The 127,655-nt window shown below is 40.6% G+C and overlaps 6 protein-coding genes across 11 annotated transcripts; 2 read left to right on the forward strand and 4 right to left on the reverse strand.

Annotated features, from left to right (window-relative positions):
• Nucleotides 1-563: 563 nt before the first annotated feature.
• On the forward strand, nucleotides 564-22,360 carry adam10a (ADAM metallopeptidase domain 10a). 2 transcript variants are annotated; one of them, XM_034577202.1, is made up of 17 exons: nucleotides 564-756; nucleotides 5,904-6,054; nucleotides 11,115-11,233; nucleotides 12,115-12,273; nucleotides 13,730-13,830; nucleotides 14,940-15,098; nucleotides 15,327-15,419; nucleotides 15,626-15,809; nucleotides 17,754-17,917; nucleotides 18,001-18,184; nucleotides 18,273-18,423; nucleotides 18,538-18,721; nucleotides 18,839-18,950; nucleotides 19,129-19,349; nucleotides 19,450-19,576; nucleotides 19,678-19,800; nucleotides 20,045-22,360. In XM_034577202.1, exons 1-16 carry the CDS (start codon nucleotides 705-707, stop codon nucleotides 19,791-19,793), a joined length of 2,277 nt encoding a protein of 758 aa, XP_034433093.1. In that variant the 5' UTR covers nucleotides 564-704; the 3' UTR covers nucleotides 19,794-19,800; nucleotides 20,045-22,360. The 2 variants fall into 2 exon arrangements, with proteins under 2 accessions (XP_034433093.1, XP_034433085.1); XM_034577194.1 differs by having other exon boundaries at nucleotides 19,678-22,360.
• Nucleotides 22,361-22,893: 533 nt separating this feature from the next.
• lipca (lipase, hepatic a) lies at nucleotides 22,894-32,459 on the reverse strand. Its single transcript, XM_034577214.1, has 9 exons — nucleotides 32,154-32,459; nucleotides 29,649-29,827; nucleotides 28,758-28,937; nucleotides 28,534-28,651; nucleotides 28,150-28,383; nucleotides 26,309-26,551; nucleotides 25,114-25,228; nucleotides 24,477-24,695; nucleotides 22,894-23,536 (listed from the first exon to the last, which is right to left on the reverse strand). Exons 1-9 carry the CDS (start codon nucleotides 32,233-32,235, stop codon nucleotides 23,419-23,421), a joined length of 1,488 nt encoding a protein of 495 aa, XP_034433105.1. The 5' UTR covers nucleotides 32,236-32,459; the 3' UTR covers nucleotides 22,894-23,418.
• Nucleotides 32,460-35,138: 2,679 nt separating this feature from the next.
• Nucleotides 35,139-48,832, reverse strand: aqp9b (aquaporin 9b). Its single transcript, XM_034581469.1, has 6 exons — nucleotides 48,606-48,832; nucleotides 47,811-47,937; nucleotides 44,339-44,476; nucleotides 44,027-44,145; nucleotides 43,050-43,267; nucleotides 35,139-36,734 (listed from the first exon to the last, which is right to left on the reverse strand). The coding sequence occupies exons 1-6, from the start codon at nucleotides 48,705-48,707 to the stop codon at nucleotides 36,572-36,574; spliced, it is 867 nt and encodes a 288-aa protein (XP_034437360.1). The 5' UTR covers nucleotides 48,708-48,832; the 3' UTR covers nucleotides 35,139-36,571.
• Nucleotides 48,833-53,647: 4,815 nt separating this feature from the next.
• aldh1a2 (aldehyde dehydrogenase 1 family, member A2) lies at nucleotides 53,648-76,759 on the forward strand. 2 transcript variants are annotated; one of them, XM_034580981.1, is made up of 14 exons: nucleotides 53,648-53,950; nucleotides 62,368-62,472; nucleotides 63,220-63,360; nucleotides 63,792-63,921; nucleotides 66,081-66,142; nucleotides 66,826-66,954; nucleotides 69,405-69,518; nucleotides 72,509-72,611; nucleotides 73,247-73,431; nucleotides 73,541-73,705; nucleotides 73,966-74,123; nucleotides 75,574-75,648; nucleotides 75,868-75,988; nucleotides 76,024-76,759. In XM_034580981.1, exons 1-13 carry the CDS (start codon nucleotides 53,834-53,836, stop codon nucleotides 75,938-75,940), a joined length of 1,557 nt encoding a protein of 518 aa, XP_034436872.1. In that variant the 5' UTR covers nucleotides 53,648-53,833; the 3' UTR covers nucleotides 75,941-75,988; nucleotides 76,024-76,759. The 2 variants fall into 2 exon arrangements, with proteins under 2 accessions (XP_034436872.1, XP_034436871.1); XM_034580980.1 differs by having other exon boundaries at nucleotides 53,649-53,950; nucleotides 75,868-76,759.
• Nucleotides 76,760-106,147: 29,388 nt separating this feature from the next.
• polr2m (RNA polymerase II subunit M) lies at nucleotides 106,148-111,097 on the reverse strand. The gene is made up of 4 exons (XM_034579948.1): nucleotides 110,744-111,097; nucleotides 108,743-109,306; nucleotides 108,387-108,609; nucleotides 106,148-106,866 (listed from the first exon to the last, which is right to left on the reverse strand). Exons 1-4 carry the CDS (start codon nucleotides 110,845-110,847, stop codon nucleotides 106,723-106,725), a joined length of 1,035 nt encoding a protein of 344 aa, XP_034435839.1. The 5' UTR covers nucleotides 110,848-111,097; the 3' UTR covers nucleotides 106,148-106,722.
• A 2,505-nt stretch (nucleotides 111,098-113,602) lies between these two features.
• myzap (myocardial zonula adherens protein) lies at nucleotides 113,603-125,532 on the reverse strand. 4 transcript variants are annotated; one of them, XM_034579928.1, is made up of 14 exons: nucleotides 124,947-125,532; nucleotides 124,194-124,274; nucleotides 120,501-120,593; nucleotides 119,391-119,555; nucleotides 119,179-119,271; nucleotides 118,968-119,081; nucleotides 118,713-118,877; nucleotides 117,550-117,675; nucleotides 117,192-117,320; nucleotides 116,668-116,762; nucleotides 116,197-116,302; nucleotides 115,562-115,645; nucleotides 115,209-115,270; nucleotides 113,603-115,102 (listed from the first exon to the last, which is right to left on the reverse strand). In XM_034579928.1, the coding sequence occupies exons 1-14, from the start codon at nucleotides 125,013-125,015 to the stop codon at nucleotides 114,211-114,213; spliced, it is 2,274 nt and encodes a 757-aa protein (XP_034435819.1). In that variant the 5' UTR covers nucleotides 125,016-125,532; the 3' UTR covers nucleotides 113,603-114,210. The 4 variants fall into 4 exon arrangements, with proteins under 4 accessions (XP_034435819.1, XP_034435801.1, XP_034435810.1 ...); XM_034579910.1 differs by having other exon boundaries at nucleotides 115,209-115,315; nucleotides 124,947-125,529; XM_034579919.1 differs by having other exon boundaries at nucleotides 115,209-115,315; nucleotides 118,713-118,865; nucleotides 124,947-125,524.
• Nucleotides 125,533-127,655: the final 2,123 nt, after the last annotated feature.

Here is a 127,655-nt window from a genome sequence, read left to right on the forward strand (position 1 = left end):
TTTACAAAACACAAGTTTTTTTATAAAGTAAGAAAGGAAAAAGGAAAATAAGGATTTATGGTAATAAAAAACAAGATATTTAGTGAATACTTACAATATAAAATGATAAAATACATTTGTTTCAAAGATACACCCATGCATGAAATATCACAGGAAATGAATACGGGTCATTTTTGACCCATGTTGTGTATCAAAGGGTTAAGCTGAAAGAATAACACTTTTGTTTGTGACTTACTATTTAACTCCGCCCAGGCTTAGGGTTAGGGTTATTCATTAAGGAAATAATTCCTTGTTGTCAGTTTGCTTTAATGTCACAGCGTCAGTGGTCATAGACTATTGCAAAGGTGAAAGAAAGATTTAGATTTATTTAAGTTTTTAAATAATATTTAATATGAGCAAGTTATGAGTTCCATAATGAAAAAGTAATTTCTCTCTCTCTCTCTCTCTCTCTCTCTCTCTCTCTCTCTCTCTCTCTCTCTCTCTCTCTCTCTCTCTCTCTCTCTCTCCCCCCCCACCACCCAGCCAGGCTGACGTCACGCAGAGAGAGAGGCAGGGCCGAGCGGAGCCGCCGGTGTTTGTGATGGATCCCGCTAACTAGGAAGGGCGGCTGTGCCTTTAACTGACATAAACCCGAAAGAAGAAGCAGTCAGCGCCGCTGCTGGGTCGCTAAGCTGCCTTCACTGGGACCCACCGGGGATTTCGATATGATACTTGTCAAAGTCACTCTCGTGTTCTGCCTCCTGGCGGATATCACAGGTGAGTTCTCGGACGATTCGCGGGGAAAGGAAAGTGTCGAGAGCGATCGTCAGCGGAGCTCGCGCTAATCGGATCAGGCACTTGTACTCTGGCTATCTAACTCGCTAGCTAGCTGGCTAACGCTACAAGTGCGGTGTTTGTGGCTGCTAACCCGCTGTTTATTGACACGGTGTTAACCCGGGACAGGTCAGGGAGGCGGCTTCGACCGGGTGCCAGCTTAACTTGATGTGTTTGACACAGGGGAAGTTCTCTAATGGAGGAACAACCTGTGGTTTTTGTCAGTTAGTCAGAGGTGAACTAACGTCACGGCGCTAATGTGTGATCACAAACAGCGCAGTAGTTTGTATGCAGATAACAAACTAACAAACACCGTAGTTAAAGTGTGTAGCTGTGCTGGGGGAGTGTATATAAAGTAGGTTTCTATAGAGACACAGGAAATGCTCGACTGCTGACACCTCACTCCTGACAGCAGCAAGCAAACATCTGCAAGATACATCGATTGAATTCGTTCAGCTCCTGACACTCAAGAGTTTCTCTGTTAGAATGGTGTTGTTACAATTGTCAAATTAAAACGTGTCAAGTCAATGAATAACCATGTCTAGGGATGGGTAACAAATAGGTTTTGATTGTGTTCGATGCAGGAGTTGCGATATGACTTTCACAACAAAGTTTCAGTCTGAAAAGTAAACTCGAGTGTTGTGTAACAGGAAAATACAAGTCAGAGAATCAAACCTGAAGACGGAGTCTCTCCACCCAGATGAGTCAAACTGTTCACAGGGGCTTTTGTGCTTAGACAACAGGAAGAGCTTCATGGAAAGAGTAGCTGCCAAATACATGTAAATCACATGGTCGTACGATTGTGATTCAAAGTGTATATCATTCTTTTAAAACCCTTGAGGTCAGCATTTGACTGTACAGATATTTAAAAAAAATTGTCAGATTCAGAGCGCAAAAGTTAAAGTCACTAAAAAGTGAAAGGGAGCAGAAACAGTATGTAAAACCAGGACAGGAAAACCACCAACTTTTTAGTTTTTAGTTTTTTAGTTACCGTCACGCTTCTCTGATCTTGAGCTTGATCGCTTTTTAAAGTGATGCCTTTTGACTTTATCTTCTTTTAGAAAACGTTGTATTTTATTGTTGCACCTTTAATGCTTTTTAAATTTTGCACTTGTTATAAACAAGACTATTTTTAGTCTAAGGCTTATAAAAGCCTAATGGCTCTGTGGCTTGATTCATATATGTTTCATGGTGCCTACCCTTTTTTCTGATATATGTGTTTATACTTTGTTAATCTGTTGTTTAAAACCGTCTCTGTACAAGCCTGATCCTTGAATTCTACCTGGCACATAAGCAAGTGAACACTGAGCAAGCCCTCCTTTTTCTCTATACTTCTACCTGACATCAATCAGTTCATTCATTGGATTGGTGTGTCTGCTGCACCGAGGCTGCGTGCACGCAAAACAAAGTGAGGCAAACTGTTTATATTCCCTCAAGATTAGTCAAAGTTGGGACAAAAGATGTCCTGATCCGACCCTCCATTACTACAAAGCCAGCTTCCCTCATTCCAATACACTACAGACGGTCCTAAAGATTCATGATTGATGTGAGAGGTTTGTTGAAAAAGCTGAATGTGGAGTTTGAACGTTTCTAATTGTGAGGATCAGAAATGTCTGAGGAAATCAGTGTGTCGTATAAAGCAGGTTTTATCATTCGGACAACGTTGCTGGTACCTGGCCTGCGTCCAGCGATGGTGTGATGCTGAGAATTTTTGATCCTCAAATTGCCTCTTGAGCAGTCTATTGCTTGCAGATTACAACCAACCCTCTTACAGTTTTTTTCCCCCAGTACTGTATCATGCACAATATTAAAGGAATACATTAAGCTTGCCCTGAGATGTGGGGTTTTAGAGGTGTCATGTTAGATAACCTGCTGTCACCCAGCATGTATGGTAATGCAAGGCTCAGATCAGATGTGAACCGTGCTGTTACCACCTCCTCTGGTCCTGTCAGCGCTTTCCCTCTCTGACAAGGACTGCACTTCACATATCACTGGGGCACTCGGGGCTGAAATGGACTGCATTGAAATTCTGATGACATTGCCGATTTACAGTGAAATGGACTGGCAGGTTTTTCCCAGTCTTGCTGTCTTCCAGGAAAATTCAAGTACTAATCTATGTAGGAGCAAAGTAAGGATTGTAGCATTACTGTCAGGTCAGGATTCAGCAAAGTTTAAAAGTATTAGTGACTAATCTGGCAACAAATTAAAAAAAGTTCCACAACACATACCACTTTATATTTAACAAAACATATTTAATGAATCCTTTTTGGTGAGTTTTGACTCAATATGTTGCAATCATAAATAAAATAATGAAATGTAAATAAATCCTATTCAATTAATACACGTGGAACTCACATAGATTCTATATGAAGCTATACATTTCTTAAAGCAATATGCAAAATCAATTTGATCCAGTCGCAAGCCTTTGACAGGCACAGCTCTGTTAATGGTAGATGAGATCAGATGTGTAGGTTCAGGGACTGCGGTGGTGGTTGTTCAGAGTGAATGCTGTGTTCAATTCTGGTGGGAATGTTGTAACACCAGTTGGTCCATGTGGTTGAGAGTAACAGTTCGAAAAGTAGCCTGGGGCCACATCACATTCTTGGAGCAGAAAATACAGAGTCTGTTATCTATTTATTTTATTTTTGCCAAGAGAGAGATAGAGAATGTCATGCAGCAAAGGTCATCAGAAATAAACTGGGCACATTGCATTGTTCTTGGTGGGAACTTTAACCCCTCCACCATCAGGACGCCCTGGTTCACTCAAGTTTTTACTTTGATGATCTGGTTAAGTTGCTGACAATCGCCCACTGCCTCTGTAGTTAAAAAATGTGATCACAGGTTTTAAGTCTTTAAATAATCTTTTAAACACTTGTTTTATTTTATGTCAAACAGCTTTAGAGTAGCTGCCTCTCTTTATGAAAAAGTTTGCATATACATTAATATCCTAGTTTTGATCATATTCTGCATGTGACATGATGTTTACATGGATAACAGGGTAAACTGGTTATTCATTCCCCTATAGACGATCCTATCATTTGTCTGGATGTGCCTTTTGATTCCTTGACATTTCAGTCTCTCTCTGTTATTTCTCTACAAATGGAATTACCTCAGCATTTTCCACTTTTTGCTGCATTTAGCTTTTGCATCTTCTCATCAATAATAACTGACAGTAAGCATTTCCCCTGCTTAATCAGTGACAGACCTTTACTACAGTGTGTAAAACAACTTTGCATTACATATTTGTATTTGATGAACAACTACTGTATGCGACCCATCTGGCTGTGGCGCAACTGTCACCATATTCAAATTAATTTTTGGCACAACCCAGCATATTCAGTTTTACTGCAATAAAGGTTATCGTAAAACAGGATGTAATGTTTACTTACTGGAAATATCAATCAGTCCAGTAGCGCTGATAGTAACCAGGAGGGAATGTGCAAGTAAGTTAACTCTGTGGTTGCTACATTCCTTTATGATTCTTGTTTGTTTATAATTTATTGTGAGGAAATTTGTTTTAACATCCCAGAATTGTCAGATTTATTGCCTAGTGATTACGCAAGTGGCCATATTGACAATTCATCATTGTGCTGCCTCTTCGTTGTATATTAATACAGTTGTCATGTCGTATGGACGAGGTCGCTATGGGCGGTCTGAGCTGGCAGTGTTTGTTTTGGTACAAAATCAACAGATTCCCTCATTAGTTATACTTCACTCTTCTCACCCCTGAACCTATTGTGTTGATTCCTTTTCTATTTGTTGGTTCAGTCTAGTTTACTGTCATTATCTTTTTTAAAGTGCAAATTAAGCTGATTCCTGGAAGATGGTCTCTTTGCATTCATGGACAAGTTGCTACTAGCCTGGTGCAGCCTCTCCCTGTTTGGGAGTTGTTGCTCCCACCACATACAGACTAAACTCTACAGTAATGAAGAGAACTGTACAGTGTAAAACCCCAGTGACGGTGGAGAACCTTCATTATCATGTTTTACCTGTGGGAGTCTTGTAGTAGTAAGATTTATTCATTACAGCTCAGAGCTCAGTGTCAAGTCTCAGCTCTTAATAAACCTGCTTCTAAAGGCACATTTTGTAGCTCATAGCAGAGTTTTTCCCGTTGGAACCCAAACGCTCAGGCAGATATTTAGTCTGTAGCATTCTGTTGTGCCTTGGAATGTAGATTAGCATTTGAACAGTCTGCAACAAACCCAGTCAGTGAGCTCGCACAATGACATACAGTACCACTGAAACAGAACCTCGGTCACCTGATGCGCATCACATGCTCCTCACTTGTGCTTTAAACTGACCGCTTTCTTTGTCTTTGTGAAAAGAACAAAGAAAACAGTGGGTTTAAAAGCCAACAGGATTATCTCTGTGGGTTCACGTCAATAAGCTGAATAAGCCTTTTAAGCATAACTAGGCAGTGACAGCTTGTACTACAACTGATCGCTTTCTTTTCCCAACCTGGTTCCAATAAGACTTTTTAATGAAGAGCTTTTGACTTGTGCCTGTAAGAAAAGCATACGGTAACATCATTGTTTGTTTCAAGTCAAGACCAAAACCAACATTCATGTTCAAAATGATTTTATGTGTTCCACCTGTCACTGTGTTTGTTCAATGTCCATATATGTATATATATTTATTGAAGTTTATTGTGATTAAAGAAAATTACTTCATGATAAATATACCTATTGTTTTATTGCCCAAGTTGTACAGGTGAGGCTTTTTGCCTGTCGAATCCATAATGGTGTCCTTGAAAAATGAGGTCACTACTATGTGATGTGATGAAACCTAGTGGTAAAAAGAAGAAACACATAGGGTAGTTTTGTTAGCAATAGAACAAATGAAATTTAAAGGCACGATGAGACTCATCCAATGTTTTTACCACACCATGCTGCCCTTTTTTCTGAATTCCTTAATGGGAGATGTAGAAAGTTGTAATATCTGTTGCATCAGTTAAATTCTATATAAGTTGGACAACAGGCTATCAAGTAAACCCAGAATTAATATATCAATACATCATGTGACTTTCCTTTACTGCCTTACAGCAGACTTTTGTTGACAAACATTGACGAGCCATTGAATTTCTCTTTCAGGTCAGTCTGGGAAGCCATTGAACAAATATATTCGTCATTATGAAGGTCTATCGTATGACACAGAGGCCCTGCACAGCAGTCACCAGAGAGCGAAGAGAGCACTGGCTCCTGCAGAAAGGGCCGTGCACCTGGACTTCCACGCACACGGAAGGTCAGTTTGAGTACACACGCACGCACGCACGCACGCACGCACGCACGCACGCACGCACGCATCGCCAACATGGACAAACCATGTTATTGCAAGCTGTTATCAAGTCCTTCCCTTTTTTTTCGTCATGTTCTTCCCCGTGTATTTCGTCTGCCTCTGCTTTCAATGACATGTAACAAGAGATGAGCTCTTGTCGAGGCCCTGGTTGTTAGAGTACAGTGAGGCCAACACTGTTTGGGACACAGATGATTTGAGGCCCCATACAACACTGTTTCTGTATCAGCAGTTTAATGAGTGACAGCCGGGTGCAGCAGAATGTGTGTGAAAACTACATTTTGCAAATAAGTTGCATACAGTGCTGAAACAAGAAAATAAATGATTAAAAGTATTCACATTGAAAGCAGAAACTTAGTTAGCATGTTAGCAAATAATCTCAAAGCATCATTTACAGTATATACCAGTATGTTTTCATGCCTCTGTGCTGACCATAGCCAAGGCCATTATTTTTTGGATTGGGAGGTAACGTACGTCCCATTGTTGTTAACATCTTGAGGGGAACATCACTACATTTGACACAAAGGGTTGTCTCAAGGGAGAACTGGTTAGAATTTGGTGCTCAAAGGTCAAGTTTACTGTGACATCGCAAGGTTCTGGGAAAACATTTTGCTGACCGTTATTCAACGTCAATGCAGGAACAGAAGGGGAGATTGTGAACATATTTCATATTTGTTATGATACTGAACTGGGTGGCGACGTTGAATCTGTCGTTGATAAAAACTGTGGACTTCAGAGGCATACATCTGTTATTTCTAGTTTACTTCTGAGCAATGTCCTGTCATGTTATTGTGAGACTGGTAGTTACATTTTCTCTACTCGCATCAGGAATTAAAGATATAGTTCAAAAAGCCTTTACTGAGAACAGTGACCAGATACAACTCCAAGGAGTCACTGAGTCACGAGTGCCTGTCCCAAAGCAGACCCCAGGTTAGGACTGCTGCATAGAAATAGAAAATGTGGACGTGCTGGCTTGTCTTTACTCACCGACAATAAAAGTTTGTTTTCTGCTGCTTTGAACATAAACATCATCTCTTTAGTATTCATATACACAACTACACACACACACACACACACACACACAGAGTAAAGCATATTTTAAAATTCTCTCTTGTAATCTTGGTGCAGTTCTGGGGCCAATCTTACTAATGGAAAATGTATTTCCATTTGTCCCTATCTGTTTTTTTCACATTTTCTCTTTTCACATAGCACCACATTGAAGAACGAGACAATAATTTACCTCAGCAACACTGTTTTTCCAGCCAGTTCCCCGTGTTTTCCTCTTCACCAAGCCTATCTGTTTTGGGTTATCTATCAAACAGATCCTTTTCCTGTACATTTGTGCTCCTTCCTGTCATTGCTGGAGCGGCCTGTATTGGTGAGGTAATCACAGAGTTACACAGCTAAAGAAGACATGAACAATATTTTGTAGAAGACGTTGAATTGGAGTTGTTTTGCAGTTTCGGCCTGCAGCAAATCTACAGTAAACAAACTGTCAATGATGATCCTGCAGAGTAAAAAATATAATGAATTATCATTGGAGTAAGTTTCCATAAACAATTGGTTGTTACATGACATAATAACTCGATAATAATCAGGCTGTAGTGTAACACCACTGTGAAAATAGAAAACGAATGTCAATTTTCATTGACTGTTTTGTAGCATTATGAGCTCTTATTATTACTCGTGTGATGTCCATTCATATCTGTTTGGACTGGGATGTTTGTTTGGCCTGTGGTGATGGTTGTCAAAGTGACCTGTAGTAACTGAGCAACAGCAGGTGAAGACCAGCTGCAGGACCCAGTCTGCCGAACCCTGAAGCCACTGCAGCTCCACAAAGAGCTGTTGACGTTTCAACTAAGTTACGTCAAGGCTGTTGTCTATTTTGTTATTGACATCATATTGTACATAAATATCAGTGTTTTACATATTATTTAAAAAATCATCTTTATGAGAAACCGAACCAAGCTAGTGGTCATAAAGCTTTTATCTTATTCTTTGCATACAGTGTGTACAAACACAGACCAGACACTCTTCCCTCTGTGAGAGCGCGGCTTTGTGGCACTGTAGAGGTTTGTTGTAACAAGAGAAAAGCGTACTTGTGTTGGCCCACTCACATACTTGTGGCTGGATCAGGTGACGGAACAAGGCAGGGCAGACTCTGCGGACAGCTTCTTTACAGACAGAGATGCCAAAAGATTGTGGCAAAGCGTTGGATAATACAATGCTGGTGGAAGTGACTCACAGTTTGTGTCCAGCTTTCCAAGAATGAGCCGTTAGATGTGCTTGTTCTCAATCTTTGTTGTATGTGGAAAAAACCTCCCCAACATCAAACGTGAACCCTTGTAGAGCGAGCGGCTTGTGACTGTGTGATGGCTCCCTTCCTGTCTGGAGTATGTGGGGCTGTCGTGCCTCGGGGCAAGTGAGGAGGACAAAGTATGGCTTTCTTAAATGTCGTTGCCTTACAATAAGTTGGATGCTCTTTCGGGAAATCTAATCATGTGACAAGACTGCATATTGTTTTTCAGCTAGATACTGTTCCCTCTGTAGGCATATCATCTCTATGGACATGGCTTAAGGGCACGCTGTTTCTTTTAGCTGGCCTGCTTACTGAGCAAAGAATATGACTGTCAGATGCTTGAGTCAGTATGTTCAGCGTTTGAGAAGTGTCTGAATAATTTATCAGTCAGCTGCTTCTCTTAGACAAGTCGCTCTGACTTGCTCGTCAGATGCTTCTTCTCTTGTCTGTTGTCAGCAAGGTCTTTTTTGCCTTTAACTTGATACAGTGATTTTCTTTCTTTATGTCTTTTTCTTTTCCACTTGGTAAAAACTATAGGATGTTTGACTGTTCAGTGATTTCTTGGCTTTCTGTCCTAAGACATCTGGAAATGGTTAAGATGAGGAAACAAGTGGTAAAAAATGATGAAGTTTTGCAGTTTGGAAGCAACTTGTGTTAATGTGTGTTTTGTACTCAGGGATCCATCTCTGCCTAAGAAAAACTGATTAAATTTCTTAGAAACTAATTTATTTATAGATTAATATTCGGCAGAAACGAGTGTTGCACCGGGAGTCACTGATCTTTTGGGGGGGAGGGGGGCATAGATGGAGTCATATTGATTGTTGTAGAGGCCGTGCAGGAGGAAATGACGGGGGTGTTTCAGGCTGAATAAGAGGCAGAAAGATTTATGCGAGTCTTTGTTTCACATCTAGCAGTCCTGACTTTTTTTGTTCAAACTCTTAAATGTCTTTCTTTTTCTATTTCTGTTTTCATTGTCTTAGCTTCATTTGAAAAGGTCCTCTGACTTTATATTTTGATGCACAGATCCAGCTTTAGATGAATGGAAATAGAGTACTGGTGATTAACCGATCATATGCTACTTTTCTTGTACCAAAATGAATAAAAAGCAATGCAGTAACAAAAGGGTTAAATTTAGATTTTAGTCCCTGAACTAATACAAACATTAGAATTTTTTTTCATGAATAATCATCCATGTTTTTGGTACCAGTGAACTAATTTGTTGAAAATACTTCAACAATAACATAAATGGGTATGTGTGTGTGTGAAATGAGAGCAGGAATGAGAAATTTAATCCTGGTGCAGGTCAATGAATCATCCTGGAGGAGGAAATCCTGGTCTGTGTCTGACCCGCACAGCATTATTTCCTATTTCATTTTCCCAAATACATGTGCTACTCCTCCCCATATCCATCTCTAAGTCTCTTATACCCCATGTTTATCTTTATTTTACTCTGTACTAAGCTTTTCTGTTTGCTTGTTCCCACCTGTGTCTGTGTGGGTTTTCTACAGTTACTCCTCCATTCTCCTACAGTACAAAAACATACAAACTGGGTGAGGTTAACTCACTTAGAGGACACTCTAAATTGTCTGTAGGTTTGAATATGAGTGTGATGGTTGTTTGTCTTGCCCTGTGGTACAGCTCCCTGTCCAGGGTGTGCCCCGGCTCTTGCAAACCCTGTCACGACCCCTAAAGGATAAGCGGTATAGATAATAGGAGGGTGGATCATCTAGTTTGGTCTTTCCCGCTCCAGTTTTACTCAGACTCTATAGCTCAGCCCTTTGAAAACAGTGAGGTGTTCTCCAATGTCTGACAAAATAACCCTGAGGGTGCCATCAGATTTTCTCATTTTGGGCTTCATGATTAAAATCTTTAGATTTTGAAACATGGCCATTAACTATAAGCCATTGTTTTAAGGGGAAAAATTAATGACCTAGTGTTTTTGGATGAGACGGATGCTCCTTAATCATTTTTATTCCTGCTTGACACTACAAATCTTCGATTATGTTAGGCCACTAAAAGACTATTAGAATGTTAAACAGAAATTTCCATAAAATATAAAAACATGAAGAATGTCAGATACCAGATTTTACCTTGTGTTATCTTTACGAAACAAAAGGGATACAATGGAGGTCTCAGTGAGAGAGAGAGTAATGTGATCATCATTTGAGTCATCTGGAGGGAGCTTCACAGCTTGAGGTTATCCCCATGTGATTGATGAAGACATCCCTCGTCCAAACTGCTCACTGCATTGCCTGAGGTCTCTGGGAAGCTGGTGGCTCATGTGCACCTCATGTGATGCGAGCCTTTTTTCTTTGACGTGATGGTTATGTGAACGAGAGGATTACAAAAAAAATGTATTATGGCCGTGCACAAATGTTCATGTGTTTTTCCTCATGACATAATTCTTCTGACTCACTGAGCACAGCAGCCTGGTGAGGCTCAGTAAAAATTTGTAAATGCTGCTTCCTTTTTCTTCTAAATCCTTTGTGTGCTGGCGTAGCTTTCCACTCTGTGTGTAATTCATATTATTGAACCTTGTGGTGAAAGCATGACTTTAACATTGTTGATTGAGTATCAAACTCTCAGCGGGACTGTGTATGTATGTGTATGTATATATATATATATATATATATATATATATCGCTTTGTACACATGTCAGTGTGTTCAAGCACAACTCTGCTTTACATTTTCTCCTATTCTTCTTTTCAGATATTTTAACTTGCGGATGAAGAGGGACACTTCTCTATTCTCTCCAGATCTCATCATTGAGGTGTCAGGAGAGGAGTCACCTGTGGATACTTCGCACATATACAGCGGAGAAATCTTTGGTAAGTCGTACACCTCCTTAATCTTGTGGTATTTTAAATTTAAAGTCTTTGACAACACTTCTCATTTTATCATTCCCACGTCATCTACTACATAATCTCTTCAACTGATTTTTTCATCTACAATCTTTTTTGTGTGTGTGTGTGTGTGTGTGTGTGTGTGTGTGTGTGTGTGTGTGTGTGTGTGTGTGTGTGTGTGTGTGTGTGTGTGTGTGTGTGTGTGTGTGTGTGTGTGTGTGTGTGTGTGTGTGTGTGTGTGTGTGTGTGTGTGAAATATAAAGGTTGTTTTCATCAAGTGTTTATTACGTCACATCACACAACCCAACACACACCGGACCCCTTGCACCCTGTTCTTCCTTCCTTCCGCTCTCCTCCCTTTCACTTCCTGGACGTCTCTCTGTTGCTCGTCTGCAACTGAGTTAAAAAAAGAAACAGAGATTTGTATTATTCTCATAGAGGATGGTGAACACAAACATGTGTCCTTAATGTCTGCATAGAAGTTTCAGAGATGGAAAGTATATTTGTAGAAATCCATACAAATGTTTTGAATCATAAGCAAATAAAATGTGATTTGTGTTCATAACCTTCAATTGTTTAACAAATATTGTGATTTCACGAGACATGTAACATGAGTCCTCATAGTCACAATTCCCAAAATGTTTAGTTTAGTTTTTCACCGTGATTGATTAGAAAGACTTAATGTGCCTGAATGAGTTTATTGAACAGTTCATATCAAAGCTTAATCTGCTTGAATATTTGGATCAGATGTGTTTTATTTGTATAATCAGTACAGAACAATAATACTTTGATCATAAGTTGAAAATGTTCTTAACAAACATTATATCTATTTTTCCTCTGCTCATCCCTCCTCTCCTGTGTTTCAGGTGAAAAGGGCACATTGACCCACGGCTCCGTGGTTGATGGGCGCTTTGAAGGCTTCATTAAAACCCACCAAGGAATGTACTATGTCGAACCCTCAGAGAGGTACCTACAGGACAAGAATGTTCCCTTCCACTCTGTAATCTATCACGAGGATGACATCAGTAAGTATAATGAAGCACTACAGGAAGTTGAAGTCCTTATAAATTGTATGCAAGAATGGAGTAGGTTTGATCATTTACAATGACACAGTCACACCCTGTTGGATAACCAGAAGTAGTTTCAAAAAAGGATTGACAAATTCTGAATGAAAGATTAAGACAACAATGTTATTAAATAAGTGAGATAGTATATTGAAAGTTATGGAGGCAGAAATTATATGTTTTTAATGTTATAACTATTGGAGAAAACTTTCCATTTCTATTACATAGAATACAACTGTGATGTGTTGTAAGGTAAGGGGCTGATGGTTAATCAGTTCACAGACTACACTGACTAGATGGGAGAAAGTTTCGTTAGACTGACTGGTAGCAGCAGGATTTGGCTCTGTGTCATAAACGAGGTCGATAGTATTCATACTGAAGGTTGGGTTGGAACACAACTGAGCGTGGGCATGACTCATAGCCACTCTGCTAAAGGTCAGATTAGTGCCAACAGAGACATTCTCAGACAGGAAACTTCTCCTGGAGAACAGATGACTCTTTTGACTGTGATCAGTAGATGTTATACAGACAAGGTGTGATTGTGGTTGGACATAATGAAGCAAACATGGGGAGGAATAAAAACAAAGTGCAGTAAATTGAGTCTCATGAAGCTACAGGAACTTAATTTATCAGACATATAGTGAGTCGGTTATTAACTCAACCATGGATTAAGGCTTCCTGACATTCACTGCAGTTTGCCCCACTGGTTACTTGTGTTCTAACACACACACACACACTTGCCTAAACAAACAAATGGAGATTCTTTTGAACAGCTAAGTCAATTGAAGGGACAAGAAGCTGTTTGGAGTGTAGGAATGAAAGTTTGAAGGTGAATAAGAGGAAAGAGCCAACTGTAGGCTCTGTCATGGGTTCATCTTCACTTCCGCCAAGGAGGTTATATTTTCAATGCAGTTTGTCTGCTTATCCATCTGTTTGCAGCAGATTCAATTGAAGGGGTAGACCCAGGATATTCTTTTTTCACTTTGTTTAACATTGCAAGATAGGGCATCAGCCTGGGTGGAGGGATGTTCTCTTAGACTACCCATGTACTTATCCAGTATATAAGGCAATTCTGGATCTGCTCCCATTCTACCAATGTATCTGCATCACACAGAAAGGTTCTGGGAATGTCTGAGTTTATCTTTTCTTTTCTGTACAAAATGCTGCAGAGGTAATTGAAGACTTAAATCAAGAATGAAAGAACTACGGGCCAACCCTTATAGATATTTTTGGAGCAGAAATCTTTAAATGTGGGTTTCCTGAACTTGATTTTTAGTTCTTTTAGCCGTGTCTCCTTTTGTATTTTCTGTCTGTATCTTAGCATGTTTTTGTGCTGCTGCCCACTTTGACCAGATGTGATTCATGATGCAGAGTAAGCTCTTCACTATCTCACCCTTATCTCCTCCCTATCTGCCAGATTATCCTCATAAGTATGGTTCGGAGGGCGGCTGCGCTGACCACTCAGTGTTTGAGAGCATGAGGAGGTACCAGGCGTCGGCAGTAGAGGAGCAAGCCCAAGTATGTGCCGACAGAGCCCCTCCCCCTCCTCCCAGCTCATAATTAAACACACAGATGGACGAGGCTCATGCGATTACAAGCATCTCATAACTCATATTCAAACTGCCTTATGCAAACAGTAAGTGCACGTGTATATTTTTAGCAAACGTGCACATACTTTAAATTGAATACCTGCTAATTATAAATGTTGAAGCCATGCCCAGCCTTGGTAAATATGGCTGTGTGAATTTCCCCCAGGTGTTTTGTGCTAAAAGCAGTAACATGAACTTGGGTTATTGTGTAATCCAGTACTGAAGCATTTTATCTGTGCAGTATCTTTTAGAGCAGAAAGGCCTGTCTTCTACACAGTGGCATAATTCACCAGACACTATTAAAGCACACTACAGTGCCTTGCAGAATAACAGGCAGCTATAATAAGAGAAAACAAATAACTACGCAACCCAACCCATCACTGGTGATTAAACACACATGCTACATACCCAGTCAGTCACATCAAATGGGTTGTGGCCTCCTTGTCGTCCCGTTTTGATGGTCGTGGAAAAGTGTCTGTGAATTGTAGCAGCACCTGTGCTCATGCAGCTGTCGACGTGTTTCGAGAACGTTTCCACTTTTTAAAAACAGCAAAGCCACTGAGAACTTATTCATCGCTGGCTATTTTTGTCTTCATGTGATCCATTTTGATTTACTTGAAGTGAGGTAGTCAAATCTGGTGTCATAGGCTTTCACAATAAAAATTAATCCTTGCAGCTGACTAGGATTCATATAAGCTGCTTTAGATGTTAAAAATACTGCACAATCATTTTGATTTCTAATTTCTCCCCCCCCAAAAAAACCTACTTTAATTCTATCCTGCTGTTCCCCTCCCGCGTTTAGTTCACTTTTACCTGTGGCCTTTCCTATGAATTTATTAATATATATATATTTTTTACCCATTACACAACTTATTTGCAGGTTACCCATCGGGTACCCCATCCGATGCAAAACTAATTTCACTAGGTTTAGAATCTCACTCTCCTTACTTTTTGACTACTTGTCGTTTTCCACCTTCTTCCACTAATACTTCCACTTTCCCACCATCTTCATCCTTTATTGGTTATTTTTTTCTACAGGGGATGAACAGCGTGTTGGAGGACGAGCAGTTCCATGGTCCTCTCATTCTGAGGAAGAAGAGGGCAACAGGGAAAGAGAAAAATACCTGCCAGCTCTTCATCCAGACTGACCACACGTTCTTCAAATACTACTTAACAAGAGAGGCTGTCATTGCCCAGGTATGCAGCCATACCTGCAGTATGCCAACATGAATTCAGTCTAGATGCCAGAACCTATAGTACTGTATACTCCCATATCTGCTTTGCTGCATAATTATTCATCTGCTCAGGTTATGTTTTGTCTGTCAAAGAATTATTCAAAACCTGATTAGCTGATGTGTCTCAACACTGAAAATGTTGTCTGTAGTTGCTCTCCTACTGATCTTCAGCTCGTCACTTTCTCCTCAGATCTCCAGCCACGTGAAGGCTATCGACTCTATTTACCAGGCCACAGACTTCAAGGGCATCCGAAACATCAGCTTCATGGTTAAAAGGATCAGGGTGAGCTGCTGATATTTTGAGTGAAGAAGTGTGTTGAGCTGTGTGCTTGTCACAGAACGTTGTGCTGTAGACGTTATCTCCTCATTGCAAATATTTGTTTATGCCAAGGACCTTTTCATTTGTTCAAGCTGAATATACGACTGCCTCCATGGAAACCTGTGCCACCTTTCTTACCTTTTCTCTGTTTTTTAACTTGTGTCTTTCAGATAAATGACACCGTTGCTGAAAAGGACCCAAGCAATCCTTTTCGCTTTGCCAATATCGGAGTGGAGAAGTTTTTGGAGCTTAACTCCGAACAGAACCATGATGACTACTGCCTGGCCTACGTCTTCAGTGATAGGGACTTTGATGATGGTGTGCTCGGCTTGGCTTGGGTTGGGGCTCCCTCAGGTTTGTACAAAAAACAATCACACACTCATGCCCCGCCCTGTGGTGACTTCCTGTTTTGCTCAGAGACATAAACCAGTGCTTTCTAATACATGGACCCACCACAGGCATTCATTGGTCTTAACTGTTTCCTCTTATGCTTCACCCATACTACTCTGCATACTCACACATAACGCAAAACATTTTAAAGTTTGTTCATGTCTTCATTTCTTCTTTTTCTGTGTGTTCATTGGAAGCTGTAGGATTTGTTTGCAGAACAATTTGAATAAGCTGCTAGAATCTAGAGCAGGATTTACTGTAAAAAATATTCAAACTTTGAATGTATTAAAAAAAAAAAAAAGTTGATTTCGTATTTAGATATGACTACATAGTTGATATAATATTTGTATGTGGTCATGTTTGCCAGGAGTACCCTTTTCTGTCTTGCTCTGTTTTGTGGGATTCATGTTGCGTCCTCCCCCACAGAGATTGACTCTGCTCACAATCTCAGCATCAATGAATTATAGTTATGGAGGCTTCTCCTGCCCGTTCCTCTGAATACGTTCGGCCACCACCATCTCGACATGAAGAACACAGCAGCAATCTCAGACAATCAATACAGACAAATTAGCAAAGCTGTAAGCTGAAAGAATCGATGGAGGGTAAGAGATTGGTTGCTGCGAGCTGTGTGAGGTGAACGTCTGAACAAAAGCGACCGTAGAACAAATGGCCATCCGGGATACTGGGGAAAATGTGCAGTCATACACATGTGCAAATACATATAATGGACACATTGTTTATTGCTTTAAGTGCTCTGCTCTCATGTCTTTGCTGAGGCCACAAGTAGCCTGCTAACCACTGCATTTATGGATAATGGGAAACGCAACTGCCAGAGCTGCCACACAATGCCCCATGATGTACAGACAGTTCCTCAAACTTCATATCACAGCTTTTAGATTTTTAAGCAATAATAATAATATTAATATGCACACATATGTTATGTTTATAGTGGCAAGTGGTTCACCTGTGTGTAGGGCTGTCATGGAAATTCCAGATTTTAGTGGATTACCATGACAAATTAAACAGTATATTGACTGTGGAAGAGAACAACAGGCCATTCCACGCGTTTGCCACATCAAACAAATCAAGGTGTAACTTTAACTTTAACTTTTCAATATGGTTTAATTTAGTTAATTGCTTACTTTACATCACAATTGATTTAGACTAGAAGGTGCACATAATGTAGATCAATAGTTTCGTTTATGGATCATCAGTGATAAACTAGAGTCTAGTTATTTTAGATTATCTTTGTGGACATGGTTGAAAAGCATGTGGATGTAATTAATACAAATTATGGTAAAATATTTAGATATTAAAATCACAGAAGTTTTGTCATTAGAGTGTCCATCTGGATTCGGTTATCTGTTTTTCCACATAAAAACAGTTGGTCTGTCTTTTTTATATGCTGTGATTTTCTTTTTATTGGTTCTTTATCCTCATTAAGCATGTTTTACTTGCTGTGACCAATCAGTTCAGGAACCACGTTTTTTGTGTCAGACATTTTTTGATCATTTTGTTTGGATCATTTTCCCTCTTTGCTCAATTCAGTAAAGTGACAAGAATAATAATTACAAACTGATAGTTTGAAATTGTTTCACAGCATCTGGGACACTTGGGGGTGTTGTATCTAACACCACACGTTGTGTGTCTTTTTTGATTTTAGACTTTGTGTATTTAAGTGTTATGATAAGACTAGCATCACAGAGACTTGGCTGATACATTGATCAGTTTGGAAAGAAAGAATAACTTGCTACTGTTTATGTGTACCCTCATAGGGCACCTGGCTTCAGGATTCAAATTATGACCTCTTGATACCTTGAACTACAGATCTATGAATCAAGAAACCCATATTAACAAAATGTTAAAAATGTCCTCTCTTCTCTTATCTTCTTCATTCTCCTGCCACAGGAAGCTCTGGTGGCATCTGTGAGAAGAGCAAACTGTACTCTGACGGAAAGAGGAAGTCTCTGAACACTGGTATCATCACTGTGCAGAACTATGCCTCTCATGTCCCTCCCAAAGTGTCACACATTACCTTTGCTCATGAGGTCGGGCACAACTTTGGCTCTCCTGTAAGTACTGTGATTTCAAACATATGCAGCTCTGTCTCAAGTCATTTTGCCCAACTCTCCTTAACATGCCTCCTGTTTTTCAGCATGACTCTGGGATCGAATGCACCCCTGGAGAGTCGAAGGTACAAGACAAAAAGGAGAACGGTAACTACATCATGTACGCCAGAGCCACATCGGGAGACAAGCTCAACAACAACAAGTTCTCTATCTGCAGCATCCGCAACATAAGCGCTGTGCTGACGAAGAAGAGAGACGACTGTTTTGTTGGTAAATTCTCTCTCTCATAAACGTATTTATTCCTGTCTGTGTGAGAGAGAGAGGTCCTGTGTTCATGCTGTTGTGTCTGTGTGTGCAGAGTCTGGCCAGCCTATCTGTGGTAACGGACTCGTGGAAGATGGAGAACAGTGTGACTGTGGCTACAGCGATCAATGTAAAGACCCCTGCTGCTATAACGCCAATGAAGAGGATGGCAAAAAGTGTAAACTCCAACCTGGCAAAATCTGCAGGTTAGATATGATGAGCATTTCTTCTTTTTTTTTGGTACAGTGCTGTATTATGTTGCAGTCCTCTTAAAGTACTTTGACATGTTTGATTGCAAGTTTGTCAATTTCTTTCTACAGTCCAAGCCAAGGCCCATGTTGCACAGCAGAGTGTTCTTTCAAAAATACAAATGACAAGTGCCGACTGGAGTCCGAATGTGCCAGAGAGGGCAAATGCAACGGAGCCACAGCTCTGTGTCCTGCCTCAGAACCAAAGCAAAACTTCACAACTTGCCATTCCGAAACACAAGTCTGCCTCAATGGGGTATGCTGGTTTGAGTTATTTGGTGTCCGCTAAGCACAGTTGGTGAGCTTGTGTTTGCATTTGAAGTAAAAGGTTAAGTGAACGTGTTTGCTTGCTATGCCTGCTTTTCCCCACCAGGTCTGCTCAGGTTCCATTTGTGAGAAGTATTCTCTTGAGTTTTGCACCTGTGCCAGCGAAGAGGGCAAGGACGAGGCATCTGAGCTGTGCCACGTGTGCTGCATGGAGAAAAGTGAGTGACAGGCAGCAGGACTCTTCATGAGCCCAAAAAAACCATCACAGTGCTAACATGAAGCTAGAATTGTGTGATTATATGATATCAGCGACTATCAGTTTTACTTGTTAGTTCTTAGGTATAATCTGGAGCAAGTCAGTAATCTGAAGGTATTTCCCTCTTCTTCTGCCCTCAGTGAACCCCAGCACCTGCAGCAGCACAGGCTCCGAGAAATGGGACAAATTCTTCAGCAAGAAGATCGTGACACTGCAGCCCGGCTCACCCTGCAATGACTTCAAGGGCTACTGCGATGTGTTCATGAGGTGTCGTCTGGTGGATGCCGACGGGCCCCTGGCAAGGCTAAAGAAAGCCATCTTCAATGCAGAGCTCTATGAGAATATCGCAGAATGGATAGTGGTGAGTGCAGTAACTCTCTTCAGCACAGTTACATAAATACTAATACAAGCTGGTTCTGCTGTGCTTCTCGTCTATATTTAATTTCTCCATTGTTACCCAGGATCACTGGTGGGCAGTGCTGTTGATGGGCATCGCTCTTATTATGCTAATGGCCGGGTTCATCAAGATCTGCAGCGTCCACACCCCCAGCAGCAACCCCAAACTGCCCCCACCAAAACCACTGCCAGGTACAGTACACATACATTTATATTTGTACACATGTGTGACAGACAGATCGAAGCATTCATTGACTCTGTTTGACTGTTACTGAGATGTGGCTGTTTTGTAGGTACACTGAAACGAAGAAGACAACAGCAAGCAAACCAACAGGCCCGAGGCCAGCGTCCCCAGCAACAGTACAGAGAGAACTATCAGATGGGACAGATGGAACCGATGAGACGCTGAGACACTGGTCAGCTCTTTGCCTTAGTTCTTCCTAGTGCCTACAATGGGAGCACTTCACTCCAAAGAGTTACCTTTACCACAACATTCAAAGAACTTGTAACTGAGACGCTTTCACTGGACAAAAGCCTGAAGTTTTTTTTTTTTTACTGGAAATAAATCTTTTTTCCAAGGAGGGACAGGAGCAAAAATTCTCTGCTCTCTGTTATGTGGTCTTAATCTTTTAATTTTTAAATTTTTTTTTTCATTCAAAGAACTGAGGAGAGAGAAGCAGCTTTGTGTCAGAGTTCGCCTTCCTCCGTCTGTGCAACCTTTTCCTTTCCTGTTCTTCCTCTCCAAAGTGCTGCCATCATCAGCACAATAGCAGGACTGCAAGTCGCATGAGTTTTTGCTGCCAATCAGAAACAACAGAGACATTTTCTTGGAAGAAATTGAATTGCCAATGTAATTAGATTGTTTAAATAGCAAAACAGCTTTTCATTTCTAAAGCAACCATGTTCCTTCAGTGTGCGATTGTACAGATGTTGCAGTAGATATCTTTTTCTCTTTCGAATGAACCTGATCTTCTGTATGATGAAGATTATTTACTGTTTTAATTCACTTTCTCAGGATTATTAACACAACAGCAAACAAGTGTGTTGGGGGGGAAAGACGGCTGCATGCATATTTCAGGGCAAAGTCCCTCCTGGCTGATGCCTGTGCAGAAGGGTCACATTAGCTGCTGTGGGGTGTAGAGGGCAGTTAGTAGTTGGTGAAGAAGATGCAGATTATAGAGTCATCTGTTGTCAGATGGAGGGTTGTGGCGGGGGAGATATATTTTCTAGATATGTATTTTTCTTGTTGTCATGGTTCTGCAGCTGTGTTTACATAATGATCTTTAGTCTGGGGCTGGAATAAATGGTGAGAGAATATATAGCTTTTATCAACCTGATTGTATCAAACTTTTAACTTTTACAAACTCACAGTCTTTAAGAAAATGACTAAATCTGTTCAAACCACTGTCGGCTGGTTGAATCCTCTCGGCCTCTTTAGCCAGATGAAGAACCTCTTGGGTTTAAATGTGATTGTGGATTTTGCTTTTATTGCTTTTACTTGCAGTTCAGATTATTTTGTATATCTGGAATAGTTTAATTAACCGAGGGAAACTAGAGATTCTAATTTTATTGTTGTTGCTGTTGCTGCAGGTAACGGAAATTTACCAGAGTGAAACAATCAATACGCGTCGGCCATTTCTTGTTCTGTTCTGTCTTTTGTTTTTTCTACTGATTAGAATTTTCTCCAGGAAACTTATTATCCACGTTACGCCCTCTTCCTTTGTCTAATTACATAGAAAAAATGTGCCTACACAGAATAGTGTGACTGAAATTGGTGAACTAGTGTCAGGGAGCTTGACTTAGGCAGTAGCAGTGCAGTGCAGGCAGTGTATCCTTAAGATTGTTGATTTGTTGTCTGCGCTGCAGAAACTGAAAGATGAAATGTGCTCGAAATGATGCGGCCTAGGACAACGTATGATAATCATAATGATTGACATACACACAGTTTGCTATATCAGCCGACACGTGAAAGAAACCAAACTTTACAAACATAGAATTTCACATCATATTCCTCAGTTTCAGATTGTAGTTAGTATTTACTTTCTATGGTATCTTGTTAATGTCCAGCCCTGCTTTGGCTTAATTTGAGTTTTGAGTTGTCGTCCGCCAGATTCAACTGAAGCCACCTTCACTGACAGATTGATAAGAGTTGCGTTACTGGCAAATATTGAAATATATATATATATATATATAGTTTCTTAAAGTTATTTTCCGAGGGAGAACTTTGTGGAGAAAGGATTCTTATATCTCGACCTTGTGAAGGAGTTGTATGAAGCACAGCTACAGCTCCACATTGTTCTGTGCAGGGTGTGAGGATGTTGATCCAATCAGATTCTATGCAGACGGTCACACGGCGCTCAAGTTGGCCTCTTCACAAAGAAATGCCTTCATCGATTTCTTTCTCCTAGATGGGTACATGATCCATTCTGTTGTGTTTTCAGAACATGATAGTGTTTCATGCTGCCGCAAAGTTTCGATACAGACAAAAATGCAATCCTCTATTGCTTCTTTTGCTGATTCTGTTTGTTGTTTTGGTGCTACTGGGTCAGAGCCTGAACTCTACTTTTACTATCTTTGGCTTGTGTTCATGTGTGTGCGTACGTGCGTCTTTGCTGAACCATCGTTTTCTCTGTGTTGCGTTGGTATGGTGTGGACAATATGTGGGTGTTTAGGGTAAATACTCTGGGAAAATTCTTCTTTGCTTTCACATTTCTGTGATGTTAAGAAAACGTGCACTGAAGTGTAAGTGGTGTAAACTGCGACTCAAAACTAGGAAAGGTTCATAACTGCTGTCTGATTTTAATGTCTTCGGTTTTTTATACAGTGTCTTTTTGTTTTTAATTTACTTTTTTTGTCCTGTATCCCCACCACGCTTACTTTGAAAATTTTACTAAATTTGCAAAGGTATTGTGCAAAAATATAATTTCTCTTTGAACTACTTGAAATGCATTAATAAAACAAAATTGATCAAATGTTTGTGTTCTCTGTTTGTAATATAATAGCAAAAGGTATCATGATAGAGTTGAAATGTTTTTTACACGTGTTTTTTTTTTCTTCTCAGTATAAAGACAGTAACAGAGGTGGTGATTGGTCGGATCCTGCAGCATTTGGATCTCCTCATGGAGTCGGACAGGATGTCTGACACGAGCTCACGTTTACTGTCCCTGTGATTAAACCTGAGTTTAATTGCCTTCACTCTGAACTGTGCCCTCTGGAGCCACCACTCGCTAAATACTCAGAATTGCCTCTATTTGGATGTTCCTGCCCTAATTCTGTGTTTACTGACTGAGCTTTGACAGATTTCTCCAGCTGTCAAATCTTTTTAGCTATGTTTTCATTCAGCTTTAGTAATTTTTATTATTTGTTTAACATTAACTCAACACTGCCGTTCACAAGTTCTTGTTTTTTGTCCTCTCAGCTATCTCGCACATTCTGGTTCTGAATCCGTTTGTCAGTGTGTAAATAAGATCCACCTTCACAGATGAGGAGAAAAAGATCAAACCACCAGATAGAAAAGAAAAGAAGTGTAGATTTATTGCTTTGGTTTGGATTTGAGTAACAATATATTCATATAAAGTTATTGGCAAGACTTGTGTTTGTTTTTAAATTATGAGATTGATCATTTTACATAGAACATTAGACGCTTTAAAAAAAATACATGTACACTCTTTGGAATGAAAGTCATCAAGAGGCCGTTGAACTTCTGACTCTGTTCACTGTCTGGTTAATATTTAAATTGGCAAAGGTTCAACTGTTGAAGACATTTGTTTGTGGACAGAGATGTAAATCTCAGCAGATCACAAGCTGTACTCTAAAAATTACATCATATACTCAAACATCATGCTCCTGTAAATTGTAAACACAGTTTACAAAAGTTGCTAGTGTGCTTTCTATCCTCAGTAACACTATGTGTAACATTAGTTTAGTGCCACATCTTTCAGAAAATAAAATTAGCAGAATGTCATCCCGTTGTGACCTGGTGGGACATTAGAGATCTTGAGTCTGTGGAACTTCTCGGACGAACCCACACAGATCTACTGGTTGAGCTTTCTTCTGCGCTGTCTTGGCTTCTCGTCTGTGCAGCGCACAAACACTTTATCTTGTGACAACTCGACATGCTGCTCGTTGTCTGTCATGGCACAGAAAGAGGTTCTGGAAAACAAAAGCAATGTTGGGTCCTGTGATTAGGGAACAATCCACTAGGGGGCGTTACAAGTCTTCAATAGTGTCGATGTGGAAGGTTTTTTACATTGATACTGGAACATTTAATTATGCATTACATTAAATTATAATACTCAAGTATTAACAATCCTCTGAAAATAAAATAATTATGCTTGACTTCTCATGTGTCCTTCTATCCTACAGTGCAGTGTATTCACAGTACAGTTTTTAGATTTTTTTATTTTTATAATTTATTATTATTTTTATCATTATTAGAAACTATTTCTGTTATATTGTACCAATACATACATGTTATAGTAGTAATATAGTCTTTTATGTTCTAGCCCACATTTATTAAGTTGTAGGATTTTCAATTCAAAAACATGATCTCCATCTAAATGATTATGATACAATATGATTTATACTAAACAAGCATCCCCTCAAATTAGTTTCTAACTTTAAGTATTTGAAAATATACTCGTAATGTTGTTTGCATTTGGGTGTTTGTAATCCTTGTGAGTCGTCTGAATACTTGTTTGGTTACATACAAGTAAACTGGAAACGACCGTCCATACCACCACCGTTAGTCCAACAACCTGACAACATTGTGTAATAAAGCACGGTGTGTTGTATTTTGTTGGAGGGTTGTGCAACATCTCTCTCTGCACTTTGCAAAAAGAAGAAGCTGATGCCCTAAACTACCAGCAGGTTACATTTAAAATGCTATTTACGTCCTAATGTTACACTGTAAAATAACATAAAAACTTTTTCATCCCTTGTGAGCTTGCCATGACTTTTTATGTTAAGTCAATGATTCTGGATTTTTTGAGATGCAGCCAAAGTATTTCAAGGTCAAGTGACGACATATACATTCACGTTCCGTAATATACGTGACTTTTACTCGAGGACTTTTATGTGTAAGATGGAGTACCTCTTTTGCGTCTCGCCAGATTTGATGCTGATCTTTTTCACGGTCAGCAGCGGTTTTCCCTCCCGGCCGCCCCAGGGCATGATGGTCTGCACCCGGCTCCACACGTTCTTCCACAGGGCCGGTTTCTCCCAGTGCAATCTGAGCAGCATCAGATCACCCAAGTCTCGGTCCAGGGTGATCAGGAAGGTGTACGTCTTATTTCCCGTGATCTTTTCAGTGCTTTAGTGGAAAGTGAAGAGAGAAAGAGATGTTTATAGCAGAGAGCATCCTGCAAAAGGCTGTCATGTTTCTTTACAACAAAGCAAAGACCCTCTGTTGTGAGGTCTGCAGCAGAGCAGCACTTGAGATTTCCTCTGCTCACACTCTTTGATACACAGAACACGAGGGATCACACACTTGTTAGTGAATAGTGTCTCAAGTAAATAATTCACTCCATCGTCCCCATTTACAGTTCTCTTTCATGCAGGGGCTCGAGTTGTTTCCATGTGTGTCAGCTGGTCCCCTCAACTTGCTTTCTTTTTTTCCCACTACGGCGTTGAGAGCCCAGCTGCATATTGCATGTATCAGAGGGTTCAGGGTTCACTGAGCATCGATGTGATGCAATGTAAGCCCGATGGGAGGTCGGTACGGTACTCACAAGGAGATGAGGAGGTTTCCACTCTCCTCCTGCGTTCCGGTGAGGGAGATGGTGAGAGAGGGCTCCATCTTCTCCATGTGGTTGACAAACTGGATCCTGAACTGGTAATGATAGACTTCAGAGGACAAATAGAAGCAGAGGAGGAGGAGGAGATGAAGACAAGTCATCCAGCACAATGTTTACTTTCTGTCAGATTACAACTGGTGATAATGTGAGAATGTGAGTCAATTCCATTTTGATGATTAGTAATAATTGATGCATTATCCATCCAAAGCAACCATGTCATATCTCATCATATAATAATGCAAATAGAGTCCCTTTGAATTGATATACCCTTTTAAATACTTGTGCTATAAACAACAATGCCAAATATGATGTATATTTATGTGGCTTCTTTTCAAATTGTAATCTATGTCTTGTTTTCCCTCTTTTTATCTCTGTTCCCCAAAGGAGAAGTACCCAGACCTGTAACTTAAGTAAAATTAGCCACATTAAAGAGTAGAAGTAATCTATTACAAGTAAAGATCATATTTTGTGAAGCTGGTAAAAGTGGGGCTCATTTTACTGACTTAGTGTATGGCTGGTTTATGAACTGACCCAAGGATCAACAAACTATTATCTTAACCTACAACACATTAATATATATTAACTTAATAACTTAAGTTTTCAAATTGGTGATGTCAAAGTATAAAGTAGCAGAAAATAGACATGGCCACTAACAAATAAGGTCAATTTAAGTATCTCAAATTTAAGTAGTGGAATATTAACAAATATTATGCAAAATACTACTCAACCCATTTCCATGAAATTTTGTGGAGGGGTGATGCATGATCCAAGGAAGAATCCATTCAATTTGAGTCCAGACCCGGCTGACAGGGTGGCTCCAGATCTTTTTTTTCCCACTTTCTTTGCAGGGTTTTTCTCAACATTTTCAATGATTTCTCATAAAGGAATTGTGCTTCTTGTTAAATCAGGCATGTTATTTATAAATCATATAAATGATCAAATGAGTGTTGGCATTTGGTGTAGATCCAAAGAAATATCCGCATCCAGTGAATTTAAAAATGGTTTCATGAGGGGACTGTTGGGCCTTGATTTTTCAAGACAGACATGCAGAACTGTTTGGAGATTAGAGATCTGTATAGAAATGTATCTTGAGGCTGTTTGGTTGAGATCACGAGGAAGAACCACATACGTTTGTAAGGCATCCGAGGGCGTGTCTTCAGGTAGAGCCTCTTCTGTCTTGCACTGGGAACCTTCTTGATACCGTAGCCCAGTGTGTTGCAGCGATTCTTCCGGCAGTCCAGACACGCACCGTGGTCGAAAGCGTTCTCATTGGTGCAGCTGTAGGCCGTGCTCTGCTTGTCTTTGTTCTGCAGGGAGTCAATGAATAGATGGACGGAGCGTTCATGAGCACATTTCACTGTCTGCTCGAAACCTTTGGGAGGAAACAAACATATGGTGGAGGTTTATAAAAGAGTTTTTGAAAACACCCTTTGACAGATCAATTCCACACCAAATGCTGACGTTGATCAGACTGTCCCTCCGTCATGGCTCCTAAAAGAGTCTCATTAAGTGTGACACTGTCCTGCTCTTTTCTCCTGTAGCCTGGAGGCAGCTCAGCTCGGAGCGATGGACGGAGCGGAGGAGGCCACATGTTGCTAATTAGCTCCCGGGGATGACAGACGCTTTAATGTGGCTGTCACTGTCACACATGATGTGAATGGGTTTTGGATTGTGAAGCACCATAAATCCCACAGCCGCTTAGAGGAAATTAAATGCATCTGCTTCGACGCTGCACTAGAAACTGTCAACAAGCAAAAGATGAACCGGTGCCCAAGATATGGCTTCTAAAGCAGGGTTTTGAGGTGACAAGAGCTATTAAGACAAAAAAAAATATTATGACAGAGCAGAGGAGGAGGCAAACCAGAGAGTTAGGCTGCACAACACATTGCTCAGATGCAGGAAAGCGGAATGGTCTGACTCCTGAAAGAAAAAATAACTCCCTTCAATCTCACAAAAAAATCCTCCAACAAAGCGCAAAATAAACAAGAATAATGGACGAAAAAGAGTCCACTCCTGTACTGAAGGTTATTTAAAGGGATAGTTCACCCAAAAACGAAAATGCACTCATCATCTACTCGGCACTACGCCGATGGAGGGGTAGGTGACGTTTTTGAGTTGGCTCCGGAGGAGGATCACAGCAGACATTTAGGATAAAAACATGGTGTAAATTACCTCGTTTAGAGTGGAATTTGAATGTAGGGGCGTACGGACCCTTGAATGCCACCACAGGAGCAGTATGAAGGCATGTTGTGTTTTGTTCTCTTGTTTTTTTCGCGTTTGAAGGACTCACCATTTACTTCAATTGTATTGGATTTGGCTGCAACACTGTTTGCCCCTGAAACTCAAAAAATGTTTTGTGGACTCAAACACTTCACCCACCCCTCCATCGGCATAGTGGTGACTAGATAATGACAGCATTTTCAGTTTTGGGTGAACTATCCCTTTAAAGCGAGGACCCTGATGGTGGATGACAATGTAGATAAGTCAGGAACCCTTTGAGTTTTCTTCATGGTTCCCAGAGGTTGAGTTGTGATGTTTGGGTAAAACATTTTTCATACAAGAAATATCAAAATCCACATGGGTAGAATATCATGAAATGAATTCCTGAAACTTACTGAGCACATTCATTCTCCCCAGAGGATGGACTCCTCAAATTATTCATTCAGCTTTAGTGCAAAGGTGGCACTTTGAAGCTGGTCTTTTAATGCATCACCATGATGCCAGGGAAACCCAATGAGTGGATTGTCATAATCTTTTGGCATGTTCATGGTTCCCAGAGGATAAACATTTTGTAAATATCCTAGCTTTTTCTCTGACCTTACTTTTAAAATTGTCACCATTACTGCAATGACTAGAGCAGGATGTTTTTTTCTGTGTGACATCTTGGTTCTATGTGGTTTTATACACATTCCCCAGTCGACATATACTACATATATTTTCTAAGGTGTCCCAGTGTGTTCTTTATCGTACCCATAAGCCCGTACTGGGTTATGTGCTCGTAAATGCTTTGCAGGTCGCATCCTGGTTGGAAGTCTCCTCCGTTAGGGTAAAAGTCATAATGGGCCACCGCTTGTTTGATGCCCACACTGAGGCCCATACGTTCCTGGGTGAAGGTGTGGATGGCGTCCACAAATTCAGCGTCATCTGGGGAGAGTCTGTCTGAGGGAGACATGCCTTCAAACAGTGGCCCTGCTGGATCCAGACCTGGAAAAAACAACAATATTCAACATGAAACATTGGTTTGTTTTAGAATACGGAATAAAAAAGTGCATTATCCTTTTGCAAATTAGGTTCTTGGCACGAAAGACGTAAGCTAGCGCAACACAACTGCATTCCTGCTCTGGAAAAACTCGCCAGTGATTCTTCCAATCTTGTCCGGACCGTCCAGGTAACTTCCTGCAAATCCAGAGATGTGAGCGCCAAGGCTGTAGCCAATCAAATGAGCTTTTCTTACTGGGTACTGGTACTCTTCCTGTATTGGACAGATATTTGACATAGTCTTGGCAACTGCACTACATTCATGTTGTTCAATAGTGTTTCTTCAGAATCAAACTGAAATCCCCCCCCCCCCCCCTGACCTGAAGTGAGTGCAGCAGGTGAGCTATGTCTTTTCCCACAGTGCGGGTGCTCTGGGCTGCAGTGGGGTAGTGCTGGTGAGCCAGGGACAACCAGTCGGTGATCACCACGTTGACGTCTTTCAGATTGGTCTTCAGGGCTGTGGCTAACCTGAGCACCCAGCTCTCCATCATCCCATCCAGCTGAGGGGAAACTGCTGCTTAGAGATGTGTGTCTTATCAAAGGGTTTCTACTCATTATAACATCCATCCGTTTGTCATACACCACTCATCCATCCATCCATCCATCCATTATATATACCCCTCATCCATCCATACATCCATCCATTACATATACAACTCCTCTATCCATCTATTATATACCACTCATCCATCTATACCACTCATCCACCCATTATATATACCATTCATCCATCCATCCATTATATCTATCGCTCATCCATCCATCCATCTATTATATACCACTCATCCATTTATACCACTCACTCATCCAACCCATCCATCCATCAATCCCACTCATCCATCCATCCATCCATCCATCCATCCATCTAAAAAGTCACATTTTGGAAAGAATCTGATTCAGTCAATTATTTGCAGGTATTTCAGAATATGTCTGTGTATGTCATTATTTCAGTATTTTGAACATGTTCTCTCTCTTGTTGCCGAGCTCCACATTTTAAAAACAGTCCAGTGTCACTTCTCAGTGACTGAACCGTCAGTCGTGGAGATGAGGCCCACCGAGCTGTTTTTAGTGTATGCTCCTAATCTGAGAGCGCCCACCTCTGTTTGCAGAGGGGCTGAAGTGCAAGAGATTACTTCTACGCGGTGAGCTCCATGTTTTGTATGCAGTGGTTGAAGTCGGCGAAGCGTGAGGAGAGCGGGAGTTGACCTTACCGACCACCCGTGAGTGATGATGATGAGGGGATTACTGCTGTTGAAGCCACAGGAGGTGAGAGTGTGCAGCTGCAGAGGGTCCAGTGTGCAGGTGTCCTCACCTTCTAAAAACAGCCCGAAGAGCGAGCTGCTGACAAAAGGCTCCATCCCCTTCAGGACCGTGCTCCGCTCTGTGTCCACTGCAAGCACAGATGTTTTCTGGTTATTCTTCAGGTGTCTGAAGTTTTTAAAAAACAAACTCAAGACCTTTCAATTGAATTTTGTGTAATTGTCTCTTTATTTATTCATACATCTTAGATAATTTTACAGATGTGTCGTTTTATTCTATTTTAATTATCTATTCAATAATTTACTTACTTATTTACTGTCTCTGAATAATTTTCACTTTAATACGCGACTTTTTATCTCTGGTTTGACTTATTCCTCTTTTAGTATTTTATCTGTCTCCTTTTCAAATCTCTTTTATCATTTCATTATTTTACCTTCATAATTTTCTCTCTTTTTACCTCTCTTTTTAGTCACTCTTTTTATTTAATTATCTCTCTATTTAAACACCTTACATTGTTTTACAGATACGTCCTCTTATTCAATTTTATTTAATTATTAGATTATTTCTTTACCTTTGCTATTTGCTTACTTGAAATAGTTTTCACTATAATACCTCATGATTTGACTCTTACACATTTATCCAGCGTTTTATGAAGTTTATGAATCGTTAGCCTTTTTCATTTCTTTTAGTATGTTATTATTATATTATATTATATTATATTATCATGTTATCTCTTGTGTTTCCTCGTTTGAAATAATTAGATTTATGATAATGTTTCCTCAGTTCCTGTTAATATTGTCTTACTCTGTGCAGTGATGGGGTGGAGATTGGTCGGGGTATAATTTGTATTGGTTTTATTGGTTTTATTAAAGCCCTTTGAGTTGCATTGTTTGTATGAAAAGTGCTTTGCAAATATTGACTGATGACAGATCGTGCTGAAATCTCTATTTGTTTGTCCATTCGAGAGCTAAGAAATGGTTTTAACTTGTGTATTGATCTGATTATCTGAGAGTAAATAGGGAGAAATCAAACCGTCATTTCCAATATAGGGTCACTAACACTAACTCAGAGGCACTTTGCTGTGTTCCCGGGTCATGCAGACCTCTTTGGCAGATTCACACACATATCACAAACAAGTGAATCTTTGCCAGACTCCTCTCGTAAGTTCTTGAATAATCCCTCCTCTCTTAAAATGTTGAAACCGCTGCAGAAACCTCCCAAGTCTCACTGTCAAACATTATAGATCCTGCTCCAAAGAAATGATCATTACATTTCCTTTATCATTCGCCATCGATTTCTGTCCAGCATATTTATTATTCTCACATTTGAATTTTAATAAGACCAGAAACCCAGGGCTGATCAGTGACAGAGTTGTCACCGGATGAGCTCTGGTTGTTGAGATGAAGCCTATGAAAACATCTCAACTGTAAAACTAATGACAGTAATTATCGCTCCATCATTCATCTTAAGTGTCTCCGTTAAATAAACGTCTCCTCCCTGTTATGACTGTTTATCCACATGAACATGGAGAGCACATGAAAACGGCCTGACTCATTATAAGTCATTATAGAGCATAAACACTCTAATTAAAAAAGTGCTCTTTATCAGTCGTGCTCTGTAACCACCACAGCACAGTGCCAAATGTAAAAAAATAAATGTTTGCAGGCTGTGACTGAAGAGCTGTTCTCAGCCTAAATCAGCATTTTTGCATTTTCATACATTTTTGAATGAAATTTTGGGGATAATTTCAATTTTTTTTAAAACAAAGTGTATCTGTAAGAAACTTAAAAGACAAAAACCTAAACACATCAGAGCTATAACCGTTCAGGCCCACAAGATTTTCAGCAACTAGGTTTTTTCACAACAGAACGGATATGGAGAAATGTGGCTACAGCTTCTTACTCCCGCACAAAGCCTTGTGTCGTTAGTGGATTCCAGTGTTGGATTTAAATTAAAATACTTCAAATAGATGTTAAAAACAAGATAAAACAGAAGAACCCAAAGTTAACATCCACTTACAACCAAACACAATTACATGTGATGGGATGAAATCTGGCTGTAAAAACCACGTTTTAAGAGGTCAAAGGCCCAATTTTCCAACTGCAGTTTGGCAACATGTGTGAAAGCTGCGTCACCAGGAGTTTATCATGAATGAATTCACTCATTATTTGCATCATTGTTAAGGAAAACTGATTGAAATGGCTACAATTATATTCAGGATGTGTTACATTTTTCCAGGTTTGTCTAATATTGAAATAAAATCAATAATCCAGATCCATCACCATGTGTAGCATAAAAGTATCCAAACTATCAGGGATCCATCCGTCTCCTGTGTTGTCTGTTCATTTGTAGCTTTGATCCGTTTATTTGATATATTTTATATTTATTGATTAATTGATAAAAAGAAGCAATTGTCTTGAACACCCCTGTTTGGGATGATTTTAAACATCACTCACCTGCTCTGTTCCCTTTGATTTTCTTCCCTTCACTGATGTGATAGGTCAACAGCAAACAGCAGAGGATATTAAGCACAGACATGACGCCCCACAGACACTTCTCTACTTCCTTTGTACCACCGCTCCTCTCACAGGTGAGGAGCTCCGACTTAAACCTGTAGCTGGGGGAGAAATGCAGATAACTTAGAGTCTGAGATCCTTCTGTCTGTGGGAGAAGAGGCTGTTTCAGAGACGTCTCATCTCTGTCCTGCGTGCGGGAAACACATTGTACTGTACTGTACAGAGGGAGAGAGGACAGCAGCAGTGTTGGTTTATGGATCAGGAGGATTGGGTCTCGTCCTGATTGGCCGAGCTGTGTAGATCGAACACGTTGCGAAAGAGCAGAGTTATGAACGGGGAGGGGGGGGTGGTACAATGTGCTGATAATGGCTGAGAGGTTGAAATGACCCTAGATCCTTCCGTCAGTACACGGCCCACTTACAAGTATTTTTATCTGAAACTGCCTTTACACATGAATTACAAAATCAATGATCCCTCAGTTAAAGGCTAAAATAAAGTCTGTGGACAAACATGAATGAGTAAATCCACGATTGAAGATTTAGAAGTGGATCATTCTCATGTGGTAGGATTCAGTAAAATCAATGATTTGTGACTGGTTACATGTACTATCACCTTTACACTGGAGTGTTCTAAAGTATCAGCTTGTTTCAGGTTATATGGAGTGAGTAAGCACAGTACACACACGTGGTTAATGATCACACAGTGGTCACAGAGAGACTGAGATACTGAGACAAATCACAATCCACATCATTGTTTAAAACAAAAAAATCTATATTTGGTCTCTCTAAATTTGCTGATATTAAGTTACAAATAAATCTTTAATGAATATTAAAGACTTAAAGTTACAATTCTCAATGTTCTGGATATTTATTTTGTATGTCTTTCAATGTACAGAGGGTAAAATTCGAATAAAAGTGAATGTAGCTCAAAGAATGCTGGATGTTTAGATTAGGCATTTGTTTCCGACTTGTCACATCAAACTTTATAAGTCTATTATATTTTTGGTGTCATTGTCATGTCTTGTTTTTCTTATACAGTATTTCTTTCTGTTTTTAAATAAGCCAGGAGATTTCTCAGACTCAAACTCATATCAGTCCATATCGAAAATCACCATCATAAATATCACATTATTATTTCTGTTGAGTTTAAAGACTGATTTTTCCTCCTGGATGACGGTTGTGGTTTTTTACAACTATGAGGTGGACCAGTTATGTTCCACACTGTGTTTACACAATGCATTGAACTTTTGAACTATTGATGATATTGCGATAATTCTTGATAATGTTTCATTTCCCAGCCCTGATACATATACACATTAATACTTGAACTGGCATTGGTGAATAACTATATTTTTATTATACGATGTATAAGCAAAAGACAGTAAATCAGCTCAGTATTCACACATATAAACACATGCAGACACATTGTTTTCATAGTTCAGGCTCAGGTTACATTTACCATGAACCGAATAACATTTCACACTGTAAACACACGACTTTCTGTACAGGCTCAATTCAGTTCAGCAGCCAAAGAGTTAAAGTCACAGTTTGTCTAATGTGTGATGACACATCTGTAGGTGAACAGTTCTGAAAAGCAAACATGAGGAACCTTTGCTTTTCCAAGTACTGTGTGTGTGTGTGTGTGTGTGTGTGTGTGTGTGTGTGTGTGTGTGTGTGTGTGTGTGTGTGTGTGTGTGTGTGTGTGTGTGTGTGTGTATGGTCAAACACAGTATTTTGATAGCCAGTGACTCATCTTAAGGAAAAATGCATACAAATACGACAGTGCTCTCAAACTAGAATACTATAAATCATGTCTAGAGGAAAACAGAATAAAGACAGAAAACTCGTAGCTCGTGTCATCCATCATTAATGTGAAGCAGATACTATTTAAGTCAAAGAAAGGATGCGCTCTGTGGGAAGAGCCCTGAAACCACTGAACTGTGAAAAGTTATGTAAGCTCTTCCACTTGTCTTCTTTTAAATTTTAATGTATCACTGCTTTAATCCCATTGATGATTCATGGCCGTGCATTGACCTACTGGGGTGACTCTGGACTTGACTGATATGACTGAAGATTTTATATGTAGAATCAATGCTTGACTATAACAACAAAGCTACATTTGGGGGATATATGTCAGTCAATTGGGGATGTCTCGTCCAGTTTAGGACAAAGCTTTTGCCTTTGGATTATAGGGTTAGGCAAATAGTGGTTAGGATTATGCTTAGTCTCCAGGAAATTAATGTTAAAGTCCCCAAAGGTGACCTAGGACATCATGAGAGTAAGACATCAACATCATTTAAAGAATCATTTGTCTTTCATATTCTTTCCAGATTCGAGTGTAAACTGAAAATAAAATCACTTTAATGATGGCTGTGTTCGATTCAAGTGTCCCGGTCAACTTTACAACGTGCCTCATGCACACTAGTCTACAAATGTGAGTTAATTTGAAATTTTATACTTGTGCTTTTCCTTTTGTGACAGATCAAACTGTCTTCTGTGAAAAGGCCTGATTTTCTCTTAGAACAATATTTCCTGACAATATTTTCCACAAAATCCATTCACTATCACTGGAGGTGATTTCAAAGTAATTCTGGCTTTGGACAAATACATGTCAAATGAGTATTTTCTAACAGGAAGAACAATCAGTTTATTAGTGATTATAATTTATTTTTACTTTTGACATTTAATTTGTATGAACAAAATGGGAGGGGTAGCTTTCCCATACTGTCACACTGATATATTTAGCTAAACTTCTGATTATTTGTAGTTTTTAGAAAATATACATAACAAGTGTGAACAAAACACAATTTTTATTCAATATATGATACACCTTAATAATAAGTCATAAAAGAAAATACAACATAGTGAAAAGGTTAAAATACTTCCTGTTTTGCTTCCTTCCTGAGAGAAGCACAAACAGAAAAGTGTCGGACAGGGAGAGAAAATAAGCAACATATAAAAAAGCAAGATTCAATCAAACAATCTTAAACATCTTTTCAAACATGCACATTGTAATGACTCTGACTCAAATGTAGGCCACATAAAGGGTTTGAAGTCAAATGGACACTCACATTAATTGACTTCTCTCACAACAGTTTCTCTTTCACAAAAGAAAAATAAGCAAATTAAATACAAATCTATGTGATTGTCGAGTTGCCAAATAAGTGTTCACACTGTGCTGTTGCACAATATTCAACCCATTACAATATAATATCAAATATATAGATGCCTGTGTAATCGACAACATATATCCACACTAACATCAGAATACTATATATCTACATGCATCATATTGTCTGACAGTGGTGCTCACAGCATGTTATCCACTATTACAGGTTGGGCTATAAATCATACAGCCTGTTCACCTCATGATTGTCTTCGCAATTTCACATTTCTCTGGTTCACAGGAAAGAAGCATTACAAATCACAAGTGCACAGTTAATACAGGAAGAAAACTGTGTTTTGACGACTCCATTTGACATGTGTAGCCTATATTGTTCCTTTTGTAATACTCGTAACGTCGTCCGTGAATTTTCAACGCTGATCTTCGAACCAGACCGACCCCATCTGAGGTTTTGATGTAAACAATTATAAACAGTGTTTGCAGTCTTGCATTGCCAGACTTAGCAGACACTTATCTTGTGTTGAGTTATGGCTCTTTGATATCAAGCGTCTTATAAATCTGTAATCCAGCAACATGATGAAGGATTGTGTGTCACAGCATTATGGAAATGACTGAAAACGTGAGCGACACCAGTGTAATCTTTTAAGGCTGGATTTTCTACATAAATGTGTTATGCTGATAAAGCAATCAATCACTCCCTCTTTACGCACATGTAAAGGATGAAGAGAAACAGAAGAAAGAAATCACACACACTACATAACACACATTACTTTAACACTGGCTAAAAATAAAATGATTACATTCCCACATTAAATCAATTGTTTTCCTAAGTGCTACATGCTTTTAATGCCCCTGGTTGTCAGGTAGACAGTAGTATATAAAAAAGCTGTACAGAAGCTTGGCAAATATTTCTAACATGAGGAAATGATTCCCAGTTAGGAAAAAGGAGAAAATAAAGAATACTGTGTATACGATATAAAACAGAGGAAACTTAAAACATCAAGGAACTAAACATGACGTCTAATTAAAATATATTTTGTAAGCAAGTTCAATACTTTGATTAAAGAAACCCTCAAACCTATAAACAGCCCAGACCTCCTAGGAAAAGACTCCATTCATGCATATTATAGAAATGACTGACATCGTGGAGTCACATGCATGCCTTGTATTAAACAATCAGCTGTGAATGTAAGGTAGAAATGTAAAAAAAACCTGTGATCTAGAGGAATTTTTTTTTAACTCATGGTTATCATTTCATATTTGTCCTGCATGTTGGTCTCCTCCAGTTTTTCCGGCTCTTGGTGGTGCAACTCAATGAAGAGAAAGTAAATGCCGGCTCCGACTGCTCCGCCAACCATGGGCCCAACCACAGGGATCCACCACCAGCAGCCTCCAGCTCTGCAGGGAGGACACATGCAAATAATGATGTCAAAATACAATTTAAAAATGTAGTTTTTTATTTTATTTAGACAAATGTCCTGCATTAATCAAACCTTTAAAATCTTCTTGTGCCTTAATTTGGAACGCCACCACTGAAAATGACTATGCATGGAGAATATAACAATATGTCCTTTAAATCTGAGTTTAAAGGATTAGATCCCAACATCTTGGGAAATCCACCTGTTCACTTTCTTGCTTTAGGATATATGAGATGAATGTTAGCACTCTCAGGTTTGCATGGTAGCTTAGTTTAGGACAAAGACAGGAAACTGTCCAGAGGTAATAAGATCCACCGATCTGCACCTCTTGAGTGCATTAATTATCCGCAAAATGTCAAACTACCCATTTATTTAAAGAGTATAGAAGACTTTGGCTGACACAAGGCATACATGATGGTTTGGTTTTCACACTAATGTACTCAGTAGTGGATTTGTAGGGGGGTGAGGGGGGATGTCATCCTCTTTAAACCAAAATGGCCGTAAAGACCCTACCACCCATCCCCTCTCAGCCAGAGAGGGGGCTGTGTGTGCAGACGGAGAATTTGTGTGTGCAGGTGAACATCCTACAGTTAATGCTGCTTACTAAACTGTGGGATCTGCAGTATAGTTTAAAAAGTTGGAACTGAATGGTATCGAAAAGAACAGGAGGAAAGCGCTCTTTGTCTCGCTCTCCCTCTTAAATGCAAATGTTCTCTTTCTATGCTTCTGTTGGTGGTGTGACCATCATCGGTACCATCCACCCCCCCCACCCTCATACAAATGAACAAATTGCCTTCTGCCTGTACCGACACAGGTATTATTTTGTGCCATGTGAGATATATCAGAAATGTTTTATAGTCATAATTATTTTATTGAAATGAACTCTATTATCAAATTGGAAAGTCTTAATTATGGTTATTCTGATATGGTAGCAATGAAAGATACTATTTAGTTTCAGTTGAGGAAGTGTAGTAAGCGTAGCTTGACTAATACTATACACAACTAGAATTACTTCACTGCAGTACAATGCCTCCGCCAAAAAGTGCAGATTCAGTCTCCATGCATTATTTCCCAGACTCATTTGAGGTCACCATGACCTTTGACCTTTGACCACTGTAATCTAATCAGTTAATCTTTGAGTCCATATGACAACTTTGAAGAAATTCTCTAAAGACATACTTCAGATATCATTTTCAAGAGGAAAAAACGTGTTTTGACCTTTAACCACCCAAATCTCTTCTGTCCATAAATTATCTGTGAGCCCAAGTAAACATTTGTGCCAAATTTGAAAGGATTCTCTCGAGGCGTTCTTAACATTCACGAGGCAAAACAGATTTTGTGAGGTCCCAGTGACCTTGACCTTTGACAACCAAATTCTAATCAATTCAACTTTGAGTCCCAGTAAACGTTTGTACCAAATATGAAGAAATTCCCCGGAGGAGTTCCTGAGATATCACATTCACAAGGCAAAAAATGTGTTTTGTGAGGTCACTGTGACCTTGACCTTTGACCACCAAAATCAGTATGAGAAAATCAGCTCATCCTTAAGTCCGAGGAAATGTTTGTACCAAACTTGAAGAAAATCCTTACAGGTGTTCTTGTGATATCTTGTTCACAAGAAAGAGAAGGATGGACGGATGGACAACCTGAAAATATAATGTCTCTGGCCACCAGCAGTCGACCCCAATATGATATTGTTAAATTGCTGCAGTTCTCTTTTATAATTAATAATATATACTGTCTAAATAATCTATATATTTAGGTTTGTATCATCCTACCTGAGGTGAGTTATATATGCAGTTATCCCAGATTACAGTAAAGTCTTAAGGAGCTCTGTGTGTCACATCTACTGCATGTGTCCTCATTCTGGCTCTGGCTGACCTCAGACAGATTGTTTTACTTAGCCGGAGGGAGATTAGAATCGTGCTGGTCGATGTGGCTGGTCGGAGCCTCAACTGCAGGTGAAAGGGCTTCACTTAACAGAGCTGATGCGCAGGCTTGAGAGCAAACAAGCGTCTGAGCAGGTCATCTTGCTCTGTTGTAGGCATCCAGGAAGTAGACTACAGGAGGGAGGCAGCAGGATTATAGACTTTAATCTATGGCCACAGCTAAAATGAGCAGGCTGAGAGACAGTGGGTCACATTGATACCACGTGGACATTGTATGGAGCCAAGTGCCACCCTTCACACTCTGTCCTAAAAAGATCTGTGCATTTCTAGCTGCTATGTTTAAATCGTAAATGTAAAAGATTATACCAGATTTAGCACATACTTTATGCATGATATTACAGTTGGCAGTGATGGTATCAAGAGCTTATATGTGCATTAAAGCAATATTGCTATATATTTTATGGGCATATGAGCCATCTGGTGATAGTTAAAGCTGTGGTTTATCAGAAACTACGTCTATGCCACAGTGAGCCATTCGACTGCCTACAACCACTTAAGACAACTCAAGAATTCATCCAGGACTTGTTCTGGCTGCAGTTGTAATTTAAGTGCTACCTCCTATTAAACTCATTCACATGTATTCCTGTATTCTGTGTCCTTGCTGCGACTTCAAAACACATTAATTGTGCATTGTTAGTGCAAGTTTTGGCCAGATGTTGGCGAGAATTGGTGCAGCAAGGAAGCATGAACAATCTCAGGCCACCATAAACAACCCTTTTGAGTTGCTAAACCAGAGGGCATACTCATCTGTATGCAATCAACCCTGACACGTGTTCAATAAATCTCGTTCTTTATCAGAGAAATTGCCGCTGAATGTCAGCTTAAGCGCCAGCCCGAGTGTCGCCCTCCTTGTGTGAAGACCTACTTGGGTAAGGACAGCTAATTCACGTGTGGGAGTCCACCAAGCTAGTCCACCATCGTGAGCATACAAGTACGAAAGTAAGTAAAACTTAGTTATGTGCCTCCACTCCATACATGTTGGCTGAAATAAACACAGTATTACTATGCCAGAAGGCAAAGGAATCTGGCTATGCGCCGGTCCTTGCAACGTTCCACCCACATGTGCCTACTTCCTTGATGGGTTGTGGAGCTGCCAGTCTGCAGTTAATAAAGCCGAATTACTTCCTGCCTATGCTAACCAGCTGTCTCTTGAACTGCTGGTGCTGACTGAGACTTGGATCAAACCAGATAATACTGAGACCCTGTGATCTATGCTTCTCTGACCATGCTGTATTCATCTCCTGCTCATGCTGCTTGGCAACATAAGAAGGCCTTCTACCTAACCCAATTCTTGTTACAGGCCATGGGTATGTCCAGCCTCAACTATTGCAATGCCCTTCTGGTCGGCCTTCCTTCAGGCACAGTGAAACCCTTACAGACCGTCTAGAACAGTGGTTCTCAACTGGTCTGGCTTCGGGACCCACCATCACCCCTTAATGACAAGCCACGACCCGAATCGGGGAACATTTTCAACTTCTCAAATTTATTTAATGAAAAGATGGTGCAGTTTGAACCTGAGATAGTTCAGAATATCACAGTATGCCAACACAAAAAAACAAGTTTAATGATAAACCAAAACGACCAGCAGGTGGCGATGCTAGAGAGGGAAATATTCCCTTTTACACCCAATTAGCTGCATTTTACTTAAAAACCAAAAAGTGCATCTTAAGGACACAAAGTAATACAACATATACATGAACCAACTACTGAAATTATGTAGCTTTAGCTGAGAATACTTTGCGGGTGTTCTTCTATGCTGTGAAATGGCGGTTGTCTATTAGCATTACAAGGCATTAACGCCAAATACTGTTAAGGAGTGTGAATAGAAGGCACTCCCTGCATAAAAAATCCCCTTCAAAATAAAAGCACAGGATTTTTTGCCCAGGCAAATATTATAACACTCATTCTTGCCAGAAGTGGCTTTTGAGTACTTCAAGCTTTTGAGTACTTCAAGCTTTGTACTGAAAACGGGTCCGCGACCCAACCAGTTGAGAATCACTGGTCTAGAATGTGGAGTCTTCAATCAGCAAAAAACCTCCACTGTTCTCAATGGTGGAACAAGCTATAAAAGCCATCAAGTAGGGACGTAATTCTCTACCTTTAATAATCTCTCAGAGACTCATCTCTTCAGAGAGTGCCTCCTCTCCTAACACCCTCACTAGCACGTACTGTGCACTTCTCACCTGCTCTTAGAACAGATTTAGCCCTTACTACATTACTTAGTTCAATGTGTCTGTACTATACTGTACTGAAGCTTTAGACAGGCAACACGTGTTTAAAAGAGGCTTTGATTTGCTGAGTAAAGCAGAAAAACCATGGCCTAAAATAAAAGTATCGCTGACACAAAAAGTGAATATTTTCAGCTGGAATTTTGCTGGATCAGATGCCAGTAAGGCTAAAGAAATTAGGCTACTCAGAGCTAACATTGAACCAAAAAGGCTGCAATCTCTGAGGCTGTGCTTCTGTGAAATTGACAACACAGACTTTGTCTGGGAATGTGGGTGAAAAGCACAAGAAACACTGCAAAAATCTAAAAACATGGTCTTGAAGAAGGGAAGGCCACAGTGTCTCACTGGCAGAGTACATAGGTTATCAACGCAATGCAGAGGTGCCAGAGTGGATGAGATGTAACCTGGGTTTTGAGGAAAGAGCCTCTGACTTGGCACAAATAAACAAATAAACTTCATCACTTCGTAACCAGAAGCATCTGTTTCAACCAGGTTTCCACTTTCAAGGAAGCTTTCACCATTTGTGAAAATGAAAAGCCTCAAATCAAGATGCTACAAAAAATGATTGAAGAACGATATTTTAGCATTGCACAGTTAATAGAGGGATAAAACAAGTTTGCTTATCTAGCCTATATATGTTTTTAGAGGTATCCTGTATAAGTATGGCATTTAAAATGTTCTGTTGTGAGCCACTGAGTTTATGTAACCGAGAGTGACAGCTTTGTTTGCACTCTTGACAAAGTCCAACGTGAAAGTGAGACAGGGTCTGCTCTTTTGTCTGCAACGTGCAGACAGTATCTCAAATGAAGCAATTTGTTTACATTAGAGTGGCAGCTTTTTTAAGTGACGCTATCGCTTTTTGATTTTATTTAAAGTTATCATCTGTAACATTCAGAAAGGTGTTATTAATGACAGCGGTGGCCATGAAGGGAACTATAGTCAGCATCCTATTGCTGGTACTCATGTGTGTGCTTGCACTCTATAGGAGGATATAAGAGAGGATCCTATGCATCGGCTCAAACAGTGATCAGACATATACCACGTTGATTGTGACTGGTTGCCATAGACACAATATAGGCTAATTATGCTGCATCAATTCATTCTCGTTGTATGATGCATTGATTTATATGACACGTTAGCATGAGCTAGCTAGCCAACTTTATCAGTCGCTTTAGCTTTTACTGAGAGCAGTGTCAGCACAGCTAAATTTGCAGGATGATAACTTTAACAGTTAGTTAAGATGTGTTGCCACATTTCATTATTTACATAATAATGCTACACAAATGAACGCAGAGTACAGACATAGGCTCAGTCCATATCCATATACTAATGTTGAGCATTAATAGGCCCTAACAGTGCTGCCTGATAAAGTAATTGATACAAACAAAGTACTGCTCCATAGGGGTCAAAACCTCAACCAAGTTTCTAGATGGTTAAAGATGGTAAATTAATTTCTGTCCAAAATGAATAACTCAAATTATGGTTTTAAAGAGCTTAAAAGCTCTATTTAGATATTTGTATATTCATATAAGAATAATATTCTATCCTTTAAAGTCTAATCAATATATGATAAATTTTGAGCATAAATACAATCGGAACAACTATGAAGACTAGGGGAGAATGAAAGGATCAAAGCGAGAAAGCAGAACACACCATTGTGCCATTTCAATAATGAAGCGCTGAATATTTCATATTTATGTGCATGGAATCTCTCCCTGTTCACTTAAATCCCAGAGCCCTTTTTCAAAATGCAGTGAATACATGCATGGTCTTTGAAATATTCATTCTGTTTGTCAGGAGAACAGAGATGGAGCTACAAACGCTTCATGTGGGAAAGGAAAGTGCAGCCACTTGATTAAACTTGGAGTTTTCTTACATCACACATCGACAGTGTCTCAGGAACTGGTGAGAGTATAAGAGCAGCAATAGTTAATGGACCAGTTACTTTCTCAGTGAAGCAGCTTGGAAAAAAAGTTTCTTTTATTTTTCTTTCTGATAATAATCCCAACATAGCTCTGGATATAAAAAATGTAGGGTTTATAATCGCACATTTTAAACACTGTACTTTAAAAATGATATCAGGAACCTTTTTGTCACTGCATCATCATTGCAAATTACCTGAACACATCCATGCCCCAGCCGGCCACAGCCGTGAAGAACCGTGGGCCGAGGTCTCGGGCTGGGTTGATGGGATAGCCGGAGTTCAGTCCCATGGCCACTCCGATGCCCAGGATGGCCAAGCCGATGCACAGAGGCTCCATGCCTTTTGGGGCACCAATGTTCTTCTTGTCAGTGATGGCCAGGATGCACAGGACCAGAGCAGCAGTTGCGATGACCTTAAAAACAAAAGCATCAGGATATTAGCATGAAAACACCTCTGCCCTGTTATTTGGTCTAAGCCTATTATGAGGCTTCCCCTTTACCCTGGTTTCTGTCTGGATAAAGCAGTGTTTCTATATAGCTCCATAAAAAAAATCACTCCTGGGTGAGATGACCGTTACTCTTAGAGTTAATTATTAATGTTTCTAATGGTGTAGCTGCCTTGTTTACATCGGTAATGCTTGTAAACATGCAGAAATAATGGCTTTTCAAAAATAGAATCACTTGGGAAACTTATAACACAAACTTAATGTACCTAAAATGTATATTATCAACAAAAAAAGAAAGAGAAAAAACAGATTAGACCTTTAATATCCTCACTGCCTTCACTAATACACTAACTGACATGTACACTCATGCAGATGGTGGTTATTCTCAGCATCGGAGCAGAATTGTTCATACATCAGCAAACAACTGTGTCCATTTATGCTTAGATTCATTCATGAATGCACAAAATGCACGCTCACATCGTAGACTGTATATAGGCTCACATGCATCTCTGTACGCTCCAGTGACTTCCACATACAAAGAATCAGGATGGAAAAATTCTGCCATCCCACTGACATCAATAATTCTGCAAAAAGGGGTAAAAACGCTCCAATGCTGAATATAAGATTCAAAACGAGAAAAGAAAAATACTCTCATGTCGTCAGGCAGTTTGTTTAAAGTGTATAAATTGTATAAATATAAAATAAAAACAAGTCTTAAGCCCCTACCTGATCCACAAACCCATTTAGGATGGAGAGATGTTTGGCAGGATAAGATGCAAAGATGTTGGCTGTGGCATTGGCACCAGTAACAAGTAATTCTCCGTCGCTAAAGTCCATCAAAGCATCTGAGGAAAAGAACATACAAGAAAAATAAACAACTGTTTATTCCTTTTATTACTAAAAAGCTTTTTTGTGTGTTAACAAATCATTAAAAAAAACCAGTATTCAAATATTGGGTAAATTCATAAGCAGGTTTACTAGATTATCTGGATCCTGACCTGGATATCCTGCTTTGTGAGACAGTTCATTCACACCTACCATAGTACAACCCATAGACGGCACAGGAGCCAGCGAAAGCACCCAGGAACTGAGCCACCAGGTACACAGGGAACTTCTTCAGTGGCAGCTTCCCCAGGATCACCATGGCCAGAGAGACTGCAGGGTTCACGTGGCCTCCTACAACAATGCGAGGAAACAGATGGACACAAGTAACAAAAAGCTTGATCTACACCATCTTGTCATGAACGCAGTGGTCCTCAACAAGACCCCCAGATGTGTTCAATGATGTCAATAGAGCTGCTGATTCTTGATTAACTGAATCAGTTGACAAAGAAAAAAAGTTGAAACATCTGTGTCCAAGCTCATTCGAATTACTTAGCCAAGTTTTTTTTTTTTACAGTCAATATAAGTGGAGTTCAGTGGATTACACACTCAGTGACAGGCTGATCATTTGGTGCTTAAATTCAAACCCTCAGATGTTCATTCAGTCAAACATCTCCATGAATTTCAAGACAAAGGGCACTGGGTTTTTGGGCCCTCAGAGTCGGCCTGTTTTCCTATATTCTACATTGTCTTAAAGAGGCGTGTGTGGACACATTCCAGCCAATTGTTTCTGGGCGGGGGTGGTAGTGTGGGGTCATTTATTTAACACTCTGGGATCTTGGCTTTGACCTCACTGTGGTCACACCACTGGGGGTATCAGCCATGCGCCCATTGTTAATCTCCCCGTCCTGTTCACAAACACCGTCCACGACAACCAGCCAGACCTGCCTATTTGAATTGCATCTGACATAATCTGCTTGAATCTGCTTAAGGCACACGTAGACTGCAGGTCATTAGAGTGACCATGATGTGTCACACTTACGGAACACTGTCATCTAAAATCTGAGACTACAAAGTGAAAACAATTGTGTTTTCTTCTCCTATGGGGCCATCCTGCCAGGCGAGCCTAGAAAGCCAGGCTTGTCACACCTGACCCCCCTCCTCTCCAGAGACCCATGCCCCAGTAAAGCTCATTAGTCCAATACCTATGATCATCTTCAGAGATGTCGTTGGACAGAAGCTTCCCACTGAGCTGTGGACCCCGGGGCTGAATGGCCCAGTCATGCAGCAAAAGCTCTCCATATATTACCCTCCGTGTCCTCAGGCTTTTTCTACTATTCCTCTGAAGCTTTACAACTCCTCTCATTAAACATCTCGCACAAGTTCCATTGGAACGTGGGTCAGAATAAAAGACCAAAACGTGACAAACAACAACAAAAGCATGTGACGGTTGTTTCCTTCAAACTCATATTCCTCGTGAATAATTTTCTAGTCTCAAAGACAAACCACATTAGCCCCTCAATCATCTGATGCACTAAAACATATACAGAAAGAACCATGCCATCATGGAACTGATTAGTTAAAATCTGATGCGTCTTATTTGCCATCTTTCTTTTATGAGAAGATTAACATCATTCTCATATTTGTCTGTTAAATATATGGTTATAAAGTTAGCTTAGGCTTTAAGAAAACTGATGGAAAAGGCTAACCTGTCCAGAGGTGACAATTGGGCAGTAAAACAATACCAATAGTTATCGTAATATAATTTTCATCAATAGCAATATTACAAAGGTTCAATATACATCTATATAATGCTTATTCATTGTGCAAGCAAAGTGAGGAGGTAAAACACATATTTGTACAAATATTTTGCTGTTTATCAAGTGTTTGTCTCTGCTAATACAAGAGTTTAAAACCACCACCTTCACTCAGGAGCAAAAATCCTTCTTCAAATTTAACCGAAAAAATAACGTTACATTTATTGTGATAAGTATCAACATCAACTGATATGACAATCTTTTTTTAATATCATTTTTGGCCACATCATCCAGCTATCTATCCATCCAAGATCTGAAGTGCTGAAACAACAATTTGGCATTTTTATCTGCTGTACCATTTCTTGCCTGGGACCAGTAACATTTGCATTTATTGCAGTTGCCTGGTAACTGCCCAACGGAAAGAAAAAGTCTGACACACCACCCTCGTAAAACAGTCGATTTTACACTTTGGTTTGTGCACAGATAAAAAAGAAAATACATAAAATGTTAATTAGTGAGCTAAATGTGCTGGTGGGTGGATTTTGTTGCCGTGAAACCACAAGGTAGCAGTTGCCCCATGTTCCCAAATATCAAACTATACCTTCCAGCAGGTATTATACAATCAGACATCCCAACATTTAAACGATATCATCTGTCTGTTTCCGATGATTATTTCCCCGTCCCAAATATGAAGGAAATGACCATAAAGACAACTTGTGGAGTCCCTACAATGTAACTCTTGTCGGCTGAATCCCTCAATTACTGTTTAATGGACAGACAACATGAGAAGCACTGTGACATTCAACAACTCTTCCCTCGTATCCATATCACTGCTGGCAAACTGCAGCAGGCTCTTCTTACCATAATCCTGGAGGAATGCCGCAGATAAAGTCCCATTTGGATACAATATCTCCACACAAGCACACACACACACACACACACACACACACACACACACACACACACACACACACACACACACACACACACACACACAGACACACACACACACACACACACACACACACACACACACACACACACACACACACACACCAACCACTCTTATACTACAAATCAATCAATTAAATAATAGCTATAAATTGTTTACTCTTCAATAAAAAACTAAATTTTCCCATTAGTATCAGTGACTCTTGCCTTCAGCACCATAATGCTCCCCATTATGTAACATTGTTTGTCCATAACAGAGGTCTACGCTGCTCTTCACAGGCCATTACTTTATCTAGATGAGTAAGCTAATGCAATGATGCCAATGACCCGAAATAAAAATCTGCATGATACTTTTCTTTTCTGCTGATTTTTTTTATTCCAGAAGATGGCAAAAATAACAGTGACACAGAGTAACCTGCATGGACAGAAGGGATGTTGTGCTGTACGAGCACAGAGAGAGCCAGACGTCCACGACCAAAGATCGCATCTCCGACACAGACGCACACGGACCTCTGTTATCAGCATGTGTCTGCAGCGAATTCCTGCTGCCTGAAATATTAAATGACTGTGAGCTGTGCTTGTTTTTCTTTCACTCAGAACCAGGGAGCGCTGTGGAAACTACTGAACTGACCAGAAGCCAACTTATCAACAAAATAGCACTAGTGTCTAAAAGTTTGCAGACAGAGCTGCAGTAATTAGTCTATTATTTGTGTGTGGAATAAACAGAAAATTAATGAGCAACAGTTTTAATGGTCTTTTTTTCTGTCAAGCAAAAATATCAAACATCCTTATAGCTTCTTTATTACTCTGTATTCTATTCATTATAAGTGTGAACTAAACGTGTGTTGGGTTTAATGATGTGTGGTCTGACAGAAAAAGGCATTTTTCAAATTTTATTTCAATGCTTGAATGACAATGACACGTATAGACAGTTGCCTCTGAACTAAGATGTGGATATTTTGTGATCACTCGACTGTTACCTGACACTCCTCCTGCCATGAAGACGGCCATCATGACTCCCAGAGTGAAGCCTATGTGGATGGTCAAGGGCTCCCCGAGAGCCCCTTTACTGAGCACCGCCTGGGCCACTGAACCACATCCAAAGAGCTGGGACACAGACAAAAAGAAAAAGAAAAAAAAAAACACAAAGGATTGAGGAGGAAAGAGCCATTGTTTTTAATTATTCCAATTATACCCACCATTAACACTAGCCCTCTTGTCCAGCAACAGCCTCTGACTGCCACAGACAATTTGTCCAACTTGAAAAATAATTAATCCCCCCATTTATTAGGTAAAAAGGAAGAAGCAATTTAGAGATGAGAGCAGTCATCCAAGAGTAAAAAGGGCTGCATCCCTCCTCTGATGTGGCAGGTGGGGATCATGGAAACCCAATAACTGTGAAACAGAGACATCTCTCACAAGAAAACAGAGGAAAAAAACAAAGACACTGCTCTGAGGATTATTTTTGCTTACTCTTATTCCTCTAATGAGCTCAACTGAGAGGAAATGACTTAATGCATTTACAACCACCCAGTTCTGGTTTAACAGTTCACTTTTGGATGAGGAGTAAAGACGAGTCACATCTTGTTATGATTTCCTGCAGCTCTCTGACATGTGAGCCCATCAAAGAGAGACTTATTTCTGCTAATAGAGACATATGAGAGACAGCAGTCGGAGCCCCCGGGAGACCCGGTTTGACACCTTATTAGCATAGTGGTTCCCAGCCTCAGAGCGGCGGTGGGAGCTGGGTGACAGGTGCAGAGGGAGGTACTCACTATCAGGACAAATATCCCCAGAAACTCCGCCAGGAACTCCTTGAAGATGTCCTTCCTCAGGCCAAACCTCTCCCTCAGCCTCCTCTTGTTCTCGCTATCCATTGTTGTTGTTGTTGTTGTTGTTGTTGTTGTTGTCTGGATCTCCTTGATGTTCTTCCTCCGACCAGAACAAACAGCTAACCTCTACTCTCTCTGGGTGACAGTCGGTTGCCGCCTCCCTGCTCGGCAGCGCGTTAAGCTCTCTGCGACCGTTTCCCTCTCTAACCGCCAGGGGTCCACTTTCCATCACACATTCAGAGGACCACAGCTGCTGTAACGTGTTTGTTTCAAATCTACTTATTGTTTCTTCTTTATTTAGGAGAAGGCCCATGTGATGACATAAAAGAGGAGTCCTCTGAGACATCAAAGATTTGCCGTGAATGTATCAAGGGAGCCTTCTCCATTTAGGAGAGCTGGATTCCAAGACACACCCACAACTCCAGCTTGATCCTGTAGAACAAACTCTAGGTCCTCAGCACCAGAGATTTCAGACTCAGAATCAAGACCAAGAATTGCCTCCTCATTTTCCTCCTCAGTTTCCTCATCCAGCATCTTTATGAACATGTCAACCATAAATCTGAACTGATTGACCAGCCGTACTAACACTCTGGATAAATAAAATCAAAAGCATATTTTCAAATGCATATCAATCAGTCTATTAAGTATACACTGTTATATTTCAAGTTTTAATTTGTTGATCTAGCTATAGTTAGCTAGCCAGAAAAGAAGCTAGCTAGCTAACAGCTAGTTAGTACTGTACACATTTCTCTTTCTCACTAGTAATGGATCGTAAAATAAGACTTACATGCATCAGATGTGCAAAAGCAGCTGTGTGAAATGAATGGTAGGTGTTCCCTAGTGAATACTTACTGTATATGTGTTTAAAAGTGATATAGAAATACAAAATTATTTTGTTAATAAAGTAAGAAAGGAAAAAGGAAAATACTGATTTGTCGTAATCAAAAACAAGATATTTAATGAATACTTAGAATATTAAATACATTTAATTCAAAAATATAGCAAAGAAACACTCTTATTTTATTAAATAAAATAACACAGGTAATGAATACGGTTCAGTTTTGACCCAGGTTGTGCATTAGAAGGGTAATGATACAAAAAATATTTTTATTCCAAAAGAAACAAAGGACACATTTAAATAAGGATTTGTGATGATCAAAAACAAGTTAATTGGGGAATCCCTGAAATACTGAATGATGAAATTCATTCACTGCAAAGATACAAAAAATAAAAACTGATCCCGGTCACTTCTGACCCATGTTGTGTATCAAAGGGTTAAACACGCACATGCACACACGATGATTAGGTCATGTAAGAAGATGTTGCTTTTACTTTACTTAAGTAATTAGTCTGGTGTTTTTTTTCCTTCCCTTCTTTGACCTCTTTTGGTTTTTAAGATTTCTCACAGTCCACTAATGTTTCAGATAAACTGAATTAAGTATAAGAAATGCAGGAACATGTCACCACAGTGATGAATAGATTTTTTAAATAGATTTTATGAAGGAGGTCAGATCCAGAGCAAAACCACACATTTTTCTTCCATATATCATCCACACAAATACACTTAAATTAGTAGCTACAAGCTACCTCCACACTTAAGGAAAAAAACATGAGAGAAGAGAATCTTACCTAAAAGTGAACTTATGGACCTATACCTACATCTGGGTTTGTTTGTCATTGTTGTTGATTACATAACAATATGAAAACATTTATAACTCTTAATATTCACCTGCACAGATCATTGATCATATTCTTGTTTTCAGTGAAAAATACCAGAGATCATATATTTCGGGGGGAATCTCACTTTTGTTTGTGTCAGGTTTGAAAGTTTGTGATTATTTTAAATTCGTAAAATTAACTCTTAAGTAGTGTGTGTGTGTGTGAGTGTGTGTGGGCGAAAGAGAGAGAGAGCAGTTTTGACTGCCAAGTATGTCATGTGCTGTCACAATAAAAGACACAGTGGGACATTAATATACATTGTAACATAAATTAAAATAATTTTTAAATGGTGAAAAATAATATTATCTTTGAGCGTTGGCAACACATGTGAATGTCATGCCAATAAAGCTTTTTGGAATTGAACATTTTTAATGGAAAAAGACAGAGAGAGTAGTTTGACAGCCACATCTGTAATTTCTTATCACAATAAAAGACCCAAATAGTGGCACACAGATTAAAATCAGTTAATTCTGTTATATTCATAGATTGTAACATGAATAACTTAGTGCCATCTCAATTTGCTCACTTGTTTATGTATTGTTTTTTTATAAATAACATTTTCAAATGGTAAATGTGAATATTTGATTGTCTTTCATATTGTATTTGAGCGTTGGCAACACATGTGAATGTCATTCCAATAAAGCTTATTAAAATGAAAACCTTTAAAGACTCAAACAATATCTGCTATTGTAACATGATCAACGTAATACCACCATCTCCACTGTCTTATTTGTTTTTTCACATTCATATTGTGAATTTAAATACGTTTCTTTGGTTTGCCTTTAATATAGTATCGTGCTCTGGCGTCACATATCCCAGTCATAACATCTAAAAAAAAAAAAATTTCAAATTGCAACAGTGCCATCGAGTCAGAGGAGCCTGTGCCCACATCCTCCAACAGGGGGCGCTCGGTGTATGCACTCTGAACGCGGCCGCCTGCTGCAGTTTGTCACATCGCGGTGCGCCCGGCCCCGGTGCGTCTTATCTTCCGTTCGCTGGGCTCTGTGAAACGGCGAGGCGACAGGCCCGAGGACGGGATGTTTTCACTGCATTCATCAATGTCAGCGCTGCGGGCTTTGATGTGAACCAGACACTTGGAGAGTGTCGCCCATGCTGTGAAGAAAGGCCGATGTGCTGATGGAGAGAAAGCATCCTCCGGGGATTTGCAAATGATGGGGCCCGCATCTGTCTCCTCGCTCCTTTGTCCTGTCAAGGGGCTCAGATTATGAGATCTAACATTTAAAAGGGGGGCCTGGAATGATCAATAAACCTGAGCTTGAATAAAAAACTATTTAACTCTGGATGCATCACAAATAAACTCCTGCGGGCGGCCAGTGGTTTCATGAATGGGGATGTGATGTGTGTTGTGGATGTGCTCTAATTCCCTCATCTAGGTTTCTGAGACAGGCTCTCTCAAGGCTAATTGGCGGATGTTTATTGGGGGTGTTTGAAGGAGGCGCTGGAAGGAATTATCACCTGCAGGACAAATCTCTGCCAACAACACCACAGCAAGTAGCTGCAAAGCCCGCAGCCCGCATTTGCATAACATCTTAGAGCGTGGGCAGGCTGTGTTCGGCAAATAAAGAGCGCAGGGGTGATGGTGAGCGCAGGGAAGCAGTTTGACACCTTTATGTCACTTAGGAAATAGTTAATGATGCTGCAAGAATGTGAGCTGATTTATTCAATGAAGTTTGCTTTTAAGTGTCTGTGTGAGAGAGGTGGTTAAAGCTGCGGGTTCCTAGGTTAAAAAAAAAAAAAAGGAAGTGTCAGGACAAGTCTGCAAAGGGCTCAAGAAGAAATGGGAACTTTTTGGGGAAATGCATGCAAGTTGGGGTAAACTCTGCAGAGGAAGATCATGTGAGGAAAAAGCTCCAGAAGCTGCTCAATGGACTCACTGGGAAAATGTACGGACTATTTTTGTTTCACTATCACTACAGGCCTGCTGTCTGGAACTGTGGTTTGTTTAACTCATAAACACTTCTGCAAAATGGGCCCTTTGTTATTTGTACTTGGAGTCAGAGGGAAAGTAGAAAATCTAATAAACATGCTGGATTATATCACTTTTATGGCGTTTTATACTAACTTCTATTACTTTATACTACTTTAACTTTATACTGAAAGAAGACCATCTTGATTCACCTAAAGAGTTTGGAAGCATATTAATAGATTTGGTTTGTATTTTCCATCGCAACTTTTTATACACTAATGCAAAATGGATCATGTGTTAGTCTATACTTGAAGCCAAATAGAGGAAAGTAGAAACCAAATCTACATGCTGAATTATTATTGTTGTATACGTTGTAGCTGTTGGGTTCAGATAATATACCATTTATACAATTAACACTCGCAAACTCCTTCGGTGAATCAATATGTTGTGATAATGTAATTTTATTAGCGTAGAAAGCTAATAATATACACAACAATAATCATTTCACATTGTGGCAACTTAGAAACATTTCTACAAAAAAGGTCCCGTGTTATAAAGCCTATATACTATATACTACAAATGAGGCAGCAAATCTAATTATTATTGTTATATATGTTATGGATGTTGTTGAGTTCACATTATATACGATTTAGACATGATGACCAGATTCTTATGAAGACCCTGGACGTTGTGATGATCTTGTGAGCAGATGAGAAGTGTATTAGTATGTATGGATGTGCAAATATTAATATGTCTACACGTGCTCATGTATAAGTTCATGTTTGTGCACCCTGTGTTTATTACAGTTTTAATCTACTACTTTTTAAAGCAGTATTTATTTTAGGTGTGTATGTCTAAGTTCATGTTCCATGATCCACCCACCGGTTTATGTTATAGAAAATTAAGCTGTTGAGCTGTGTCATTCACGCTACTGGAAATACTTTAATAAGACTACCTAGGATGAGTTAGTATAAAAAGTTATAATACGTAACAACACGTTTTGTTTTTTCTTCTGAGTTGTTCAACCTCTACTGGGAGCCACATGTGGGAGATAGAAATAACAAGTTGATTTGTTATTTGTTGGGGTCAGTTTATATACCTGTGATCCATATTGAACACTTCTGAACTGAGTCGGTGTGCTGGGTTTAGGTTGTGAGCAGTGAAATGTGTTCAACTGGGAGTTAGTGCAGGGAGCAGTCAGCTGTTGGTTGTAGTGGAAGAAAGTGGGGAGTGCATGGGGAGTGGGAGGTGGGTGGGGTGGACGTGTTTCTCCTCCTCAACACGCAAAGGCTGAGGTCGTTTATGTAAATGCGTGAATTTAATTTCCAAAGAGGACGGCCCTGGTTCTCCCCTTTCTGCCCAATGAGAGCGGAGCGCGGCCGACACCTGGCTATAAACCCAGGAAGGAGACCGAGGTCCTGATCAGAAATCTGCAGGAAGGTCCCAGCAGCGCGTCACAGCAGGCTCCAGCGAGAGAGAGAGAGGGACAGAGAGAGGGACAGAGATAGACAGACAGACGGACGTGATGACTTCCAGTAAGATCGAGATCCCCGGAGAGGTGAAGAGCGACCCCGCCGCTCTCATGGCATCCCTCCAGCTGATGCCCTCACCGGTGCCCAACCCGGAGATCAAGTACACCAAGGTCTGTTTGTCTCCACGCACCGCGCGTCCTCTGCGCGTAAACACTCCACTTCTCCTCCTCCTCCTCCTCCTCTTCCTCGCAGATGTCTCATGTACTTTCAGCCAGAGCTTCTAAATATGTCAGAACAAAACTTTTTTAGAATTATTGTATTATTATTTGTGCCTTCTTTACTGTGAGAGCAGCTGAAGTTTCCGTGTCAGACCGAGCAGCTCTCCCAGGTCTGGAGCTGATCAATCCAAACTTAAGCCTGACGCTCCGGCTCAGACAAGCGGAACACTGCGCGGTTTGAGGTGTTTCTGCGTCCACGTGTTCGCTGTGGATCATCATTAATGTATCAATAAGTGCTGAGAAAAGTTTTAAACACGTGGAGCAGATCAAACACAGACTCTAACATATTTTAGAAGTGACATATTTTTTTTGTAGTTTGTTCGCCTCCTCGCTTGACTTGATTTAAAAACGAGTTTATTGCTCAAACTCTTTTGTGTATTTTTGCATGTAAAGATGAGTCATTGCGTCCCCACTTAGCCTTAATATTAAAATAAAATCCGCTTTTTATTTTCCATAGACTGTAGTTTGTGCAAATTCTTTCAAATACATATTTATATTTAAAATATTTATATATTTTTGGGGGGAGTATAGAGGAAATAATGTATTAATAAAGATAGTGTCATAGTTTGAGTGTGTTATTAGAAATAAATGGAGTAAGGCTGTTTTTAAAATCAATTTTTAACTATTTATATTTATTCTGCATTGAAGTAGCTTACAGCCGGTCACTGTGTGTGTAATTAGAAGCCATTTGATAAAACTTTTCAATTAAAATCTCCTTAATGGTATTTATAGAGCTTTATTACAGCGGCACACATGTACAATTTAAATATTGCAGCCAAGTTGTTCAAGTTTTTTTCATTTTCCCATTATGATTTAAAAATGTTGGTACATTCTTGTGGTATTCAGCCCTTAGTTTAAAAAATACTGAATTGATTTTCTGTAATTTAGTCATATCAGGTATCAGTGGAAAAAGCCAGATCAAATACAACCACAGTCCTCTCTGTCTTCTCTGAAAATATATTTCTTTTTAATGATATTTGTGATCACAGCACTTTTAGACAGTGTGACAACACACACATAAATACACACAGTCAGGCATAGTTTCATTATTATAATATAAACACAACGTTTATCTAGTGAATGAACTGTTTGAAATTCAATAGGATGTTGGCAAGTAAAAAAAAAAAAAGTGTTATCAGAGCAGTTATTGGAGTCGCTCTGCAGCCTGATGTGTGTGGGTGAGGGGGGAGGTTGTAGAAAACAGCTGGAGTCAAACAAAGAACTTTATTTGAGCCATGAAAGTTATCACGTCGCAGATTTAAAAGATCTGTTGTCTTGAGAGATTTTAATTAAAACATCTGGTCTTAACTCAGGAGGCTGTATGTAAAACCTCTAATCTACAGTGAAATGCTTTCACTGTTTATTGCCATGATAAGTAAGTAGCAGTTAACACTGTGGTGTGAGGGAAGAAATAATTAATCTGTCAATCTCACAATATTAGTTCCTGATTTTAAACCCCCGTGTTTTAAATGTGAGGCTTCCCCATACACTTATTTAAAATAGCACCCATACGAAGTGTTTTGCCTCTGTCTGTATGACTTTTTTTTATTAGCACACTTTGAAGTAAACTTAAATCATTAGTTTGTGTGGTATTTTTAGTTTGAGGTGTCATCATCGCTCCTGAAAGTGTCTGTTAGCTGCAGGACAAGTGTTTTTATGACTGTGAGATTAAAGGGCACGTCTCATAGAGGACAGATTAATGATAGTGTGGTCTAAGTTCATCCAGTGCTATCATTTCTGTGTGTTAACACATACCTCAGTGTTCTAAGTGCAAAGGGCACGCCGCTGTTGCACTGGAGAGAGGACGGTCGGCTCCACAAGCTTTCCATTCCCTCAGTGCAGAGTGCTGGTTAAACGGGTGGACACAGGGTTGTACAGGAGAGGAAATTTAGGGAGCGACTTGGTGAATTAACCCCCAGGAATTTGGATCATCCAGTCCCTGTTGGTTTGGTGGACATAGGGGGCAGAAGGGCCCTGATTTATGGGCACCCCTGGCGTGGGCTCTCCTCACACCCTGTTCCTGTTCTCCACCCCACTGACTGCAAAGGAAACAGCCAACACTGTTCACTGGCCTACAGGGCGTGTGGATGGAGCTGCAAGCGTCTACACGCACATTTTACTCCAACATTGTTTTTTATACTGACATACGTTGAATTTTTCTATAATATGAATGCGACGTTAAGCTTTTTCCAACTTTCATGAAAAACTCAGTTATTAAGTCTACACAACAATTTTTTTGTGTTTTGCAATGCAAAGATTACATTGTAGCGACCCTGGAAACAGAGATATGGCTGATACAGTATCTTATAAGTATCTTAACACGTTTGCTTCTATAACAGCAAAGCATGTGATAAAATGTATTATTGCCCCTTGCCCTTTTCACCGAGTCATGAACTGCTCACCGTCAAAGACACATTGCATGATTGCATCAGTGAACGCTTTATCCTCCTTCTTTTGTGCATCTGCATAAAATTGAAGTTCTGCTTATTGTTCGTGGTTTTCATATACACACTTTCTCTTGTAGCTAAAACCATGAGAGTTTCCTCCTTGTTCTCTATCCACACATTTGTATCAACGGAAGCCGCGGGTGGGTTACCGGGTAGAAACTGTTTAAAGGATGATAGGAGAAGTTAGCCATTAAAAAGAGAGCCAGTGTATAGCTATTTATTAATGGTTTTCCCTTGTGGTAGACGTGGAGATTAGATCTGTTCTATGAATAGTCAAGGAGAAAGTTTCTTTTTAGCGGCTGATCCCCCTGGCCTCTGTGTTCTTTTTTTACACTTTCAAGTGATAATGACTTATTAGAAGAAGACACTCGGTGGGGCGAAACGAGCAAGAAAAGAAATAAAAGCATGGCTTTGCCGCTTCTGCTTTGAAAGAACTTTTTTTTCTCGTGTAAAGTGAGAACATATCCTGCCCTTTATCTTGATGAAATAGAGCCTGTTATTGACTAATTTGGAGAATTGTTAGTGCTAACCTATAAGAAAGTAGAACGGCACTTAGTATAGCACATACCTCAGCCAATGCCCAACCCACACCTCTTGAGACCACATTTAAATTTACTAGATCTAGATCTTTTTTTTACCACATTGCACACACTCATAAATATTAGTCCTCTAAACATGTCTGATTTTTTTTCATCTAGATCCATGAATTATTCTCTTAGAAATCAACAACAATACTGAAAAACGCCTTATGTTGCAATGTTAAAAAAAATAAATAAAAGACTGGATCTGCTCCCTGATCCAAAATGTAGTTTTCTTGGTAATCCGCCCAGTACCTTTAACATCATCCTGCTAGCTCACAGACAAACAAATAAACGAATGCAGACGAAAAAACATAGACTCCTTGGCCGAGGTAGAAATATCCATTTTTAAAATGTGTCTTATTGTTCAAATTAGTTTTTATTGTAGTTCTAATAGAGGAATAACAAGACTCAGGAATGAGATTCAGTGGCCTTGTTAATTGTCTGAGTAACACATCTCTCAATAATCAACAGTTGTAAATTTCCTTTGTTGCTTTTGCTCACTGTGGCGTTAATGCACCCTCTCCATAGGAACCTGTGCAGAACCTGTCTCCCAAAGACCTGTGTATTTGTAGAGCGGTCTATGCAGAGACATCTACACAGTGTGGATGAATAAGAGGCTCCATCAATCTGTCACTGATTGAGATAGTACAGATGGAGGCTTGGGGCTCCCCGATGCTAGGTGCTGTCCGACGGGGTGTAAATTATGACCCTGTCTCACTGTGTGGGTTAGTGGCCCTGCCTTGCCAGAGCCTGACCTGCAGTTCTGGAGTTTTTCACTTCAAAACCACCATCTTACTGCGATCAAGATCAAACAGAGCCAAAGTTAGGGGATACTGTGCAACTAAATGATTTATCGCAACGAGCACAGTGAGAAACCCCCCCGACCCAAACCCCCCGCCCCCAACCCCACCCCCACCCCCTTTCCGTGCCTTTGCTTACACAATCACCCTGTTCACACACGCACACACACACACACACACACACACACACACACACACACACACACACACACACACACACACACACACACACACACACACACTCTAGGACTACCTCTCTTTGATTGTGACAGGGCAAGTGTGCACTACCATTAATGTGTCCATTGGTGTGAAAAGCCTACCTGCGCAGCGAGTGTAAATTATCATTTTACTAGACACGTCAACATCGTGTCCCCCGTCTCTTAATCACTGTTTAAGGAAGAGCAGTGACAGCGAGGTTACCCTGTTAACTTCCCATAGCTTCAGTCTGCAGCCCTCTTGACAAGGAACGTGTAAATCCTTATGGGGTCATTATGAAAAACACTTGGCTTCATAAATCTGTTGGAATAGGCCCTTTCTCCACGTGAGCGTCGGACACAGCGGAGACACAAGTCTTCCTCGGGACGTTTATTTGTCTGCGGAGAAGCGTCACATTTCTTTAAAAATGACTTCCTCTTCGTCCACTGATCCCACGAGTGAAACGATGTAAAATGTTTTCTTTAAACATTTCCTTGACCTGAGATTTAAAGAATGGTTAAATACACAGGAAACCCATCAAACCTCAGATGTTCAAAGGAGAAAAAAAAAAACAGGAGGAGATGATTCATGAAAATGAAACTGCATGGAGCCGTTGTCTTTTTGCTCTTGCTTTCATTAGGATTGAAGATTAAGCACTAATATATTTTGTGTAATAATATCTTCATGTTGAGTGATAACCTTTCTGTTATGTTTGGGAGAGGAGACTAAATTCTGGATAAATCTCATTTGGATAAATTACTAACATGACAATTTATTGGATAAGAATCTGCTTCGAAGGTTTGCTTTCAACTTTAAAAGATCAAATCTAACAACCTCTTTTTTGAGTCTTGAATTTGGTATTAATAACAATTTACTCCAGTCGAACAAGTGTGAAATATCTGAAAAAAAAGTGAACAAAGTCAGTTACGGACAACTTCAACAGCTCGCCCACACACCCTGACGAAACTAAGACGTTTGCCGTGTCAGTGACAGCCAGGTCGCCCTCGCCAAGCCCGAGAGCGCAGGGTGGCATTGTCTGTGGGTGTGTGAGGGAAAACATGAAGGCTCCATGGTTTCAGACATGTGGGGAGGAGTAGGAGAAGGGAGAAAAAAAACCCCACCAGCTGGTCTCCACTTTCACATGCTCTCCACTCACTTGTAACAGTAGTAATTATAAGACTTTTGAAACCCATCCAGAAACAGAGCGGAAATAGAGGTCCTGTGATAGAGGAGGATATGAAACTTCCTGCGCAGTCAAGTGTTGCAGGTGCCCGGTTAGGATTCATGTGGCTGTGGAATTTTGGCGCGTTGTGCATAAACACGCACACACATACATATCTCTATATATATATATTTATATATACACATCTATAAACCCAAATACACGCCCAACTGCCCCCTCACACCAACCCACGCCACATCTCAGCCTGTCCTCCCCCCTCGCACCCCCCTGCTTAAAAAAACACACAAGAACTGAGCAGCATTACATATTCCGTCAGCCGCTAGCGACTGAGCTGTGAGAAGAAGCAAAGAGCCAAACAGATGTTTTGTTGGCTGCAGAAACTATTTTGGCATTTCTTACTTCCCATTACAGTTCATTCCTACAAAATGAATTCTCACCAAAAAAAAAAAAAAAAAATCACGCAAAGTTCTGCTAAAATGAAAAAATGCAGGACCTTAACATCATCATCATATTTTTCGAGGTGCAAGGCGACCAAATAGCTGTTTTCTTACATAATCCATAAACGTTGTGTAATAGATGAATAATTAGCAAACAGACACACAATTACATCTGATTTGAATCATGCTATCAAACTAACAAACAAACTTTGAAACATGTTTGTTTACATAATGTCTCATCTTTTCATTATCCCCATGGCTACGCCGTCTCTGGAGGATGTGATTGACAGCTTATGCAGAAAAGCATGGGAGTTGCTAAATGTTTGCAGCTGCCCTGTGGGCCATGCACAAAGTCCTGACCGGCAGGCTTACTGCGCAGCTCTCCTCCACATCAGGCCTCCTCATTATATGTCAGGCGTCACATATAGAGCTTTTTTTGTCAGTTTTAATGTTTGTTTGTTTTTCATGATTTCAGCTGTATAAAATGTTAGAACATAAAAGTTGTAGTTCATTTGTCATCGCCACAAGAGCCGAAACCTGTTTATTTTTCAAAATGCTGTCATCATCTCTGTAGCCTCTGGATACCAAGTTAATTCTATGAACCCGCTGGCGGCGCAGATCTTTATAAACACGAAACCATCCTGTGAAGTGATAGTAACGACCCCGCAGGGAATGGGAAAGAAAACACTATTTGTCATTTGAAAATGTGCACCCATGCACTTGTTTTTCCATTCTTGTGTTCTTTGCCCCTCGTCCAAATGATCCTAAAAGCAATTTTAAGAAACCTTGAGGGTTGATTTACAACGCGGGCCTGTCATCTTAATCAAGTCTCTCAATGGAACGAGACAAAGGTCTAACACCAGTCCAGGCCCGGAGAGAGGGCCGAGCCAAACGGCGGCTGACAGTTGTCCTTTTCTGGCTGTGATTTAGGTGGCGGCCTGCTCCACTGTTCTCGCGCTTCATCCGTTCTCCTTCAGCAGCGTCCTGTGAGAGGGGTTACGCCATGCATAAAGCTACCCATGGTCTGCATTCTTGCTCAGACTGTTGAGGCTGTCAGGGGGCTCCTCTGATTTAGGGCGCCTCACTTCAGTGGCCCCTATAAATTTAAAAGCTAATTCAGTGCTCTACAGGACTTTCTGTTTTTGTAGCTGGCCCTCTGCTCCTTATCATTACTGACAATTTTATGAAGTGCTCTTAATGAGCGGCAGATTAAAGGTGGCCTCTGATGGAAGGCGCCTGAGAATACCAGGCTGGTAGGGAAGGGAAGCCACTCTGGCTTGTCTCTATCTGTGCATGTGTGTGTGTTGTGGGGGGATGTTTTTCTTGTTTTTTGAGGTACTAGCACAAAGGAACCGTAGAGGAATGAATCCCTTTGCGCATGGTTGTGCAGGGTGGTACACACAGATACTGATCACCTCCACATCTGCATGTGAGTTATTCATTCGCAGAGCCCACCTTATGAGCTCCAGAGCCGTGGGAATGAAGCGGAGGAGACGGGCAGAGTCATGTGCTCGCTGTGGCTCTGGAGGTTTTCAGACTCCCTGGCATTTTATACCAACCCGAAAGTAAACACAGCTAACAGTTTACAGCCAATTAAATAGTACTTAGAGCCCCGCGTTTATTGAGGTAAACATGTTGGAGAGTTTAGGGAGGCTGAGGCCAGTGGGATACTTGAACCCTGCTCTCAGGTTTGCTCTCAGTGTGTCTCAGCTCTTCTCAAGTAGAAGCACGGTAAGAGCATATGTATACACAGAGGGATTTGTGCCAGCAGATGTTCTCCTTGCACTCTATTTATCAGAGCGACTGACAGCCATTAAAAACAGTGTGTGAGTTGTCTGCCTAATGGATCTAAACATGTCAGCAATAAAGGAGGCTTTTTTTGGGGGGGACTTAACTTGCGTAAGATGGAGTTGGGATCTGAAATCACACAAGCATTTTGTTCCTCTTTTCATCCGCTTACATGAAGGCTTTGTGCGTATCTCACCGACATAATTCTCAGATGGCGATCGTGCAAACATTTAGTTCCCTTTTTTGGTCTCAGTGGACGGTGGACGTGTCCTGTCTGGAATCCCAGGCGGTTGTTTAACGGAAGACTTGCTTTAACGCATCACAGAAACCAAGTGCGGCACGTGTTTTATGATCTCGTAAACGAGCAGTGATGTTGTGGAACGTGTGTCTGTATGCCGGGGGTGGGAAGGTGGGTGGGTGAGTGGAGGGGCTCTGCTGGCTGATAGGGATTTATCTGCTCCCACTCCCCCCCTCCACCATCCACCCACCCCCTTTGTCTGGATGGTGGAGCACTCCCCAGAGAGCAATGCTGGACATGCAGGAATCTGTGTCCAGATTTCCAGAGATTCTCCCATATCCCTTACACAAGAGCCTGGACGTGCTGGGGCTGCTGCCTGCAGAGCTGTTAGTCTTTCACAGCCTCAACTACAAGCACAAGACTGCAGCCAACATGTTGCAATGAATCTTAAACATAACATCAATATTTAGATGTAAAAAAGCGAGTACATTTTCCTTATCTCATTCAAGCATGTTTGCAAATGTAAGGTTTTAATCATCCATGTGAGCATTTAGTTTGTGTAGTGAATCATGACTTTTAATCTCTTCTACGCAGGTCGTCTTTTACTAAAATACTAAAATCTGCCATTTTTCTGATGCAGATTTTTATCAACAACGAGTGGCATGACTCTGTTAGTGGGAAGGTCTTTCCTCTCTGCAACCCGGCTACTGGAGAGCAGATCTGTGAGGTCCAGGAAGCAGATAAGGTAAACACAGCACAACATTCACTGTGGTTTTTCAGTGAAAACAATGTGGTCTTGAATTACTGAAATCATTAACTTGTAAAGTTTTACTAAGTAAAAGTGTCAAACTTTTCCAGGTAATATCCTATTTCCAACACTTAAATTGTAGTATTTGCATCAAAATACTCTCTAAGCACTGGTCCGTGTGTTATTATTATATTATTGGATAATTGTAATTTATGCATGATTATATGATCGGTTCTCTGATGTTGTAGTCACAATTGATCCACCTCACAAACTGGTGGGTGATCGTTTTATAGACTCGTCACATACAGTATGTTTTTATACAAAGACAGAATCTGAAAAAGTAGCTTTAGTGATTAAATACATGCAGTGAGTAGAATATGTTCCTCTGAAATGTTTTGTAGTCAGATGTAGAACTGTGTTGACATAACTGCTTTAGATTTATTTTTTCACCGCTGGACACTTTGACAATGAAAAGCGCAGTTTAAGTTTTTCTTTTTCCTACAACTTAACATATTGTTTTTACTTCTTTACACAGGAGTAAACTATTAGGAATTTAGAAAAGCAGAAGTGTGTTAAGGGATCAGGCTTTTTGATGAGCAGCCCTTCGTGATTTCAGTAACTTTGAGCAGAAAAGAACAACAGATAATATTCTGGTATTATAATGTCATTAAAAGCCAGATTTCATGAGGAAGCACAAACAAACACCTGTTTGATAAACTTGTGTGTTTCCCTCCTGTGTCATAGGCGGATGTGGATAAAGCGGTGCAGGCGGCTCGCCTCGCTTTTTCTTTGGGCTCCGTATGGCGAAGGATGGACGCATCTGAGAGAGGTCGTCTGCTGGCCAAACTGGCCGACCTGGTGGAGAGAGACAGTGTTTATCTCGCAGTAAGTTAACTTAGCATTGGAATTTATCTGGGGTATCGCTTTATCTTTAGGTTTTTTTAGTTTAGTGAAGATATTTCCCACATGGATATAACAGTAAATCCTCTGATTATTACCCTCTTTACGTAATTATTTATAACAGCGCTGTGGCTGCCTATAAAACCGTTTTCCTTTGCTTTCCTTGTTAATAACGCATTTTAACGTCTTCTGTCGAGCCCTTTGAGTTACATCTGTGTTTAAAAATACAAATAAACTCTGCTCTGCCTTAAAGAGAACATATAACTGTAACTTAGGGGCTGTATTTGTAGTTTAGTGTTATCTTAGTGTCTCATTTCACCCATGGGAGAGTGTAAAGGCTGGAGCAGAATGGAATTATGCGAGGATCACAAGGTTATATCACATATTTCTCAAACATCTCCCCCATCTCTTTTCAGACCATTGAGTCACTGAACAGTGGGAAGCCTTTCCTGCCCACCCTGTTTGTGGACCTCCAAGGAACCATAAAGACACTGAGATACTTTGCTGGATATGCAGACAAGATCCATGGCACTACCATTCCTATGGGTAAGATCCCTGATTGAGCTCTGCAGCCGAGTTGAAATGGACTAATGATTGGTGATGAGAACAAAGATGAAAACAGACGTGTCATTTATGAAGAATCCCCGGCACGTCATTGGGGCTGTGTATCAAACCACAATACTTACTTTGTTTTCCCTAAGTGAAACAGACAAGCACCAAACGATGGCTGCTTGGTTGGATTCTCAGTTTTATTTACTCATTCAGTAATCAGATGTGGCTTGATTTAAGCCATTGTTTTGTTAAATGAGGGTAACTGTTCATGTAAAACTCACATAGACGGATGAAACACAACACTGACGTATTGTCTTCTTTTAAGTTAATAGGATCCAGCTCTTGCAGAGTCAAATTAACATTCATTTGGTGTTGTTATGTTGCATTTCTGAACAACTAGTCCAGTATTCACCTTCTTTTAGCTCCGTTTTGGTTTCCACCAACTCCTGATGGACACATCTGGCTCTTTAGCTGTTGAATGATGTTGTATTAAGTTCACAGCCTGGACGTTGATCTTTCAGTCGGGGCTTTGAGGGCTTTTTAGTACAGTTACTTGCTGTGTGCTTGTTAAGAACAAAAATGTTAAAGGAGTAAGAGTAAATCAAAAGATGTTGGAAGATGCTGAACTGCTTATTTGATCAGTTCTGTTCACAATGAGAATTATTATGTTCTCAACTGCTTAAGACATTTAAGTATTATATTTAAAAACCTTTTACATTTTAATCTTAATGTAATATGATTGGTAATTAATCAGGTTTATGACAAAAATGTGTATTACTTAAAGACAGTAAAGCCTATCAAGTTTTTTATATCACTACACAGCAAAACTGTAGAGCCGGGAGACACTGTCAAGTCAGATTTATATCTTACATTAGCCATTGTCATTTGATCCATTTTTTATTGTGAAAGTATAAATAGCCATAAGCTATTTTAAGGCATATTTATTTGAATCAAAAAATACCTTTTAATATAAACCATACTCTGAGCTGAGTAATGCATCAAACTGGCGCTCAATCCAAACTGTATTGTCCAGAGGAGGCCGTCACCAGTGTCGTCCCTCTGAGGCGGCTGAATGTGGGGGTGTAAGAGGGGAAAGTTGGCTGTCGGTTTCAACAGGAAGCACAAAAAACGAAAAAAAGACTACGAGAGAGGACATGGGAAACCTCCTGATACAACTGTATTGTCCCTCTCAAAGCTTCTCTCGTACACTGCTGCCAAATCAACCATTGTGAGCATTTTCCCAGGGCTCTGGTTGAAGCTTTATTCTTCTTGTAGACTTTCAGAGGAAATAAAAAAGGACATTCCCGTCGTCTGTATGATGTAAGGCAGTTAATAATCATATTTGTTCAGCTGTCAAGATGAGGTGCAGCACATCTGTCATCAACTACCTCTTGGCATCTATTCATCTTTCACATTATGATATGAATGTGGTGTTAAATTTAAATCGACAGTGTGTAATGAATAGGGAGCGTCATCATGTTGAGCACCTTTGGCTACACATTGTGGTTTAGTTTACGTTGCTTGTTCCAAATTGAAATATAAGTCAGTCTCAGACGTCATACTTTCAAACGAACCTCGAAGACACGATTGGAATTAAGGAAAAAAAAGCTGACATATACAGGATCAGCCTAAACTTCATCTCATCTGGCAGTTTTATGTTTTATGTCTGCTACTTTGATCGTTCCAGTCCAAACGCAACATGAAGCAGTGTTTCATCAGCTGATAACTGATGTCACAAATTTATACAAACATTTCTCAATATCAATTGTTTTCGTGAACCATGAACAAGCATGGCACACCCTCAATAAGTACCTCCTTTTATTCAAGTAATGCAAGAGGAATGAGCAAACCTTTCCAGCATAACACCCATCTCTATGACCTAAAACACTCACACACACAAGCTTGCGCTGCTGGATGCTCGCAACGAAATGTAATCTCTCACCAGGGTAAAGTAACCATGGAATGTTACGTGTGGACTCGCTTACAAATTAACATGTTGAGTCAACAACACTGGGGGTATCAGGTGGTGACATTTTTTCATTCGTTTGGGGTATTTTCAAGCTTTAAATTGCTAAAGCTAAATGTGTGTGTGTGAAACTGTGTGTGTGTGTGTGTGTGTGTGTGTGTGTGTGTGTGTGTGTGTTCCCCCACAGATGGAGAGTTTCTGACATTTACCAGATATGAGCCCATTGGAGTTTGTGGACAAATTATCCCCGTGAGTATTTCCCTTCCGACAAGTGACATACATAATGGATTCACACAGACATAAAATATTTTTAAAAACCCAGATAAGAGTGAATTGGCAGATTTTAAAAGAGATTCTGGTGGTTGTTAGTCCCGCCTGTTTGTTGTCATTACATTGTGAATTTTCCAGTAATTCCCTGACAGTCACTGTTTATTCGGATAAGTCCTGCTGGTAAGCCCCCAGAATGACTGTGCCAGTGAGTTTGAGTAATAGGGAACGAGAAGTGAGAAGCAGAGGGCTGAGCTGAGGGATTTCACATAGTGGGTTTGAGGAAAGGAGAATGGTGAGAAAGGAGGAAAACATCAAGGAGAAAGAGACACAGTTGATTGTGCAAGAGTGCAGAAAGCGTGTGGTTCTGCTTTGAGCCCCATGGGCTCCTGTATAAAGCAGAAATAACACAGGCCTGTGTGTCGTACAGTGATATGGGTCTATTGCACATGTGTTGCAATTTCCCGGCTTTCTCAGAATACTGTGGGAAGAGAAAATACTGTACAAGTGCCGAGAACCTTTTCTCACTTGACTATGTTTAGACAGAGTGAAAATGAGAGTAAGTGACTTAAGAGCGATGAGTTATTGAGCTTGACTTGTGACCACCCAGTGTGTCAGTCAGATGTCTGATGTCTTTTTCCGGTATGTGTGTGTGTCATGCACAGTGGAACTTCCCTCTGATGATGACAGCATGGAAGCTGGGCCCGGCGATCGCATGTGGAAACACTGTTGTCCTGAAACCTGCTGAGCAGACGCCGCTCACCTGCCTCTACATGGCCGCTCTCGTCAAAGAGGTAAAAGACTGAATCACTTTACCAAACACCTTTGTGTTTACATTTGATCAACATTTTATTCGGAAAGACCAACGTTAGTAGTCCACTAACTGAATCAAAATCACTTAAAGGTTTCAGTTTGCCAAGAAAACAACCAACAAATTAGAATGAGCTAAAGGGTCAGTTCACATATTTCCAGTCAGGGATATGAGGGGGAATGAGGGGGGGATCTCATCTCCTTTCAACCTAAATGATCCCAAAACATGCCCCTTTAACAACCTGTCGATTTCCCATGCGCTCTCCTCATTCCCCTTTGAGAGAGACTGCTGCATGTGCAGAAAGGGAACTTGTGTGTACAGGCGAACATCTTTCAGTTATTGCTGTTAATAATAAATTACAGGTTTTTATCTTTACAAGTTGAAACCAAGGGGCTTTGAAAAGAACAGGAGGGCAGCACTCTCCCTCCGTCTCACACACAAGCACACTGACCGTCTGCCACAGACTGACCATCAACAGCACCAGGAGAAATCTTACATGCGTCTGTGCCAGTTAAAACATCCATAAAGATTTTGCTGTCTCTGGCAGTCAGCCATGATTCAGCAAAAATATAGATACCGTTCTAACGAACTGGAGATACCCTCCCAAGTAATATTCACACTAAGTTTGGTGAATATTTGTTTGAGTTATTTTTGGCATGCACAGATATACACACACTAAAACACACACAAAGGGAAGTGAAAATTAACAAATCGTCTACTGCCTATATTGAAAAAAATAAACACATTTTATCACGTGTACAGATAAGTACCCATGCAAATAGCTTTCCAGAGTGTCTGAGATTTCAATCTCAGATTTTTGCAGCTAATACAATAAATGGAGGTCAGCAGAACTTTCCAAAGTTCCATTTATCTCCAACATGCCTTTAATGGTGCTGATGAACAACAGTCTGGTCGCTCAGGAGAACATACACACTGCTCTGTGAACAGTTTTCATAGGGGCTGAGAAAAATGTACAAACATGCATAAACAATTTTCTAACAGTGATTAAAATCACCAATGTCAATAACTGAATCAGTAGCTTTTAGCAATGGAGCTCCTCTTACTGAAGACTGAGAGCATTGTCATCAGCTCAGCTGTCTTTCACAGTACTATACTTCCCCTTTAAAAGACCATGAAAACCACAGAAGTATAATTTATTATATCATATATCATATAATAACATATATGTTTCAAATCATAATGAGGATTCACGTCAGCCTTGGACTTGTAATTCTAAGTTGGAGGTATTATGAATTTCTGACTCCAGGGATTTCTCCCATGTGGACATAATAACAACAGTCATGCCAAGACCTATTGGCAGAATGGCTGCAAATGCACCACCGCTGGCAGCTCCATCAAATTAAATCCAATATTACTACTAATGCAATCAGTTCAGCTCATTTTATAGGAGCGGTGTATATGGTTTCACTTGGTAACAAATTACTACAAATACGTAACACAACTAAATGAACTAAAGGTTAGCATTAGGGCTAACACCTTGGACTATAACAATCCCAAGTTGGAATAGAGGACGTTGGTCTGTTCTTACCATTCTGCCAGCAGTGCATGAGTGCAGCTTTAACCCTGGGATTGTAAAGTTTAGTAGCAAACTGAACATGACAGTTTAAATCAGCAACAGATTGAACGTACCAGTGAAATGAGTGCAGTCTGAATTATCTCGGTGGTATAAATACTGTTCACTTAATGATGTAGTTTAAATGGTGATGTCATTTAGCTTTTAAAACAAGCTACTTAGCGACCTTGACTTTTGAACTGAGCTGATTCAGCAGAGTCATTCGTAATCAATCAATCGGATATTATTTGTATAGCCCATATTCACAAATCACAATTTGTCTCACAGGGCTTAACAAGGTGTGACATCCTCTGTCCCTAACCCGCAACAAGAGTATGGAAAAACTACCAAAAAAAACCTATTAACCCAGGGGAAAACCCATAGCAACCTCAGAGAGAGCCACATGTGAGGGATCCCACTCCCAGTTCACCTCTAACTTGAAACTCAACAGTTATCAATGCTGACACATGGAAATATCACAACAGAATTCCAAAAGATACGTATAGTGTTAGAAAAGTTAATCTTAAATTCAAATCCAAAGTAAGATGTATGCATAACAGAGCATTGTAGTCCAGTCAGTGCAGTCAAGTACCGTAGAGGTAAACACAAAAGGAACAACGCAGCATTGCATATTAATAAAACCACATAATGTTGTACCAATGTCAGTCTCCACATCCTCTCTGGCCTCTCCTCTTTATGGAGACTATCTGTCTGTTGCCTTCGACTTTTTGATGTTCTCTCCGTTCTCTGCTGGTAGGGGAGGCTGGGTTGGGTCCGGATTCCCCCACACTGCCTGTGGTTTTGCTTGGCTCTGCTGTCATCTCTGCTAAAGCTTGTTTCCTCTCATTTTGTTTTGACAGGCCGGGTTTCCACCGGGAGTCATCAATATTTTGCCAGGATTCGGGCCAACGGCAGGAGCTGCAATTGCTTCACACATGGGCATAGACAAAGTGGCCTTCACAGGATCGACTCAGGTACTTTTTCGCTCTGGTCGAGTGGCTCAGATTAACACCTGCCTACTGCTGACTTATGTCAACGAACACGAGTGACACAGTGACCAACATGTGCAGAACATAAGGGCAGGCTTGGTAATTACGGGACGTTGTGTGCCTTTATTGAAGTCTAAATGACAAACAAATGGGCTCTTACATAAGCTGCGTGCCCTGTCATTATGCCTCATGTCAAGGGGCTCAGATTTGATCTTGCACACATGCACATATTTGCAGTGCAGAGAGCCTACAAACACATCTCTCTGAAAACTCCCCTCTGTTTTCCCTCCACGGTCTCTGCTGTATTAATGTACCTCCACACTGCCGTTCATCAAACTCACTATCAGGACGCACACACAGCATAAACCCTTGTAGTCCCGCAGAACAGGGAAGCAGTTAATGGAAAGCTAAATCGTCAAGGACACACCATGTTAGGTGTTGAGCGCTCAGAGGTGTTGAGCTCCATATGCATTCTTCTGGCCGGAGGTAACAGCAAGAGTGACAACATGTTCCTTTTCTGCCGATCATTTATAACATGTTATTTTTAACTACAATATATCCCTCTGGTAATAACCAAAGCAATTCCTATGTGTGATGTATGTTTTTATGTGACAGGCCTGTAACTCACGTTCATGTATCTTAGGGAAATGAGCCAGGTCTATATAATATTTGGATCGGCCTCTGTGGTTTATGGAGGTATCTGCTGGCGGTGTAATTGAGAAGCTCAAAACCATAGATTGTATTTAAAGATGGACAAAATGACAGTTCTCCAAAAGTGAAGCCAAAGCTTCTTGATCGCCACCTGGTGGCTGCAGTATGAGTCACAAATCCCGCCTCCTTCATAATTATAGATAGAAAAAGCCAAAATACACGTCAAATAAATGTTTGATATAGCGTTTGTACCCCGGACATTTTGGCTTTATGTCTGGATAGTAGGAGGAAGTGGAGATGTGTCGTCCATCTTTATATAAAGTCTATGCTGAAAACCCTGCTGTGAAAATATAAATCCCGTTGCTAGCAGGACTGTAGAATCTTGTTCTCACATCACAACATGTTAGTGTGGTTTTCTTGAAAATGTCTACTTCAGCTACAATCATTGAACTTTTAATGGAGAACCTGCAGATAGAAAAACACAACACAATCTGAAACATGGTATCAAAACATGACAAACATGATTAACATAAAACAAAACATATATTTACCCTCTGGCTCTTTAGTTTCATCTAAACTGCATCTAAACTGCAATCAGCGGTTTTCTGTGATTTAAACATTGACACAGTTATCATTAGAACATTAAATGGTACAAATCTGAACGGTTTACAGATATTTACGATTTTATAGCACAGTGTAACATTAAACATGCACTCTCTCTCTCACACACACACACACACACACTGATTGTGTGCAGCTTCTAACACAAACATCTTCTTTGTTTTATCATCTCATCTTGATTGAACGTTTCCTTTGTGAGCAGCCCCGTTTTTTTTTTACTAGTTTTCCTGTTATTTCATGTGATCTGGAATCAATTACTGAGGCAGTGCTGTGAGAGACTGCTGATGCCCAGACAGTGAGTCACCATGCTGTAGTAGCAGTGGTTGGGTGGATAGTAGCCATCACAGCATCTCCAGCTCACAGGGTGGAGGGCGCTGATGTAGCTACAGGTGGATTTTAGGACCACAGCTCATCTTCATACTGACTCACATGAGACTGAGTCCACACGGAGGAGTCAGGCAGCCCTGCGTGTTTCCTTTACGCTTGAATAAACACACGCTAACCTCCCGCTTTGTGTTTCTGATCAAAGACAGACAGCACACATAAAAAAATGAAGCGGAGCCAAGTCCTGTCTTGTTTTTATATGTCTTATATACTGCGCCATATATACCAGCCACAGCACAGCAGTCGGTTGATTCTGTTCTGTTGTTTTCGATTAGATCTCGGTAACTTGAAGATGAGTCTTTTCCATGTGCTTCTATCTTTTTTTTTCTTTTTTTTCGGTTGGACACTGAGATGGTATTTTTCCACTTTATCCTGTCAGTTCTCTTGGAAAATAAAACAGGCTGCATGAGTAACAGGAAGATGAATACTTGTTTAGGCTGTAGGGTTGTCAGGGAGGGAGGTGTGTGTATGTGTGGGGGGGTTCTCAGGCTCGTTATCTGTCGAGTCAATATATCAAGACACTGAGAAAATATCAGCTAAGGCAGCTGTTTCATTCTACTGTCACAAAAAAGTGTTTTCCTAAAAAAATTTAGTGGGTTAAATCATCTCATTTATTCCCAGTGCAGTTTTGCATGTGTTCTTAATTAGCATCATGATTATGACACTTGAAGGATCTGTATCAGGAATTGGTGAAATATTCCTGTATAACATGTTAAACATTAATTTTTACACTTCAGCTTTTGTAGAGATTGTTATATATTTGTTTAATTTGATTAGTTACAGTTAAATTATCATTTCTTAGGTAAAGAAATGAATTCCTCGTCAGTTTGCTCATAAACCATATCAAACCACAACACTAGATTGAACAATAGACACAATTGGAAATGATATAACATGCATTTGAAAATGGTCAAACCAAAACAGTGCTAAAACTTACCAAAACACAAGTGTGGTTGTTGAAGTCAACAGAGACCCCTTTAATAGCAACCAGCTCCTCTTCCTCTCCATCAGTCCGTCAGTCAGATCACGGGACACCACCCACACACCTTGTGGTCGCTTCTCCCTGCCCTTCATTAGACATCACACGCTGTTCCCGGCTAAAACATCATTTCATTTTTCCTGTTGCTCCCAGAGACCTGTAATGGTTATTCGTTCTGTGAGTTTGCAGAACTCGTGTTTCAGGTGGTCTACCCGTGCATTCCCTGTTTGGAGCAATAACCAACCTCTTTAGGCTTCTTTAATGGCTGCATCTGATTTACGGATCTGGCTGCAGGCCTGCATCTCCGCGAGTAAACCTCAGATCTGTTTCCTTCCGGTAGGTCGGCAAGCTGATCCAAGAAGCAGCTGGGAAGAGTAACCTGAAGAGAGTGACGCTGGAGCTGGGAGGAAAGAATCCCAACATCATATTTGCAGATGCAGATAGTGAGTTTTCAAGTCATGTTTTATCACTGGCTCTGTTTACCTGTCGCCTTCACCAGGTGGTCCGCCACTATCACTGTTTTCTTTAGTTCTGTGTCTCTCTCTCAGGCCCTTCTTTTGTGTGGATTGACACACGTGGAGTAAGAATCCTGAAATGCTCAACTGTTTTGTAGTGCTATGAAAACTGTGGATGGATGGGTTTCATATAAACCCTATATGGCTCACCAAACCGGGGGTGCTGTGGCTTTCAAATGCTTTCAGCAGCCGTGAGAGGGGCTCCCCAAGGCCTGTAAATCAGGAGAATGGACCCTGACTCAGTCGGGTGCTTCAGCCGAGACCCATAAATCACAGGGGTGCGTTAACCCTTAGCGGGCAACAGCAGGGTCCTGTCTCTCAGGTGTCAGGTATCAGATTTGTGCAAGACAGCTCCAATATATATTGAGGCAAATTTTGGAACAATACACTTTGTAGTTCTTATATGTACGTAGCATATGTTAACATTGAATTCTAAATAGCTTTGCTTTTAAAGATCCCAATTTAAAAAATCTTTTTTAATAATCAGACTTATTTTTATTAGATAAATTTAATCAGGCAGTTGTTTTTCAAAAGATAAATATTGTTATTCCCCCCCCCCCCAGTGGATTTGGCTGTGGAACAGGCCCACCAGGGCGTGTTTTTCAACGCAGGCCAGTGCTGCACGGCAGGCTCTCGTATCTTCGTGGAGGAGCCCATATATGAGGAGTTTGTTCGCAGGAGTGTGGAGAGAGCCAAGAGGAGGATAGTCGGCAGCCCCTTCGATCCCACTACTGAGCAGGGTCCACAGGTGAGTGAGGAAAACAGATCTACCACTTCCAGAAACAACAGACTTGTTTGCTTTCTCTTTCTCCTCTGCCCTGAGTTCTCACATCCTCTCTGTCCTCCAACCACCACAGATCAGTCGGGAGCAGCAGAATCGCGTGTTGGAGTTTATCCTGAGCGGCATCAGTGAAGGAGCCAAGCTGGAGTGTGGCGGCAAAGCACTGGGCGTGAACGGGTTCTTCATTGAGCCCACGGTCTTCTCCGATGTGAGGGATGACATGCGCATCGCCAAAGAGGAGGTAAAGAGCAGGATTTTGATTGTACCAGCAAAACTAATGCATGTGAAGCTCTGCGTAAAGTTGAGTTGAGGTACTTTCCATCAACAGTGAAATACACAGTATAAAAGTTTAGTGGGAGATAATTGGCTCTAAACTCATCCGTAACGTCTTCTTCTTGGTTTATAACCAATGCTATATAGGTATAATTCATGTAAATAATAAGATACAATGAATAGATTTGAAGTTAGTAACAAACCTGTCTGTTATTCGTGTCTTTACAGATTTTTGGACCAGTCCAGCAGATCATGAAGTTCAAAACTATCGACGAAGTGATAGAGAGAGCCAACAACTCAGATTATGGTTTGGTTGCGGCTGTTTTCACCAATGACATCAACAAAGCCATGACCATATCCACAGCCATGCAGGCCGGCACTGTCTGGTAAGCTTCATCTGCTGTCTCTCTTGAGCTGCAATCAGGAATATTTTTCATATGGGAAGTATCAACCATGTCAGGCATCCAGAAACCATAAACTGGCAACGGGCCATTTTACTATCATTACACAAGCCGCAAAGAAATGTTTTCCTTCCTTTTTTTTACCTCAGCTTAGACATTCAAGACGTAAGAATATCAGAAGTAATGTGCCAGTGCAAGACAACAACGTAAAACATAAACTGTAAATGTAAACGGACACCCCAATTTTATAATTTGTATAAATGAAATGGTCATAAAATGTTTCTTCTTGATTTCAGCTAAAATTATTTTTGTTTCTTTTGTAATGACCTGCAGATGGTCAGGAGAAGGGCTACAAGTATAACTAACATGCAGCATCTGCCAAGACATTTTCACAACTTGTCATCCTTGACTGCTCTCCTCTGTTAGCTAAGAAAACATTTCTCTGCCTCGTCCTTCATCCTCGATTCTGCCTCAATCACCGTCCTACTTCTCCTCTGTCGAGGATTTTCTGTGAAACTTTAAGAAGGACCAAACCTTTTTTTCTTACCATCTTGTCTTTCCTTACAAATCCTGTCTATTCCAAACAACATTTCCTCGCCGCTGATACAGACCACAATGACCACTTATGATTATGGAATAACATGTGGGATCGACTGACAACCAGCTGGGTCTCCAGTTGATCTCATACACATGTCTTTTGCATCATCTGTTGATTCTGCTAATGTCTCGAGGAATTAGCTTCAGACTCTGATATTAAGTCATAACATTGTTCTCATTGGTAGACGTCTCCATCTTGGCTTCACCATGACACTCACACACACGACACAGCTTATCTTCAGTGCACTATCCTGTTGGTGTCTCCGTTCCAGTTACTTACGTAACAAATAGTCATGTGACTTTTAGATCACTTTTAAAAGCCCAATCTGAAATAGTTCTATATACGATACTACCATTTACCATTTTGAGTGTTATCTTCCCAATTTTGCAAAAGCTACAACTCTGTATACTACTATTTTTCCATCTTGTTTACACTCAAACCCAGACTGCATGTCATCAACAGTTGCTAACTGCTTGTAGATGTTGCAAAATGCGGAAAAACTCCAGTAGGATTACATATACATGTCTATATAATATGACTTTGGTCAGAATACTCCACATGTATTAATTTGATTATTGCTTATTTTGAGTATGACCTTATTTGGGAAAAGGTCATCTGAATCTATTGGGTTAATTGGGTAAATATCTGAATATTGATGTTGAGGGTGGACTGAGAGGAAATTCTCAGATGCTCAGTCACACCCTAACCCTAACCCTAAGGGGTCTTACTAAATGCTGCTGTAATTGTACTGCTTTAGACACAGTTATGCACCTCTTTACAATAGCAGACCCATTAGTCCAACGCACAAGAGTGATCAATGTTTTGTGTATTTCCCAGGATAAACTGCTTCAACGCCCTGAGCACACAGTGTCCATTTGGAGGATATAAAATGTCTGGCAATGGACGTGAATTGTGAGTATAACGTGGTCATCTGCAAAATGCAAATACACAAATTAAACACAGTATTACTAATGTTTTGAAAACCCACAAATTGTTTAACATCACATAAATCTTTATCTCAGAGGGTATTGCAATATTGCAGTGTCCACACCATATTTCAATGTTTCTGTCTGTGTGATATTCTAAACAGAATGAGCAGCACTTTTACTCTTTCCTGTTGTTCGTTTTCAGGGGAGAGTGCGGCTTGAAGGAGTACTCAGAAGTGAAGACCATCACGATGAAGATGGTCGCCAAGAACTCTTAAGGAAGCGTCTTCCTCATCACTGAGCTGCCTCTCGTTGTTGGTCCATCCACAGTGGCAAACCACATTAACCATCAAACCTAGTTATCGCCGTGGTAACTACAGGCTGTGACCACTTGCTGCCCTCTCAGTCCCTCCATCAGCTCCGCCACTGCTCACCACAGGCAGTCATCCAGTCCCCGTCCAGCTCTGTCCACCCGCCTTGAATCTGTGGACTGTCTCTAGTCTTACTGACAACCACTGAACTACCCCCATACTGTTTACCTCCTCCACTAACTACACTAAAGCACTCTCAGAGACGATGGGGGAGGCTGTTCTGACTGCAAACCCCAATAACAACCAGCCGCTACACCCCGATCCTCACTCCCCAGATGCTGGATGCTCAGAGACTCAGTCGCCGCACGTGCAAACAACCCTTTGCTAGCAACTTGTCATGTGTTGGGAGGCAGTTTTTTTTGTACTGTGCGGTATGATCCTCAAAAACCTCATGTGTCATTGTCTTGGTAGAATTTATGCAAGCATGTCAGCTCATTCAAGACCACTGATGTTGTCAGCCTCAGATATGAGTGGATGAAATGTTAATTCAGAATTTAAATTGATTTCTAATTGTCTTTGTTTATATTTTAGCTCATATGACTTAACACTGTATGTCAAACCTTTGGATTGATGTAAACGTGGAAGATTTTAACCTCTTAAAAGCATTTTACTCTCACCTGCTAAAAGAGGAGTAGATGTATTTTAAACATTTATGTAACTGATTTTCATTGATGTCAATCTATGTTTATGTTTATACAATCTTATCCTATAAAATTATAAAATGACCATAGTTTTTTTTTTTCAGTAAAAACTTTTTTCCTGGAAAACCTTTTTCTCTCTGAGTGATCTTTATATAGTGAAGTCACACAATCAGTGGTATTCAGGCTGCGGTCTAAATATCCACATTTCATGTTTATTAAAAGGGAAACAACATTATCTGAATTCTCATATTTGAAAATGTTTGTGTGGATGCAATTTACTTAAATAAAATTTAATTATATGTAAATGTTGAACACACAATTTCCTCAGCAGTACAGACCAAAATACAATAAAGAGAAACATGGTTAAAAAGAGAACATTTAGATATTGTTAGATTTTTTTTTAAATCCTATCAGCTACTGGGCAGGTAGACTCATTACTCATCTCAATATCATATTTTGGCATCTTAGTGTAACAAAAAATACAGGTGTTAATAATGTAATTGATAATTACTCAATTCCATTGAGCTGCTTTGGTTATACGGTCCTTTTATTATTTATGTCTTAGTAAGACCTATGATTTTCATACTATGAAAAGCAGCTGGCAAACAGGTGGAAACAGCAATAAAACATTGAAATATTGGGGAAATCAATAACAAAAAAGAGAAACATCTGTTTTCTTAATGTAGATCAAATAGTAATTCAGTTTCTGTGGGTTTCCATTTAGACACTTAATCAAGATGAGGTTCATGACCAACACGGGGGGGGACGAGGGTGGGACGAGCAACGTCTAGCTTCATATTATTGTAATTTTTATTATTGAAGCATGAAAAACATAATGAGAGAGTTAACACAAGTAGACATTGCATGACATCACCTGAATACAATGTCACACAGAAACAAGTTACATTGAACAGAGTTCTGGGATGAATGGATGAAGGATGAATTGATTTTGTGCTACACTGTGTAAGAAAGACAGATTTGAAGTTCTCTCGCATGAACGTTAGCCTACATTTAATTTGTTTTTCAACAACATGCACACAGATACATTATTCCAGCACCATCTTTGACATATTACCAGAGAGAGGTGAGGACATGTGTCCATTGAGAGGGGCTAAATCAACAGAAATATGAGTCTGGAGTGCATAGCTGTTCTAGCTGGAGATGAACAGATGTGAAGACATTGCACTGGAGCCTTTCTTTGGCAATCAGCTTTTAAATTATTGGGGTACATTTTCCCACAATTCCCTTCCCAGTTGGTATCTGCAGCCTTTCCAAAGAGAAGATGAAAAAGTGATCTCCTTATTGCAGCACTCTGTTAACACAACAGGGAGTGTCAGCACAGACTGTGGACCCAAGGACCTCAATGTGTCTTCGAGCAAGAGAACTGGCAATAAAATCACAATGGGTCCTGTTTTTACGATGTTAGAACATTTCATGCACATGGAATAAAGTTCATTAGCAAATACAGTTATTTCTTTACACATACTCCTTGCTGCTCTAACAGGTTACTTCACTGTTTCTTTTCCACAGTTATATTTAACACACCTACTGTATCACAGAGACCGCAACTTATATATTATTAGAAACACAAATGACAACAGAGATGTGTTTCAGAGAGTTTCCTGGTATTTTTTTGGCCTATTAAGGATTGTGTAAATGAATGGTACTAACAAAAACCTTTGGAATCGGTCCAGTAGATTGTCTCCGCAAGCAGCCGCAACATTGCGGCAGTGGCTGCTATGTAATCCAATGGGGCAACTGTGACAGTCCATGAAATGTCCACTTAAACTGCCTTCAAGGTTCAAAACGTTATTTTGGGTCTTTGCTAAGAGTCTGGCAACATTAAGCATATCTCCTCTGCTTGTTGCCTTCTCTCACTTTTAGTGGTCATTTCGTGGACTGTCGCAGTTGCCCCTTACGATGATATTGTAGCCATTTCTGCCATGTCGTAGCTGCTGGCCGATGTCCGTAACAGTCGATCTGCTGGACTGATTTCTAAAAGTTTTTGTAAATAGCTTACTGTTCATTAACACCCCCACATTTAAAAACATCGGGCCAATTTTGAAGAGTATCGCCATGTCCCTTTAATGTTTCAGTAGTGAGGAGAAAACTGGGTTCGAATTCCTTTATGAATCTTGTGTCTGATTTCTTAAAGAACAACTTGTCAGTTAAAATAGATCCAACCAGGTCCACATCTCCTTCGTGAGAACCCTTTAGAAGGCCTCATTTTTTTTAGTGTGTCCAAGTATAACCCCACAGTTAAGGACATTAGCTCGGAAACAGACCACACACTGACAGGGACATTCACCCTTTGTCCAGAGAGACCCTTATCCTTCACAAGCCATGTTTATAGCTTCAGTTAATATTCCAGCAAGATACCACAGTTTTTCCTGTTATCAGTTGTTTCATAATATGTTCTCACATGACTAAATTAACTCGACAGACGTGGTTCTCTGTGGCTGGTCGATTAAGTGTGATGTTGTCTGGTCCTCAGTATTTGCCACTTAAAGGGTGTTTTAGAGATGTGTATTGCATTGAAGCACTCGTCTGTGTGTATGTGTGTGGGGGTGTGTGTGTGTGCTTGTAGGAGACGTCTGATTCTTCTCACTGAATGTTGTGCAAGCGTCTGCAAATGCTTCCCATTCCAGGGTAGCATGAGTCAGGACTCAGTGAGTGAACAGATTTGGAGAACAGAGACTCCTCCACAAAGTGACGCTGTTACGAGCTCATGTCTGCATGAGACTGGAGATGATGCCTCATTTCAAAAATAAAAATTTTCCAACCAGTAAATCTATTGTGTGAAACATCAGTGTGGCGAGAACTATGTATTTGATGAGTACTTTGACTTTTAAGTTTGGTCCATGCACCATTCACTAACACGGAGGAGTATAGGTTTATAACCTATACTACAGCCAGCCACCAGGTGGTGATAAAGACTTTTTGGTTTCACTTTTTGGGAGTTGTGATGTTGTCCATTTTTATATACAATCTATATAAAATACCTGCAAAAAAATCCTATCATCCTCATCTGTTCATTGCTGCTACCATGTTAAACTAATATGAAACCATAACAACTGATATTATACCTGCTAACATGTTGTCGTGTTAGCACCCTAGCAACAGCCCCACAGACTTACATTTAGAACAAAAAAAGCCTAAAACTACTAGCTTCAGCTAAAAGTTAAGTCATTTCCAGCTTCAACTTTGTATATGTAGTTTTACTGAAACTGAGGACAGTGGATGTTTCACCAGATTCACATGAGGAATAAATTCATTTCCAGCCAGTAGCCCAATGTCGTTGACCAGTTACCCTCTCAACAACCACGTGAGGATGTTAAGTGCTGTATTCAAATACACTATACACCTAAAACACATGCCTCAAGTAAATTCTGAGTACATTTAAAAAAAAGAATATGCTTTAAGATGTTCTTTAAAAAAACGTTTGCGAGGAATCATGTGCAAGACCAAACTTCCTTTTTGATTTTACAGTGTTTTGGAACAAAACCTTTCAAATAAAACTGTGGCAGGCCGGGTCAAGGTCAAGTGTTGGTTGGGAAATGAAAGCCGGTCTCCAACGAGAAGCACATGATCTCAATCAACTTTCATGTGTCAGTGTTCTGGTTTGTTAGTGGGCAGATTCAAACCTGCCGAACCTGACGTAGACCAAACGTGTTTGAGAGTCTGCTGTCATGTATTGTTAATTTCATCGTGCTGCCTGAAGAGACAACATGAAGTTTCCAGATTCTACAGAACCTGTGTGCAAGGCTGTAACATATCAATATGTCAAGATAATAAGAACTACAAGAGCATTGAAATACACACAAGACACACACTGCACAGTAACGGGAAATAAAGGGATTGCAATGTCCTGTCATGAGTACATCTACAGTTTGTAATTAATAGGTCTCTAAAACCTACAGTTCAATTGATCACATAAAACATATTTTGCATTAAGAAGTGATAGCCTTAAAGACTGGTCAAGCCGTTATGGGATAGATAATGTATTAGATGATTTAAGCGGTGTCTTGGAATTACTCCAAGGTTAAGTGGTAATCCCATATCCATCAACACTTGAATCCCAATACAAATGACCTGAAGTGTGTATTTATTGGAAGGAGCACTTATGGAGCTTGATAAGTATCATTCACCCGCCATTACCCTATGCTCAGAAAGATGATCTATGAGGGTCATTTGCATGCTAATCTCGCCATCGGCTCGATCGCCTCAAATTCAATTTTGCAGCACAGTTTCTCAGATTCAACCACTGAGCTCTAACTTCCGTAAGGACAGAATTACCAGTGTGATCTATTGGGTTTCCATGGTGTGCCAAATTCATTCGAGGACTAATGAAATGACTCATTTGTACCTTAAGGACTTAAATGAGATGGTGACATTGAGGCTTTGAATGTCATCATAAAATTTGTGCTTGACATGTCTATGGCCGAGCTTGAGTAGTGCTTTATTCAACAGGGCAAGAGAGGTAGAAGATGCAGTCGATCATACTGAACCAAAGGGAGGTTTCATACTCAATACAGAGGCACCTCATTGTGTTGTATAGGCCCAACTGGCCTGCAAAATAACAACTTCTTCAGTTGAGTGCAACTGCAAGTTTGTCATATACATCATTATTTACAGCATCAGGAACTGACGGTGAAAGTTGGGAGGGGTGTCAATTTGTTCACAAAGAATATCCCAAAATAACCACGAGCCTGCAAGTGATGTCAGTAAAAATGACCATTATGCTCAGAGTCACAAATGATGTCGAAATTGTTTCCATCTGTCTGCATGAGTCAAAGAAGCATGTGTGAAGTCTAAGATACTTATCTTTCATTTTGTCTGTTTCCTCTCTTGTACCTCAGATTTCAGCCTACATCTCACAGTGTGGATATTCTGTGCTCCTACCTGTTGGTACGAGGGAAGACGTAAAGGGAATAAGATGATAATACATTTGTGTTTAGGAGTGACCTAGAAAAAAAAGCACATTTTTGATTCCTTAGTACATTTTAAATGATTGCAGAGTGTAAACCTGGGACTAAAGCCAAACACAAGACATCAAGGAGGAAAGTGAATGGGAAAAAACAAGCAAACCTAAGAAATCATGTTCAGGACATATTAAGATTATTTATGACATCATACTGTCATACCTTCATGGATGGATTACAGAACAGGCACAGCTCCACCGGCCCAAGGACTCAGGGGGCCCTGTGCCAGAGCCTCTGTTTGAAGTGACTGTTAACATTTATTGTTGGAAAGTCAATAAAACGACTACAAGAGACCATGAAATGACTACAATAAGATAACAAATGACCACAAAACAAGTCAAAACAGCACAGACGATGCAAAGAAAATGGCACACTAACTACAAAAACATGCAAAATAACCACAAAGAGATGCAAACCGACCACAAAAACATGCAAACATACCACAAAGGGATATGTATCAGTCTGGCAGAAGGGGGAGGGCTGTAGTCAGAGGCCCACAGTCTCATAATCCGCCCATACACATGTAAACTTTCTTTTTTCATGGAAAACTACAAGGTGGTTGAGTAACTTACTTTTGCAGGTAGAGCATAAAGCGTCCCCACGTTTGAATGTCTCTCCAGGCGGCCCTTTTTCAGGATGACATTTTGCCAGTAGGATACCACGGCTGAACAATTTCAGCTCCGATTTCGATAATTTCACATAATCAGGAAAGAGGCATGAGATGCACAGACGTCTCAGACAGAGAGGGTTAACACATGTGAACTTTCGACAATAGTTCTGTCATGAAGACGAGCCAAACTCATCTCTAACATCAGTTTTGATCATCACAAGGATCTTACACTGAGTCCCAGAGCTACATTTCTGCTACATGGTATTATTGCCATCATTATCTTTCCATTACTAGTTTCATTGCATCATACAAGTCAGTGCATCTGTACCATTACCCATGTTCCTGTCTGTTACCAACACACTACAGTATTATTGTACCCTGTAATTACTCAACAGGGGGTTTTGTAAAAAGCAGCCCTCATGAGAAACTCCTATGTAACCTTAAAAATGTTGAGCTATTTGTTTGTATTCACAATGCTGCTCTACTTGAGTCTATTATAGAACCAGCAGTGGTTTTACAAATAGAATAAACATTTGGAAGTTTAGCTGATGCTAGTCCAATTAACAACATTTAACTCCAGGAAGGTAACACCAGTGTTTCTCACATAGATATATCACAGTCTGACTTTTAGTTTTTATATAGTTTTAGGTTTTTAGTTCACAAATTGTTCCTCCTGTGTCTGCGGCCTTCAGGAGCAGTGTATGGAAATATCATTTATTCAAGATTTTAAATTATAACTGACCTGCTGTTGTTTTTTTTATCTCACCTAAGGATGTTAAATTTCCACCCATGTCACAAAAACTACAAAAAACTATTTCCAACAAACTTGGCGCCTCTCACCCAATGTCAACTGGGATTGTCTTCAGCCACCTGCGACCTCAAAGGATAAAAGGTGCAGATATTATCCAACAGCAGTTCAAAACAAGAGCACAATAATGTTCACGTCCTCTATCCCTTTTCAGACAAGACAGCACAGGAACAAGCTGTGAACCATCAAAACCAAAGAAGGGAAGTCCAGTTGGCTGCATGTCAGACATCTATCATCATTATCTTCCTATTAGTCTGTGTGGTAGACCGCAAGTAAAGATCAGTAACAATCTGTAACCTGTGCAGGTTTATGCCTCTAAACTGTCATCTTGCCAGATTAAGTCAGGGTGGATGTCATTATTACTGTGGCCAAGATAAGAGCTGCACCTCAAGAAAAGAACTCTTTATTAATCTGATGCTGGTGCGATCAGACATCTCTTCAGCAAACATAGCTTGTGTGTCTGTTGTGTGTTCCAACGCAGGCGAACTGGAAACACAAGAAGGCCTCAGTGTGCACGGCTGGATGTGGGCTTGGCTCAGACAATCAGCTCAGATGATATTTGTGTGTGATCCCGGGACAGGCTGCATCCTGTACAGAAACAGAAACACAACAGTATCTTTTGTTAGTTTCTCTGACACCACCAGACCTCTTGATGTCAAACCAGCTAAACAAAGCAACAGTTTTCACATATTTAAATAAGTTTACAATATTGGGGCATGGTAGTTGCAGAAAGAATTTAAAGTACATGATATCTGCCACAGGGATCCCATCACTTCTTCCTTTCAACTATTACCACAGCTCATTCTGTAAGTCTGCACGCTGCATGCACTTAATCACGTTGTTTGCACGGCATCTGAGGCCTTTTATGGCACAAGACTCCATGAGGAACTGCCCAGATTACAGTTTACTGTGCCTTTAGGACGCCAGGATCCAAACATTAGCATTCTGCCGTGATATTATTCCTGGATGGCTCTTATCTTTCCAGTTGATATCAGATTTTCCAGACAAATTTGCAAATTTGCATTTATTAAAATCCCAAACCGACTCACACACAGTCAGCCCGAGGCCTTGGGGCCATCTGGATCCATCAGTAATCCAGTCTACGAGAACATGATCAACAGTGTACATCCAAGGTAAAGCAGGTGTATTTACCCTGAGTCACAAAAACGCCACCCGATACGGATTCAGTTTATCATTTAAATATCCACAAATAAAACCAACATTCATATAATTACTGATAAGTCTGAACTTGGTACAATGTTGTTGTTACATTATTACAATGGTAGAATGTTGGTTTGCCAAAATAAAATATTCCAATATAAATAGATTGCTTTCACAATGGATAAGCAGGGCTGAGTCATCATTAAATCATATATATTAAATGTATAAAGTCCTATTTTCTTTACAGGAACATTTCACAGGTTTTATAATAGCATGTTCTTAAATGCTCTCACAGGCACTCTCAAGACTGAGATTCAAATTTTTTAAAAGTCGATTTTCGATCTCCTCCACGAGAGATACAATATATGAGCGATGCAAAACGACCCTTTATGTAATAGCTTAGGTGGTGTTGATTTTTCATTACCAATGATGAAAAGCTCACGTTAATGTGGTCAATGAATTAGTTTGTCCATCCAACCATTTTTCTCAGTTTCATCCATTTACAACAGTGCGTTCCATCAATGCGGAGCCATCTCACAGGACGTTCCGTTTCATAGAGCTGTTATCTTTAACCCCAAAATGACAACTGTTGGCCCATTATGATAAATCACAGCTCATAGCCAGACATGCCAAAGCAAGCAGCATCCTGTTCATGTGAACCATTTGTATGGTGGGACGAGGTTTTTTAGGGGAAGCGAAAGGGAAATAGAATAAGGAAAGTCTTAAAGCCAGTCTGGGTCTGTGCCAACCTGCCTCTAACCTTTGCTCTCTTGGTTTGGGAGTTAGCTAGTTTCCTTTTTCCTCTGACATCACTCTCCAGGATCCTAACAATGATAACATGGCCCCGATTGCATGACATTACTGCTTCCTTGAATGCACATGGGAGAAGTGTGCTAAAAATCCCTCACGACTACAGGCTAACTGCAGTTTCCAGCGAGCACCAGCTGCACAGCTGGTGTCCATGAGAGACGGAGAGGATACACAAATTCCAGACGGTTATGAGGCAGAGAAATACACTCATACTCGAGCAAGATTTCTCTTACAGCACACTATGCACTGATGTGTGTCCTCACTGTTATAGCAAACATCTACCCTGTCTTAAATGCAATAATAAAAGGCAGAAATAAACCTGCATGTTGTTGTATCTTAAAATACACAAACACATTAAAATTAGATCAGAGGACCAGATGTCCTCAATGTTGATAACTCCTTATGTTGCTTCCCTAAATAGATACAGTGGAACTACTATTTGCAGGGCAACTCTACCTTTAAATTAGACACACATTTATTTACGATTTAACTACAAACAAATTCCTCGCCAACTTTGAGAACTGATATCTCTGTTATCTTAGTAAACCAGCTTTACATTGCAATAAACCTCACAGAGAGCTTAAACTCCCGTGTCTCGTCTGGTCAGACCCCCGGGGGAGTCTGATTCTGAAATTTAAAGCAAATTGCTCCTCAATATTAGTGGGTATTTTTTGTCTCTTGTCTCAGATCTTAATTTGTTGTTGTAGACTTTTTTCAGTAATATGAGCCAAATACTTAAGTAAAGCACACACAAAGAGGGAAGAAAAAATGCACCTTGTGTGAATTTTTTTTTTTTGTAATGCAAGCCAGATGTGACCGGGACCATGGAAACAGGTGATGATAGCATTACACTGGGATTGCAAACAGATGGAAAAGGGCTTGAACCTATTCTTGTGTCATTGTCAGGGTCATAAATAAAGATTTCTCTTCTGTATAAATAACGCTACAGCAACTTCAGGTGGAGTGTAAACAATAACAACTTTGGGAATCAGGTTAAATCTCTTTGTATAACGACAAATATCAACATAATTTAGAACCAAAATGAGGGTTCCATCCATGAATGGTAGCTGTCTGGGTTATTAATCTAGCTCAAATGAGGCCCACAAGACTTGTGTTACACCAATGGCCTATATATCTGTACATTTATAGTCCACTGAGTGTGTGTGTGTGTGTGTGTGTGTGTGTGTGTGTGTGTGTGTGTGTGGTTGTGTGTGGTTGTTACTTAATGCCTGCAAACAAGTCTTGTTGCCAAGCTCTTCCACTGTGGTGTTTTGCCAAAGTGGACCCTCCAGTTTCTGGAGCAGTGTGACTCGTCTCGTTCCGCTGCCTCGGTGAGTGTAGTGGACACAGGTCTGCTTCGCATCAGGTGGATGTGTCACTGGGAGAGGAATGTCTCCAGCAATCAGCCTTGATGAAGCCGCTGCTCGAGCTGTCCTGGGAGACAGAGCAAAAGCCACTGTACGCGTTGGACCGGCCCCGGAGCGGGAGAGGACACTGTGCAGACCTGTGCTGAATGGCAGGCACGGCCACCCCTGAGAGATGGATATTTAGTGAGCAATTACCTCTCACCCAACGAGAGCGGCGACGAGCCCCAACCCCGAGAAAATACAGGCTTTAGTTTTCATCTTGTGTGACCTCATCGCCAGAGGTGAAGTTTTCATGTGAAGTGTGAGCGCTCGAAACTGAGCCCAACATCTGCAGTTACATAAAAAAAGTCTGAATGCGGCTAAATCCGGACCGTTGAGTCACGGCAACATGTGTGTTTCAGCAGTTGTAAAGTGTTTTTATATCAATTGAGAGAATTGTGAATGGAACTTTAGTGGGATGTTACAGTTGACGTTTTCCAGGCTATCCCCGGAGCTACCACAGGAGAGCACAGCTGGTCGACTCTCCCGCTCACTACCGATCATCCCCTGTGTCACACACAGGTGTAAAGGCCCGGGACCTTTAGAGCGGATTCATGCCGTCACAGCTTCAAGCAGCCACCCCAAATGGGGCCTCCCATTCTGCCATTTGGGAGAGTGGACTTTCACAGTAATGGACACTTAAGAAAACGACACCTTGGCCCAGTGTGGTGCCACTTGACATCGTGACAAATAGTGAGCTCTTAAGTCACACAGTGAAATGATTTATTGGCCCCTGTAGCAGACAGTGTTATCCGGGGATCATTAAAGATGCTCTCTGTTTTAGATTTCACACATTTTGTAACATGTTTATGCAGCTGGATTGTTTTATTAGAGCAATTGAATGAAGCTGTGATAAGTGACCTGAAGTACCATGCTCAGGGGTACATTAGAACTGCCACACCTGTCGGAGCTGTGTGCTGCATGGATGTGGAAGTAAAATGTTCGAGCTAAACATAAAATTTTGCCTTTGAGATTCGTATTGCAGTTTTCCTGAATTTACTCTACTTTGTAAACGCATGGGATTTCCCTTTTTCGCCTTTATTAAAGATTATTACCAGAGTCTACTTGGATTTTACAAGGCCTGTTACACAAATTCATTTTGTTCCCAAGTTTTCCGTCCTCCCGGAGCTGTGGATTAGTCGCTACTACGGTGAAAAAAAAAGCCAAAGCTTAGTTGCGGTCTGCTCGGGAGGATCAGCTCATTTCCTTCACCACACAACACAGTGTGCTGAGAGCAGAGCTTGTGTTGGAAGATCAATGTCTCCTCTTTTGTTGCATCAGTCATGCAGCTTCTGCGGCTCACAATGGCGTTGGGGTGGCTGGTGGGGTGGTGAGACGCTTGATTGGAGAGCACAGAGGACCACCTGACCACCTACTGGTGCCCGGGGATCGCTCACACACTCTCACACACTCTCACACACTCTCACACACACACACACTCTCTCTCGGTTGTGTCTTTATCTGTCCACTGACAGCCGATTTGTTTGAATGTTTCTTTATTTCTCCTCCCCCTGCTATAGAGTGAGTTAACATGCTTTCTTCTATGTTGACATATGAAACCACGTTCACCGTGCTGTGTAAAAGGCTCTTACATGTCCCAACTAACTGCTCCTTGCTCTGGATTATTTAAAAAAACACAAATGCACGGACTTCTCCCTCAGTCTTGTTGAAACGGTGAAGCTGTCTTTTTCCACTCACAAGTCCGCCACTTTATTTCCATTCACCTCATCTGACGTGTTATTATGATCTGTAAATGTTTTGTCTGTTCATAATGTATGTCAGACACGACGCCTGTGGGTGTAGGGCTTTCATATTGATTTGTTTATACTTGGGGGATCTTCATGACTCAACTTATTAGTGCAGTTGTTAGGAAAAAAACAAGTGAGTTTTGGGCTGAACAAAGCAAATTCTAATTAGTTTTTTTTTTTATTGTATTAGATTTCCAACTTTCCACATTCCAACAACTGTGGCTCTAAAAAGAAACAAGTTTTTTTTCTGCCTGAAAAGTAGTTAACAGGAAAGGAAGGAAGACCAGAGCTTAACTTGAAGCTGCACATTCTCATTAAAAGGGGGCTGCTAAGACGAGATAGAGAAACAAAATAAACAACCACCAGCCGCACCATTTTTCATCCGGAGCCAGAACGTAGAAGCTGTCGGAGCACTGGGATCCAGGGGCCTGTTAGTGATGACACCTCTGATCTATTTTCTCCTCGGCTTCTCAGGCTTGACAAAGTCCAGCATCAGTGGATTTCACACACACACACACACACACACACACACACACACACACACACACACACACACACACGCACACGCACACGCACACACACACACACACACACACACACACACACACACACACACACACACGCACACGCACACACACACACACTCAGGCCATTTGTTTTGTTAAGTATGTGCTAAATGCTACATGGTAATTATCAGGAGAGGGGGGTGATCTCCATTTTCTGCAGGGACCTAAGATCTCTGATAACACTGGAAACAACTTGAAGAGTTCTCAGACCTCGTTCAATGTCACAGAAGTTTCAACACTGATGAAACCACTAGTGAGACACAAAATGCATTACAGCTACATGTCACATATATATGAGCATTTTTAAATGGAAATATCACGAATAAAAATGTCAAAATGTTTTTTAAAAAATCATTGTCTTTAAGAAAAGTGCACATTAACTTTTGATATGTTTCTGTAAAGGCCAAATTCCCCTGGATGATTGCAAAATAAACTGTGGGGAAATTGAACGTTTGATAAATTAGAGTTACTTCTATAGCCTGGGGCGTTTAAAGACATTAGTAGTGCATGGGAGTCCAGTGCATGAGGCTGCAACTAAAACAAGGCCCCCAAAGAACTTTTTCTTCTTCTTTTTTTTCAAAGTGCATTTATTCAGAATTGCCAGCGTTGCTCTTTCTACAGGTCTCCAAAAGACTGGTTTTACACTGTCTACACGCATTACTGCCATAGTCTGTTGAAGGCTGATCCTGTCACCCACATCTCTCCTGCAGCCGGGCCACCCAGCCTGGATGTGCCTCCAACATGTCATCCCTCTGTGTGGTCCTAAACAAAAGAGAAACAGAGAGACAGAGGAAAGCACAGCAGCGCCAACCAAGAGAGAGAGAGATGTTTCAAAATATGACAGTGTCATCTCTGGGAAGAGGGAGCGCAGCGAAGAGAGAGGGAAACGAGAGAGAGGGAAAAAAGTGTGAGAACAAAAGGGCCTGAGGTAAGTTCAGTGGAGCTGTAAGGGGAATTTTAAACTTTTAAATTATAAAAAAAAAATATATATATATATATATATATATATATATTAAAAGTATATTTATGTGCAAAGTAAAGAACAGAAGAGTAGAACAATACGAGTAATATTTCATTCATTTTTCTTTTGTAATACTATTAATTATAACCAGATATATGGTCACATTTGGTCATTATTATTTTTACAGCTTTTATCTGCACAATAAGTCATTTGAAATGTCCAAAAAACACAAAGAAAAATAAAAGTATGACAAAAAACTTGTTGCCAAAAAACTGCTTGGCAACTAATTTTGCTTATTAATCATCAGTTTATAGTGATTCTAAGCCCAAGAACAACAAATAATCCCATAAAAGTTTACAACACAATGCTTAAATTTATGTCAGAGAATAAATACAGTATGTTAAAACAGATTTATAATCACAAATTACAACAGATTTATAATCTTAAATCCTGACTACATGTTAAACTGTTACTATGTAAACATTTGTGGTGCTACGCTGCACTTTTGTAATTTAGTGTTTTCCTGGTGAGTCCAGTGTATTTTCTGGTCCCCTGTGTTTGTTTCTGGTTGATTTATATGTCAGCTGATGGGTATTAAATAACCTCCACTGCCATCAGGCTCATTCGTAATTTGAAAGATAAAGATCTCTGGCTCACATGATAACCATCCAGTCCTGAACGTGTTTTGCATTAGGGAACCGTTTTGGGGGCTTATTGATACCAGTCCACTTCTGTGATTTGCGCAACAATACATTCTATCATGGGAAGATAAGAGTAGTGGAAACAAATGATCTGTAAGGCATGTTGATTATCCAGCTCTCTGAGCTGCAGCACGAAGCTTTTCTCTCATTATTACAGCCGAGGTAAAGTATACACATGACACTCATAACTATTACCAGTCCCCTGTGCCTCATTTGGCTTTATGATATTTGCATTTGCTTGCAGCCATACTATTACAATGAGTAGTTTACCAAACCATTTGTAATTATCTCAAATGTTCACATTTTGTCTGGTATTTCGTTGATGAAAAACCTCACAAAAGATTTGAAATGGTTTCTTTAAAGTGTCAGTTTGGACTTTCAGACAGTAAATCAGCGATTGTGATTTATAGTTATAGGAGAGAAGAGGCCAAAATGGCAAAGTCTAGAGGATGACAGTGCATAAAGTTGTAGCATTTTGGCAGAGTTTATCTCTCTCTGAGAAAGGAGGATGCTTTTCTTGCCAAAGACAGAAGACAACATCCGATCTGCAGGATTTTGCAAGCATGGAGTATATGACAGGTTGGCTCCTCACCTGTAATCCAGAGGTCAAAGTGGGACATTAACAAAGGATATTCTGTGCTGGAATGTCTTGAAGAAACCCCATGTTAGGTAATAGCCACTATATAGTTTCACTGACACATGGATGATATCAGTTATTTTGGACCTGAAGTGTTTCAAGGCACCAGAGCCTCAAACATGTTGGATGATCCATCTGCAGCTGAGACTGTTGTTTTTTCTCTACCCAGCCTTCATCCAGCTTTTCAGGGCAGTTATTATTTATTATTGAAGCAGTTTACATTTGCTCTGCAGTAAAGAATTGTACAGTTTATGCTGTAGATATACTATTTTCACCCCCCCAAAAAACACAACACTACCTATGACATACTCATTTCATGGTTGTATTTCATACAGTATGTGGCAAAAGTAAGTAAGTAGCTGAGTGAATTATGTAGTTTTCAGTTAGGTGGAAAAGTCCTTTATGGCACCGACAGTTTTAAAGCTTTTCTAAGGAGCTTAACTTGACATGTTCAATAATTTTTTTGCATTAAGTCTGATGGATTTTTTGTAGTTGTGTGCTGCAGGTACAGATAAGAAAAACTGCATCTGCATACAACGATACTTTTTCACTACTTCTAAGTAACGTTCATTCCACAGTTGTGTCTGTCTTCTGTTGGCGTCTACAGGCTTTTAACATACATCATTAACATCAGTTAACAAAGAGAAGGAACTGCCTCCTTGTTTTAGACAAAGAATTTCTCTAAATCTTTACCCAGAGTCTTTCAATATAGTTGGCAAGTTAATATTAACATCTCTTTTTCTTCATGGGATTGCAGCGTGATTTCCCTTTTTTCTCATCCAAAAATATAGTTTGTGCAAGAACACTGCCAAAGGTTCAAAGTAAAACAAAAAACACAAAGCTGCATATCTTTTGCCATGCCAGCGGCGGTAAAACGTCTAAATAAATGGAGTGAGACTTGATATAGCCAGTCATGTGCAATGTGTGATGTGTTGAGCAAAAGAAAACAAGTGTGATATTTTTAGACCTGGAGGAGAGGTGGTTTTGGTTTTATATGTGTCGGAGTTAGCAGAAAGTAGAGCCGCGCACACTTGGTCGACAGGTGGTGATGCCACGGGACGCCGAGGATCTCACTCTCAGCTCATTCTTTCATCCACACCTCTCTGGTCTGAGCGAGCTGGGTGGAAAAGAAGAGCGTCTGCACACGATATGTTTTTCTGGGCAGACTTCGAGGAGTCAATCTAACAGTTGGGGCTTACTATTAAATGGCGCTCTGCTGAGAGGAGAAAGCTCTTCATTCAGTTTCATAGTGTGTTTTGATTTATTTTACCTAGTTTTTCAGACAGACAGACAGACAGACAGTCTACAGATAGATAGATAGATAGATAGATAGATAGATAGATAGATAGATAGATAGATAGATAGATAGATAGATAGACAGACAGACAGATAGATAGATAGATAGACAGACAGATAGATAGATAGATAGATAGATAGATAGATAGATAGATAGATAGATAGATAGATAGATAGACAGACAGACAGATAGATAGATAGACAGACAGATAGATAGATAGATAGATAGATAGATAGATAGATAGATAGATAGATACTTCAACGTCAGTTCCCCAAAATGACTCACAACTTGGAATTCCGTCTCCTCTAAGTCATCACATTCTTGTGGAATAACTTGGGGTAAATTGTGCAGACACAAACCCCAAAGTGTGTTTAGGTAGAACAACTCAGCTAAATCCTTACACCACATGTGCACAGTGTTTGTCACACATACTCGCTACTGCTCCACTGCACTATAAAACACATTGACTATGTCCAAAACCCAAAGTAATGCACCATGTGGCGAAGTCCCTCACAAGTAATGACATGAGAGAGCGAGTGTAAACAATATCATGCTATCAAGACATCATGGGTGAGAGCAGCTGGGTGACTTTCAGCCGCTACAAGGTGCTGCGCTGGTCTGCAGAGAGTCCGCTAATGATCCTTCATGTGAGCTGCGTATCCTGTCCCAGAACCTCCAGCCCAGTTATCTTCACTCACTCTCTGTCTCTCCCACACACCACATTCATTAGTTCACTCGTACTATCCTGCCTCCCTCCTTCCATTCTCAATCACTTCTCGCGTAAACACAATAATACAGTCGTAGGGTGTCCTGTGGAGCCGACTTTCTGCCAACGCTTTCATTGTCAGATCAAGCCATCCATATGTTGGTGAACAACACGCTGCAAATGCCTGGCCTGGAAGAAACAACAGTGTGTTCCTCATCATTTGTTGTGAAAACAGTTCCTCCGGTGGCCTCCCTGCCCCCGGCCTGCATGTTCCCCACTGTAAATCATGATGAAATGACTTGCAGGTGTCAGGATTAAAGAATTCTCTCAAATGATTTCGAGCCGAAGACACGGTCACAGCTGCTTCTCTCCTTTTGCAAGGTTTTTTATTGCCGTTTGTTTTTCCGGTGAGTGCGATGGTCTCGTTGTACCAGTGCTGAGTTGGATGAAAGGCCAACCACCAGAGGGCTGAGACCACACGGAGGTTCGGCCGCAACTGCTCTGATGTGTACAGTATTTAATGCAAATGACGAAAAACAACACCCAGACATCCGAGGGTGTTCAGCATACACTGTTTGTCTGCTGTCAGTAATTAGCACATCACTTTTTCATATATATATTTTTAACTTTATTTTGCCCTGTGCCAGTTTTTGGAACCCAGATCAGTAACAAGCAGGGGTAATGTAAAATAAGGAGTTAAATGAAAACTACAATGTATTGTAACTTGGTTTCACTTGTGTAGTTCTGGTCATCACAAAAAAATGATTATTCACAATACATTTCTGACTGAATTTTAATTTTTTCACTTACACAGCAACTATAGTAGGTTAGTATCTTCCTCTTAACCAAATGGGTTGTTTGTTTCCACCTTCTGATGAAACCATGTGTATCTCCTGAAATAGCTCCAATATATGTTGGTAGGCATACATCCATCATCATAGCTGTGATAATTAACATGAAGTTGTGGTTATAACACGGTCACTGTTTGGTTTAAGCACAAAAAACATGTAGGATAGTAGGAGCCTGGTACTGGAGCAGCTAAATGAAAGCCAGAAGCCAAATGGAGCACAGTGATTGTTAATGTTATCAACTATACCTGTGTTTAACAAAGAGCTTGACCGATTATCAGCTGATGTGAGCCTTTCACAGACATGTATCTGTATCAGCGTTTATGTTTGGCAATATGAAAGCTTTTATTTGACAGAACAAACAATGCAGGACGATGTCTATTTATGTTAACATTTTACATTTTAAAATGTGTATGTTGATTTTCTATATTATTTTCGATATAGGACATTTTTTATGGCCTGGTATTGATCAGCATTGGTCCCTCAAAAATCCATATTACTCTGGCTCTATTTGACAAAATGGAAAATTTGGAAAATCTTTTGAAATAGTGTAGTGAGCAACTGGATAAAGTATGATTGTAAACATATTTGCCAAATTCTTCATCAATGAGATTTGAAGGGACACCTCCTTTAATACCTGGCTGACTCCAAAGTAGGGAGTAAACATAATAATCTGTTGGGGGAGTCCTGGTTACTGTAGGTGTGCCAGTGAAATGAGACTGTGCAGATCAGGCTGCTGAGTGAAGTTTATTGGACCACTTGTATATAGTGTAGAGCTGTTCCAAGCACGTACCAGCCAGACTCCACATGCAAGTTTGACATAAAGCGAGTGTTTAGAGGGCCCGGCCTGGTTTTATCACACTTGGACAACAAAGTTATAATTATGATTACTTTGCACCTTGAGTCCAAAACCCACTATAGGTATTATATGAGACTGTCAAGCAGTGATGAGCTCCACTCCTGCGAGGCCAAATGGAAACTGGATACTCTCTGGGATTAGATAGGGTGATTCTGAGGTTTTTCTTCAGTATACATTCCTCGCAACAGGCACCATCTGCTCAAAGTGCGCTTTATTTATTTAAGTGCATATTGTCTGTCTTTAAAGTTAGATGACTATATTTACAGTATAAACTCACGATATTCATGTTCAAAACCATGAAACCTTATATCTCATATTAACACTAACTAACTTTGTATAAATGCTCACTTGTCATGATCCGCTGCAGCTGGACACAGGTTTCAGTCTCTTTGAATTCATTGGATTTTACACTGTGTGTTTGACATCATTTAAATCTATAAGAAGCCTGTAGTGTGTCCACGTCACTGTGCATGGCAGCTGTGTTACTTTCCACAACAGGGTTGACGGTAACAGAGCTGGCAGGTCAAGCTACAGCGGCCATTACTGCTGATCTAATAAAGAGCATCGCTGCGTGTAGTGAGGTTTACATGCAAACACATAAATTATACAGTTTATCCACTACTATAAAGTTTAACCAAGTTCCTAATATCGTTGTTTCCATCAACTAGATGTTATGACATATGAATAATGTTTGTATTAACGATGTACCCCTTCCCCTTGAAGCCTCTGCTCACTCACAGGGTATTTTGTATTTTAGCTGGTTATATGTCTTGTAAAGACTTTATGGGCGAGTGCTAACTAAGCTTTATTTGGCTAATGAACTCAACAATTTGTAAACGATTCATTAATTTGTAAACACCTCTTCCCTGTTTTAGAGACACTTAAAAACGTACTTGACGGAATTAACGTTGGTCCTACGATATTGTTGACGATAAATTTTCAGAAATAATCCAACTATTTGAAAGTGATGTCTATTTTGAGATGCCAATAATTTGGTCATTTATGGGGTCATAATTATAATGCGAGGTCTAATGGAATAAGTTCAACGTACAAAGAGCACATTGTTTGACTCATACTGTACTTTGCTACAGCGCCTCTTTTCATCCTCTGTCTTAAACTTTGTGATGTAGACGTTTTACTGAAGAAAGGCTTCCCTTTGCCACGGAGAGGAAAGGTCATTCTGTGGCACTCAATAGCAAGTCCTTTTCAGATCCAACCACAGCCTCTGCAGTTGGCTTTGTTGTTTGTGTTAGTGGATGACAATTTACACCTTTATCATCCGTGTCAGTACATGGAGTCCAATAAATTTCAATAAACAGCCATAGAGTCAACAGGACTTGGTTCGGATGGATGGTGGGAATATACAAACGACCATGTTTTACATCCCGAGTCGTCTCTGTGGTTAAACGCTACAGGGAAAGAATGTGGTTGTGGTTAAATGTACATAAACACATTGTGTCTGAAGTCAGTGTGTGTGTGAAACCAGACCACAAACTTAGTGGTACGAGTGCTGAGATATAACTATTCAATAGTGCAATAATGTTGTACTCACTATATACTTATATACAGATACACTATACTGCAAGATTTGATATTTTAGTGGAAGACATATATGTTGTCACAATATTTGTGACTTACCAATTTGTACATTAAAAATACTTCTAATACAACAACAAACATAATCAGTCACAGTTACGTTTCCTCCAGATTGTGTTTTGTGCTTTGTTTATTTGTGTTGAAACATAATTTTTAGGAGACGTTGTTGGCCCAGTGACATCATGTAGCTCCACCTTCAACCACAGGAGGTGTAATGGCCGTAAGTGAAAACACCTGTGTGTGTGTGTGTGTGTGTGTGTGTGTGTGTGTGTGAGTGTGTGTGTGTGTTTGTGTGGGTGTGTTTGTGTGTACGAAGCCTATGATAAAAACATAAAATAATTAGACCTGTCAGATCTGTATTTTATTTATATGTTCTTTTATTATAATTGACAGGATATTCAAGAAAATACGATACTCAGTTTTCCAGTAATTTGATGTTAAACACCTTTAACTATTATGTTCGAGGCTGAAATCCCCCTGTCTGGAGAAATGACTCTCAGGACACTTTTACAACCTGCTCAGTGTTGACGAGATGAACATAATAATGGAGAAACCACATGAAAAAGAGATGGAACTTTGAAGCTGTGACATGAAAATCACAAAGGTGATTACACAGCTGAGTCATGTTACGTTCACAGCCTGTTCCCAGTGTGTCAGGCCTGACAGTCATCCCCTCCAGACCTGCATGTTCAGGAACAACCCTAACTGCTCTGGTACAGCAGAGCACCTGTTGTGAGATGAAGCTCATAAAAGAAATTATGCCTAGAAAACCACCCTGATATTGACTCTTCTCATCTTTAACAGACAATTTTTTTTTTTTAAAGGGCACTTAGTCCTTACCTGGTGTTTATAGTTGTCACTTGAAAACCCTTGGATGACTAAGCACAAAAATGTAGCCATTAAAGATCAAATAAATTCAGAGTTTCTACAAATAAACATAGTGGTTACATTATAAGGTACCATAGGCTGTAAAGATGTATATAAAGATTTATACAACGTGTACCCACTTCCTCTCACTATCCATAAACGAAGTAAAAATACCCCAGATACAAACCGATGTTTCACCCTGTTTATGTTGCATCAAATAACAAATTAAAATCAAACGTGCAGGAAAACGGATTACGTGAACATATCAGTGTGATAAGAACTACCTAAAATGACACAAACCATCTTGCAGAAACATCTTTTTGATGAACTTTACTTTTTTGGGGGGGTTCATGTCCCATCCATTAACATAGAGGTGGCAGGAAGCAAGGGAACAGTCATACCGTACATCTTTATATACAGTACATACTGTATATAAAGATGGATGACGTGTCTCCACTTTATCACACTAGAAATTCAGATATGAAGCTAAAATATTTTAGATAAGAACACTGCCATTTTTTAAATTTAGAGACAGATGGGATGGAGCCAAGGTATCAAGATCCCGCCAATACACACGTTCCACCAATAACAATGTTGACGTGTGTTTTGACTATCTAGTTTGATACATGTCCCATCCACTGACATAGAGGAGGCCGGAGTTATGACCTATACTACAGCCAGCCAGCAGGGGGCGACTGAGAAACATTGGCTTTTGCGGAGAGCTGTCATGTCGTTTGTCTACAGTGTGTCTCAGGTACATGCGCACAATCTAATGGAATCCACCCGGCTCAGCTTGAGAGCCAGGATGTTATAGCCACACTCTGACTATCTTTACCTTTTTGAACGCAGCTTTGAAAAACATGTCACAGAGGAGGAGCGCGGCCTCGTTCTCTCCTCCTAGATCCGGTCTCCTCCACATTATGTAATTTATTAGCTGCTGCTGTGGCACCTGTGGGCTCTGAGGCAGGGACGTATGCACACAGCAACCAGGACCATCTGCGGCCTGTAAATGTTTGTCAAAGTGTAAAGCATTCTCGATTGGTCATGGACCTCTTTGTAAAGTTGTTATGTTTTATGCTAAGAGGGAAGGAAAGAGCAACAGGAAGACAAACAGCCTTTATGAATTCAGTTAAGTGACACTCTACCCTCAGTGTAAATGAATAATCCTCCGCTCACTAGCCCACGTGTTATTGTTATGTCAGAGGGGACGTCATATAAATTTGCCCTGATTGTTTTGAATTTCAGGATTTATTGGAAAAAGGTTGTACCCTTTAATCTCCCCTGTCATTTCTTAGGATGTGTAATAGTCTCATTGTCATCAAAGTGCAAGTCAGGATTAATTAATGTTATAAAGGACAAAGACATACAGACCTTTCCTTTACACTGTGCAAAATAAAAATCCAATTCAAAAGTCTTTTAAAAATGCATTTTCACACAATGGCTTTTAACCAGACATTTGCTTGTTGCTTTTTTGAAAAGTGCTATAGCAATATATATATTTTATATATAGCATATAAGGTCTATTACATCATAATTAATGACAAAATGTATATCTGACTACATTTCCTAAACTTCTCCCATCCAACAAAAACAATAATAAGTAATTTAGCTATGATTTATAATAGATATATACTTGAGGGTGTCGCATGTGTTACCACAGAAACCAACCCACTCTGCATCTCTGAGCTTTTTACGCAGCTTGGTTTGTGTTATTCCGGTTCACATTTATTGCAAATCCTTGCACAGCCACAGTTTATCTGCAATGGAGGATTATGCCAAATATTTCAGATGTTCTCTTTTGGTTTTATTTCTGAGACCAGAGGTTTTGATATGATAAAACAAATTGGAGCCTGTGTTTGTCTGATCGTGTGTTTCGTTCAAAACTTGGCAAGTCAAATGTAAATATAATCCTAAGGGTTCTGGGAATGATGTCCGAAACTGCCAAAGATAAGGCCGATGTGTTTACTCCTTAATATTAAAGTCTTGCATGAGATATCTGTGTGTCTAATAAAATGACATGGAGGCCTCCCCTCAGACAGAATTGCTGCCACTAGAGGGCGACATTATCATGTTGACTCCCACGCAGCTAACCCAAACTGGATCTTTTTGCTTTTGTGCAAACCTTACAGGATGATTTGAACAGCAGGTTGTTGTTCTTGTCTTCTACTACGTTGGAAACACACACACACATCAGGGATGTGTGAGATGAAAACGACAACCAGGAGAGTGCAAGAGACGGGAATTCAAAGACGTGGGAATACACCCCAAAAAATCAAAACATCTAGAGCATGCAGAGAAAATGTAGGAATTGTTTTCAATCGAATAAAAGTGAAGTCACTGTTGTTTCTGCTCTGTTGTGTCTTTGTCCCCGAAAACACTGATTATACTCCCTCTACCAGGACTTTCCCTGTTTGTGCTACAAACCCCGATGTTGTCCTTGTCTGTGGCTGTTTATCAAAACACTTTGCACACGGACAAGTTGCGTCTCAGCTGGAATATATTTACACAGCGAAGGAAGTCATCTAATAAGAGGGTGTAGCTGCCTGTCTGTCTGACAGCTCCGCGCAGGGAAAACAAAACATTAATAAATAAATAAGGAAAACAGTCTGGGCCTCTCACTCCCACCCGGTCTCCCTCTGGTTTATCAGAGTCGTATCCAGCCGTCCTGTGGGGGCCGGAGCCGTGCTGCGGAGTCTGAGCTTCAACGTGCTACACTGCAATCAAAAACACCTGGCCTCGGGGCTTGGAATGGTCACAACATTACAGCATATAAACGAGCCAACTACTCCGTATAGAGGCCCCATAATTGTTGGACTGAAGAGGATTTCTGCCTTTTCCTTTTCCTTTTACTGCACAGTTTTACTATTGTTGTAAGACTTAAGACCCAGTGTCACATGGAACCATCCGATTCGGATTTTATGAACGTAATTTTTAAAAACAAAGAGGGAATTACCCGGAGAACTGTGCGCTAGCTCGCCAGCTGCCAGCCGAGGGGGGAAACGCAGCGAACTGACTGTCCTTCAAACTTTTAAGTGATTTCCAACACGCACGCACACTTTCACACCTGCAACACAAAAAAGGACTTGGCATCGACACGTTTTTTTTATGTTTTAAAACGTTGTGCTTCATGACACTTTCGGCGAAATCTGGAAGATTTGGCCGGGGGCCCGAGGAGCTGAATTTACACTTCTGGTGCTTGTTAGTTGGGATGTTCTCAAATCAAGGGGCATGATTTCACTCAAGCACTAATGAAAAACAATATTATGTTGTTTTTGCACGCCCTCGTTTCTGGACTGCTGTAGATTGATGTCACAAACAACGCTGGCCAAGAAATTATACCTTAACACACTTGTAAACTACTTGATTGCCACGAGTGACATTACCCAGAGTTTTATAATCCCTCAAGCAGGCAGTTACTGAACACAATACACTGGGATAATCAACTGGGTTTTCCACTTGTGTTGGAAATGTGCGTCGGGTAATGGAAAAGAATGGCTTCAACAAGTTGTGTGACTTTATCTATCTTTATCTGTAACTGCAAATGATCGAGGGGCTCACGTCTCACCGAAGACAAGACGCGGCGAGGAAACAAAGCAAATGTGAAGCATGAAAATGATTGAAACGAGAGGGGGGAAAAAGTTGGACAAAAGTGAATTGTTGTAATATTAATGGGAATACAAGAATAAGAATTTTCCTCCTCATTATGCCCAAGCTGCCGGGCAGGGTCTCTGGTTTCTCCCCCCTGCCGTGCCCTGGCACCCCCGCAGCATCCCCACAGAGACGGCTTCCTTGCCGTGATGAGCTTTTGACAGGCCCCAAAACAGCCTGCTTAATGCTGTGCCAGGCCAGACATGGAGCGGCTGGGATGCTGGCAGCTTCTTGGCCCACACCACGCATCACGGGCCTCAACCCATTCTACCCCTCCTTTTCCTCCTCCTCTCTCTCTCTCTCTGTCTCTCTCTCTCTCTTTCTAGTGCCTCAGGATTGTTATGCAAAGCTTTCCGAGCAGCAGATTGTGGGAGTTCTTTCACGCACAGATGTATCCGCATCATATTTGAACAATCTCCAGTCGTAGTGAGAGCAGTGAGGCTGCAGAGCTGCTGTTATCTGGGCTGGGCAGCCAGGTGTGAGACTGCGGCCTCACCTGGGACATGTACCACACCTTCCAAAGACAGACGCTCGCTATCTGGAATCACACAGTAACTTTAGCTCTTTGTCTCAAATAACCACCGACAGCTGTTGATCCTCCAGAGCCCCTTGAGGATTGTGACCCTAACTTTAATATAAGTTCCTCATTGATGCATAGCTTTAAAAACACCCAGAGTCGTACGAAACAGACATGACAATGCGTCTTTTGCTCGAAAAAAAATCGGCTTTTTAAAAGATATATAGTGAAACATGATAATAAAAGCTCAGGCTGCACAACAAGGAACACAGATACACTACTGCCATCCAGTGTTGACAAGCCAGTACAACCTGCAGAGCTTCAAAATAAACGTGTTGTCCATCTGCTACAAGACGACTACACAAGGATAACTCATTACAGCGACACTACGCCTTTTCCATTTGTTGTCAGTTTTATGGCTTTTGAACTGTAAACATTGCTCCATAGAAAAGAAAAAACACAGAACGCTTGTGTTGTGACATTCTTATCTCTGCTGGTTCACTGTGCTCACATGAAACCTGGTCGTCAGTCAATTTAAATGTTGGCAGCAGAAACGTGTTGGTGGAAAAATAAAGGAACAAACTCTTAATAAACAAAACAGCAGAGTGTGTATATAGTAAAATAACAGTGGACGTGTATTTTATTGAGCTGTACTGAATATTAGAAGCACATGTTCCTGCTGCAAAACAGAACAGAATTAAGTGGAAGACCCTGCAACACACAAGCTGCTGCTGCTGTTGGGGAAAGAGTGACGGGCCTTTACTCTGACAACATTTAAAAGTGTGAAATCAGGCAGGACCACTGAGATTTTCACAGGAGACCAGTTTACCATGTGTACAAACAAACACTGATGCTGCTGCAGACGGCCACACAGACTCTCACTGTGATTCACAGACAGACGACGAGTTCGGCTAATGAATCCTGCTATTTGCAGGAAATGGGGGAATACGCTCATACATATGTTAGTTTAAAGTGACGATTTAACTTATAATAAATCGGCTGCAGAATTGTGCAAATGTTGAAGTCGATTTTCTGAAGTTCTGTTTTTGAGCATGGTTCTGAGAGCAGACTCATTGAGGCCAAATGCTGCTCCTGTAATTACTATGTAGAAATTAGCAGAACAGTTACATTTTGTAAAACGAGTTGGTCCTCCAACTCTCCCCTTATGAAACCAAATTTAAATTCACTGGATCAGGACTTTTATTTTGATCTGCACCAAATTGCTGACACTTATAGATATCGGGCCATTAAAATTGTCTTATTTCTTTTCATCTGTGAATTATTCTCTGAGAAAATCAAGAATAAAAGGTTAAAAAAGTCCTACCTAAAAAAAATGCATCTTGTCACCAGTTTCACCAGCATCATTTCAGTTTCGTGTTAATCCAACCAATAGTTTTCGGGTAGTCTTACTTACAATCAAACAAACTTACCAGCAAACAAACGGACAGGGGTGAAAAACATAACCTCTAGGGTGGATATAATAATCACAGAAGGTTCAGTGCACACAGACATCAGTTATTCCTGGGTCCCATAGTTAATATCTGCTGCTGGAGATGCATTCACATCAAGCTAATTCTGTGGAATAAAAAAAGTAGCAAAATTGTTCATGAGGTCAGCATTTCACAATCATTGGTGAAATAAGATAAAATGTAAGATATTTATCAAAGCTCCACTATCTGTGAATATGACTCAACTGTGACGAGCATCAGCACCAACATGTCCAGTAACACCTGGTACAGTTCAGGCTCCACTGAGCTGAGCAGATCTGATTGTAATAACTGTAATGCCAGTGTCTGTGTATTTAACAGACGAGCAATCACTGGAAATGCTGCTCTCTGACCACACGCATATGCAGTAAACTGCCCATGCCTGGTGAATGTTTTAAAGAAAAGAAAACAATCGTAAGAATGTGAAAAGTTGATAAATCATTCCCATGACTATGTTTTACAACCAGCACTCAGCTTGAGACACCTCGGCCTTTTTTTTCTCCTTCGACAGATTCACCCACAAATCAGGGAATATTTTTCTATCTGCATCACTGGTGAGACAGCTGCAGGGCTCTCATGAATGTTACAGCCACATATCACGCTCCCTCAGTCAACAGACATGACATGAACTACTGTATGTGCAAGCCTCCTCTCTCTCTCTCTCTCACTCACACACACACACACACACACAAACACGACACAGTGAAGTCGCACACAGCATGCAGCGCTGTTTGTTTGTCATTCACAGCTCGTTCCATTTGCAAATGAAACATTTGTTCAACTTTCACACTCGAGACAAACACCAGCGAGCAGCACCGTCTTTCTCCAACTCGCTGTGAGCTTTGTCCTCTACATGTCAAGATTCAACGCAAACATCCATTTGGTGCAAGAACATGTCACCTAGGAAGGTGATACAGTATATTTGATTAAATAAAAATATTGACACTAACATGGCATGAATGGTACCAAACCTCCACCAAGGCTCAACAGTCCCCTTAGATACAATCAAGCTGCACCAGATTTCACATACTCAGTCCCATAAATATGCCAGATTTTTTTCATCAAGATCCATGAATTATTTCCTGGGAATCTGTGAAAATGTTGAAGAACTCCATATCTCACAATGTTAAAGAAAGACATAAAAATTCCTGGATAAGCCGCCTGATCCGGATCTGTTTTAATGGGTTCTTCCTTCACCCACACCACATCCTTACACCAAGTTTCATGGAAATCTTAAGTTGTTTTTTATTTAATCTTGCTTCCAAACATACAAACCAACCAACAAACCACAGGGGTTGAAGCATAACCTTCTTCACGGAGGGAAAAACTATTAGTCCACAGCTAGATGAGGGAGATCACAGTAGGACCTTAGGATTCAGTCTCTGGTGACCATGAATGTCTGTAAGGTTTATGATAATCCATCAAACTAAAGGTGGAAACAACCGACCAACATTACCATCCATAGTTGTGCCACTATAGCTAAAAAAAAGTTTAACTTGGCTCAGTTCTAGTGCAGTTAAAGGAGGGAGAGCTGGTTCCAATTGGGAGGAGGAGATAGTCTGAAACCTTATCTCCAGAAAACTGCTGTGTGCTGCATTATTTCATCTCGTCGTGTGCCCTGAGAAATATGACAAAAACATCAGAGAATGGAAAAAGAATGACCTCAGACTTCGTAACCTGGCAGATATAATCCAATCATTCTGCCGAGAGCCTAACTCGTGTTTAACGCCAGTCTATACATCATACTGTATATCTAATTTAAGGCCGGGCTGACTGCTCTTTGAAGCGGCAGTTCTGAAATCACATTCCAGTTTCCCCTCCCAAACAGCAAATTATTTTTACTCCCGCGAGACGTGTGATTTCGGACTCAAGAGTTGGAGCAAATCACTTGCAGACTACTTCACGAGGAGCTTATTAATCTGAGACAAGGGGTCCGGGATTCGAGTCGAAGTATAAACAACCTCATCATCAATGGACCAAGTTAAAAAAGAAAAGAAAAAAACTGTTTGACTATAGAGTGTGTGCTCAGTTCCACCTCAACAACATCAGCATACGTTCAGAGTCAGGTTTGACGCCAGATACCACGGAGAAAAGCTATACAGCAAAAATGTGCCCCCATAATTGGTAACAGTCTGTGAATTTATGTAAGCAAGGTAGGCTGTAATTAATCCCAGCACAGTGAGGATCCTCTGCAGAGTGTGATGGTGTATTTGTTGTTGGACGTCAGCACAGAGCCACTCTGGAGCCCATCAGATACTTTAAATACACCGCAATCAGATTGTTGTTTTTTCTCAAGCGTCTCCCACCAATGCCTCTGCCACAATTACCAAAGGTTATCAAGGGGCATCTCCCACCAGAACCTGACCAACGTGAACCCACCCTCATTTCCTCTGAAACTCGCCTCAGTGCTCTTATTTCTTCTAATTAAAATCCCTGCTATTTAAACTGGGACAGCCCGCAGTCCTCTGTGAGCGCTGGGAGAGAGATGATGGGAAAGTTTGGAAAGACGCTGAACGTCGCTGGCATTTCTTATCTACCACATATTAGCAAAGCTGAGAAATGGTATTTGCCATGTTGCATTAGCCTGCTGCCGTCCCATCATCGCCTGCCATTCCCAGCAACCACATGATGCATTCCAGATGTCTCAGCCATCAACATTCAATATTTCACTACCTCTGCATTAATCTTATCAAGTGTGTCACAGATCCCTGCTTGATAACATCGCACAGGATTTTTGAAAATCGGGGCCGACCACAGCTCCACTAGAAGCTGAAACTGATATCACCTAGCAGATTTATTTAGCACATAAAGAACGAAATAAAAAAATTGTGAAACTAAAATAATCCGACTGTAGGAAACTGGGTCTTATTTTATCAGAACGTAAACACAAAGTGGTTAGAATGTCAACACGGAACTGTTGACCTCACAAATGTTCCGTTTATTGAAAGTGGATCATATGTTTCACTTGATCTCGTCTCATCCATATGTGGAAAGTAAAAAAGCACACGACTTGAATATCTGCAGAGGTTTGTGGTACATGGATTTTTACATTTAAAAAAAAAATCTGTAACTAAGAGGTTTGCTGAGTCCACAAAATACAACACAATTATTCTGCACATTATCACATTGTTATGTGGTTTCTCTTCTCATTAAACCAAATTTATGATGGTAGCAAGTAGATAAATCAAGGTAAAGACTAGATGTCACGAACATGAAACTCTCCTCAGTGAAGGGAAATGAAAGAAAATCTCTTTAAGCCCTGCTTAAAAAGCTATTACACACTTATTAAACACTGGATCTCAGCGGATTTGAGACAAACACAATAATTGAGGGAATCAGATGTGTTTATTAAATTCAGTTGCAAATTCTTTAGTCATAATTGTCCCAGAACAGTCTGATCCACGTGAAGATGAGCTTTAAAAACATGTCATTATAAACACATCAAAATATAAATTTCAATGTACAATACTCTGAGGCTCAGAGTCACAAAATTGGTTTAAGTCTACTGACGAGAGGCACTTCCCACAAAATAATGCACATGCTTCAAATTCAGGATTTAAGACTCCTGGCCAACCACAGGTATTATTATTTCTGCAGGACACCAAACGACCTGAATGACTATTTAGTGAGCTTGTTTCCCAACCTGCCACTCAACTTCCCTAGTCTGGGATACTCACTATGCCTGCACAACATGCAAAGAGCCCTTTTTCTCTGTTAAGAATTCCTGTCCTTGGAGAGAAAGTCCTGTTTGATGGGTCCTGATTGCAGGGTCCAAAGCCCGTTTTCCTCAGGGCCAAGGTCACACTGGTTTCCCCAGCTCCAGCCTTCCAGGATCAGTCTTCCTCTGAGGAGGGCAGGGCTCCTTCATCATGAACCTCTCTGTAGGCAGCCATGGGGCCAACGTCAGGAGAGTAGCTCCCCATAGAGATCTTCAATCCCTCAGACAGTTTCTGGGCTGCCAGCTTGGCCTGCAACTCCTGAAATTAAACACAAAACAACAAAAAAGTTGACATGAATAGGCTGGTAAATGGTAAACAAGCACATTATTATAAAGCAGCAGAGACATAGCTATTAAACCCTTAACAAAAGTAGGACTGATTATAAGCTTAACAGTTGACAGCAGCACACTGTTTGACGTTTGGCTCCACCATCAGTAATTTGGATGTGAAGTCACACACAGTACTCACACTGTCTGAACACTGCCCTCTAGAGCTTAAGGAGGGACCTCACACTTGGTTTCGATAAAAATTACTTACAAATTTAATTAGATGAGAAAATATTACATATTACAACTGTATGAGCTCAATTTGTTTCATTCAAGGTGCAACTCAACACTTTGTTGGAAGATTGTTTCAAAAGAAATACTTGAATTTTAAGAGTTTCTACCATCATCTATTAAACTTTGGTGGAATCCCACAAATGTTGATGCATGACAGTTTGGGTGAATTTTATGATTTATTAAAACATTTTTGTTGATTTCTCGGACAATAATTCATGGATCTTGATGGAAAAAAAATCAGGCATGTTTAAGGGACTCTACTGAGTTCCATTATAATCCTATGATTGGAATAATGTAAATTCTACTTTTTTAAAGAAGGTACCAAAATAAATAAAGAATGCACTTAAATAACATTTAATGGTCAACATATTTTTTTCCATAAATGTAATAACCTATACCTTTAAAGGAAGTCTTTCAAATTAAGGCTGTGTTCAGAGCTACTTCAGCACCGTGTGAAAAAACAACCCTCTCATTCATTTAAATGAGGTCAGTCCAGGGTTGCTGACGCAAGTGGCTCCAGCAGAAAAAAGAAAATGTAGGGTCCTTCAACAAAAACGTTGAATATGCTCAACTGCTGTTGTATCACAATACAGCACTGTGGTGACCAAGTTACATGCAAGTGAACATTACTATTATATTATCATTATTAGATTATTACTTGTAACATGAACACCACATTTCTATTCTCCACATCTTGATCACCGCGTTGAAAGATTAATAAAACTGGAGTGGGTGACAGAGCAGTAACATGTTTTACCAGAATACAAAACATAATGCAGATGTTTACAGACTGATAAGTTTTCAATACAATGTAACTCAAAGTGAATTTCATGGATTGTAATTTCATGTCTCATCAGTATCTGAAGCAGCACACGAACTTCTGCAGTCTCGGCCTTACTATGTACAGTGCCTTGCGATAATGTTTATTGTGATTGTGAAATAAAATAAAATTGAATTGAAGTTGTCTAGCACAGGGCTGTTTTTGGTCTCTACAGCCTGTTTGTAATGTTTGAAATTCACCATGGCTGATTGTAACCAAAGCATTCAAATACAGTTACCCCAGCATGTTTCCACTCGCTGTGAGGAGGTAATATTTGCTCATACAAAGACTAAATATGTTTCAGCAAGTGGAAATTTCCGACCCTGTCATCATATCTACATTTTAGTGTATACAGTGCATGTATAAGAGGAGTGCGTGAAGCGCTCAGCTGCACAAACCTTCTGCTTCTTGGTTTGGTCATTCAAAAGGACGGCCGACTCTTCCAGAGACAGAAGCTGAACTGGGCTGTAGTGGAGTGGGGGCAGTCTGGCAGCAGTGATGTCGTCCAAGTGTTTTCTGTCTCTCTCCTTCCTGTCCTGGATGGAGAGCGACAACAAGCCTTCAGTGGACTGGCCGGGTGACGAGGACCCTGATGAAGAAATGTCACTTCTGTGTAGCAGCCTGGAAAAAACAATTATTTACCATCAAATAACTAATGTTGTCACATTGTTACTGAAATCTACACAATTATCTACTTTTTTGATATAAATGTTTGCAAAATACATCATCACATCATTAAACAAAGTCCACTTACTGATTTGTTTTAAATTTCTGCCTCCTAGGAGCTGAAGTCTTCTCTGTTCTTTCCATGAGAGTTATATAGTGAGGCTTTCTTTCTGTCTGCATTCTGAGAAAAGGATTGTCTCTCTCTTTGGACTTGCTACTGAAACCAGTACTAGATTCAGACAGTCTGACCCTTTCCAAGGCCTCAACAAGGTCACCCTCTTTTGTCTCTTCAGAGTTCAGAGAGGCCCCAGCAGCAGCCGTCTCCATGGTTTCACCAGCAGCTGCTCTGGAGACTAACTGGTCCTGTTGCTTGTCCAAAGTGGTCTTTTCCTGTACGTGAGCGGAGACAGGTGAGGTCTCCCTCTCATGTACCACACGTCCTGCTGCAGTTTCACTTTGTCTGTTCGGCTGTGCTGCTGGTGTGTTGGGTTCAACACATTTCTGCTGGTACTTGGACTGTAACTCCATCCTGGCAGCAGACACCAAGCTCTGTCTCCTGTCCTCTTCATCGTGGTGTTCAATGGCAAGACGCACTTTCTCAGCAAACTCCGATATCCTTTTACCTTTATCAGGAAGAGACCGCAATAACTTCCTGTGGACAAGATGAACCCATCATTACATCCTAGGTGCAACCTAGGTGGAAATAAACCAACATTAAATGTAAATCAAGAGATTTTACAAGTCTGTTGAACTCTACAGGAGACGTAGACACCATTCTTACAAAAAATATATTCTAACTTGATATTTTGATAATTGCATTAGGTGGGCTAGGTTCTGGTGAATGTGAAGCCCATAACGTTTTCATAATTTTCATGTTAAATAAACCCTTCAAAATCTTAGAGGATCTGCATTCATGTTTCTCTACTCATTTATTTTGCCATTTTTTTTACACATCTGTATTTTGGAATAAAATAATTTATATGCCAAATTCAAATCATTACATAGTTCTATAGAATTGTTTATTCTATTACTATTTAATCTAATATTTCTGTATAACGTAACAGTGCTGAACTATTTGGCCGCAGTGTGTTTTTTCCATTGATATAAAAAATTTGATATCTGTCACATTTGAAGCTACATTGGATGTTGACATCTACAATACTGTCCGAAGCCTTGAGACACTTCAGATGTTTAGATTCCTATCCATCAGTGAGGCGTCTGATCGGTCTCATGTTCACTCTACAGAACGACAACTATCCAAAACATACAGCCAGAGTCATGATGTAATATCTTCCCTGCTGAAATGAAAAAGAAAATCCTGCAGCAGAGCACTGATGTCATTTAACCGTCTGGGGACTGCTCACTGTCGTGTACATCACTGTGTATTCTCTGTATGTTTACTTCTCTGTTCTTCTCTACTGCTTTGACAAGTTTCATTGAGCAGAGCAGGCACACAGCACTATTATATTTAGTATTACATTTTTTCTTTTTAATTGCCACAGGTGAACTTTTACTTAGTTGAAAACTTGTAATCCTGCAACTGTACAATATTGTAATTGTATTTAAAAAAAAAAAAGAAACATCTGGATAGTCTTCTAATATACAGTATTATATTCAGTGAAGGATACATATCAATTGATACAGCATTAGAGGACAATAATGTTTTGAATCTTGAATCTGTCTGTCTCATGGAGTCAGTCTGGGATCCCATGAAGAGTCAGAAGTCACTGAGACAGACTGAGGCCACAGTGGAAACCTCCAAAACACAACATCCCACCTTCCTAGTACCTAGTATGATTTATTGATTATTTTTTTTCAATCCATGGCAAAATGTCAACAGATAAACTTGATGCTATTGAGCACAGATGTTTTAACAAACTTCAGACACACACTGCAGGTAGAGAAGCTGCCATCTTGACTGTACTGATGGAAAACAGCAGATCTCAGTAAACAATAGTGTTGTTAATGTCTCCTCTCTCTTTACTGTCACTGTGGCAGAAGTGGTCCTCCACAGTGATCCACGTGTGTCTCAGCATGTGAGAGCTGAACATGGAGGACACAGAGTGACTGGTTACTGGTGTGAACTCACTGGTTGGACAGTATCTTCTCCTGTCGCAGCAGCAGATCCTGGAGCTCCTCTCTTCTCTTCTGCGTCAGGTCTCCCACCTGACCCTGGCTCTCTGTCCGCGACATCACTGCTAGCTAGCTACTGACAGCTAGCTACTGACAGCTAGCGACAGACATTCACAGCGGCAGGAGCTGACGTTTAACACGCGGCATTAAAATAAAACTGAGTGTGTTCGATAACCGAGTCCAACCGCCGCCATTTAAGCGACTGTTTGGGGGTTAAACAGCTTCAGAAAGCTCCTCGAGCCGCAGCTTGTTTTGTTCAACATCATAGTTTCAAAGTTGGCTTCTTCCTCTTGACCGGAAATCAGACACGAGAGGCGGAGCTCTCTCGCCCCCGAGCGTGCAGGCTGGTGAAGTGCACCCCTTCTCCCGGCCACAGCCCAACTGGTGTCGGTGATTTGCTGCCCCCTGCAGGTCAAGTGTCGTCACCAGCCTCAGACAGAGAATTCAAAGAGGAGTCTGTCACTCCAGCTTGTTGAGACCTTTACAGTCTGTGCTTGTTGTGCCACTCCTCCATTCAAGCTGATTCCATCCTCTCTGTAGACAGTGCAGTCAGTGTGAGCAGATTTTCCATCTCTGCTCTTCCTGCCTGGATGTCTCCCAGCCAACCTGTTTCTCCCTCAGCTCAACAGACAATGACCTGAACTTGAACCCAGGACGTTACAGCTGTGTCCTCTCTGTCCTCTCCCACCATTCAAGGTTGGTCTGACTCTCGGCTGCAGCTGCACACAAAGTCCAAATCTCAATGAGCTCCAGAGCTGCAGGATCCAGATCTGACACTACTTTATTAATATCATTCCTTACCCTCAATGCACTACGATCACTTTAATCATTCAGTTTTATCCACGTTCTGACAATCAGTTTTCACAGTCGTTATCCTGTTCACCGTCCTTTTACAATCATATACACTAACTCTCACTTTATAATAGTTTCCTGTTTTTACTTGTGCCTTAGAATTGCCCTCCGGGGACAAATAAAGTTGTTTTGAATTGAATTGAATAGTGCCTGCATTGCATCTATAAGTAACACTATTATTATTTTCATTATAACCCCCAGTATGACAGAGCTTAAATCTGATGGTTACACAACTGTTCCTGGTCCCTCTCTCTCTTCTATTCCCCTTTTCCACCCACCTCACACCACCTCCCCCATTTTTCTCCACTCAACCCAACTATGGAATCAGATGGTCGCCCACGCTGAGTCGGGTTCTGCCAAAGGTTTCTTCCTGTTAAAAGAACATGTTGGCTTTCTTTGTGTTGTAAGGTCTGGACTTTTGGCGCTATGCAAATAAAACTGAACTGAATTGCACATAGGTCCTGTGCATTTTGTCAGATCCCACCTGAAGATGTTAAACATCAATACATTTTGCACACTTCTCCATATGCCATTTGTGTTTCTTGCTGATCCTGATCCTGTGCATGATTCTGCCACATGTCACATTTTACCACTTTGTTTTAATTTATTACACATAGCTTTTGAGAGTATTTTAAATTTTCTTGCAATACACTCTAAGTGAGTCTACATTAGGTTATAAAATTACAATAACGAATACTGCTGTGAAAAGTGAAACGGCTGAGTTCTAACCAGGAAACTACAGATTTTCATTGTGAGGCCTTTGTGCATAATTTCCTGTGAACTGCAACAAACAATAGCTCTGTAGACACATAATCTGTATATTATACATAAGAAAGGGCTTCAAAATAGAGTCAGTGACATTTTTTTTTGCACATTTCCGTAGAATTTATCTTGAGTTTAAAGCTTAAAGTGTGAACATTAAACATCCAAGATGCGAGTTCTACAAACCAATAATAAAAAGGCTTTTGTGTTTCTCACTAGTCACAACTATTTCCGACAGATCGACCCAGATCACTGAAAAATGAGGCAGTCATAGAGGCTGCATGGCTTCAGACATCTGTTAATGTATGGCTGTGTTGGCGTCCATTGACACAGTCACAGTCAGGATACCTGTCCAGTAAAGTCTTTATTAGCCAAACATCTGCCGGCCTCATCTTATTATTTGCAGTTTGATATGTAGCAATAAGGTAAAGGCACGTCATGAAGTATTTTCCGATCACAGTCGTGGCAGTGCAGACAACAGCTGGATAACACGTGGGCCAGTGGCTCAGAAATGGCAGTCACCTCATTACGGTAAATACATTTTAAAGTAATTCATCAGTTTTATCATCACCACATCAATGTACAGTTATTATCGTTGTTATTATATTACCCTGTTGAGATTCATCTCCACCACCAGTATCAGATAACGGCTGCTCACAAAGGCACGAAGCATGTTAATAAATATAATGTACATAATGTGACAGTAACAAAATAATATTCATTTCATTTGTACAGAGACAATAAAAAATAATAGGAAAATACACCAAATAACCTTAATATACGTAGGCTACGTTCACTGTAAACAAAACAAATATAATCCTTTGATATGTTATTTACAAAAGGTTTTTTTTTACAGAGCATTAGATTATTTACACCCTACAACATGTATTCACAATTGAAAAAAAAGACTTTTCATCATCGACCAGATTCCTATTGTACACAGTATTACTCATTACTGTGTCAGCTTCTGACTGGTAAAAGTGAGATCAGTGGTCACAAGGTCATTTAAAAACAATCAGACCGAAGCCAACTCAGCTTTAAAGGAAGAGCTTAACATTTTAAGAGTTAAACTGCTCTTATTATCTTTCTTTGCTGAGGAATAGAAGAGAGGATCAGTACCACGTTCATATGTGTAACTGCAGTCGGGTTGGTTTTAACCACAGAAACATATTTAACGCTCATAATGTACTGATTTGATAAATCTCTGTCCAGACGTATCAAAAACACGTCTAAATCTCCAAATTCAACAAAATTGTTTTTAATTCATACAAATACTGTTTGATGGGGCTGCGGTCTTGACTAATTCTTGGCTGAGAGCAATGGCAACTGAGATAGCTCCTGTTTAACTGATAACTTTACACTTCACTGCCTCCGAACAGCTTCAGAGATGCTGGAGGGCAGATTCTGGCCACGTTCACACTCCAGGTCTTGGTGCTCAATTCAGATTTATTGCTCGGATATGATTTTTTGGTTTGGAAGTTCTTGTTATTTCTAAAATGTGGCAATAAGGTGGCCAGCATCAGACTTCAATGTGAACTGGTCTCTATCCTGAACTAACCCATTCATGTGACTATTGTGAAAAACAGACAGGCGTCATAAATGAACAAAAAACTGTACTTTAGGCCAGTTGAGCCTGTAGTGTGAACGTAGCTGCAGCTGTTTTCCTTTTGTTCAGCATTAATGCTAAGCTAAGCTAATTTACTGCATCTTTAGTATTATAAAAACGGGAGTGGTCTCAATCTTCTTATGTAACTCAGCAAAGCAAGAGGTAAAGTGTATTTCCCAATATATATAAATATTAGTATTGCTTTAAGATGGTTCTATTTTTAGCTTTGCTGTGATTTCCATCAGTCTCATGAACGGTGTATAAACTCCTTTCGATCGAGCTCTAGAAGATGGCTGGGAGGACGTGGATTCCTCCGGATTTGAGCGTGTGTCTGTGTTCGTTGCAGCGTCCACCTCGTCTCTCCCGGGGCTCCCCGGCGTCTCAGGTTCAGCTGGGCGGGTGTAGGGGGACGTCCCACTCTGCGCCGGGGGGGTGGACAGCAGGATGCGGCTGTATTCGACAGGAGTGTACCTCAGTAAACTAGACTCCAGCCTGCTGGGCGGAGGGTTACTAGGCGTGAAAGTCCTCGGTCGGGTGGGCATTGTCAGATAGAGCGATGGATGCTGAAGGGGAGGTGGAGGGGGTAAAGGTTGCGTGGAGGGCAGAGGTTGTGTGGAGGATGAGGGCTGGAGGGGGGGTGGAAGCTGTGTGGGTGACAGAGGTTGTGTGGGTGACAGAGGTTGGAAGGGTGAGAGAGGTTGGAAGGGTGAGAGAGGTTCTGTTGGTGACAGAGGTTGGAAGGGTGACAGAGATCGTGTTGGTGACAGAGGTTGGAAGGGGGAGAGAGGTTGTGTGGGTGACAGAGGTTGGAAGGGGGAGAGAGGTTGTGTTGGTGACAGAGGTTGGAAGGGTGACAGAGATCGTGTTGGTGACAGAGGTTGGAAGGGGGAGAGAGGTTGTGTGGGTGACAGAGGTTGGAAGGGGGAGAGAGGTTGTGTTGGTGACAGAGGTTGTGTTGGTGACAGAGGTTGTGAGGGTGACAAGGGGTTTGCGGCTGATGGAGGTTTCATGGATGGCGGCGGAAGATCGAGTGGTGGGAGTTGATTGGGATGGAGATGAGTTGGTTGAAGCGTGTCATGACTCTGTACTTCACGTCTGCAGATGCACAGTCAGACATCAGGGTGAGAAATCACCACCAAACCAAGCACCAAATACAACCTGAAGCTACTACACATGTTTCTCCAGCATGTGTGCGTCTTACCTGGGGAGCAGATCGCAGCCTACTCCGATCTCCCTGGTTTCCAAAGCCTCTCGAGGCCTATTCTGTGTGGACATAAAATACTTCAGCTTGTCTTCTAACTCATTATTCTAGGAAAAGAAAAGAAAGGAAACAACACTGTCAGGTAAGACACATGCAAGGGCCGGCAGGGAATTGATAGGTGCAGTGGCGTGAGGCAAACACACAGACGTTGCTGAATGTTCAGGACATCCAGCGCTTATAGCAACCCAGGCAATCCTCTGTAGCCATGCATTAGATAACCACACCACACCAAAATCAAAATACGCAGTGAACACGCAGTGAACACGCAGTAAACACGCCGTTTGACTTCTTACCTCACACTCCACTATTGCTATTCTGTCCAGAAGCTCGGAGATGAACATGTCCTTCTGGGCGACTTGAGCTCGTAGAGATTCAACCTTCACAAATTCAAGAAGGGTTAGGGTGTTCTCAGGCAGATCTCATCTCTGCTAATTCAATACACTGTTGTGATCTCATATGGATCGTTGGCAGTTTTCACCTTGTTTAACATTGTTAGATATTTATGAGTTTGTGAAATTTGGTGCTGATCCAAATAACCAGTAATCTAGTGAATTTAAGCAGTAACTTGAAATAACTTGGTGCAAATTACAGGGAAATTATCGGCAGAACAATAATGGAAATAAAAGCTCCATTTAAACCAACCTTAATATTTATTAATTATTGATTTCTTATTGTAAATGTGTGCTTTAAACAAGCAATTTCTCACAGTTAATTAACAACTATTTTCCCCATATGCACAATAGAAATACATAGCGACTCGCAAGCATCTAAACCATTACGCTTTTATTGACTCTGAGGCCTGAAGTTAAATATTCCTTCATCTGCACTCTGTTGCTTTAGTGAATGATCTCCTGCTTCAGCTAATGTTAATATCCGCGCTCATCATCAAATCACACAGCAGAACGGAAGAAAAACAAACCCTCCTCACCTCCTCGATCATTCCTTTGACTTTCCTCTGCTGGCAGAACACCATGTCGTTCAAGTGCTTGATTCTCTCTCGGAGATTCCCTGCTTCGTCCTGCAGCTCTTTGGACCTGAACACGAGCAGCGACCAGTTAGTCCCACAGACGGGATGATCTCAGGACAGGGAGGGGTTCTTTTTGTGTTTTACAGAAATGTGCAGCCAAGTCAGATGCCTCTCAGATTAGGTCATGAAAAACTTCAGGAGGAAAAAAAGGAACTACAGCACCCTGATGCTTCTGCAGCCTCTTATAATGGAAGTTTATTCTTGACTTTGGAAATAATAGTTTGACCAAACAATCTCAACGTAAAGATGAAGAGCCTCATATACAACACTACGACCAGTGAGCAAACGTCACTGACTGAGGAATATGATATGATTGACAGCCCACAAACGATAATACATATTAATTGTGTGTTCCTGGAGTTTAATTTGTACCTCTTAGCCATAGAAGAATCAGTTGTGTCTGTCAGCTCCAGCAAGCGGAGGCGCTGTTCACACTCCTGGAGCTTATTGTTGAGTTGACTCTTTTCCTGTGGAGAGGATTATTCAGTTTCTCTCAGATGTTGTGAGGAAACAAATCATGATTCTCAAAACAACGTAGAATTCTAAATCCACAGTTTATTTTCTAAACATTTCATACATTTCATTAATCCGGTGATAGCATTAAGCTGTGCAATACACTGGTGACCTAGGCCCAGCCTGGAGCCAATCCCGGCTGTTATTGGCCAAGAGCTAATATACAGAGACAAACATCGTTCACACCAAGACAATTTAGAGTCTCCAATCAACCTAACCCCAATCTGCATGTCTTTAAATTTCAGAAGCAGGAATATCTGGACAAAACTTTCGCAAACATGCAAACTCCACACAGACAGACCTACCCGAACTGAGATTCAAACCAAGACCCTTCCTCTTCTTATTATGAAGAATAATTTCTCATTTGTCCTGTTGAATCGTACCTTGCTCATACAGTCCAGCAGACGCTCCAGTTCAATGATCCTCTGGTCCCTCTCACTGATCTTGGCCTCTGCTGTCCTGATGTGTGTCTCTGCGTCCTCCAGTCGCCTGATGTACTCATCCAGTTGAGCCTGTGTCAAGAGATTCAGATTTAAGTTTAGAATTTGAATTTAGTTATTTATCTAACTTTTAGGTGATTTTTTATTTGACTCTGTCTTTGTAAAATGTGTAAAAATCGTAAAACATCTCGAGTGGTTATTCCACATCTAACCTGTTCTTATGACGCAAACAGTAAGTTCTGGTTTCTATTGGCATTGAAACTGATGCACTACTATGACACGAGGAGTCAAGAATGCAGACCTGTAGGTTTTCAATCTCCTCCCTGTGCCTCCGTTGTTCTTCCAGTAGCTTCTCATCGTACTCCCTCTGTAGCTTCTCGGAGAGCTCATGCAGCACCTGAGCGTTGGCCTCCTGCGAAGACTCCACCTGGATGATTCACAGCGCAGCAGAAATAAGACTGAGCTCGGCTGATTATGGCACATTGACGGTAGAACAGTGGAACAGATGCAGCTGATGTGCTGCTTTACTGCAGTGAGAGGATCTGCTGGATCAACACAAACAGCTTTCTCTACTACTCCGACCTCTTCAGGGGCCTCCAGCTCCTGTCTCTCTAGCTCTCTTCTTTAAATATGAAATAAAATCAATTGTGTTTGCATGTGTGTGTTGAAATATGAAACAATTAGAAAAATATTACATCGATTTTCTGGCTGCATCTGTATCAGGATGATGACAATGAGTCAGGTGGTGACATGGGGTGAATGTGCACAATCATTCAGTCCAGGTTTTAACATATATAATAATGTATAATGATGAATTAGGCAGCTGGACTTCAGTGAGTTTTCAGCTGATTGTCTCACAGTCTGAGTTTATAAAAGCTCTGCATCTGATTGATTCATGGACTTGTTTGTCTCCTTTCAGGCAAAGTATTTTTCCTTTGTCTGCAGAATTTAGGATTGAGTGATATTATTAATATGTGAATACATCAATGGGGCCACACTGTCAGATAGTATATATTCTTAACTCAGATCTAGTCATATCGTGAGCCAGCTTTTGTGTTAGCATTCCAATTGCAAGGTCTTCTGTGCACATTACCAAGTCTTTTCCTTTATGTCATATTGATTTATTGAAATTTGGTGCAGCTTGATTGAATCGAATGGGACTGTTGGACCTTAGTGGAGATATGCGCTCAACTGAGTGCAATTCTAGTTGTTGATAATAATAGGTAACATAAAGGTTTGTGATTCTTGTATTTATTAAATAATCAGTACTGAGTCTAGTTTCTACATATGACGTGTATTTCCCATCATTTAGTAGCTACACCTCTCCACTGTTACTGACTCATCAGACCATTTTGTCACAGGTCATTTGAGTATTCACTGGAGCAGGTACTCCCACAGGAATGTTTTGACATTTGTTAATGCGTGTGTGTCCTTGCGAACGAGTGAGTGTGTCCTCAGTCTGACCTGCAGCCTCAGTGTCTGGTTTTCCACCTGCGCAGCGGCCAGCTCCCTCTCTTTGTCCCTGAGCTTCTCTTGCGTTTTCTCACAGTTGCTCCGCAAGCTCTTCACCTCCTCTCTGGTGTCCACTCTGCTCTGACAGTTCTCCAGAAGGGATTTCTGCAAAGGAGACTTCTTTTACTCATCAAGCCAACCCTTCGGTGATGGAATGCGGCCGTCATCCAGAAAGTCTTCACAGGCTCGGCAACACTGATTTGTTACCTGCAGGGTGATGTTGTCAGATATGAGGGAGCTGTTCATCTGATCGAAGCTGTCCATGGCCGCCGTCCGGACCCTCACCTCTGACTCCAGACTCCTGCGATGTGAGTTTGCAGACTGCACAAACAAATGATGCAGATTTATTCACAGCTCACAGACAGAGAGAGTTTGATGAGGGAGTTATTTGTTGTGATGATGCTGCATAACTAATTACCCTGATTTCCTGTGAAAGCTTCTGCATGGATTGCTGCATTCCTCCAAACTGCCCATACATCCTCTCTCTCACCTTTTCCAGAGAATCTCTCACCTGTGTACACACAAAACAGATGGATATTATCAGTGCATCAACCCACACAGCCTTGCATTGTTGGTGGGATGCTGAAAACTGCCTCAGGGCTTGTTGTTGTTGTGTTAGTCTCCACTCACCTCCTTGATGTACTTCATCTCATCGTTAAGGTGAGTGACCGTCCACTCTCGCGCCATCACCTCCTGCTGTCTGTCCGAGCCCGCCCTCTGCACCACGCCGTACACTTTGGGCCCATGATGCTGCGCCGAGGACTCTGTCACCCCATTGGTCGTGTCTCCAGTGTGCTGAGGGAGACAGGATAGCACCGGTCAGGTTTCTGTAGCCACCCCTCCACCACAGCAAGACTGTCACGGTGTCTGAGTATCTGTGTGTTTATGCTTTTACTGTACAGACTTGCAGGCGGATCACGTGTTTGTGTACGGATGCTCATGCCTGCATATATAAACTTGATCAGGTATTTCCAGCCCTACTGCTGCTGAGCACAGGAAACAGGAGGTTGGCAACAAACAGCTAATAAAAGTGCAGGGTGTATTGAAGGTGTCATGTTTCTGCAACCCAGTACATGAGCTGCTGCCGTTTCTGCCTATTGTACCTCTGACAGCCTGGACACCGGTGGAAACAGATGCAGAGCAGCACAGGAGCAGAGCAACACTTTACACAATGAAATTACTAAACAACAAATGACTATTGTTATCGTGACACAGATGAATGACTTTGGCCTAGGAGTTTAATCTATAAGAATATATACTTCAATTAAAATCCCAGAGGCAAAGGATTTATTTTGAAATAATAAGTAATAATAATTATTATTATTAGAACTATTAGAACTATTTATCACGGCTGCATCCAATACTTACTGACTTATTCAAATTTTCTGAGTTGTCCAACAAACAGCCTAAAACTTAAACATTTACTGGACAATGGAAGTTGTCACTAATATTTACATTTTAGAAACAGGGACCAGATGATTGATGACATCTTTTTTTTGTCTGTTCTTCATTTTTACTCAGATAAAAAAAAAACATTTTCCTGAACCGGTGAGGATGGATATTTAAAGTTTAAACTCAAAAACCTCTACCAACATCTGTTCATGCTGAATATCTATGAGAAGATAATTAATGACAGTCTGGGAGTACATGCACAGAGTCATGTTTTACAGAGGCATGTCAGTGACACACTTGTGTCGCGGCGTCGTGCCTATTACTCATGTGGTGGATGAGGCTGCCTACCTGCTGAGGTGACTCCCTGCCAGCTGGCCTCCCTCTTTGGGTCAGCCCATTCTTCTTCTTCCAGGCGCCACTGACGTCTTTCTCTCTCTGAGCCTGCACACAAAACAACAACAACAAATAGTCAACACTGATGTTGTGTGCGGACGCTACAAAGTTAAACCACAGACACCTTATAATTAGCAAAGCCTTTGTTGTGATAATGTCTTCGAGTCTGTTGTGCGACACATGGCAAAGACTCCGAAATAATGCGAACACAGTTTCCCTCATGTTTGTTCTCCTCCTCTTATTATTATTTTTTCCTTTGCATGTTTGTTTTGCCCTCCTTTTATCTCTCTATCCTGCAGTAACATGTATACTGTAAATGTATGTGAAAGATTTGGTTTTGGATGGATGGATGGATGGATGGATGGATGGATGGATGGATGGATGGATGGATGGATGGATGGATAGATAGATAGATAGATAGATAGATAGATAGATAGATAGATAGATAGATAGATAGATAGATAGACACTTTTTAAAAGCCTCTGCTCAGACTAAATGTTCAGATCTATTACCAAAGAAACAGGCGTCCACCTCCACATCTCTCAGAGATAAGAATGAGGAGAAACCAGAACAAAGACGCCAGTGTTGTCTCGAGGAAGGAGCTGAGCCTCACATTTCTGCACCGCTCAATCTACAGAGGACATTCTGCAGAGAGACGCTGATATGTGGACGTGAGTTCCTGCCGATGGGAGGGAAGAACCTCTCCACCGTCATATTTAAGTTTTAACAACACTGCGGCGCGCTTCTCTGAGAGCTCAGAGTTTTAAAAGCTCTCTGTTCTTTCCATTCAGCTTTGGATTTTACAGTGTTTGACTAAACTGTGGGAGAATGTTGACCAGGTTTTTGTCGTGCAAACTGCAGCATAGTAATTTTGGTGTAAAGAGCACACAGGGTTCCTTTTGTGTCGTTCATAACCAACGTCACCAATTACCTTAATTATGCACCTGAATGACGTCCCTTTGGAATAATCACATGTCAGTGCATTGTCAAACATTTCTCTGTCATATATGAACTAACTGCTCCGTCCAATGACTTCATTGTGAAGGAGTCAACTGACTGGATTAGCTCCTGATTTCCAACACACACAAGGGTTGTATTTGCAGTCAGAACACAAAGACCCTCTCGTGTCGCTCCTTGGGATGAGTCGTGTTCACATCGAAGAGACATTCGGCCATTGTACGGACGAAATCTAATCCTGCAGGTGGAGAAACATCTAAATGCAGCCACTGTGCCTTTCCCTCCTGCGTGTCATGGCGTAGATCGTCTCATCCAGGCCATCGTCACTGCCTGGATTGTGTCCGTGACATTTCAGATTGCAGGGACACACCCTTTCTCATTTCTGAGAACCGCGTTAACCAGCGTTTCTACTGACACACAATCTCTCTGCTTATCTCCATCAGAGGATGTATCAGTATCTTCCTTCCTCCTTGATTAACTTCCGCTTTCCCATTTCTGTTTGCTTCAACCCAAGTGACCTACATTTGACCTTCGCTAAAGATCCAATGTACGATTCAAGATTGAGCCGCTTGTATGGAATCTATATATGAATTATAATTAAATCTATATTTAAAGACGAGATGGAGACTCAGTGATTAAATAAATGCACTAAAAATTGGACTGTTAAATCATGTTTAAACACTGTGTGAGTATTTGAATTGAACGAGTTGTAATTAACAGGAGCACCTGCACTCTGAGCTCAGTGCTGCACATTGAAGTGATCAGATAACTGAACCCTGATATTCCTCTGTCAATTCCTCTGTAAGGGGCTTTCCTACCTGTCTGTAGTTATCTTTGTGAATCACTATGTGAATATTTTCATGTGAAATATTTTTGTAACTTTAAGATCCCAAAGCAGAATGAGAGTAAGATGAGAAGACTGATTGCGGTCCTGGATTAGCACAAAGACGGGGACACAGAATCAGCCAGTCTGGATCTGTCCAATGTGTTTTTCCTAATCCTCTCTCTCTCGCTCTTTTTACAGATACAACAAGTGACGTTCACAGTTGCTGTTTGTTTGATTCTGTTGCCTTTGCACAAACCAAAATATCCTGGATACAAACGCTGCCATTTTGCACATTTGGATCCAGAGTCTATGCGGTAACGATCGGGGGATGGAGCCACTGTAGCAAGATCCTGTTGATACTCAAGCTCAACCTATCACGAGACAGTGTCAGCTGTCAATCATGATGTTTCACCCTGTTTTTATCACAACAAATTCACTTGAACAATCATCACTATGATGAGAATAACTTAACATGACAGAAACGATCTCTGAGATTAGTTTAGTTGACGTGTTTTTTGACTCTTTATTTTAGTCCATGTCCCAGCTGCTATCATGGTGGAGGTGGGATTTTTGGGCTTCACTTTTGGTGGAGCAGTCATGTCGGCCATCTTTAGTCTATGGTTTCTTTATTCTAAGACGGATGCTAACAAGCTGATGGCGTTGATCTTCTCGTGAACAAAGTTATTAAACAAATGTACCAAAGTGGTCTTTTTCCTCGTAGGCCATTTCTTACCATTCGGTTTTCATTTTCAACGCACCATTTCTATTTACACTTTACATTTCCTCTTTTTATTTTCTCTTCACCTGAGGCGACTGAGTGTCTGTAAAACCAGCCTCTCTGCTGGTGATTGATTGGGGGGGGGGGGGGGTGTGACTGTCAGAGACACACTGTCTGCACAGGGCTGAGAGCTGCATCCTCACTGAACACACACTGAAGTACACGTCATCGCCGAGCACATGCGATACTCTCCACTTTTGTGCGCGCTCTTGACCGGACTGTCCTCTGTCATCGGTTCCAGTAGTAGTGGGCACGCCCTCCCTGTCAGAGTTTAGGACAGCGTGCTATCTGTGGGGCGAGTGGAGGAGAGATAACTTGACGAACACCACACTCCTTGGCCAAGGTTCATTGAAAACATGCCACCAGGCCTCTGTCAGGATCCTGCGTTATTGCAAGCACCAAAAGCACCTCCTCAGGGCCAAGAACAAGTGCGGTATCACTCTCAGTTCTCACACTCTCACTGAGAAACTCTGGCATCAGCCTGTGGACCACAGATCCTTAACACAAACAAAGAGCGGTGCAGAGCCACCTACAGCAAACACCCTGCAGCGTGGACTCACAATTATCATTTCACACAGCAACAATGTGCAACAACAAACATGGATACTGTGGACTTTGAGCAAAAGCCAGTGAGCTTTGCTTGATAAGTTACCAGAGTGTGTTTTTACAGTTTCAGCTGAGCTGTCAGGTGTTTTTTAATATTTTCTATGGAATAGATTTAAAACACAGAGTCATGGAGGAGCTTTGATGTAAATTTGAAACAGCTGTATGTGCATTGTCTCTCTCACACACACACACACACCCTCCTGTCATGATTACGTAACTGCACCAGATGATAAAAACACATAAATCTCAGATGCGGTACCGTCTTTCTTTCCAGGTATCATGAATGTGTGTGTTATCTTTGAGAGACACACACATTCACTTGGTCTGTTGAGTTGAATTCAGTTTACCAAGAGACAACATAAGGTTGAACTCTTTGCATTAATCGTGTACTTATCTGAGTAGAGCTGTCGAGCAGGATTTATGTGCAGGATGCAGCTTGATTAATAGCAGCGTTTCAATAAGAGCGAGATATGTGACTTACTGTGTCTGAGTTAGTTGTTTTTGGCTCGTTGCTCCCATTGTCTGCCGCATGAAGAGTCAATCTGAGACGTCTGATCCTCCTCTGAGAACAACAAACACACAAAAGGCAAATAAATGATCTGCGAGCACATTCATATTTGTTTTGAGATGTGTTGCTATGAGAAACCATTGAAGAGTTTACATGGAAACAGCAGCACAATGTGTTTTATTTATAGAAAATAGTTACAGAGCTGCAAACAAACTTCATGCAAATGCTGTGAGACGTGTTTGGTTCTGTACTATGCAAAAACATTTTTACAGTTATGTATTTTGAAATATCTCATTTCAAAACATTATTTAAAATGACTGCATTATACTCCTCATATCATTCCCAGTGTAAAAATATGAACAGGTTCTGTCTTCATTTACAAACAATGGGGGTAACTTGAAAGTACAAAGGCCTGTTTTATCAGAGAGCTGTTCAAATAAACATGACAGCCTCCTGCACACTCAGCTCCCATTACACGCTCCTGTTAGTGAACACATCCCATAACAAACATGAACTTTCACAGGATCAGGGAACAGAAAATATTATCTGGAAGTGAGGCAATTTATCTCACAGTTTACAGATGAGAAAATCCACAGAGTCAGTACAACAGGGGACAAACAGAGGAGGAGGGGGAACAACCACTGAGCTGTTTTCAAAACACAGAGGAGGAGAAAGAAAGAGACACAGGGAGAGTTCCAGTGTCCTGACTTCTCTGGGACTTCTTACCTCCGAGTCCGGAGATTCCTCTGTTGTGGTGGTGGTGGAAACATTTCGTCCTGAACCGTAGCGAAGCATGTCTCCTCTTCTGTCCACTCCTCACTTCTCTTACTCTCTCCCTGTCCAGCCCTCCTCCCACCCTTCCTCTCCTCTCACTCTCCTTCCTGTGTCCTGCTCAAAGTCTGAGAGCGACCATATGCCCCCAGCCCCAGCCGGGGGAAAGAGAGGAGGGAAATTCCACTCTGTCTAACCTGCTGCTGCTGGTGGTGCTGGTGGTGCTGGTGGTGCTGGGAGTGCTGGGAGTGCTGTTGCTGTAGCTTTGGTGGTGGGAGTCCACAGGACCCTGAGGTACAATCCAGACCCTAACTCAGCAAAACAAACACAAAAATGTCACTGTCTTGATTCCAAGCAGACTGCTCCTCTAATCCACTGGGCTGACAGGCTTGTCAATCACTCAGCGAGCTCTCTGCCTGACTCTCGACTCTCCCTGTGTCATTCAGTTTTCTCATCAGACCTGTCGGGCCACATTTCACCTGCCTCCCTGGTCGCTCACAGGGCGGGTCCTGAGACAGGTGGAACACTTCTTATCTACAGGGGTGGATGAGAGGCGGAGCTGCGTCTCTTTGTGAACTTCACACTGAAAGCGCTGGATAGTATCTCCCTGTTTTGCATGTTTCTGATAACTACAAAATGTATTTCTACTACTTGGTCACAGGCAATAAATCTATGATTTTTGTTCTTTTATCAAAAGATTGGTCTCCTACTTTGCAGTGGTGGAAAGTAACTAAATATTAGGAGGTTTTTTGTACTTTACTTTAGTATGCTACTTTATACTGCTAGTCTGGAACATCTTTTTTATATACGTACTCGACAGTAATAGTTACTACATAAAAATGTGACCTATAGTGAATTATTACAGATTAAAGTATCAAACGTTTTTATTAAAGATAATGTTGTTTTATGTACATTTTGCATATTATTACATCATGGCACTGAGCAGAGCACATACCTCCACCTATTCCACACACTCATAGATATCAGTTCCCTAAACATCTCAGATTCATCAAGAGCAATGAATTAACAAATATGAAATCAACAAAATTGTCAGAATAACACCTTATCCCACCATGAGAGAGTGAAAGAAGAATTCCTGGATCTGCCCCCTGCTCCAGATCTGCTGGTGTCATGGATGTGTCATGGCAATTCGTTAATAAGTAATTTTTTGTGTAATCTTACTAACAATCAAACTGACAGGGGTGAAATCATAAATCAACCGTGGAGGTAATTATGATCCAATTATATGAAAACATAAATACAACACTTTTTTTAGATACAAACATTTTGATGGCAGGACTTTTGTTGTAGGGAAATTTTTATGTGATACTTTTATTTAAGTGAATGGTTTGAATCCTCCATCTTTCCACTAGAAAGTCTGTAACATACATGTACATTTATACTGAAGCTGCAGGAGGTGTCTCACATACAGGAGTTGCTATGGCCAATAAATTATTGATCTTGTTGATGTTAGATAGCAAAAAATGAAAAGGAAGAATGTGTTTAATTCTACTCTCTGAAAAAGACACTGTTATTCATACACATCCGTTTAAACCTACTCATCCTGTCAGATACCTTAAAGAAGCTGACACACACTCCTCATGACAGGCAGATCACATTCCTCGTATGAATGACCTGCAGTCACTCCCTGCTCATAGAAACCAGAGACGCAGGGCAGGGAGAGAATCAAGTTGCCTGTTAAGAAGGTCGGTCAGCTGTAAAGTGTCCTTCAACAGAGCTCTGCTGTTATATCGTCAAAATACGACAGTATATAAAGAAAAGAAAAATTCTCGGGACAATGCAAAAGGTATGTTTACTGGGCCGAGGAGTTAATGAGTAGCCAGACATCAAACAAATAGTGTTTCTTTGCTTTTGCAATCAGAGAGTGAGTCTCTCAACCAGGCCTCTGTCAAAGCCAATGTCATGGAAACCCACTCTCAGTTTCATATTTACATGTATTAATCTCTCATCCAGTCTGGATTCAGTATTTGATTCATTCCCCTGTGGTCAGTCTTACAAGATTAAGCAGCTTTAATTATCACATATGATTAAATTCAAACTCATACACTTTGCTCCTTAACAAAGCTCCTGTATATTAACAATGAAAACCAATAAGCAGATAAACAACACGTAGACAACAATGATGGAATGTCAGCAAGTATTTTTTTAGTCTTTCTATTTCATTACACTTTTGGTGTAGTTACTCCTCATGTTAACATATTAAACATATAAAGTGCCATTATAAGATATTGCTTTTGGGAAACTGCACTTGGGTCTTATTAGAGCTGAAACGATGAGTAAGACAGTCGGTTATTTGATCAGTACTAGTTTGGTAACTCAGTTTCGGTCGTTTCAGTTGTTTTTCATGTAAACATGGCAGATGTTTCATGATTCCAGTTTCTTAACTCTGAGAATTTTATGCATTTACGCATTTGTAATTAAAGTAAAGATCTTACAATTAAAGTAGTTTCCATGCGGCACTTTTAATGGAGAGTTCTTGATCTGCAGTATAAAGTTTAGTATCTGCTTACAGAGATAAATACGACTTCATGTTGTCCCAGGATTAAGATTGTTTATTTGCCGCGTGCACGTTGCAGTACAACTACCTGAGCTTCTCCCTTGTCTGGGACCAATTGTTTCACAATGAAAAAGGTGTTTAGAGCA

Source organism: Hippoglossus hippoglossus, chromosome 3, assembly GCF_009819705.1.
Source record: "Hippoglossus hippoglossus isolate fHipHip1 chromosome 3, fHipHip1.pri, whole genome shotgun sequence".
Lineage (NCBI taxonomy): Eukaryota > Metazoa > Chordata > Actinopteri > Pleuronectiformes > Pleuronectidae > Hippoglossus > Hippoglossus hippoglossus.

Bases quoted from the DNA above. Each gene is read 5' to 3' on its own strand.
- adam10a (XM_034577194.1), top strand. From the start codon at position 705: ATGATACTTGTCAAAGTCACTCTCGTGTTCTGCCTCCTGGCGGATATC. The intron at 12,274-13,729 runs GTAAGTATAATG...CCTATCTGCCAG, and splicing joins CTATCACGAGGATGACATCA to ATTATCCTCATAAGTATGGT. The intron at 19,350-19,449 runs GTGAGTGCAGTA...ATTGTTACCCAG, and splicing joins ATATCGCAGAATGGATAGTG to GATCACTGGTGGGCAGTGCT.
- lipca (XM_034577214.1), bottom strand. From the start codon at position 32,235: ATGTCTGTGCTTAATATCCTCTGCTGTTTGCTGTTGACCTATCACATC. The intron at 29,828-32,153 runs GTGAGTGATGTT...CTGTGCTTGCAG, and splicing joins AATCAAAGGGAACAGAGCAG to TGGACACAGAGCGGAGCACG. The intron at 26,552-28,149 runs GTACGATAAAGA...TTCCTCCCAAAG, and splicing joins AACCCAGTACGGGCTTATGG to GTTTCGAGCAGACAGTGAAA.
- aqp9b (XM_034581469.1), bottom strand. From the start codon at position 48,707: ATGGATAGCGAGAACAAGAGGAGGCTGAGGGAGAGGTTTGGCCTGAGG. The intron at 44,477-47,810 runs GTAACAGTCGAG...GCATTGTTGTAG, and splicing joins CATGGCAGGAGGAGTGTCAG to GAGGCCACGTGAACCCTGCA. The intron at 44,146-44,338 runs GTAGGTGTGAAT...TCTTTTCCTCAG, and splicing joins CGTCTATGGGTTGTACTATG to ATGCTTTGATGGACTTTAGC.
- aldh1a2 (XM_034580981.1), top strand. From the start codon at position 53,834: ATGACTTCCAGTAAGATCGAGATCCCCGGAGAGGTGAAGAGCGACCCC. The intron at 63,361-63,791 runs GTAAGTTAACTT...ATCTCTTTTCAG, and splicing joins GAGACAGTGTTTATCTCGCA to ACCATTGAGTCACTGAACAG. The intron at 63,922-66,080 runs GTAAGATCCCTG...GTTCCCCCACAG, and splicing joins TGGCACTACCATTCCTATGG to ATGGAGAGTTTCTGACATTT.
- polr2m (XM_034579948.1), bottom strand. From the start codon at position 110,847: ATGTCGCGGACAGAGAGCCAGGGTCAGGTGGGAGACCTGACGCAGAAG. The intron at 109,307-110,743 runs GTGAGTTCACAC...TCTTGTCCACAG, and splicing joins GAGAAGATACTGTCCAACCA to GAAGTTATTGCGGTCTCTTC. The intron at 108,610-108,742 runs GTAAGTGGACTT...TGTTTTTTCCAG, and splicing joins CAGAAATTTAAAACAAATCA to GCTGCTACACAGAAGTGACA.
- myzap (XM_034579910.1), bottom strand. From the start codon at position 125,015: ATGCTTCGCTACGGTTCAGGACGAAATGTTTCCACCACCACCACAACA. The intron at 117,676-118,712 runs GTCAGACTGAGG...TGAATCATCCAG, and splicing joins ACCAGACACTGAGGCTGCAG to GTGGAGTCTTCGCAGGAGGC. The intron at 115,646-116,196 runs GTGAGGAGGGTT...GAATTTGTGAAG, and splicing joins TCAAAGGAATGATCGAGGAG to GTTGAATCTCTACGAGCTCA.